The sequence below is a fragment of the Tamandua tetradactyla genome, chromosome 10 (genome assembly GCF_023851605.1).
Source record: "Tamandua tetradactyla isolate mTamTet1 chromosome 10, mTamTet1.pri, whole genome shotgun sequence".
Lineage (NCBI taxonomy): Eukaryota > Metazoa > Chordata > Mammalia > Pilosa > Myrmecophagidae > Tamandua > Tamandua tetradactyla.
The window spans coordinates 36296921-36433192 of NC_135336.1; the positions used below are offsets into that span (position 1 = coordinate 36296921).

The 136272-nt window shown below is 36.2% G+C and overlaps 1 long non-coding RNA gene and 1 pseudogene across 3 annotated transcripts; both read right to left on the reverse strand.

Annotated features, from left to right (window-relative positions):
• Positions 1–49677: 49677 nt before the first annotated feature.
• Positions 49678–54273, reverse strand: LOC143647867 (WD repeat and FYVE domain-containing protein 2 pseudogene; annotated as a pseudogene). The gene is made up of 2 exons (XR_013158220.1): positions 52916–54273; positions 49678–49784 (listed from the first exon to the last, which is right to left on the reverse strand). The product of XR_013158220.1 is annotated as a WD repeat and FYVE domain-containing protein 2 pseudogene (transcript).
• Positions 54274–54920: 647 nt separating this feature from the next.
• On the reverse strand, positions 54921–113360 carry LOC143647868 (uncharacterized). 2 transcript variants are annotated; one of them, XR_013158222.1, is made up of 5 exons: positions 113289–113360; positions 112180–112353; positions 58522–58591; positions 57243–57311; positions 54921–55155 (listed from the first exon to the last, which is right to left on the reverse strand). It is a non-coding gene; the product is annotated as an uncharacterized LOC143647868 (long non-coding RNA). The 2 variants fall into 2 exon arrangements; XR_013158221.1 differs by having other exon boundaries at positions 57243–57316.
• Positions 113361–136272: the final 22912 nt, after the last annotated feature.

A 136272-nucleotide genomic window follows, 5' to 3' on the forward strand; every position in this document is an offset into this window, starting at 1 on the left:
TGCTGATTCTTTCCCTTACTTCTTCAATCTGCTATTGTATGCCTCTAGTGTATATTAAATCTTTACTATTGTGACTTCCAACCCCATACTTTCTGTTATGGTTCTTTTTATACTTTCAAATTCTTCTTTAGGCTAACACATTGTCTTCTTAATATCCTTTATCTTTTAATGCATATTTGCTTCTGGCTCTTTTAATTGGATTATAAGAATTTTTGAACTTCTTTGATCAGGTGTTCCAAAGTCTGCATCACCTCTGAAGTTTAATTTGTTCCCTTGATTGAACCATATCTTTCTGTTTCTTGGTATGGCTTATAAGTTTTTGCTGATGTCTGGGCATCTGATTATCTTGGTGAGCTAACTCTGGAGATCAGCTTCTCTCTTTTCCTTGAATTTTATTGTTTAGCTTTGTGTTAAGGCTCTTCCTTGATGCTTGGTCCAACTTATTCTGGATGCTTAGAATAGCCCAAGTTTAATTGATCCAATTTTCCTCACTCTTATTCATCCAATTCTTGCACTGGATATGTAGTACAATTTTTAAGATTACATTTTTTGGCATGTAATTATTTCACCTCCAGAGAAATTTTTCTAACCTCTCTTCCTTCTTCAGGAATCTTGATCTTTACTATTTGCTTTTGTTCAGACTTTTCTCCCTAGCTCTTAGGATGTTTTAAAACTCTGTTCCTCAGTCAGTATTCTATTTTTTCTTATTATTTTCAGTTCTGGGACCCTCTAGTTTTACAGTAGTTCAGTTTAACTTCTTTAAAATATTTTTTTTTCTCTGTAAGGATTTTCTACCTCTGGTTTATTCCTTATTATTGTATCCTGCTCTAGGTAACCAGATGGAGTCAGTCTAGAGAGGTGGATCACTCTAGAAAAGTCCATTTTGTGTGTAGGGAGTCCACCAACAATGACTGGCCCAAGTTAGTGCAATACTTGGCTGCCATTCTGCTTGGTTTATCTCTCTTTCCCACCCCTTGGGTACCTTTTTTTCTGTTTTGGCATTCCTTAGCAGCTGATATTCTGCCCAGAGTCTCTGTAAACTTGGTGTCTGTGCTTGGATATGTATGGGAGTCTAACTCACTGCTGTGAATTTCTTTATAGCCAGTATCCCCAGTAAGAGGGACTTGGGCTTCTGCTTGGAGAACCACAAGTTCTATTAGGCTGAATGATGTGGAGGAGAGTGAACGGGCTGGTATAGGACAGAAATTTCCTACCTGATATTTGTCTCTTTCTTTGGTTCAGTGTTTGTGAAGTCCTTATTCAGTCAATATCATTCTCCAGAGTTCTAGGCAAGTAGAATTTGTCCTTACATTTGCTGAATCTCTCAGGAGGATTGTGTAGGGAATGTCTTACATCACCACATTGATGATGTTATCTTTGCCCATTAGTTTAAAATAGATATTTTATCTTTTAAAAGTAAGTTTTAGAAATTATATAATCTGAATATAAGTACCTTGAAACTTTCTCCATTCCAGGATTCCCCTTCCTCTTACAATTTGGAGCCACTTTGGCAGCCTGAAGTCTGCTCTTCAGCCATCATACTGATTAAAATTCACCTTTCTTCTTGAGTTCTAGTGGATTGAGGGGATTCCTTGGGGAGGAAAATGTACAAACATGGATCTTTTATCTTGTTGAATATTGAATCTTCTTTACTTTTGGTCACTTTCCTATGCTTTCATATACCTTCAGATAATTTTCTTTCTCCAGATTTTATCATTGTATTGTTAAGGGGATTAGTTCAATATGAGGTAATCTACCATTAACTGAGACTGAAACATGACCTTTTTTTTTTTTTTCACTTTCTTATGCTCAGATGCTTTTAAATCTCCTTCTATATTGCAGATACTTGGTTAATATTTTTAGAATTAAGTGGAAATTAACAAAATTAAAGAAACATGTATAATGCTTTGAAATATAGAATAATACCTACACTTTTTTTTATTACATAACCAAACCAACTCATGACATAACATTATGTATTTTAGTTTTATAATTTAACACAATTCTTCACTCCTTATATTAGTTTTATCTTACTGTGTGACAGCAAAATTTAGCAGCTTAAATAAAAAATCAATTTTTGTAGGTCAGGAAGCAAGGCAAACTCTACTGAGGGTACAGACAACATGTCATGCAGGGCTGCACTCTGATCTGGAGGCTCAACTGGAGAACGATCTTCTTCAATCTCACTCACATTGTGACTGTAGGGAGGATTTCTTTTCCTGGAAAAATGTTGAACTGAGGTTTGTATTTCCTTACAGGCTAATGGACAGACTCCTTACCATGTGGATCTCTCTATAGCACAGTGTGATAGTTTCCCACAGCTACAATACCATACAATATATTGCCTTAAAAGCAGTAATTTATTAGCTCATGGTTTCAGAGCCTAGAAGGCTTATGTCCTCTCAAGGTTAGTGTCTTCTGGCAACCTTTGGGGTTCTGTGGCTTTCCTGTCACATGGCGATGCACATAGTGGCATTTTCTCTTTCTTCCTCTGGGCTCTGTTAACTTCCAGCCTCTGGATACTTCTGTGGCTTCTCTATCTGTCTGACTTCCACTTTGTTTATAAAGGACTTTAGTGATCTGGATTAAAGCCCAACCTAATTCAATTGACCCACACCTTAACTGATACAATATTTTGACGAGATGCCCTTTACCATGAGCCCACACCCACCAAAATGGGGACCAAGAGCATGAGCATGTCCAACCTGGAGTACCAAATTCAATCCACCACAGGCAGCTTGTAATATGGCATCTGGCTTTCCTCAGAGGGAAAGAAGAGAAAGATGAAGGAGAAATGACGATGATTGGGACCACAGTCATTTTGTAATCTAATCTTGGAGGTGACATCCCTTCATCTCTTCCACAATATCTCCACTCTCTAAATCAAGTCGATTGGGAGGAATGGATTTAGATTCTCTGAATCCAGTCCACGGGGAATGGACTGTGCAAGGTCATGAGTACAGGAAGCAGAGTTCATCGAGGACTATCTTAGAGGCTGCCTACCACAATTCCTTTACATTGAAAGCTAAAGACTCATTTGAAAAAATTCAGATTTAAAAATATATGGATTTCCAATCTCATTTTAGGCACTGCTATGCTGTAGGGGATTGAAAGATATATGTCACAATTTCTGTTTTCCAGGAGCTTACAATTTGGTTTAAGAGGCAGACTGCTAAAATGTGATCAGTGGTAGAAAGGCTATAGGGGCTGTGGGAGCAGAAGGAACTTTATAGGGTATGACAGTCTACCTTCACAAAAGAAGTAAAACCTGAGCTCTGTGTCGAAGGAAAGGAACTAAGCCTGATGAAAGAGGAAGCACCTTCTAGTGTGTATCTGTAAGAGTGCTGCAGGCACTTTAGGGTCTCCATTAGACAGGCAATGGTGAAGGATGAAATTGAATGAAAGCCACGCTATGCCATAGTAAGGACTTTGTGTTCCATCTTGTACATAGACTGGAAATACTAAAACATGTGACAACATTGGCGCAGTACAAAGAAGACCCTGGCCCAAACTCACTGTGCATTTCTTTTCCAATAAACAGACCAACAAGAAGAGGAATAGGTTACATCTCCCATTATACTATCACTAAGACTTACCTGTTCCAATGACTAGGTCATAGCTAGGGGGAAGTTCTATTCAAATTCCTTTGCTGCAAATCAAATTACACATCTCAAAGACAATGTGACACATCTCAATTTCTTACAAGCAACACCTTTTGTTAAGTAACTGAAAGAATATTATTCAAGTTCATTTCCAGAAAAGAATGAAAGAAAATAGTAGTGTTCCTACATAATCTTAACCATGATGCAGCCCAACCCATAGCTCCTTTATTTAGCTTGCTAAATTAAATGCATTTCTAAATACTTTAATTGCTTCCCCCATTGCCTTTCTCCTCCATGGTACAACTTTGTGTCATTCACTTGTTAAAGCCTCCTTTGAAACTCATTTCTCATTTTTCCCCAAAGATCCATAGGCTTTCTCTTTAGAAGTGAAAGGAAGCACTGAAGCTTATAGTCAATGATACTTAAAACGGAATGAGTCATCTCCAAGGAATGTCTGGGAGGTGTTGGAGGGCTCAACCATGTGCCGCAGTGCATAGAGACTTGTGAATATGTAAACAGCTCATATTCTGACTGAAGTCTGCAATTTCTGTTGCCTAACTTTCTTTTTCAGTATCATTCTATCAGAACCTTCAGAACCCAAGCAACTTACCAATAGTTAATAGACTTTCACCTTCAATAAAGGAGAGATATCTGGCTAAATCTAGGTAATGACACTGTCTTCATAGCATTGTACGACCTTCAGTCATATAGGGCTTAACAGAGAAATGAAGCATTAAATAATTAAGTTGGCATCCCAAGTACAATAAGCCTTGCTCCAATATTCTTCTGAAAATCCAGGGAAAGATTATGTTCCCTGAACTAAAGCTACAAGAAATGAGATCTTGCTATTTGTATTTCCTTACAGGCTAATGAACAGAATCCTTACCATGTGGATCTCTCTATAGTACAGTGTGATAGTTTTCCACAGCTACAATACCATATAATAGATTGGCTTAAAAAGCAATAATTTATATATATATAAATTATATATATATATATATATATATATATATATAGAGAGAGAGAGAGAGAGAGAGAGAGAGAGAGAGAGAGAGAGAGAGAGAGAAGGAGAGAGATTATATGCTTCCTATAAAAATAAAGTTTACTCCATGAAATTCTAACTTCAAAAGCAAATGGGGGGGGCATGGTGGCTCAGCAGGTAGAGTTCTCACCTGCCACACCTGAGACCTGGGTTTGATTCCTGGTGACTGCCCAGGGGGAAAAAAAAAAGAAAGTTGTAATTATCATAAAAACGTCTTTTGTTCTAGAGTACTATATTTCATAAATTTGTCTGCAATAGATACTTTTTTCTTCTCAAGTTAGATTAATTGATTTATAAGCAGCCCAGCAGGAAATTCAGATATCAGAAGATGAGAAACAGTCACTTTTATTACCCACCTCTTCTTAGCTGGTATCATGGAAGGTTTTAAAATTATCATTTAATTATGACTGAGGAAAGGTTTTCAGGAAAATTAAAGGGTTGGCCCTTCGGGAAAGGGTGAGTGCTATGGAAACTTAGGAAGAATATATTTGAGGAAAATTTGAGTGATGGCAGACTAGGAGCTGAATGACACGGAATGAAGTGGCAGAACACAAAAATTAGAGAAGACAGTCTCTATCTCACTGTGGTTATATTGTCAGGCTTAGAAATGATTTTTTTAGATGAAACATTAGCATTTTGCCATCAAATATAAATTAACAGAGTTTTACAGTTATAAAACTGGAAGCAATTAATAAAATAGAGACAGCAATATGAGCTGAGCACTTATATAACGAGCACTTATAAAATATCAGTAAAATATTGTACTGTTTTGAAATGCTAATGACACCCAAAACTCATGTCACCATGCTGGAGTCAAGAAGTTGAAATTCATATGGAAACAGAGGAACAGCTAAGTAAAACCAACTTTCACCGTAAGGACTTGAGCAATTTAGCATATTATTCCCTTCCTTTCCCTTCCCTTCCCTTCCCTTCCCTCCCCTCCCCTCCCCTCCCCTCCCCTCCCCTTCCCTTCCTTCCCTTTCTTCCTTCCTTCCATTATTCTTCCATGTCTCAGTAGATACGAAATAAAAATCCTGATCATTTGATTTAGATAACTGAAACATCAGCTACACTTCTTCCATTCTTCCACAACTTCCTCTATCACAATATCCCATGTCAAAATCTTTATTAGATTTTACAGGCAATCCAGTCACTAGCAGAATGAATATATTTTAGCAAGGATTGGTTGAGGTTGGTATAGAGGATCATACTGTTCAAACCAAGTTACTCTTCTATCTCCTAAGTTTTTTTCTTTTCTCACTCAATTTCTCTCTTCCTTAACTCCTCATCTAGAGACTCCTTGATCATCCTCATAACGTAATTGGTCAGTTTCTTCTGTTAGGCCTATGAATAGGGGCCTAGAGGTTTAGCTATAACCCACAGGGGCCTATTATTATTAATTTGATTTGGGTGTAGAAATAAGTGCTCATGGGAAACAGTTCAAACAGTGGAGAAACAGAAATAAAAAGTTGATCTCTTTGGACCTCAAACCCCAGACATTCTCCTTGAGGAAAGTCCTGAACCACTTTCTTGAATAAATATCTAAGAATAATTCATGGATATATGAATATGAAAGTATATATATATCCTATCCATTAAATGAAAATTGTGGCATAACACCTTGTCTGTTCAGCTGAGCTGTTTGGGTGATTTTTGGTTGTTGGCAGTGGTATACTACTTTAGGCATGGTTCCGTTTCAGAAGATGCTATTACTAATTAAAGTATGGACTCATTTGTGAATAGGACTTTCAAAGATCCTATATAGATAAAGCCAAATTGAATTATCTCACTGTTTTTCATGATTTCAGAGTACTCAAATGTACAACAAATTATTTTCAAGATGCTTTCTGGTTTTATACTGGTACACCTAATATTGTAATAAACATCCTTGCTCACAAAGAATGTGCACATGTGCAAGTGTCTGTGTAGAGTTAATTCTTAGAAGTAAAATTACAAAATCAAAAGGAAAATGCATTTTTTTCTTTTTTCTCTTTTATTAAAATAAGCAGTTATGGTAAATTGTCTAATTGTGCTAATCTTAAGTTTACAGTTCAATTAATTTTTAAACATATGCACAACAAGGTAACCTCCACTCTACTCAAGATGAAGAATACTTCCAGCATGCCAGCTGTCCTCTCTTGCCCCCTCCTAGACTGTACCAACGTCTGCCCACGAGCGGTAACCACAATTCTGACTTCTTTTGCCATCAAATGCATGAATCATGTGGTTTATATATTTTCATGTCAGATTTCTTTCACTCAATAATATTCCCTTGTGCTTGGTCCTTGTTGTGTGCATTAGTACTTTATTCATGTTTATTGTTCTATAGGATTCCAATGTATAAAATATATATCGTACCAGAGGCTAAGAAAATAAATTTTCCTCTAGATTCAATTTCCCTTGTATTGGGAATTAATCAGGTTCCCCACAAAAGACATGTTCCAGTCTTAATCTTTGTGCCTGTGATGCTGTTTGTAAACAGGACCTTTGAGGATACTATTACTGATTAAAGTGTGGATTCATTTGTAAACAGGAACTTCAAAGATCCTATTTAGAGGAAGCCAAATTGAATGAGGGTGGACCTTAATCCATATAGTTGTAGGTCTTATCAGGCAGAGGAAATTAGTACATAGTAAGTAGATGGAAGTCAGAAACTAGAGAATGGAGCAGATTGCCATGATGGAGGCAGAGATACAAGCCAAGAAGCACCAAGGACTGAGGTAAGTCAGCATGAGAATACCAAAGACTGGGAGAAAACAAGGCCTGATGATACCTTAATTTTGGACTTTTAGCATCCAAAACCAAAAAACTATAAACTCTTATGGCTTAAGCTAATCAGTGTATAGGATTTGTCACAGCAGCCCTGATGAACTAAAGGCAACTTGGCATGAATAATTCTGGTCTTGCATTTGTATTTATAGGAAGATAGATATGGGAAGGACATTAGATATATCAAACTCGGTATTCACATTTTTTACAGATGAAAAAACTGAGGCCCAAAAGGAGAAATGATTAATTGCTCACATTACACTGCTGGTTAGTTGCAGGACCAAATCCAGAACTCAAAATTGGCTACTGTTAGTCTATATTCTTTCCAATGCACCATGTTGTTTTTATAGACTACCCTCTAAACTGGAGGCACTTTAGAAAAGGATGGTCAGAGTATTATTAATAAATGTTCATTAAGAAAGAATTTCTGGAAATTTTAGATACTAATGAGGCAGGAGTGCATTTTGTGTAAATAGTATTTCAGGTCTGCTAACTCTTTGTGTCTCTTGATTGAATTGGCAGAGACTTCGGGTAACCATTCTCTCAGCCATGTGGAAACATTTCAGTCTTGTACTCCCAAGCTGGATCTCTACTGAATGGTAAGTACTGGACATGGTACAACTTTGCAAAAGCTCAAGATAAAAATCACTTTTTAAAAGTTGCTTCTTTGGGGATGTGCTGGTTTGAAAGGATGTATGTACCCTAGAAAAATCATGTTTTAATCAAAATCCCATTTCATAAAGGCAGAATAATCCCTATTCAATACTGTATGTCTGAAACTATAGTCAGATCATCTCCCTGGAAATGTGATTTAATCAAGAGTGATTGTTAAACTGGAGTAGGTGATGACATGTCTCCACCCATTTGGGTGGGTCTTGATAAGTTTCTGGAGTCCTATAAAAGAGGAAACATTTTGGAGAATGAAAGAGATTCAGAGAGCAGAGCAGAACGACATAGCCACGAGAAGCAGAGTCTACCAACCAGTGACCTTTGGAGATGAAGAAGCAAAATGTCTCCCGGGGAGCTTCATGAAACAGGAAGTCAGGAGAAGAAGCTAGCAGATGATGCTGTGTTCACCATGTGCCCTTCCAGATGAGAGAGGAACCCTGACTGTGTTCACCATGTGCCTTTCCAGATGAGAGAGAAATAGACTGTGTTCACCATGTGCCTTCTCACTTGAGAGAGAAACTCTGAACTTCATCAGCCTTCTTGAACCAAGGTATCTTTCCTTGGATGCTTTAGATTGGACATTTCTGCAGACTTGTTTTAATTGGGACATTTTCTCAGTCTTGGAACTGTAAAGTAGCATCTGATTAAATTCCCCTTTTTAAAAGCCGTTCTGTTTCTGGTATATTGCATTCTGGCAGCTAGCAAACCAGAACAGGGGATATGAGTGAAGTTGTGTTTGCAGGAGCTTAATGATGACAAAAAAGAGTTATTTCAGTTGGCATTGGAGCTGTATTAAATAGACCAATACCTCTCCCTTTGGTTGCTTGAACCATTCTTGCATTTCTGACTTAAGTTTAGCTAAGTTATCTGCTATAGAAAGTAATTCGATTGAGTTCAAGTCACAACATTAAATTGGTTTCACCAGAAATCGCTTAAACTCCACCTGATTTCCAGTAATAAAAAAAAAAAGCAAACCTATAAGATGATATTATTTTTAGATCATCTCCTAGCATAGACTTTCTCAATTTTTATACCATGAAAGCATATACAAAATAATGTTTATGTCTCTCTTGCATCAAATGATTATATCTATAGCTCATAGTATATGTGCATGATCTAATAATACTATAATAATTGCCTGTGTTCTTTTGAGTAAAAAATTGTATATTTTCTGTGGATATGCTAATTATGGCTAACCTATTAGCCTTTTTTTAAATAGAATTTCTTTTCTCCATAAAAACTATAAACTCTAATGCTAGCCAATATTGTAGGTAAAATAAACTTCAGTTTTTCTTCTCTTTTTTTAAAAACGGAGTCCTACTTGATCTTTTAACCTTATTCATATTGAACTAAAAGTCATATTACATGTTTCTTCATTGTGAAATACTGATGAAATATGACTGCAGTATGTGCAGGAGTCATTTTCCTCTGTTTAAAACCAAAAGTTAAAATTTAGTCAAACTTTCTTGAAAAAAAAATTGGTAGTCAAGTGTATTTTGCCTTTCATGAAATGCCACTTATTTTCTTCTCATAAGTTTTAAAAACTCAAAAAGTATGCATAATGAATTTCAGTTAAATAACTGGATTAAAGAAAAAATCACATTTATTACTTTTAAAAGTAAGATTAGTAGATTCAATTTAAATAAAGAATGCAAAATGATTTTATTTTTAATTACTATATGAAAATTTGTTGATGATATGTAATAATAAAAATATAAAGCTATAACCCCAAATACCATGAATAGAATATAGCCTATGGCACAAATTTTATACAAACTTTGAAAACACATTTTCTAGTTGGTAACATGATAAGACTGAAATATAGACCTAGAAATACCAAACTTACACACATGAGCTGGTTACTTAATCTTATTTATGTATCTGCATATTATATAAATTTTAAAGCTTGAAATTAAAGGTGAAAACTTAAATTTTATCTCTTTAATATAAAACCTTGTGTTTTGGGGCAGGGTGGGCTGTTTGTTTGTATTTGCTGTGCAACTGCAGTTTTTAGTTGGAACTGAGATAACACATGCAGATTTAATTTTCAACGAAAATGAGACAATTTCTGTCCTTGCTCTTGATGTATGATAAACAAGAAAAAGCTTGTTCTTGCATGTAAGAAATTGAAAAATACCACAACATATTAATTGCTCATTCTGATGGTTAAGCTCATGTGTGAATTTGTCTACATTATGATGTCTAGTTGATTGGTCAAGTGAGTATTAGCCTAATGGTTACTATGAGGATATTTCTTGGATTTTAATCAATAATCAGTTGTTGCATCTATGACTGATTATATGTACAATGAACAGAAGAGATTGCCTTCAGCAATCAGAGAAGTCTCCTGCAATCAGTAGAAGGCCTTAAATGGAGGATTCTGATTTCAGCAGTCAGAAAGAATTTTTATCTCTCAGCCAGCCAACTTCTCCAGGGGAATTCATTAAAACTTTCACTGGAACTCCCAGCTTGTGGCCTGCCCTAAGGAATTCAAATTTACCAATCCCCATGGTGCATGAGAAAATATGTATCTGCTGTCCATCTACATTTCCTGGAGAAACCTGACTAAAGCACTTTCTCATGAATGGTAGGATAAGTTTTTCAAAGAGATGCAGAACTCATATAGAGCTCAGTAATTTTTTTTTATTGAGCTTACAATTGGATATTGCCCACAGAATTCTTCCTTATCCCTGACATTTATGTTATTAGGCTGAGCATAAAATTCAGAGGAATGTCCTTCACCAGATATATACCATCATGTCACATGTACTGGAAAGAGGAAAGAAACCCTTCGATATTGTTCTGCTGTTCCTCCTGGGTTTTTCGAGAGGTCTTGAGACTTTCTAATCCCCTTTCTCAATGCTAGGCTGCAACAGCCATTGAGACAGTTTAAATTTATGTGACATTAGTTTTACCAATATTCCATTTGCTTTTATATCTAAGAATTGTGTCACAGGAAGTCAAAGTATTTTCCTTAGGCCCTTGCAGATATATGGATAACTGATTCCTGTGATGAAAAATGTCTGCCAATTTCTAGTGACAAATATTTTGCAGTGATTCTTCATTTTCAGAGAATTTCAACAAAATCTAAGGTTAGCAGTCTTAGGCTAGCATGACATTTTTTTTTTATTAATTAAAGAAAAAAAGAAATTAACACAACATTTAGAAATCATTCCATTCTACATATGCAATCAGTAATTCTTAACATCATCACATAGATGCATGATCATCATTTCTTAGTACATTTGCATCGATTTAGGAAAAGAACTAGCAAAACAACAGAAAAAGATATAGAATGTTAATATAGAGAAAATAATAATAATGATAATAATAATAATAATAAAAGAAAAAAAAGAAAAGGTAAAAGAAAGAAAAAAAAACAAAAGACACAAACAAACAGACAAACAAAAAAAAACTATAGCTCAGATGCAGCTTCATTCAGTGTTTTAACATGATTACATTACAATTAGGTATTACTGTGCTGTCCATTTTTGAGTTTTTGTATCTAGTCCTGTTGCACAGTCTGTATCCCTTCAGCTCCAATAACTCATTATCTTACCCTGTTTCTAACTCCTGATGGTCTCTGTTACCAATGACATATTCCAAGTTTATTCTCGAATGTCGGTTCACATCAGTGGGACCATACAGTATTTGTCCTTTAGTTTTTGGCTAGACTCACTCAGCATAATGTTCTCTAGGTTCATCCATGTTATTACATGATTCATAAGTTTATTCTGTCTTAAAGCTGCATAATATTCCATCGTATGTATATACCACAGTTTGTTTAGCCACTCATCTGTTGACGGACATTTTGGCTGTTTCCATCTCTTTGCAATTGTAAATAATGCTGCTATAAACATTGGTGTGCAAATGTCCGTTTGTGTCTTTGCCCTTAAGTCCTTTGAGTAGATACCTAGCAATGGTATTTCTGGGTTGTATGGCAATTCTATATTCAGCTTTTTGAGGAACCGCCAAACTGCCTTCCACAGTGGTTGCACCATTTGACATTCGCACCAACAGTGGATAAGTGTGCCTCTTTCTCCTCATCCTCTCCAGCACTTGTCATTTTCTGTCTTGTTGATAATGGCCATTCTGGCGGGTGTGAGATGATATCTCATTGTGGTTTTGATTTGCATTTCTCTAATGGCCAGGGACATTGAGCATCTCTTCATGTGCCTTTTGGCCATTTGTATTTCCTCTTCTGGTAGGTGTCTGTTCAAGTCTTTTTCCCATTTTGTAATTGGGTTGGCTGTCTTTTCGTTGTTGAGTTGAACCATCTCTTTATAAATTCTGGATACTAGACCTTTATCTGATATGTTGTTTCCAAATATTGTCTCCCATTGTGTAGGCTGTCTTTCTACTTTCTTGATGAAGTTCTTTGATGCACAAAAGTGTTTAATTTTGAGGAGCTCCCATTTATTTATTTCCTTCTTCAGTGCTCTTGCTTTAGGTGTAAGGTCCATAAAACCACCTCCAATTGTAAGTTTCATAAGATATCTCCCTACATTTTCCTCTAACTGTTTTATGGTCTTAGACCTAATGTTTAGATCTTTGATCCATTTTGAGTTAACTTTTGTATAGGGTGTGAGATATGGGTCTTCTTTAATTCTTTTGCATATGGATATCCAGTTCTCTAGGCACTATTTATTGAAGAGACTGTTCTGTCCCAGGTGAGTTGGCTTGACTGCCTTATCAAAGATCAAATGTCCATAGATGAGAGGGTCTATATCTGAGCACTCTATTCGATTCCATTGGTGGATATATCTATCTTTATGCCAATACCATGCTGTTTTGACCACTGTGGCTTCATAATATGCCTTAAAGTCAGGCAGCGCGAGACCTCCAGCTTCATTTTTTTCCTCAAGATGTTTTTAGCAATTCGGGGCACCCTGCCCTTCCAGATAAATTTGCTTATTGGTTTTTCTATTTCTGAAAAATAAGTTGTTGGAATTTTGATTTGTATTGCATTGAATCTGCAAATCAATTTAGGTAGGATTGACATCTTAACTATATTTAGTCTTCCAATCCTTGAACACGGTATGCCCTTCCATCTATTTAGGTCTTCTGTGATTTATTTTAACAGTTTTTTTGTAGTTTTCTTTATATAGGTTTTTTGTCTCTTTAGTTAAATTTATTCCTAGGTATTTTATTCTTTTAGATGCAATTGTAAATGGAATTCGTTTCTTGATTTCCCTCTCAGCTTGATCATTACTAGTGTATAAAAATGCTACAGATTTCTGAATGTTTATCTTGTAACCTGCTACTTTGCTGTACTCATTTATTAGCTCTAGTAGTTTTGTTGTGGATTTTTCTGGGTTTTTGACGTATAGTATCATATCATCTGCAAACAGTGATAGTTTTACTTCTTCCTTTCCAATTTTGATGCCTTGTATTTCTTTTTCTTGTCTAATTGCTCTGGCTAGAACCTCCAACACAATGTTGAATAATAGTGGTGATAGTGGACATCCTTGTCTTGTTCCTGATCTTGGGAAAGTTTTCAATTTTTCCCCATTGAGGATGATATTAGCTGTGGGTTTTTCATATATTCCCTCTATCATTTTAAGGAAGTTCCCTTGTAATCCTATCTTTTGAAGTGTTTTCAACAGGAAAGGATGTTGAATCTTGTCAAATGCCTTCTCTGCATCAATTGAGATGATCATGTGATTTTTCTGCTTTGATTTGTTGATATGGTGTATTACATTAATTGATTTTCTTATGTTGAACCATCCTTGCATACCTGGGATGAATCCTACTTGGTCATGATGTATAATTCTTTTAATGTGTTGTTGGATACGATTTGCTAGAATTTTATTGAGGATTTTTGCATCTGTATTCATTAGAGAGATTGGTCTGTAGTTTTCTTTTTTTTGTAATATCTTTGCCTGGTTTTGGTATGAGGGTGATGTTGGCTTCATAGAATGAATTAGGTAGTTTTCCCTCCACTTCGATTTTTTTGAAGAGTTTGAGGAGAGTTGGTACTAATTCTTTCTGGAATGTTTGATAGAATTCACATGTGAAGCCGTCTGGTCCTGGACTTTTCTTTTTAGGAAGCTTTTGAATGACTAATTCAATTTCTTTACTTGTGATTGGTTTGTTGAGGTCATCTGTTTCTTCTTGAGTCAAAGTTGGTTGTTCATGTCTTTCCAGGAACCCGTCCATTTAATCTAAATTGTTGTATTTATTAGCGTAAAGTTGTTCATAGTATCCTGTTATTACCTCCTTTATTTCTGTGAGGTCAGTAGTTATGTCTCCTCTTCCATTTCTGATCTTATTTATTTGCATCCTCTCTCTTCATCTTTTTGTCAATCTTGCTAAGGGCCCATCAATCTTATTGATTTTCTCATAGAACCAACTTCTGGTCTTATTGATTTTCTCCATTGTTTTCATGTTTTCAATTTCATTTATTTCTGCTCTAATCTTTGTTATTTCTTTCCTTTTGCTTGCTTTGGGGTTAGTTTGCTGTTCTTTCTCCAGTTCTTCCAAGTGGACAGTTAATTCCTGCATTTTTGCCTTTTCTTCTTTTCTGATATAGGCATTTAGGGCAATAAATTTCCCTCTTAGCACTGCCTTTGCTGCGTCCCATAAGTTTTGATATGTTGTGTTTTCATTTTCATTCGCCTCAAGATATTTACTAATTTCTCTTGCAATTTCTTCTTTGACCCACTTGTTGTTTAAGAGTGTGTTGTTGAACCTCCACGTATTTGTGAATTTTCTGGCACTCTGCCTATTATTGATTTCCAACATCATTCCTTTATGGTCCGAGAAAGTGTTGTGTAAGATTTCAATCTTTTTAAATTTGTTAAGACTTGCTTTGTGACCCAGCATATGGTCTACTTTGAGAATGATCCATGAGCACTTGAGAAAAAGGTGCATCCTGCTGTTGTGGGATGTAATGTCCTATAAATGTCTGTTAAGTCTAGCTCATTTATAGTAATATTCAGATTCTCTATTTCTTTATTGATCCTCTGTCTAGATGTTCTGTCCATTGATGAGAGTGGTGAATTGAAGTCTCCAACTATTATGGTATATGTGTCTATTTCCCTTTTCAGTGTTTGCAGTGTATTCCTCACATATTTTGGGGCATTCTGGTTCGGTGCGTAAATATTTATGATTGTTATGTCTTCTTGTTTAATTGTTCCTTTTATTAGTATATAGTGTCCTTCTTTGTCTCTTTTAACTGTTTTACATTTGAAGTCTAATTTGTTGGATATTAGTATAGCGACTCCTGCTCTTTTCTGGTTGTTATTTGCATGAAATATCTTTTCCCAACCTTTCACTTTCAACCTATATTTATCTTTGGGTCTAAGATGTGTTTCCTGTAGACAACATATAGAAGGATCCTGTTTTTTAATCCATTCTACCAGTCTATGCCTTTTGATTGGGGAATTCAGTCCATTAACATTTAGTGTTATTACTGTTTGGATAATATTTTCCTCTACCATTTTGCCTTTTGTATTATATATATATCATATCTGACTTTCCTTCTTTCTACACTCTTCTCCATACCTCTCTCTTCTGTCTTTTCGTATCTGACTCTAGTGCTCCCTTTAGTATTTCTTGCAGAGCTGGTCTCTTGGTCACAAATTCTCTCAGTTACTTTTTGTCTGAGAATGTTTTAATTTCTCCCTCATTTTTGAAGGACAATTTTGCTGGATATAGGAGTCTTGGTTGGCAGTTTTTCTCTTTTAGTAATTTAAATATATCATCCCACTGTCTTCTAGCTTCCATGGTTTCTGCTGAGAAATCTACACATAGTCTTATTGGGTTTCCCTTGTATGTGATGGATTGTTTTTCTCTTGCTGCTTTCAAGATCCTCTCTTTCTCTTTGACCTCTGAAATTCTAACTAGTAAGTGTCTTGGAGAACGCCTATTTGGGTCTATTCTCTTTGGGGTATGCTGCACTTCTTGGATCTGTAATTTAGGTTTTTCATAAGAGTTGGGAAATTTTCAGTGATAATTTCTTCCATTAGTTTTTCTCCTCCTTTTCCCTTCTCTTCTCCTTCTGGGACACCCACAACACGTATATTTGTGTGGTTCATATTGTCCTTGAGTTCCCTCATACCCTGTTCAAATTTTTCCATTCTTTTCCCATAGTTTCTGTTTCTTTTTGGAATTCAGATGTTCCATCCTCCAAATCACTAATTCTATCTTCTGTCTCTTTAAGTCTATCATTGTAGGTATCCATTATTTTTTCCATCTTTTCTACTTTATCCTTCACTTCCATAAGCTCTGTGATTTGTTTTTTCAGTTTTTCTATTTCTTCTTTTTGTTCAGCCCATGTCTTCTTCATGTCCTCCCTCAATTTATTGATTTCATTTTTGAAGAGGTTTTCCATTTCTGTTCGTATATTCAGCATTAGTTGTCTCAGCTCCTGTATCTCATTTGAACTATTGGTTTGTTCCTTTGACTGGGCCATATTTTCAATTTCCTGAGCGTGATCTGTTATCTTCTGCTGGCGTCTGGGCATTTAGTCAGATTTCCCTGGGTGTTGGACCCACAGGGTGAAAGATTTTTCTGTGAAATCTCTGGGTTCTGTTTTTCTTATCCTGCCCAGTAGGTGGTGCTCGTGGCACACGTTTGTCTGCAGGTCCCACCAGTAAAAGGTGCTGTGGGTCCTTTAACTTTGGAAAACTCTCGCCGTGGGGGAGGTTCGCCAGCCGAAGTGGCTTGGAATAGTGCCAGCCAGCCCAGGGGTCCGAACACAGGGAGGGTCACTGGCCACCGCAGCCCGGGAGAGCGCCCATCCGAATTTCCTAGTTGGCCCGGGCCGCCAAGCGTGGCAGGAGGGCGCCAGCCGCCGCGGCCCGGGAGAGTGCACCATTCCCAGCCGGACCAGGGAGTCACGTGTTTGGAAGGGACCCCCCTGGTCACCGTTCTCCGCAGCCTGGGGATTTCCAATCCAATTCTCTCAGTTGGTCCGGGGAGCCGCGCGTGGTGGGGGCGCCAGCCGCCGTGTCTTGAGGGGACCGCCTGCCCAATTCTGCCAGCTGGCCCAGGAAGGAGGAGGGGAGGGACTCCAGCCACTTGCCGCCCTGCCCGGGGAAGCCCGCGCCCCTCGGCGATCTCACCGGAGCGGGTTCTCCCAGCCAGTCAGCCGTTCCACGATGGGGTACACTGTCTTTTTGATCTCTGTCGTGTCTCCGGGAGCTGTTCTGTATCATTTCTACTCCCGTAGTAGCTGTTCTGGAGGAGGAAAGGTGAGGATGGCAAGGCTCTCGAGGACGGTGGCGGAGGAGCCGGTGAAGGCGGAAGAGGGCACGGTGGTGGTTGGAGAGCCGCTGGAGCAGGAGGAGAAAGGGAAGGATAAGATGGAGGATGGAGCACCGCCGGAGCAGAAGGGGAAATAAAAGGGCAAGATGGCAGCAGGAGCGCCGCCGGTGGAGAAAGAGGAAGAGGAAGGCTAGATGGCGGTGGGAGCACCGGCGGAGAAGGGGAAAGAGGAGGGCCAGATGGTGGCGGGAGCACCGCCGGCGGAGAAAGGGGAAGAGGAGGGCTAGATGGCGGCGGGAGCGCCGCCGGTGGAGAAAGAGGAAGAGGAAGGCTAGATGGCAGTGGGAGCGCCGGCAGAGAAGGGGGAAGAGGAGGGCTAGATGGTGGCGGGAGCACCGCCGGCGGAGAAAGGGGAAGAGGAGGGCTAGATGGCGGCGGGAGCGCTGGTGGAGAAGGTGGAAGCCCCCAGGATGATTTTAAAGCATCCTTCACTTCGTTTGGCTCGTGCCTTCATCCCAGCCCAACCTGAGTCCGGGTGGGGCAGCTTTGGACCATTAACTTTTGCTATGCAACAGACAACCCCAAAACTTAGTGGTCTCAAACAATAATTTATTATTATTTCTTTCAGTTCTTGGGTGACTTGGTCATCTGGAAAATTCTTGTTTGTAGTCTGTCAAGTGGTTGTAGTCAGATAGTAGCTAGGGCCAGAGTAATCTGAAATTTTCTCACTAACATATCTGACTCATGGACTGGGGTGACTAGAACATCTGGGAGTTGGTTGGATAGCTTTCTCTCTCCCTGTGACCTCTCTATATTGCCAGTCCTAAACTTCCACACAATAGGTTAATGTGACATTTTTCATGTGACTTGCATTCTCCAGAAGAAACCTTCTCAGATCCCAGATGGAAGATGCAAGATGTCATGGTTAGGGACGTGTGTCAACTCAGCCAAGTTGTGGTAGCCGTTTATCTGATTGGGCAAGTACTGGCCTGTCTGTTGCAATGAGGACATTTCATAGGATTAGGTCATGATCACGTCAGCTGCATCCACAGCCGATTCCATTTGTAATCAGCCAAAGGGGAGTGTCTTCTATAATTAGTGATGCTAAATCTAATCATGGGAAGCCTTTTAAGGAGGACTCAGAGAAGACAGGCCCCATTCCTGCTTCGGCTGGTGAGCCTCTCCTGCAGAGTTCATCCAGACCGTCCATTGGAGTCGTTGGTTTCACAGCCTGCCCTGTGGATTTGGACTGTGCGTTCCTGCAGTCACATGAGACACTTTTATAAATTTTATATTTGCAAGTGTTCCCTGTTGATTCTGTTTATCTAGAGAACCCGAACTAATGCACAAGACTTCTCCTGATCTAACCTCAGAAGTTCCAGAATAACATTTCTGCATTTCACTAGTGAAGCAAGTCTTAAGGCCAAACAACACTCAGCTAGAGGGGAATTTGACTCCATCTTTCAAGGGAAGAAAAGCAGAGTCAGTGATTGCCTTTATTCCACTAAATAATATTAGTTTAACTAAGGTGCCAGATTTGTAAGACTTTTCATGTTTGAAAAATAATGAGAAAACTGAGGCTTTGAGCTGTTAACTTGCTACTGCGATCCTTCAGTAAATTAGTAACAGAACAGTAAACACAAGTATAAAATCGATAAATTTTTAGGCAGTAGAGGTCTTCCAGTTGCTTAGAATTTTTACGTGAATAGTCAATCCTGAATGTTAAAACCTGCCAGAATGATATTTTCAAGACTCTTCAAAACAGCATGAGCTTTTTTGTGTGTAAACGAAGTCTTTTTCCAAAAGATTTTTTCCATCACCAAGTCTCCTAATGTTTCAGTCTCTGATAGTCGATTGTAAGCTACAAAAAGCTAATATTTTTTTAGCTTGCTTAAAAAGCAAGTCAAGCTTGAACATGACTTGAACTTCGCTTTTTTTCATGCACTGCACACATTGGGGTACCCAGGCAATGCTCAGGCAACTTCTAGGCATACAGTCTGACTAGTGCTTCAAACCTTAGCAATGACCAAAGAAAAGAAGCACAGAAAACAAAAATTAAAAATTCAAGGAGAAACCAAAAAAGAATAAATGGCTGGTACATGCCCAGAAAAACTGAAGTGGGAAAGAACAGACTTGGATAAGAAAGAAAATTGAGCTTTCCTATAGCTTTCCCAGTGGTTATTTTGTCCTAGTGATTCTGCAAAATGGGATTATTATTTGTTGCCGTCTTCTGAAAATCAAATTGTAATGTAAAGCAGATATTGTAAACCTTCAGTATTTAACACATTTGCCCATGAAAATCTGTTTAAATCTCAATAAGCAGAAACTGAAGTGTTAGCACTTTTGGCTACAGGTGTTTATTATAAATAACTGGTTTGAGGGAGGTAGGAGAAAAGAGTGCTCTCTGTAAGTTTATTTGAATTTCCAATAAAGGAAACAGCCTTCATTGGGCCTCTCCCAAGTTTCTACTCAATTTTCTTTCTTATCCAAGTCTGTTCTTTCCCACTTCAGTTTTTCTGGGCATGTACCAGCCATTTATTCTTTTTTGGTTTCTCCTTGAATTTTTAATTTTTGTTTTCTGTGCTTCTTTTCTTTTGTCATTGCTAAGGTTTGAAGCACTAGTCAGACTGTACCCCTAGAAGTTGCCTGAGCATTGCCTGGGTACCCCAATGTGTGCAGTGCATGAAAAAAAGCTAAGTTCAAGTCATGTTCAAGAAGACTGCCAGGTCTAGGCAACCTCTAAAACTTGACAACTTAAGAGACGATGTCTATTGTCAATGGGCACTGGTGGATAATGAATGGACATTTCCAAAGAGCATGAGAGGTCAGGGTTCCCATGGAATCAGTGACTAGCAGAGTTAGGCAGGGAATATTCCACAGGGAACACACCTGTGCCACGCACCCAGGAGGCTTTTCCCGCAGCTGTCACATATGCTTAGGGAATTTTACAGCACTGTGAGTGTCTAGAATTCTTGGCTTTGAGTTAAGGACCAGAACACCCAAGGTTACAAATTTAAAAAAGCAGATGAATAGTTAGCCCAAACAGGTGAAATAGCACATATAAGACACTGAAGACATACTTTTCCCAGTTCACAAGTTTGCTTAAAATCAGCTTTAGTGGACAGAGTCAAGGTCAGGCTAAGATGAGAAACTGACTTGTGAGTGCCTTTTTCTTGCTGATGATTGAATATCAGATTTTGAAGAATACAGTTTCATAACAAAACCTGAAATCACCATCTGCTGTCCAAAATTTAATCTATGAATGGAGATGCAATCATTTGGAATTAAAAATATAAAACTTAAATTTGACTGCTTCCTTTCATCATAAGTCCCCACCATATTCTGCTTTCACAAATTATACAAAGAGAGGATATAAAATTAGGCATACTTTCCTACAACCAAGGTATACTTGGCCCTAGGTAATCACAAAAATTAAATGACTCTAATAAATCTTAAAATGTAATGTGTCACACCTGAGACTGCCATGAAGAACATGTTGAAAGCATGCAACCTGATAATAATGGTGACAGAGATTGCCAGAATTTGTAGATTTTATTCACCTCCCCACAGGAAATATATATTTAAAATAATCACTTCCAGATAGCATCAAGAGCACAAAGAAATACCTCATCTATTCTTTGTTTCAACCTGGGTCTAAAATCAAAGTGCACTATAAAAACTTTATATGGATATCACCATAAAATTCTGCAACTGTAAAGTCAAAGAAATGATAACTTTAGGATGACTCCCTTGAAAATAACAAAAATACTAATAATAGTACTAATGAATAATGCAACATTAGTACTAATAGTACATTATACTAAGTACTATATTATACCATTATATTGGTAACTACTACTACTAATAGTATCAATATAGACAAATGTCCCTACAATGCCTTACTCTGTACCAGGCTCTATTCGAATTAACATTCGTATACTAACCCCTTCAGTCTTCAAGCAAGTTTATGAGCTTAGAATTATTCTTATTCTTAGGAAACTGAGAATAAGAGAAGTTAAGTAACTTGTTAGGAATAATTAGGGTTTAAAAATGCCACCTCTTATTTTTTTTTGATGCGTTGAGTCCTGCAAGGTAGAGACCTGTTCTTTAACAATAAAAAGGAAACAACACAATTACATCATTCTACATGATTCAAAGTTTGGATAAGTTAATGAATAAGAAAAAATTGTGAAATATATACAATTGTGCAATGACATCACCATCTTATGAAGTAGTAATATTCTTGGAATTTAGGTCTGGTAGGAAAGAAACTGTAAGGGAAAACAATCATAAGTGGCCAAAACAAGAGATTCCTACATTTTCTTCTAGGCTAGAGTTGCTGTCAATGTGCAAAGGTGGTGAAGAGTTTATATTTGTAATTGATGCATTGTTTATTAGCAGATGTTGGTATAATTAAGCCCATGTTAAACTCTATTCCTTTAGGTTTGAACCTATCTACCCAAATACTGCATGAAGCAATCCTGATGAGTCCCTGTAAGGGTGAGACAATGACCATGATCTCAAAATAAGCAGTTGTCAATTATGCGGGGTTCTCCAGGGATGGCCTTAACCTTGGCCTTCTCATCTGCTCTAGCCCCTGATTGGCCCCCCTTGTGGCCTGAGCGAAGAGGAGAACAATGGAACAATGGAGATATAGTAGTGACTTAAAGATGAGAAAGTCAGACAGATGCTGTGTTTCAGTACATTTGGGGGAAAAAATATAAATGGAAGTGGAGAAAATGATGATAAAGTGACAGTGTTAGCCTGTAGATAGCTGGAAAAAGGAGGTGGTCTCCATACTTATAGGGTATGAAGGTGCTAATGTAAAGCAATTTGTAACAGTATAATTTACAAAATGTGGGGGACTTCTCCGGAGATCAGGTCAGTTATGATCACAGAAGAGACATTTTTTTTTTGATACAATTAAAAGAGGATTAACACTAAATGCACATGTAGTAGCAGAGCGAGTTGAGAAGTGTTTAGCTTTCATGTGCTTCTTGAATACGTATTATGTGCTAGATTGTGTGACATGCAAGGGACTTAAAAAAAAAAAGATGCTTAAAATTGGATTTTTAAACTTCCAGAAATTCAAGTTGGCGGTCTTGGCTCTTATAGGAAACTCATTGCAAGAATATCTGTTTATTTTGAAGACTGTGTGGCTGAAGGCCTTACCCTCAGGGTCTGACGTCAGTAAGGGCTCTGTTTCCGTTTAGAACCTCTGTGGTCAGTGTGTGTGGAGTGGGATTTTAGCTCATTGCTGCATTCCACAAGGATGCACATCTTCCATGCTAGCATGAGTAACACAGTCTTGTTTGTGTCTGTTCACACATCCTCTCTTGCCAAATGAGGACACACTCTTTTTGTATATTTTGTTTTACATACATGTTTTCTACTGCTTCAAAGTAGTGACACACTGGGGAAGACACAAACACAGAATCTCTCCTCCATCAACCCCAAGATGCTTGAAAAAGCTGAAAAGAGAAGGAGACTGGGGAGAGATAGTTCGCTGCCTCCATCAAAGGAAAGAAAGAAATTATCTTTAAATGAGTCAGAGAAGCTCTGCAACAGCTGGTCAAGTCCTTTTGCTATTTAAAAAAAGAAGTTCCCTTTTTTTCTACTGGAGAAATGTACGCAAGCATCTCGGGTGTATCATCACTATTTATATATGACCTCAAGACTTAAGAGGTCTATTCTGCTGTGCAAATTGGCGATTTTAAAATCTGTGGCATACGCAAACATGCTTTCTTTGACTCAGCTTGTGAAGACAGACTGTTACCGGGCAATATCACTAGGTAACCATAGAAGAGGCAACAGTGTTCAAAACTTCGCTTCTTATTTAGATAACAATTCTTCATTGACTGTTAAGCACCGTACTACTTAGATCGTATGAGATCTGTCAAAATCAGGAGTTATCTTTTTCAGTTAATTATAGATCACTATTCTAAGTATACAATAGCACTAAGAAGAATAAAAGTCCCAAAGCTTTAAGCAAGGATGTCCTTAAGTAGCAAGGCACTTCTAGGTATAACCAAGTAGCTGTTGGATATTCCCTAAAGTTCTTTGTTGCTTATGATCCAGTTTTCCATTTTGTAACTTGACCTTATCTGCTTTGTGGTCCACAAGTTCTTATAATAATATTTAAGATTGGGAAGTAAAATTTAAATACCTCATATGTACATATTATTGAGATGTGTTTCTCAAATAAGGCAATAGTAATGGCTTCAAGTTTAGACTTTCCTTTCAGAGAAAAATAAAAAAATCCAGAACATTTTGGTAGATACCCATGTCCCCCCCTTCCCTGTCAAACATTCCTAAGTATTTATCTACTTTCGCTCTTTAATTTTTTTACCTATACTTACTCTTTTCACCCTCATCTGGCTTCTGCCTTTACCACTGGCTGAGATTCTCTTCTAAACTCTAACAGATTCCTACCTGATAGTCAAATACTGCTCAACCCCTCTGTACTGTCTAACACTATCTCATGTGTTTACCTTGAAATGATCTCTTTCCCTCCATGGCAGTTTCCTAATAATCACCCTTTTAACTAATTGAAGCAACTACATGTGTGGAGCCAGACTGTGTTCGAATGCATATTGCGCTATTAATAGCTATGTATCTTTGGGTAAATTACTTAACCTCTTTGTGCCTCAGATTCTTCATCTGTAAAATGGATGTAATGATGATAATGATAATCATAATCATAATATACTAATATGGTTATGAAAATTAAGTGATTTGATTATTTTAAAGAGCTTAGAACAGTGTCTGGCAAATAGTAAGTGTTATGTTACTCTTGTTTGTGTTATTACTTTTAGCATCATGGCCTCTCTGCTATCTGGTTCTGTAAAAACATTTTTCTTAAAAGTTATTTTCTTAAGCTTTGTGTACACACCTGGGCTTATGTTTTTATCTGAATTATCATGTTCACAAATGTGACCTTTCCCTGAGCTCTACTCTCATATCTCTTAATTTTCTACCTCACATGGATGTCCAATAGGGACATCAAACTCATATACCAGCACTGAGCTCATTCAGTTATTCATCCATTTACTATTTTCCAGACTCTGTGAATAGCCCAAGGGCACTGTTGGCCTAAGAAACCAGCAGTTTGTATGTGCATAATATTCTTTTACCTTGAGATTTACCCTTGCAGGCTTTTGGGTATTGCTTCACTGTACCCAGTGGAATGTGTAATGATGGTACTGACAATGCGTCTGAGCACAACCTGAATTTTTTCCCTATGGATGACTCATTTCATTTGTTTTTGATTTTTGTCTTTGTCCAGATGTTTAAAGGAGCTTTTATCTTTGAAGTCCAGTTATTTTACTCTGATATGTGATGGTGCCCATTATTCTACATAAAATGATTTGTGGGGGGGATGTATGGTATGTTCTTACAATTTGTAAATTCAAATATGTTTTGTTTTGCTTTTTAGAACACTTCTGAATATATATCTTTAAGTATATTTTCTCCTATGCAAGTTGAATTCTCTTATTGTGGGGCAATTGCATGCTTTCAACACCTCCTTTGGCTGTCTTCTATAACTCACATTTTTTTCTGAAATTTTTATTTTTCCTCTTAATTCTTAATGTGTTTTTATCTATGCCTACATAAGTGTTGCCTTTATTTATGGTATGATTTCTCTGTCTTTTCCACATTTTCACTGAGGCATTCTAGCTCATATTTTATGTCTTCTTATCTCACTATTGCTACCTTGTATTCTGCTGTGACATTTCTTGATTTGCTATATTATTTAAATTTATGGAAACATGCTGCTCTATAGTAATTGTTTTGCCATTTGTGGTTTATTTTTCTGTAATTTCTCTCACTTTTTGTCTTATTACTTATTAGTGCAGTTTATATTTTTCATCTATGAATATGATTAGTTTTAAGATGATTTAATTACAGACTGTTCATCAAAAAAGTGAGTAGCAGAGGATTCTCAGCAAGTTTTGTTCTCCAATTCGCTGTGAAGTTCCTTCTGATGCAGAATTGTATGCATTTGTGCACTATTTCTTTCTTCTCTTTAGCCAACAAAATTTACACCTACAGGGCTCCTCATAATTCAGAATTTCTTCCTCAAACACGAGGTTTCTTATGCTTAAAGCATGCTCTCAGTCTCAGCACCCTTGCTGGTTTCCTATGCATACAGCATGCCCTCAGTCTCAGCACCCTTGCTGGTTTCCTATGCATACAGCATGCCCTCAGTCTCAGCTCCCTTGCTGGACTCCTATGCATAGAGCATGCCCTCAGTCTCAGCTCCCTTGTTGCTTTGTGGCTCCACTTCAGAGCTCAGGGAAGAGCCTAATGCTAGTTCCCATGATGTTATTGTTCCTGATATGGGATTCTTGTCATGGATTTTTCTTAAAAGGAATGCTGTCGGATGTAGGCAGCTATGCACTGGTGGCTTGAGATCTGTAGCATCATGCTCTCTTTTCATCTGTTCATACCCATTTTACCTGCACTGCAATTAAGATAACAGCTAACACATTCTAGTGTGGCTATAAACATCTTCTATTTCTCGTAAGATGTAACTTTCATTTCTACTTCTTGTTCTCTTCTTATTGTATTACTCAGAGTTCCCCAGAGAAACAGATATAACAGGATGGATGGAGAGAGAGAGAGAGAGAGAGAGAGAGAGAGAGAGAGAGAGAGAGAGAGAGAGAGAGAGGGAGGGAGGGAGGGAGGGAGGGAGGGAGGGAGGGAGGGAGGGAGGGAGGGAGAGAGAGAGAGAGAGAGAGAGAGAGAGAGAGAGAAAGAAAGATAGATATCATACATATATACATGTAAAAATTAACAGAGTTATTATAGGAATTGACTCATGCAACCACAGGAATTAGCAAGCCAGAATTACATAAGGCAGGCCACAAGTTGGGGACTTTGATGAATTCCCCAGTACAAGTTGACTGACTGAAGTGAAGAGTAAATTCCTTCTGACTGCTGAAATATCAGTTCTCCCTTCAAATGACTGCATGAAACTTCTTTCCTTGCCGAAGGCAGTCTCTTTTGCTGATTGTACATGTAATCAGCCACAGAAAACACTCAAGGACTAATGATTTAAGTCCATGAATATCCTTGAAGTAACAATGAGGCAAGTTCCTGTTTGACCAAATAACTGGACCCAAAAACCTATACAAATTGATACATGAACTTAACAATCACAGTATGCTTTTCAAAAGGTGAAAGAGACAGGATGATTTTATCCACTATTTTAAGATTAAAAGTGAACATCTATATTTAGATCTAAATGTTGCCAAGACTTACTATCTCAGAAGGACAAAAGAGTGGCTTTTTAAACATTAGATTTCTAGTCCAATTCAAAGGCATGCATTTTTTATCCAATTAGAGAACTCACGAAGAAAAAAATGCCATTGCAACCAATAAATGACAAAAGTTAATTTGAATAATAAAAATGCTGGCATTGAGCATTTTTAAACGTATAATGTTTTTTACTCAAATGGATTTTAGGCTGTAGATGCTGTAGGAAATTAGAGGATCAGCTTTGCTAAAGTAGCTGCTGAAACAAAATCAATTGCAAGTAAAGAAGTCAATTAGTACTCAAAGATTTATATATTGCCATCTACTAAGGGTTGTGCTGAAATGGCAGCAAAGCAGGATCATTTTTACCTGCGGAGGAAGATTTTAGTTGTTTTTTTTTCTGACTGATATAAGCATTTGTAATGTGAAGATCTAATGTGTAGCCCTGCTTTAATGCTATTCAGAGACCAATACATACTATTTTGGTATTTCATTCTTGATTGTATCAAAGGGAATTTTCTCCTTGCCTGGTTTTAAGTTGGTAGCTATTTCATATACCATTGACGGATGAGAACCAAAAGATATTAAATTTAAGGCTAATACCATATTTTCTTCCTCTATATATGTTCTTGGAATTGAGTAACTCTTTGCCTGTGTCATGAAGAGGGTAGGTATTCTGTGCAGGATCTCTGAGAGAGACAAAAGAAAATCATACAAAAATAGGAGAAAATGGCTCTCTGATCATTTATGAAAATGGATAATGATTCCTGGGAAAAAATAGATTACTGTTTTGGAGAGCCATTACTTGGTGAGCTCACTATATGTTTGGGCCCCATATAGTTTTATGTCTGAATTGCGCTTATCTGAAATAGTTTTCTTCAACAATAGTGGAGGGAAATATTATGGGTAGGATAGTTCATACAAACCATAACATTTCTACAAAAAGATCAAAGTTCCAAGCGATCTGTTTTAGTTTCCCAGATCTATAGCAAATAGCATGTAATTGGGTTGGCTTAACAATAGGAAGTTATTGTCTCACAGTTTGGAGGCGAGGAGAAGTCCAAAATTCAGGCATCAGCATGGTGATACTTTCCCCTTGAAGACTGTGGCATTCTAGTTCTGTCTGGCAGTGATCCCTGGGTCTTTGGCCTTTCTGTAACATGGCAATGCACATGACTTCTAGTTTCTTTCTCTGTGATTTTCTCTTAAGATGTTGGGTAACACCTTAACTGAAGTTAACATCTTCAGGAGTCCTATTTACAATGGGTTCACACCCACCAGAAAGTGGACAAAGATCAAAAACATATACAGACTGCGGTACATCATTTGATCCACTATAGAAATCGAGAGGAGCAAGGTATGATTTTTCAAAGATCAGCTTGCACCATTTTCAGAATGATAGATTCTTAGAGGGTTATTGTAAGAAAGGACTTAGACAATAACAAGCCCCAAAAAAACATTGTGTGGGGACAGGCTATCCCAAGAGATTAGTAATGGGGGACATTTAAACTTTATCCTCGATGTCAACAGGAAGTCATTAGAGTATAAACATTGTCCAGTTTACTAGGCAAAAGAAAGAAATTGCTCCAGTCTCGCTTTGTGAAAGTTTATCACAACCCCCAATTCGAAAATGAGAAGGGATTTACACACATCCACATCCACAGACACATGCACACACAAACACACACATTCACACATAGAAATAGAGCTGGAATAATATTCATAGATATATTGAAAGTCTTATTTAGTAATAGAATTATGAGTCATTTAAAACTTCTTTTAGTTACATTATATTTTCTAAATATTATGCAACGAAATACATTTTGTTACAAGAAAAAAATTAAAGCAATTTTTTTCTGACTTAATTTTTATAAAATTAAAAGAAAATCCTACCATTTTCTTCAACTGTTTATCTCTTTAAAATCACTCTTTAACATGTTTCATCAGTGACTCTTCTGTGACTCATTTATAATCTTAAGGGACTATTCCAACATTTAATCTTCCCAACTTCCTCATTATTTAGAACTTATGTAATATGCTTACTATTCAGGTATCAACATAGCTTAAATTTTCTTACTTCCAAAAACCTCCAAGGGACTATACAAATATTCTTTCAGACTCAATACTATTTTAGAAACTTTTTATTATTATTTGCTGTAGTTTATCTTTTTAAAAATGTACTTTATGGGCAGGCAATGGTGGCTCACTGGCAGAATTCTCGCCTGCCATGCCGGGGACGTGGGTTTGATTGCCAAAGCCTGCTCATGTGAAAAGAAAAAAAAAAGTGCTTTTCATCAGGATAGTACATTCTCATTTTTTTAAAAGTCAAAGTACAAAAAGGCTCGTAGTGAAAAACAAAAACAAAAATAAACAACAGCAGGCCTCCGTGCCAACTCTTCATAGTTCTCAATCTACTCTTCAGAGTTAGTAACAGCCAACATATATTTATTTATTTACTTGCCAAATATCTAATGAAAGCCTACTGTTTACCAGATGTTGTTCTATGTGCTGTGAATGAGCAATGAACAAACACATAAAAACTCTGTCTGTACATTCTTCTGTGGAAGAGGATTACAAACAAATACCTGGATAATATGTATATAATATATTATCTTTCGGATGGTGGGAAGTACTAGTAAAAAATAATAGAGCAGGGAAAGGATTATGAGCTATGAGAGGAGAATGAAGCATTAAATAGGTTGTCCAAGGAAAACTCCATTAAAGGATGACTTTGATTATCTGGGAGGAGAAGGAACCAGCACAGAGAATAACTAGAAGCAGAGCTTTCTGTGCAACAAATACAAAGGTCCTGAGATGGGGCCAACCCTGGTAATTCAAAGAACCCTCAATTCTTCCCATTCCCCCTGGCAATATTGTTACATATAGATAATTAATATGATTTATTAATATTAGATATGTTCTATTGAATTTCCACCAATATATGAGTCCTTGGTTCTCCACTAAACTACTCCCCCAACCTATTTTTCTCCTTTGTGTCCCAGGAAAATAATATCACCATAATTGGCTAAGTTGATAATCAGTTTTTACATTATTTTGACTGTCAATAATATTAATAATAACAAATAACTCACAACCCTACCTCTTTTTTGCATGAGTTAATTTTACTTCTTTCTTGTGATGTAACTATGATTCATTTTTCCCCAAACACTCCACTATCTCTACATAATATCCATCAGTAGTTTGTCATCTGTTACCCCAATCTACTTTGTCTTTCTTATTCAATGGGACTCTTACTCCTTAGACCTGCTACCACTCAGTAGGCACCTTTTTGTGCCATTCCTTTTATCGGTCTTATATATTGGATCTCTCATTACCTGACTCTCTTCTCTTTTCTTGGCATTTCATGTTTCTTACTGAACCCCCCAAACAATTTTTCTTGCTTCTTCATTGGCAGCCTATGCCTGTTTTGTTTGTGCAACCACTTTCTATTATTTATGACTTACTTCTAAGTTGAGATTTATGTTACTTGCAACCCCAAGCATGAGAGACAGAATTTAAGACTAAAAAACTGCATTTAACAAGAGGTCTCAAAATAGTTTGACTCCATACCTGATTAATTCAGTTGCTTAACAGTATTATCAAGAACCGATCTTTTCGGCTATCTTGCCCCTTGCAATTTTTGCTAACTTCCATAATAGTCGTATCTTCCTTACAGCACTAATCATCACTGTATCTGGAGGAGGAGAAGGATATATTTTCTTTGTGTAAGTATACAGAAGTTTTAGAGACTGTTAGGAGTGAATAGTTTACTCAGAAAATATTCTGATCCTCACCTGTGATAGGAAGTGGTTGAGTAGTGGATTGATAGGGTGGCATGTGTGTTAAAAGCTTCCACTTGTAGTGGGGAAGGAGTTTGAGGATCACACAGTTTAATACATAGACTTCATCTAATCTCTCCATTTTTTTCTAATATCTCATCCCACCTCCTTACTATATCTAATATTTCCAAGTTCAGAGCCTTGCAGAACTTAGTTTTGTAAAGAAGGGACTCCTGATCTTCAGCCTGGAGAAAAATGGATTATTCTTTTAATTGTTTAGATTTAGGGATGGAAACTTTGGAGCCCACAATTCTGTGCTTTCATTTTTGTGTGGACTTATTTTCTCATTTCTTTGTGACAAATGCCCAGGAGTGTAATTTATGAGTCATGAAATAAGTTTATGTTTAGTCCTTAAGAAACTGCAAAACTATTTTCCAAAGAGTCTATTTCATTTTCATTCCCACCAGGAATATATGTGAGAAGCTATTTACTTTTACTCTCACCACCTATTGTTAACTTTTGATATTTTCATTCTTTTTATTTTAGTTGTTCTAATAAGCTAGGAGTAATTTCATCATTATTTTAATTTTTATTTCCATAATAGCCAATGATATCTACTCCTTTTAACATTTTACCAGCTGAATAAAGTATAGAAACCTCACAACCCTTTTTGTCCATTTACTCTCCCTGCTTTGGAGTTCGTGTCTTAAATATTTATTCATATACATTAGAAACCACATCAGATAGTATAATATTTTTTCCTTCAATCATTTAACAATTTAGAAAACTCAAGTGGAGAAGGATAGTTTATTTACCAATATTTCTTTTCCTTTTCCATTTTAAAATATCTCTGATCTTCCACGTTTCCATCTTTAATCATTTTCTTTCCATTTGTAGAACTTCCTTTAGACATTATTTTAGGGTAGTTCTGCTGATGTCTTTCTATTTTGGGTTTGTTCAGCTTCTTGGATCTGTAGGTTTATGTCTTTTGGCCAAGTGTTGAAACTTAGCCAATTTTTCTTTGAAAATGCTTTAAATCTGATCTTGTTCTTCTTTTCTTTCAGGCTTTTTATGCATGAATGTTATTGTCCCATAGGTCCCTGAGTCTCTGTTCTTTTTTTTTTAATCAATTTTTTTTTGGTTATTCAAATTGGGTAGTTTCTATTATTCTATCTTCAAGTCCATTGATTCTTTCCTGTTGAACATATTATCAAGCTTCCTATTTCTCTTTATTTTTCAGTTCTAAAATTTCCTTTTGGCTCTTCACTACATCTTCTATTGCTTTGAGAGACTTTGTAATTTTTAATTTGTTTCAAGTATTTTTCTAATTGCTTTTTGGACCATTTCTACGGTGCCTGCTTTAAAATCCTTGCCAGTTAATTCTAACACCTGTTTCACCTTGTTGCTGGTGTCAATTGACTATAATTCCTCAGGCAATTGGAGATTTACCTGGTTCTCTGTATAAGTGATTTTCGATTTTATCCTGGGCATTTTGGATATTATATTCTGCAACTCTGAATCTCATTTAATCTCCTTTTTTGTAGGAAGTCACTCTGCTTCAGTGTAGAGGAAAGGTCCAGGTAGGGGTGAAAGCTCAGCTCCCCACTAGGTTCCATCGATAATACCAGAGTGGAAAAAACAGAATGCTAACTAGCAGCACCTTGTACCATCTCATTCCGCTCTTTGTTGGTGTTTTGCTTTCCATTTGGTCCCGGGGACGCCAATGGGATGACTTCAGCTCCTCATCAGTCCTACTGATACTTCAGGGTGGGGATGGAGAAGTGTTCATTTGGTGTTTGACTACATTTGGGTATTATAAAACATGTTTTCTGTTCCTCTAGGTCACCCTTTTCCTAGTCTTTTGGCTAGACCATGCAGGCTTTCCTTGGGGCTTTTCATTCTGTGCCTGTAGGTTTCTCCAGTGACCTCCCAGGTAATGTGAAAGACAAAAGGAAAATCCAAAAGGAAAAGGAAAACTCATCACTGTAGTATTCTTTACGTAACCATTTCTGCCTTCTATTTTCTATTTTTCAGAATCTTTCTATATTTGTTATATTATGCCCAGTTTTTTTTTTCTATTTCTCTTGTAAGTGAGAAGACTAGGAAGGAACAGGCATGTGCCGGAACTGGCTACCTTGGCATGCCTCTTCAATTTAGTTTTACAACATTATTTCACTTATTTGGCATGTAATGCTGAATTGTGTTAATAAGATATTTAATTGAGTTCACTTCTTCGTTTCTCTAACTGTGGGCTTTGCTAAAGAATCAATTGTTTGTTCTCTGTTCTCTTCCCCAGTGAAGCTTCTAAAAAGATTCCTTTTTATTGTAAGAACCCTAGATTTTCACAAATGACTTTTTCTTTCTCTATCAATTATCAACCACACTTCTACAATTGCCTTAAAGACATTTCCAATTCATTTAATAATTTTCTTAAAATTCAGTAAATTTCAAGCCAAATTCACTATTTGTTTACAACATTATCTTTGCTTTCAAATGTTCTAATCTCTTTATATAATTCCAATCTCCAGAATAAAGTCTTGAGGTTAATTTTTATTAATTTGTAAAATGACGTATTTTGTGCCCAGTATCCACTGAGTCACAAAATTCTAAAAATTCTGTGGTTTAAACGTTTTTAAAGATCATTCCCTCTCTGTTGCTGCAACTGCCTCCTCAGTTTTTGTAGTTATCAACATATAATTTGTTTGTTCAAAACATTTTTTCCTGGGTGGCTCACTTCCTGTTTCAAACACTTTGCGTTTTGAGACGTACACAAATTACCATGGAATTCTATTACTGTGGTATAAATCTGAAATTGAATACTTTTTGTCAATAACTATCCCCAAAAGTACTGAATTTACTTCCCTTAATATAATCTTGGCCCAGTACCATAACTTTTCAACAGCCTTCAATTTTTCAAAAGCTTACTTGATGTGCTTTAAAACTTTGGTCTCTTATAGAATTCAAAGCTCTCCTATTCTCTCCCTTCTTCCCTTTCTTTTATCCCCACCCCTGACTCCCCCATCCAGATCCCAGTGAAGACTGAAACTTTCTGTGACTTAGTAAGCTATAATGAATGGTAGATAGGAGTTAGAAGAGTGTGGGGAAACATGTTTTCTTTGTTGCTGCTTCTGTAAATACCACTGGCAATCTCAGTTCTCTTGTGAGCAACATGTGCTTAGCCAAATGCCTTGTCTCATGAGATGTGATGTCTGCCTCTTTTTTAGCTGTCTGATACCCTTCAGTTCCTGCCACAGATAGAATGTCTCTTTATCTCTTGGTGCTAAGTGGATAGTCCATTATGGTGTGAAAAAATATCAAGATGCTTATGCCCGGGCATCTTTTGGGTCTCCATTGATCTATGGATATCTGGATATCTTACTCATCCTCGCCAACAGCAAATACTGATCATAGAGGCTACTTACTCCCTTGCCAGGGCTTCTTCAGTCATGTAACTCATACTATTCATTCTTTCTGTACCTATGCTGTACTTGAACATTACTGTGGCTCACCAGCCTTCAGAGAAGAGACAAGCAGGACTCGAGAGTTAATGGGCTTTTCCCCTATGAGTTTAGCTAGGGACAGCCCTCTGTGGTATCAGGGAATAGAAAACATATATAGAAGGAGGCTTTATTTTTCTCAGTCCTGCTCTTATTTTGACTACACAGATTGGGGTGGGGTTTGAATTAAAGCAGCGTTTATGGTAGGAAAATACAAGTACCTCTCTGGAAGCACTGTGGTCAGCTCCAATGCAGTTTAACGAAGTTGTAATGTGGGAATACTTAATCAACTTCCTCCTCCATTTTGGGTTTTATCTACCACTCTGAGACAATAAGAAAAATTCCTCTTTGTTGAATATATGTTACTGCCATACCATTCACAAAGTTATATGTGTGGCTCACTTTCAACTGAATCAAATCTTTAATGAAGTCATTCTGTGGTGTTTCAGCACCTTAATCTCATTAATCATCACTGCCTTTTGCCCCTAAATCTATAATACATTCTCTACAAAAGAAGTGGGTGAATTATGACCCTTCAGCCAAATCCTGCTTGTTTTAAAAATTTATTTATAAGCAAAATGTCCTTGAAACACAGACACACCCATCTGTTTACTTAGTGACTGTAGTTGCTTTTACACGACAATGACAGATTTGATTAGTTGAGATGAAGACCTTTTGTCCCACAAAAGCCTAAAATATCTACTATCTTGCCGCTTATAGAAAAATATTGTTGATCCCTGTTCTAAATATTTCCATATTAGGTTGACACCCTCTTTCCTGAACATTCATAGCTCTTGGCCATATGGTTCCCACCTCTCTTTCCAGGTTTCCAATTTCCTACAAAAAGGTAGCCTTCTTAACTTATCCATATGAACTAATGCTATTGTTATCTAAATATTAGGTAGCAGTCATTTTCTCCCCATTTCAGGAATTCACACAACCCCAGGATTTCCCTTTTTATTCCTGCTACTCCTTACACTTATCTGTCTCATTTAACTAACCTCTCACTTGCTCTGACATTTTCTTTGAAATGGATTTTTCCTTTTTATCTTCAAAGTTGTCCTCCAGAGGCTGTTTTGGTACTTCTTATCCAAGGAGAATAAACAAAACTCTTGTTTCCTGACAAACTACCCCTTTTCTTTCCCTTTTCTACATCTTGGTTGATGTTATTCATTCCCATTGGCATGGTCTCTTTCCACATTTCTTTTATCAAAAAGCATAAATCCTTCAAGTCAAACTTACAAAGATCCAATGTGGTTCCCTCATCAAATGTGATCTTTCCATTACTTTCATTATGTGTCTCCTTTAGGAAAATCGTGATAGGTTTTCCTAAATTCTAATAATTACGTGGAATTATTCATGTGCCTCTCTATGTTGTCACTATCTTGACAGTAATAATAATTTCATTAATATGTTTTCTCCTTGCTTAAATACCATAAGCAATTAATATGTACATCCCATTATTTTGTACCTATTTATTATCTTACTGTCTTCTAAGTGTCTTCATATGTGTTAGTCTTATTTTCCAAACTTGAAATTCTCCTTGATGTTAGGGCATATAGAATATATATATTTTTACATCTCTCTATTCCAATGATGGAACCACAGTAGCAGCTTAATTAATACACTATAATTTATTTGACTGATGAAAGATATATTTTAAAGAGAAGATACTATAAGACTATAATTGTCTTGATTAAAGTCATCAGTGAAAATTGCCCAACTTCTTTGCTAGCGGGACAAACCATATTATTCATCCATCCATCCATTTAGCAATGCAAATATTTGTACATTTATTTATTCTTCCTCAAACTATCCCTTCATCCACAATTCATTTGGTGTATGTTGAATATGAGTGGGGTACTATTCTGGAGGCCCTAAAGGCATGGCGGCGACACATGACAACCAAGATTAATCAGTCCCTGGATAAGTACACAGTTTGTTGTAGGAAGGAAACATAATGGAAAAAAAATATGTTCCATATAGGAAAATGGAAGAAAAATCACTATTGCTTTTGTTTATATGTACAATACATGCATAATATCTGTTTAAAATAAACAAGAACATTTTCTTGAAAAGGAAAACTGTTTGCAAAATGTAAAAATCTTTTGTGACACAAAAGATTGATGTGAAAGGGTTGAAGGCTTCCCCATCCACTGGTCTTTGTGTTGGTGATGTATATGTACTGCAGCTCTCTCTTACATCAGCCTGCCCATCTAAGCCCTCCTTACCCCATTCCTCTACTCCAGTCTCAGGAGTGTGCTCTGAGGTTCTCTAACAGCACTGAAATATGCAGGCACTCTTACAGCAGTGAGGATTATAATCCATAAACATTATTCATAAAATTACCTGTTTATACTTGATTCTGTCTCACAATATTTCATTTTCTGTACTAGCAGAGTTTCATTGTAGCTTTGGTGCCTCCCAAAGCATGGAGCACAGAGGGATCACCTGATTTGTTGTAGTCCAGTGACAGCTGCCACCAGTCACAGCAATTACATATGTTCAAGTCAGAAATACTAAGCCACCCAGAGAGTCATAAATTGAGTGTGTAAATTGCACAAGGCCCCTGGATAAGTCTGCAGCAGAGCTGAAAATAAAACTCCTGACTCTCTCTATGCAACTGCCTTTCCTCTTTGAATCAAAGGCTCAGTAGCTTATTCTTGTACTGTCCTGGGTATCTCCCTTTGCCATTTTCTTCAGCTGTCTCCTCTAATCTCTGCAGGCTCAGCAACAATTTCCATTTTTCCTGACCTTGTTAACAGGTGGTACCAAGATATAATGTATGCCCTTATACCATGGAAATAGATGCTTTTTTTTTTTTTTTTTTTTGCATGGCAGGCACCAGGACGCAAACCCAGGTCTCCGGCATGGCAGGCTAGAACTCTGCCTGCTGAGCCACTTGGCCTGCCCAGTGCTCTTCTAATTTAGACTCACCAGTATCATTTTCTCAACTTACACGCTTTCTCTGTGTTGTTTTATATGCATTATGTTAAAGTCTTTCTATGGTTGTTTTCTGTGGGGCTTAATGTCGTATAGCAAATAAGTTTACTTATTTCAACTCTTTCTTGGAAATTAACAATCTATATTAGCATTAATTAAAAAAATCTGAAAAGTTCAGAAGTAAAGAAACCTGTTTATTTAACTTTGTTTTCCAAACTTATTTGACTATAAAAATTTTTCATAATACTTTCAGAAATCTTTTTACTGAAATATTATTTATATTATTTATATGCACCAAGCTCAAGTTCACAGTTCGATTAGCTTTAAAAAATGCAAACACTTATACTTCACACCACTGTCAAGATTTAAACATTGCATCACTGCAAAACGTTCCTTCGTGTCCCTCTCCAATCTTCATCAATCCTGATAAATCCATGACTTTGTATTGCACCAGTGTAGACCAAGTTTGCCTATTTCCTAAAAGTGGAATCATGCAGATGTACTACTCTAAGTCTAACTTCTTGAGGTCAGTACTCTGTCTGAGATTCATTTATATTGTTGCATGTTTCAGTAATTTAATCATTTTTTTTCCTCCATGGTGTTCCATTATACCTTAGTTTGTTTAATTTTCCTCTTGATAGACCCAAAGATTGTTTCTACTTTTTTTTAGCTCTTTTTTTATAGTGTAGTATAACATATACACAAAGCAAAGAAATATAAAAGCAATAATTTTCAAAGCACTCTTCAACAAGTGGTTACAGGATAGATCCTAGAGTTTGTCATGGGCTACCATATGATCCTCTCATATTTTCCCTTCTACCTACTCCAGAATATAGGAGGCTAGAGGGCTTAAATACTTTTTGTCATCACAATTGACTTTTTTTCCCTTCTTTTTTTGTGAAAAATAACTTATATACAAAAAAAGCTATAAACTTCAAAGCACAGCACCATAATTAGTTGTAGTACATATTTCAGACTTTGACATGGGTTGCAATTTCACAATTTTAGGTTTTTACTTCTAGCTGCTCTAAAATACTGGGGACTAAAGGAGATGTCAATTTAATGATTCAATATTCATATTCATTTGTTAAGTCCTATTTTCTCTGTATAATTCCACCATCACCTTCGATCTTTTCATACCTCTCATTGGGGTTGTTTGGGCTACGGAAATTCTAAATTTTTGATATAGGAAGGGTCTGTCACTAATATGGGGCAGGGAGATAGAACTATCTGCTGTTCTGGAGAGGCTGGGCTAGGTTTCAGGATTTATCTGGATCAGGGACCCATCTGGAGGTTGTAGGTTTCTGGAAAGTTACTCTAGTGCATGGAACTCTTGTGGAATCTTATATATTGGCCTAGGTGTTCTTTAGAATTGGCTGGAATGGTCCTGTTTGGGGATTGACAGGTTATGATAGGTAGCAAGGTCTAACTGAAGCTTGTGCAAAAGCAACCTCCAGAGTTGCCTCTCCACTCTGTTTAATTCTCTCTGCCACTGATACTTTATTAATTACGCTTCTTTTTCCTCTTTTGGTCAGGATGGAATTGTTGATTCCATGGTGCCAGGCCTGTATTCATCCCTGGGAGTCATCTCCCATGTCACCAGGGAGACCTTCACCCCTGAATGTCATGTCCCATGTAGAGGGGAGGGCAATGATTTCACTTGCAAAGTTGGGCTTAGAGAGACTGAAGCCTCATCTGAGTAACAACAGAGGTCCTCCAGAAGTAACTCTTAGGCATGCCTATAGGTAGTCTCTGCTATCTACATAAGCTTCACAAGAGTAATCTTCATGATAGAGGGTATGGCCTATTGATTTGGGTATCCCTAAAGTTTGACACAGTATCAGGATGTTCCTTAATGATAAGATTTGATAGTTCCATGCTCTTTCTCCCCTCCCTCAGGGGACTTTGCCAATACTTTTTGATTATCTGATTACTATATTCTAGGATGTTTCCAGGCATTACAATAATCTATACAGGATTAAAGGACCTCTTTCTTACTCTGTGCTTCTGCATTGCAATTGTTCAAATGAGCTATACAGATAGGCTAAATTAGATTATGCCCTACAGAAAATTTCAGTTCCAGACCAAATAAACCTTTCTTCCATTGGTCTCAAAAAGTATGTGTGGTTCTAAAATATAGACACTGTCTTCCTTACCCCTATGTTCTGAATTACTTTAACCCCAACCTGTTTGGCTTCATTCTTATCTTGTTTCTACTTTTTGGCTATTAGGAATAAATCTGTTATGAGCATTCTATACAAGCTTTCTATGGACATGTATTCTCTTTTCTTTTAGACGGATACCTAGGAAAGGAATTGATGGTTAGTAGAGTAAATAAATGCATGTTTAGCTTGTTATCTAACTCCAATTTGTTATCCAAATTGGTTGTACCATTTAACACTCTCCCAGCAATGTTTGAGAATTCCTGACTATAAAATTTTTACAGTTTTTGTCAAATATCATGTAACAGAATGAGGTGCAAATGTGCAATACTGATATAGATATTATAGAAATAAGAGTAGTCAAAAGAGATGTAAAAAATAGACAGCTACATTTTTTTTAAGGTCTGAATCAGGGAAATTTAGCTATATGTTGAGTTTGTTCCATTTGTGACTCAAAGTTTTCTTAGGATATAACTTACCCTGAGTAGCTGAGAGATTTTAGGTGTTTCTTCATATCTCTATAGAGTGCTTAGATAATTTCACTGCAAAATGTTCTTTGATTGAATTGCAAATGCTTGTGTGAACTTTCTAGTCCAGTTTGTTCTTACATAGTAGGATTGGTAGCTATTCTGGAAATTCATATTTCACTCATACATTAAAATAACAGGTATTGAATGATAATAAGAGATTGGATATTGAAAGTAAGGACATCTACTTTTCAGTTCTATAAACTGAAACTCTAGGTTATTCTTAAAAGGAAGCCTGAGTTTTGTAAACATTTTATTTAAATTTGGCCTATTTGCAGTAGACCTTCGGTATTAACATTTCAGACAGTTCTACTGAAGCATTTAAAAAATGTGTGCTTTGAAGATCATTTTAATCACAAAAATAATCACATGTTTATTTCTTTTATGAGAGAATGCCTATTTACTCAGGGAACAAGATTATTTACTCAGGGGTATTGATGAATAGTTTACTGATCTTTTTGGGCTTAGCAGACAGAATGAATATATGAGGATTTACACCCAAGGAGTCAGTCATGCTAACTTTGCTTGCATGTGGGAGATTCTAAACATTTTATGACATGTTTTTCATTAATTAATCTTTTATTTGATGTTTTAACTTACTCTAAAACATCTCCAATTGTTGACTTTCGGCAACTCAGGGATTTGCTTCATTCGGCATAGAAAAGAGCAACAGAACATATATTTATGAGTGGGGAATGGATTTTATCATTCCTTTCTCACTCACATCAGCCATGCTTCTCTTTTTATTCCAAGACAAAAGAGAGCATAGAGATAGCACACGATGATAAAATTACACCAACCTAGTATTAAAGCTCATAAAGAAGGGGAGGCTGTTTGATGTCCTTCAAAGTGGAAAGCACAGATTGATACAACTAGAAACTACTATGGTGTCTGTGCTTGAAGGTCACAATGACAAATCCTTTTGCAACACCTTTTTTTCGGAATTTACTTTCAATCTGCTTTTATCGGCACAGTCTCATTGACTCCATACTACATGTACTGCTAATTGGTCATACTTCCCTCTCCAACTCTCTTCTAATGTATCAAACTATTACTGCTGTTATTCAAATTTGTCATTATTTGAGTTTTTATTGTAGACTATTTTCTCTTTTGAGAGAACAAATGTTTATTTAAGAATCGCGATTTTCACCTAATTTTATCCACCCCAAAGTGATAATATTCAAATAAAGACATGTTATTTTTTAACTTGGCTTTATTTCAAAGAATAGTGATGTGGGTGTCAGAGAGTAGGAGTCTGTCTGACTGAAATCATCTGAGTATTCTTCCCAAAATATTTTTGTTAATAAAATCAGAATTTTTATTTCACTAGATACAGCAGCCACTCATCACTAAAAGCATATGAGCCTCCTATTACCCTGTAAACATTTAGATTGCTTTGAAAGTAGAAAAGGATGGAAAAAGAAGGGATAGAAGCAATCCTCAAGGTGGCAGGTAGCTGTTTGATTCCAGGTAAGCATTGTTGCTGTGGGTTGAACTCTGTCCACACCCTCCCCCAAGAGATATATTGAAATCATGATCTCCAGGACCTCAGAGTGTGATAATAACATCATTTCAGATGGAATTAGTTGAGTTAAAATGAGTAGGAGTAGGGTGGACCCATATCCAATATGACCAATATGTCTTTTAAGAAGGGAACAGAAGATAGAGTCAGATGAGGGAAGAAGGCCCTGTGATGATGGAGGCAGAGAACCCCATAGATTGCTGCCAAACTACCCTAAGAGCCAGGAGAAAGCAAGAGAGCAAACTCTTCATTCCATACTTCAGAGGGAGCACGGCCCTGTGGGTACCTTGATTTCAAGACTTTTGCCCCCAAAACTATGTGACAATACCCAGAGAGTAGTACTTTGTTATGGAAGCCCTAGAAAACTAAGACAATTGTTTATGTAATGTGGACTGCAGTATACTGCAATTCCATGAGATCATGTGATACCTTTTATGTGAGTGTGGTAGGTAGAATTCTAAGATGTCCCCCAAGATTTTCAGTTCCCTGGTGCACACACAGTGTATACTTCCAGGGACTAATGTAACGTTATATACTATGGCAGAGTTGACTTTAAGAAAGAGAAATTATCCAGTTGGACCTAACCTAGTCACACAAGACCTTTAAAAGCATTTTAAAGCAATATAAAATATTTTCTCCAGCTGGTCGCAGAAAAGGAAATCTGAGACATGTTTCCCTGACCTGAAAAAAGAGCAACTATCCATGCTGCAAACTCCCTATGGAAGTCACATGGCAAAGAACATCGGCAGCCTCTAGGAGCTGAGGTCAGTCTCCAGGAAACAGCTAACAGCAATTGGGAATTCAGTCATAGAATCACAAGAACATGCATTCTGCCAACAACCAATACATTTGGAAAGGTACTCCTAGCCCCATGTGAGAACTGAAACCCTAGCTGACACCTTTGATTTTAGCCCAGTGAGACTGAGCAGAGAATCAAACCACGTCAGACTTCTGACCTGGCAAAACTGTGAGATAATACATTTGAATTCTTTTAAGCCACTAATGAAAAATTAATACAGTGAGGTAATGAAGATGAGTCAGTTTATTAATCAAAACAGTTATTGAAGGCAGAAAATCTCAAGTGATATAGACATACTTAAATTTTTTAAAGCTAAAAAGTTTATTAAGTCTTTTGGAATAATTCAAATTAATTTTCAAATACCTAACAATATTTTTCTTTAGTGCTAGTTCAGCATTTTATATAAATAAATTGTATAAGTAAATTACCTATATGACTTATATAATCACATTTAATTATATAATTAAATTACTTATAAGCATTTATAAGTTAAATTACTTATTTTTAGCAACACATAACCATGGCATAAACAAGTAGGGAACAAACACAGATGACAGGTATACATTTAATTGAGTAGATTTAGCAGAAGTGGACATACGCAGACATCCTGGCCTTTTGCTACAGGGTTCAATATGTTGTAGCTCATGGTCAGAATGGATCATGAAAGGGATGGAGAATGTCAGTCAATCTGGCAAGTGAATGAAATGAAGGCAAGTTAAGGGACCTTCCACTAAACATGCATCTGGGCAGGCCATGGTGGCTCAGCAGGCAAGAATGCTTGCCTGTCATGTCAGAGGACCCAGGTTCGATTCCCGGTGCCTGCCCATGTAAAAGAAAAAAAAAGCATGCATCTATGTAATTAATACCATTTTTTTTAACTGCCTTATGAAGATTTCCTAATAATGTTATCCTCTAAGGATCCAGTTTCCCAGAGACTCCAGATAACTTAAAGGTGGATGCAGAAATATTTTAATACAAAAATCATTAAACCCTTGAGGGCCAAAAGAATATTCATTCTCACATGCTCCTATCTCAGTCACAGGCAGGCACAGGTTTGAATCAGACTGCATGGTTTTGAATAAGGTAAACATTCTTGACTCCATTTTCTCTTCTCTAAAATGGGGTAATAAAATCCCCCAGGATTGTTGTGGAGTGAATGCAATAACGTGAAGTGCTTGCCACATTTTAGGTGTTCAGCAAATATCACTACCTTTGTTGCTTGACCTTTCTTGTCACAGTGGATTTGTCTTTAGTATTTGATTTGCAAGGTGTGGGCTGCAGGAACTTCTAATTCTAATTGGACCAGAATTAACTTCCTTTCATATCTTAAAATATGGCAATTTGTTAAATGTGTATGAAAAGCTAGTTATGAGCATCCTTAGGCATTTTCTTTTAAGAATTAAGATACAATCCCTCGATTATCAACTAATTCACATCATATTGCCTTGTTTCCAACTTTTAAAGTGTAATTTTCTACCATTATAACAATAATAAAATTCAAAATTGAGAAAATTCACCAACCATCTTCATACTCTAACGTAGTTAACTGTCTCATATTCCTTGCTTCATTCTATTCCTCATTCCTTATGAAATTATAATTATAGGGATTTTTAAAAATTTAAAATGATTTCTTTTCAGCTTTCATTCACACAATGGGACCATCTTAATAGTGTATCCGGTAAGTAACAATAAGCTGAACATTATTCTTGTCATTGCAATCAGTCAGTAAGATGCTTCAACATCCCTCCTTCCTGCCCTCCACTCCTCCTGCGGGGTTTCAGGCACTCACATCTAGACTGAATTTATTTGTGAGAGGCAGGGCAGAGCAGTTCCACAGCAGAGTTTGTTCCCTGCTGACACCAATTTTAAATCTCTGATGGATCATTTATTTTCTCTTGAGGGAATAGCATGCATATTTGGGTTGGAGAGAGCTAGTTGCAGGGAATGTGAGGCAAGCAAAAGCCTCTTTCTTGACCAAATGGCATACAGATCATAATTAGTGGTTATATTCTAGAGTCACTAGGATTGGAATTTGTTAGGAGAGTAGGAAGAATGGTATGTGTGAAGTGAAAAAGGATTGGAAAATCAAGGAAGAAAGGGGGAAATGGATTTAAAAAGAAAACATAATTGAAAAGTTGCAGAGTCTCAAAATTAGTTCTGAATATTTACTTTACTATTGTAATTTAGTTGGCCTATTGAAATCCCAAATGGAGGCTAAGGGTCCCAGGTCACACCTGTTACACTGGGTGAGGATTTTGATTTATGTCTGTGTAACCTCTTAGGTCATGTTGTAGAGACATTGTTTCTACAGAAATGAACCATAAATACACTCTTGCTCCCTGTGACACACCCCCCCAAATCTTTTATCTCTGATCTTCAAACATCTGTGTTGGCACCTGTTAGGCCAGTTGTAATGTCTTTACTAGTGAAAGATGATAAAATCAAGCCTAAACTCAACTGCTTCATAATTTAAATTTTGCTATGATAGTGATATTTCTCCCTATTCTTCCTCTTACTAAAAATATGTATTTGGCATCCATTACATGCTGTTCTCCATTCTTGGAAAAATAGCAGGGGATAAAATAGGCAAGACCTAATAGAGATTAAATTCTATTTGGAGAATTAGTAAATACAAATTTGAAAGGTCAATTTATAATATGTATGAGGACTAGAGAGTGTTGGGATGGAAAGTTGTTGTAATTTTATAGGGAGTAAACAAGAAAAACCATACCTTGATAAAATAACATTTGAGTAGATACTTGAAGGAAGTAAATGAGCAAGCCAGGGGAATATTCCTTGGAAGAAAATTTCAGACAGAGACTCAGAGAGTGCAATATCTTTGAGCGGAATGTATTAAAGAAGCCAATAAGACTGGGGGAAAAAAAAAAGGGAAAAGGGGTGCAGGAGAAAATGCTAGGAGGTGAGGTTAGGGAGGTGACAGATCATGTACATCTTATGGTCCAATATAAGGACTTTTAATTTTGGAGTTTCTGTTTGTTTGTTTGAGCAGATAAGTGATATGAGCTGACTTACGTTTTCACAGGATGATGTAGCTGCGTGTTGAGAATAGAAGTTGAATTGTGCTAGTTTGACTTGTGTAAATGGAGCAGGAATCTCTAATATAAGTGAAGGGGACAAGCATCAGGATCGCTAACAATGTCTGAGAAAAATAAGTGAATGCTAAATTACTGAAAGGAGATGATTTTACAGGCCTTAAAATAATGATATTAAAGGTGTGTTTTCCATCTGGAAAAACAAAGGTGGTCTAGAAATTAGTCTTGAAAAGTGTATTTCTGTACAAAGACACACTTTCTTTCAATTGTGACATTTTTTTTCTTCACTTTAGTTACATTGAGCTACCAAATTCTGAAAAGGTTGTGCAAGTTCTTTCTGGTGTTAGCTATTTTCTTTCTAGCATAAACTTATGAAAAAGTACAGATAATGATCAAACATTATGGTTACAACCAACATGTCTTCTTGACTCACTCAAGTGAATAAATTATTTTTCTTACCTCAGATGCCCAATTTCGCAAAAATAAATAAAAACTATGTTCTGACCTGCCTTATAAAAGTCTCAGAATATTTCTTAATTATTGATCATGCAATAGCTTGAAAACAATTAACCTGTAAAATTTTTCAGCTCTTAGAATTCATTATATAAATTACTATGGATATTTAGAAATGCCCCTAAAATGGGCTGTTTTTACTGTGCAGAATAATTTTAAAATGAAAGAGAGGCATTTTACAACTTATTTCATGCAATTTATGTGATAAGCCAGTGACACCATGTATCTTCCTGTGAAAATTGGGCTTTTCTTGAAGTGATTGCAGGGTATGCCCAACATTCAGAATCCTTGGTTTTACATCTTTTATTTTGATAAATAGAATTGCCAAGATTGAGACAGTTGATGTAGCCTCCGACTCTGAGGCATTAGTTGAAATCTATCCCAGAGTCCTAGTCCAGTGCAGCACATTTCAGAGGACTGCAATCTTGTTCAGAAACTATCTCTGTGTGTATGTGTGCCTGTATGTGTATGATATCTCTACCCTCCCACACACATGCACACACAAATACACACATATATTACATGCACATATACATTTACATATACGTCTGAAATACATAGACGCTTTCATACTAAAGATCGCCAAAAGCTTTAGACTGCTTCTATAAATCCAGGTTTCCTAATTGACTTTTTTTTTCTTTTTTTTTTTTCGTATGCTGTATGGTGCGGGTCACATTTCATTCTTTTTCCATGTGATTATCCCTTTATTGCAGCACCATTTATTGAATTTTTGCTTATTTGTTTTCTTTTTTTGTTTGTTTGCTTATTTCTGGGAAGTATATGGGCCGGGAATTGAACCCGGGTCACCTGCATGACAGAGGAGAATTCTGCCACTGAACTACTCTTGCACTCCCCCAACTGACTTTTCACTTTTTTTTTTGCATGGGCAGGGACCAGGAATCGAACCTGGTATGGCAAGCGAGAATTCTGCCTGCTGAGCCACCATGGCCTGCCCCCTGACTGACTTTTGTTTTAATCATTTCCTTGTGGGTACTCAGGAAACTAACAAGTAGCCAGTTTCAAAATCAAATTATAGGGTTTTTCAGTAAGTTCTCAGTTACATTCTGTAAGAAATTTCACTACTGTGCAGTAAATACATTTGAATATGACTTTAATTGTAACTCAAGAATGACCTGCTTTGTGAATTTCCTCAGCTGTGTCCTGGATCTAGCACCATTCCAAGTTAAGTGAAGGGTAAAGTTTGTGAAACATCTATATTCATAGACTATCACTGACACATTCTGTACTTACTGTCTGGCAAAGATAACACCTAATGCTAGGGTGTGGGCTAAGGCACCCTTAACCACTGCACTGAGAGTTTTCTTGTTAATTCAGGTCTTAGTGCCTGGAGCCAGAAGAAAAGAGCATAGGAATTGATCCTGCCTATTTGATGCTAGTGTTTTTCCCAGGACACATGGGAAGAGAATGTTGTGTTCAGCCGAATAAGGAATGTATTATTTGATAGGTAGCAGATAATAGGCTAAGGCATGGGAAGAAGTGAGTGGGATTAGAATGGGGAGATACATATTTCATATACCCCTTCTTTCTTATCCTCTCTTCCCTATCTCTTTATCCCTTTATTCCTTAAGTAAAAATAGGATTTTCTGACTCTTCACCTTTGCCTTTTCTCCCCTGATTTTTCTTATCAATGTATACTTGTTCAGCCTCCCAATTCAATACAAAGAATTTTACATGGGAACATGAGAATTCTAAGTGATTTGTACATTCAAAACTATATCATATAACATTTGTTTAAATTTAAATTCAAGCTCTGTAAATATGTTATAATCAAAGGAGTAATTTAAATTTCAGGCCCCATGGTAAAATGGATAGCAACTAGTACTTTTTACAAGTTCTTATTTCGGTTACAAATGTCATGATTCACCACAGAATTCTTCCTCAAGAATCTAAGAGAGATTTTTAAACTTCAGAGTAACACCTGGAAAACTACCGGTTTTAGTTTGTAAACTGCCAGAATGCAATATATCTGAAGTGGAATGGCTTTTAAAAAGGGGAATTTATTAAGCTGCAAGTTTATAGTTCTAAGTTTGTGAAAATATCTCAACTAAGGCATCCAGGGAAAGATACCTTGATTCAAGAAAGGCCAGTGGGTCCAAAACACCTCCGTCAACTGGAAAGGCACATGGTGATATCTAGCATTCTCTCCAGAAATCTTTAACAGCTTCTCTGGGGCTCTGTCTGTTCTATTGGCTCTGTTGGTTCTGGTGGCTCTAAAGCTTTTTCCAAAATGGTTCCCTCTTAAAGGGCTCCAGTAAGCAACTCCACCTTAAATGGGTGGAGACACATCTCCATGGAAATGATCTAATCAAAAGTTACCACCCACAACTGGGTGGGTCACATCTCCATGGAAATAATAAAAAAGCTCCCACCCAGAAATATTGAATGAGGATTAAAGAACTTGGCTTCTCTGGGGTACACAACAGATTCAAACTGGTACATTATCCAGTAGCCATCATCAGGGAAATGGATAAATTGTGGTATATTCATTCAGCAACTGAAGAATTTAAATAGAATGCACTATGCATGTAATCAACATGGATTCATCTAAAAGATATGATGTTTAAAGAAATAGATCAGACTATTAGTTCAAGTTATTCAGAGAAGGAGAACCAAAAGAATATATTTGTATATATATATATACATATGTTATGAGATTTATTATGAAGAATGGGCTCAGGCAATTGTGGGGGTTAGCAAGTATAAATTCTGTAGTGCAAGCCAGAGGTTGGAGGTCTGGTTAGAGTGATGTTGAAATCTTGAGCCCAAATTCCTCAGTGGAAACTGGTAGGCTGGAAAATCAGGAAGGTGTGGAGGCAGAATTCCTTCTTCATACTGGAGCCTTCAGTTCTTTGCACTTAAAGCCTCCAATTGATCGTATAAGGCCCACCCACAGTTTGAAGGATAATTTTTACTTAAACTCAACTGATTGTACATATTAATCCCATCTACAAAATATTTCCACAATAACGTCTAGGCATGTGTTTGACCAACCAAATGGCCATGGTAGCCAAGTTGACACATAAAATTAACCATCACAGATACAAAAGACATATATCATATATTCCATTGATATGAAGTTTAAGAAAAGACAAAATAGTGGTGTTTTATCTCTGAAGTTGTTATTGTCTTGGAACAAGACATGAAAACATTTTCCAGGATGAAGGCAATATTTTGTATCTTAATTTTGAATGTGGTTACACTAATATAGTCATATGTAAATATTCTTTGAGTTGCATACTTGAAATTTCTGTACTTTATTCTTTATACATTAATTTTCAAAGTAATCAGAATTCTGTCAAAGATAAACAGAAGCATTTAAAAATTTTTGCTAAAGCTTATTTGCGCACAAATGATTCATGAACTGGGAAGCACCAAACTAAAGTGGTAAGGAGCGCTACCAAGGAAGTGAAATGGGGAAGCTTATATAGAGCAAATGAGGAAGCTGATAAGGAAATGTTCTGATTGTCTGATGTTAAACTTCCATTTTATATGGGCAGAGGGCTTTACAAAATGGGGAGAACATATACAATTGATTAGTATGTTGTGTCCAATCTGATGAGCTATTTCTCCTAGACTAAAAGCTGATTTATCACCAGGAGTTGTTTATCTGAAATTCTGTAGAATGCATTTTATTATTCCATTTCCTGTAAAGTCCTTGCAGGTCAATTGTTTTGTCTTCTAGAAAATTCTTTCTCAGAAAAAGGTCCTATTGACAATGCCCAAGGCAGGCAGACTTTTTATTTTACTTAACATTACTTACCAAAATACAGATTCTAGGCTCTACCATAGTTATTTATTTTTCTTTTTCTACCATAATTATATTAATTTGGTAGCCTGTATAGTCCTGGGAATCTGTATTTTTTATTAAGCCTTTCAGGATATTATGATGCAGATAATTTATAGACCACATTTTCAGAAACATACGGGCTAAATGGGGGACTCTACTTCCAATGACAGTCCAGGGCCAGTCTGAGTTATTGTTTTTTTTGTAATTTAGATGATTTGTGTGATGACTTATGAGCTTATGCTATTTAAATTGATTTTTCTTATAATTAAATTATAATTCTATTACTAAGTTATTTTTTCATTTAGGTCATCAAGAGACTAGATTGGGGATAGTATGGAATTCTTCAGGTCATTTCCCAACAGCTATCAGAAATGAGGCTATGTAACTCTTATAACTCCTCTCCTATTACCATTCCCTATTAGAAGTTAAGTTTTTTTGGGGGCGGTAGGGGTTAAATTGTTAGCTTATTTTACTTACTTTTTATTTTTTAATATTTTTATTGATAAATCATAACATACAAACATCCTTAACGTACAAACATCCCATGCATGGTGTAGAATCAATGGCTCACAGTAGGATCACCTAGTTGTGAATTCAGCACCAGGATCATTTTTTGAACATCTGCATCACTCTAGAAAAGGAAATAAAAAGAATAAAGAATTTTTAATTCAAATCTAAGCTCAAATTGAGCTCAACTGTAATTAGCATTTTCTAGGACTAGCTATTTAAAACAATTGGCTTTCATTTATTAACAATCAACCATGCTATGTTTCTATATGTAACTATCTTCCAAAACATTTTAAATAAGTTCCTTTTGCTTAGAAATTGAATCTCTCTTTTTTTCCCTCATAATTTTTCTGGTAATTGTCACAGGGATACATTTGTTAATTTAACCAAGAATATAAATTTAATACAATTATGGTAAGATTTATATTGAAATCTACACAGCATGTGAATGTAATTTACTTCATTGTTAATTTGCTTACAGGTGATTTGACTCATAATAATATAATCACTTTGCTGAATTCTTTGGCTAAATGTTGAAGGTATTCAAGGATGGTTAAAATGCTAAAAGGGAATTTGAATTTATAGATTTGATGCTCATTTTAATCACTTAAATCTTTAATCTGTTGAATTAAACAATAGAGATAAAAAAATCCTTCAAAATATGTTACCTGTTTGAATGTCTTTTCTAAAGATAGAGTGATATAACTGGAAATACATTAAATTGACTTATAATGCAAATATTTTGTTGAGATTACACTGGCAAATTTAATGGCCCTTTTTATGCAAAAAAATGAGAAAACAAGAAAAGAAGAGAAAAGAGAGAGAGCAAGCACAAGCAATAAAAAGTATATTAAATGTATTAATTTTAGTTTTGAGAGTGCTCACTTTAACAGACATATTCAGTAGAAAAGTGTGTACAACTTACTTAGGACCTAAGACTAATACCAAGGTCAAATGAATCTAAGTTCAAGGGATTATAGTTAATGGTCGTAATATTGCACTCAGTTCTCAAAACTGATTTACAGGGTACTTTCAAAGAGCATTAGGTTAGTGTTTTAGTAAGATGCTGTTTTTCACTCAAAAGACAGCATTGTAGTTAAAGGTGGCTGTTTTGCACTTAGTTTTCAAAACCAATTTACAGGACAGTCTCAAACATGTATGCACCTTGAAAATAGTGAAAAGATACTCATAAAAAGTTGCATATGATATGATTGCATTTATATGCAATGTTCAGAAAAGGCAAATCCATGGAGACAGAAAGTAGCTAAGTGGTTGCCTGGCTGGAAAGTAGAAATGAGGAATGACTGTAATTGGGCACCAGGTTTCTTTTTATGGTGATAGAAATGTTCTTAAATTAGATTATGGAGAAGCTTGTCCACTCTGTATATATATCAAATTTAATCTATTTATTTTCACCAGTTAACAATTATAGCAATTTGGGCAAATAATTTAATTTCTGTAAATGATGGTACCTACTGCATAAGTTTTCTGTATTAAATCAATTAATACTTCCCACATACTAAACGCATGCCAGGTGCATAGTAATTACTAAAAAAATGTTAGTTGCTGACATGTTGATGATGATGATACTTCCAGGTAATGGCTGATGTAGATAGAGTGTTTTTGTTTAGAATCAGGAAGAATAACACCTAATTCAAAAAAATCTTGCAAAATTCCACTATTTAAACACTGAAGTATTCTCTCTTTAAAAATAAAATGTAATTTAAAATTGAAAGAGGACTTATTTATTTCTGTCAAGCCCTATTTAAAAAATATAGCAAGCAAAGAGTTTTGTCTTTCTTTTATTTAGCATTAATCTAATATGATAGTAGGTTCTCAGAGTACATGTAAGCATTGGAAACGCTGGATGGCAATTCACTTTTACTAATAGACTTAATAACTAAGGCCTAATGACCAAAATTAACCAAAAGAAAAACAAAAACAATCTATCCAAACTAAACCAGGAGAGAGTAATTCAAATCAAACCAAACCAAACCAAAAGAGTCCATTCATAGAAGAAATTACATGAAATGGAACACAAAGTCCTCACAATGTTTAAAAATTCTTAAAAATACCAATTTTTCATTGTAATTTAGACTTTCATGTCATTCCTGGTGAAGCTTGGAGAGTCAGAACTAATAGTGCCCCAAAGCAGATAATTCAAAGACATGATGTAAAAGTGATGATACATTGCATTGGTTTATTTCGTCCTTTAAAATTTCAGTATCAATTGACAACTTTAGGAAAGGACCTTGAAATAATTAGCAAAAAGATACTTTAACACTTGGCAGCATGCTTATGTTGTTTCACAAATGAGAGTAATGAGATTGAAAACTCATTACTTCTCCCTCCCATTTCACCTGTCTCCACCGTCAGTTCTTCAATTTGATGATTCACATAATCCATCAACTAGTTTCAGAGTTCTCATATGTGTCTAAAATTTATAAATCTTATTTTCAAGAGCCAGACATTCTGACATTTATAAAATTCTTTGAGAAAATAATTGGTGATAGGGTCATGTTTACTTGGATAACGGGCTATAGATTAGTTTCTAATTTTCACCAGGCCCCTTCGTCTTAGGAAGTAACCTTGTTGCATCAGTTATCACCAAGGTTAAACTGGCTGAATTATTGTTAGATGTTTGCATTCCTCTATCTTCATTTCTCCAAGTACATCCCACCCAAAGTTGAGTTCTTGTTCAAGCAGGATGATAGTCTCATTAGGGAGAGATTTTTAAAACAAAAATGGATGAAAAATACTTTGGAACAGGTTTGCAGATGAGGCAATGGGTCTAGAGAGTTTGAATAATCTTCCAAAAGTTAGATAATAAGTGGCAGAGCTGGGATACAGACCTAGGCAACTCTTAACAACATACTCAACAAATTTTAACTATTTTTGTTCTAATTATCAGTTTGATTATTTTGAATTCAAGAAGATTTGCTCAAATCAGCCCTACCCTTATTTCAGGTTAGGTTGTCATGTATTAAAATGATATTGATGATCTTGAATCCTCAAAACACGATAAACATTGACCACAATTAGAATGCAAACAAACTGAGAAAAACTTGTTTGTTTTTTGAAGTGAAGAAAACATTGGAGCTACTTTATAATAACTCCAAATACCTTGAACAGATACCTCCCTCATTTCTCCAACCCAAAAAGCAAAAAGTAAAATGAAGTGTTAAAAACTAATAAAATTAAACACCCACAGCATAGCACAGCCAGACTATTGTATAAACCATTGTCAAAAAATACCTTCTTTATAGTGCATGAACAAGTTGATTCTTCTTGCAAATGTTCGTTCTCTAGTTCATTATTTTATGTGTAGATGATATACAAATTCATCAACATTCTTTAGTTTCTGTCTTCTCACATATCTGCTTTACATCTTCAATAATGATTTGGATGAGATAACCATTTCTTTTGTACATACCCTCTTCTGATTTCTGAGAGTGTCATCAAGACACCACTGGGGTCATATCCCCAACTTAATAACCTTTTCAGTTCTGGGAGTCAGTAACCACCCTCTGGATGCCATCAAAGTGCATTTCATGTTTACCATCGTGAAAGGGAGCTGGGGGTGCACTTCTCCACCTGTGACCTCCTTGTGGCAGCTGTCACAGACCTTCACTTCAAATTCAAAGTCCTTCAGCAGGATGAAGGAGTGCTTGGAGCTGCACTTGCCGTGCACTTGCAGGTGGGGTAGTCGGAGGCCAGTTTTCTTGCTATCCCACAACTGCTTGAAATTCCAGAAGGAAGGCAGACCACACTTTTGACAGAAATCACTGTCCATCTCTTCAGGGGTCTCTTGCCTCTCCATATCCATATTCCAGACCACAATTCCACCATTCCCACTGCATGAAATGAGCTGATAGGGCCTGGAATTTGTCATTGTGTCCTTGGAGCTCAAAGGCTCTTTCTTTTCTCCCACTGATGGCTCACATGATGACAGAGTGGTCTGAACTGCCTGAGGACAACACTCACTGGATGGGGTTCCAACAGAGAGTAGTCCCCTCATCAGGCCTAGGTGTGGAGGGTTTACAGGTGGCTGTAGGTCATGGGTGCATTTGTCTTGCTCCAGTTTGAGGATTGTTACTTTGCCTGAGCAGCTTGCCATAAACATGTTCAGGGTTTCAACATCAAGTTGCAGGCCAGAAGCCACAGCATTGGTGTAAAGACCTGCCAGGTGCTGTCCACTTTGGAACAGTAACAGGCAAATTGCTTGTACTGTCCTGTACTCAGCACCCACTCCAGTTCCAGGACAAACAGGATCATCGTCACTCTGCTCTGTTACACCTGATAGTGTTTCACAGGCGTCACCTTGTGGTATTCTTCTAAGAAAAGAAACTCCAAGGTTATACCATTTTCTAGACTTATGGACAGTCTTCTTGTTTCCGGGTTAAAAGGCATGTATGAAAAAGGATAAGGCATTACATGATATATGCTTAACCAATATTTAACCATACACAAACTGTCTTGTCCTCTGAGATGCTGATGACACCCTCCTCTTTGGTCACGATCATCACCAAGTTCACCATCTTCTAGGACTCCTCAACATGCTACAGTAAGACGGACTTGTGGGTCAGCAGCTGGGTCTGGATCTCAGCTGTCATCAGAGGGAGGGGCATGCTGGGGGCACCGCTGGGCTGAGCTGAGAAGGGGCACTGGCTGGCTGCAGCTGGGCACCAGGAACCAAAGGTGGTGGGAGCTCCTGGGAATGGGCCAGTGCTCCAGCCTCTGGAACCTAAACCACGATGGCTGGGGCAGTGATGTAGGCACCACCTCTGGAGGAGAGGGTGGGCCCAAAACATGTTTTTTGACAAATGGCAATTAGGCATTGGGTAAGGATATGATATGGACTGGTTTGATGCCATACAGAGAGGCACTTCCTAGAAAAATCTATTGTAGATGCCACTTTGGTGAGCTAGAGGCAGGCTGGCACTCTTTCACTCTGACTCCAGACTCCAAAGCTCATGCTGTGTCACGAATTTTGCTGCCTCCCTCCTACTGCACTGTGACCAGACCAGTGCCTTCTGCCTTCTGCTTATATCACATTGGAACGAGCTTGCAAGACCTCTTGTTAAAGGCTTAGAGACTCTTACATCTTCCACCTTTAAATGTGTTTTGCATGCCTGACTCTGCTATTATATATTTGCTGTGTTTGCCATTTGTGATTAAGCAAGCAGATGATATTGAGCATTCAAATTATCATTGTATTGAATCTGCTTTCAAGTACTGAATTTACTTTCAATTTCAATCTGCTTTTGATTTGTTATGACAACTACATTTACTCAAAATAGGGCTAGTTCCTTGAAGACAGTAATTTAGTGTGGTGCACATTCAGATATGTCAAACTTGGTGCAATCTGCCAGCAGCCCTTTTGGCAGATGGTGCTCTTGGTTTTCTATTGATGGATCTCCTTAGTAAATACAGAGGCAGATGCTCCCACAGTCATGTGCTAGTCAGAGTAGATCATCAGCTCCCAAAGGTTGACACTTGAAAACAAAGAGAAACAGGACACCCATATTTGGAAAATTTGAGTGGAAAGGGGAAAATGGGATTCTAAAGTACCAATGACTCGGGTAGTAGAAAATCCTAAAATTCTAGTAACACCCCTATTCCTCTAGCACTTGAGCTTCCTCTACCTCCACTATCATTTTAAAGCTTTATCTGAAAAATAAAATCTATGATTCAATCTTTCATTTTAAAGATAGGTCTATGGGCTGTTAGTTCTTCTGTGTCTTTCCTCATACAGTTTTTAGACCTAACAAGTAAAAAAGAAAAAAAGAAAGCAAGAACTTGGAAATCTCTCATCCTACCCTCTCGTGTCATAAGGTGAAGAAATTGAAACACAGAGAAGTTAAGTGACTTGACTAGGTCAGACTGCTAATGCTGAAAAAAAAAAAAGAAAGCAAAAAAATTAAGTACAGGATATTGAATATTTTACGGAAATTAGCACAATTTAATCATTAGAATCCAAAGCAGAGTAGATACATCATGGAATCATAGCACTTTAAAGTTTAATAGTCTCAAAAAACTCATCTAAACTGAGTCATACACTCTAATCTCACCACTACCTCAATAGTAGAGCCAGAAGCAAAGTCTCTGTTGACAGCATTCCTTTAGTTTCTCAAGTGCCAGAACTCCTCAAACCTCTCCTGTTACTTATTTTGACACCAGATTGCTGCTTTTTATGAACATTTCAAGACCTTTTGTTATTATTATTAAGGGCAGAATCATGACCAGAAGTGAGTGAGAATTTAGGAATATAGAAAGGTGAGCAAGACAAGAAAGCTCTCTACCCTCACAGAATGAACATTTCTGGGGGTAACCCAAGGAATAAACATGTAAAGAAATGGAAAGTGTATTACCACAGAGGAACTAACTAGCAGTGAGATAAGGAGTTAAACTGGGGAAGCCCTTCACTTTTGACAAGGTGGTTAGAGAAAGCCTCCCTGTGGGGATGATGTTTGAGTTGAGATGGAAGGAATTAGAGTGAACCAGATAGGCCAAGACTTGTGGGAGAAATACTTTGGTCAGAGGAACAGAGGGACAACCATTCTGCTCTGGTTGAAGGAGTGAGACCTCTCCATGGAGATAGGGAGAGAGAGTGTTGTAGATAGGGGGGAAAGCAAATGCAAAGGCCAGTGCCTGAAAGCACAAGGCACCTTCCAGGAATTACCATTAGTTCATTTAGGCAAGAGCATCAGGTACAATGTTGGGGGGGGACAAAGAACACTGAGGCAGGAGGGTAGGCAGGGGCTGGATGAGGAGCAATCCTCAATATTCTGCTAAGACATCAAGGCAGTAGAGGCGATTTGGGTTTTTTATTATTATTTTGGAGAGGATTTTGATTGTTGATTCAGACTTTAATTGTGCCAGGGAAGCTCATTAAAAAGAGCTCACAGGGGAGTCCTTTCAAAAAGGAAATAATTAAACTTAATTTACTTTTTTGTAAGTTCAAATTTTAAACAAAATGTGAATTATGGTATTTTAACTGCTTTTCAAGTTCCAGTCTTGTTTTTTAAATTTTAAAATTTTAAGTCAGCATTTGAAATATTGCCTTTATATTCTGTAGCTTATCTGCATAACATCACTGTTTCTTAACCACTGATGCTTTTAATTAGGAGGTAATTAGGAGCACTTAAAAACAAAACAAACAAGCAAGAAACCTCTTGTCATCTGCTCCCAGTGGCTATTGTTATTGCAACAAATCCCTTCTAAATGGAGAGAATCTTAAGGCAGCAGAAAGACTTTTAATTCACAAGTTAAACTGCAAATGACTAGAATTTTTCCATTTATAGTCGTTAATCCACAAGGGAAAAATAACTACTTTATAGAGTTTTTTGGTTTTGTTTTGTCTTTATATAGGATGTCTAACTCAAATTTAGGTTAATAAGTCTATCAATAAACATATATTGAATCTTTACAAGGTTTAGGTTGACTTATTGAGTTTTTTGATGGTTATCCAGAAATGAAAAACATAGGGTTATAGTCTAGGTAGGGTTGAACCATGTACTTATGAAAAGATAACTAAAAACATGAGGTAGCATAGGAGAAATTAAAATTGGGTGATACAGACCAGCATCGACAATGAAGATCAGCTCAAGGGTCAGACTTTCCAAAACAGTTGGCAGAGTTGTCGTTCAGACTGAACTTTGGAAAAAATGAGTTAGAGAAAGAGAGGAGGGAGAAAACAATGAAACAATGTCAACTGAATAAATATGGCAAATACCAAATGTTTGCCCTGGTCTAACCCGTTTACCCACAACAAAAATTAGGCCACATGACCCAACCATTTTGTAGTCCTATTCTATGGTTCTAGCACTGCATTGGAGAAATTGCTGGAATTATAGCTCCCCAAAAGTTGCACACCCCATCTCTCACCCTCAGTTATTTCTGGAAGTCCCAAGAGTTGCTCATGTTCACATTAAATCTGCCTGTCCTCATATAAGGCCTATCACTTCTCACTACTTTTATGAATGGAGATGAAAATGCTGCTCTCTACGAAGTGGTTTTCACCTGTGGGAGACTCCACCACCATTAAAGGAAAAGTGACCTTCCAGAGACATCTGGGGTCCTTAGCAAGGGCCAGTCCCCACTTTCCATTTTTACCTCCACTTACCTTTGCTAAAATGCTGAATGTCTCAAATGCTAATATGTACCATATTCTCTCCACCCAGCACACTATTCCAACTCACTGATGTACCCTTTCTCCCAGACTTGTGCTATCATTTCGTTACATGGGCCCAGAAATAAGACCGACTTGTGCTCCAATGCTTTTCTTACAGGGATGTTAGTGAAAAAAACACAATCCTTTTTTTTTTTTAACTCAGCAGAATTCCTCACCCCAGGACTCACACATGTATTGATGAAAGTTGGGTTAGATGACAAATCAAAATCATAGATCTTAAACCCTCAGGGGTTTACTGTGGACAATGATACCATTCAGTGAACAGCCTACTGAAAACATATTATTTTTCTGAAATGCAGCAGCAGTAGTCAGACTAATTTGTCCTAAGTGAGGCAGTGGCTTCCTCTTCTCAATTTATCATTCTTTGAAGTGAGGACAGACTGGTTTGGGTGCTCTCTGACTACAATGTAGAAAAGCAGGGCAGGGAAAGGATGGGATGCCATGAGAATTGAGCTCTGGCTCCAATCCATCTCTGGGCCTGTGTGATCTTAGAAGTCATATTATGGATTTGAGGTTGACTTAAATTGTCTCTCATGTGGATTTTTTCTCTAAAGTTCTACAGGTTTATAAATATATTAAAAATTATTATATGCACATGCATTTGAAAACAACTTCATCTAAATAAGAATAATACTATGTGTAGGACTTGAAGGTGTAAGTCACTTACCCCTGCTGACTTGGCATGTAAGGCATTATAATCCAGTGCACATCATGCATAAATATTAATCTGCAAAACCCTAGAGTGTAAGACAAAAGAAAAAGATTTTTAAATTCTATTTAAATCAACTAAAAACTTCCTGCAAATCTCTCTGCCTTGTTTACAGTTTCACCCTCTGGAAGGAAATTGTATGCTAGTCATTTTCAGGTCCCTTCCTTTTAACAGGGTGGCCTCAAAAACTGGAAAGATTATGTGACTTCTGAGAAATGGGGAAGACCTTCATTCTCCATTGCATTATGATTGCTGTGCCCTTTGTCCAGAGCCCAGCCTCCTCCCCCAGGTACATCAACTTCCATCCACTTGCGGCACTGCCTTATCCTCACTGCAAGATCACCAAGTAGGTCACAGATGCCCATGAATGGCAGGACCTGTTGTCCCATGTTTCCTCCTGATTTCTAGGCATTCTCTCCCTTTTTACCCTGTATCCATTGTCTCAGTATGGTTTGGCATATACTGAACACAAAAAGGGCAATTTTCTTCAGGAACCTCCTTCTCTATTGTGAAATTATCTGAGTCCATGAATACATAAGTCTGGCTATCTGCTTATATTGGAGGAGAGGAAAATAAAGTGAACTATATGCAAATTAATGTCCCACTAGATTATCCTACTTTACACCTGCTAGTTTATGGGTAAAGGCAAGTGTGGTAGTTAGATTCAGTTGTCAACTTGGCCAGGTGAGCGTACCTAGTTTTGTTGCTGTGGACATGAGCCAATGGTACGTGAACCTCATCTGTTGCTGATTTACATCTGCAGTCAGCTAGGAGGCATGCCTGCTGCAATGAAGGACATTTGACTTAATTGGCTGGTGCTTAAATGAGAGACTGCAATGTAGTACAGCCTAAGCAGCTCGGCATTCCTCATCTCAGCACTCGCAGCTCAGCCCAGGCCTTGGGAGATGCAGAAAGAAGTCACCCCGGGGAAAGTTGTTGGAACCCAGGGACCCAGAGAGAAGACCAGCAGAGACCATCCTGTGCCTTCCATGTAAGAAAGAACCTCAGTGGAAAGTTAGCTGCCTTTCCTCTGAAGAACTAACAAAATAAATCCCCTTTTATTAAAAGCCAATCCATTTCTAGTGTGATGCATTCTGGCAGCTAGCAAACTAGAACAGCAAGTGATTCATTTAAAAAACATAAAAAAAGGATGGAGATTAGCACCGACTCCTGGTAAACCAAATCAGGCTAATGTGTAATATTTTGATAGCTTTTGAATTGACTCTAAGTGAATAAATAATTCACTTTAGTTCACATGACCAAAAATAGAAAACAAAACAAAAACCTCCAAGTCTTGAATTACACAAGTTTCTTATAAACTTAAATGTCTGATCATAGTAAGTATGTCTGTTCATAGTAAACTGACCAGATTTGCCTCTCTTCCATTCAGGCATGTACTTCTTTCCAATCAACTCATATTGCTTCTTTACTGGAGTATTGGTTTGTCTTTCTCAGAAACAGTGTCCAACCATAGTGGGGAATGCATCAAGATTGTAATCGTTAAAAGTTGTCTCAACTATTGTTTGGTTTCCTCCATGCAATGGGTTGGCTTAAACAATGGGAATCTATTGGTGCCTGGTTTTTAAGCTGGGAGAAGATCACATCCAGACATTTTGAAGGCAATTCTTTCTTCATGGAGATGAATGTTCTAGGGCTGGCCGCTGGTGGTTCTTGGTCCTTAGCTTGTCACATGGCAAGGCACATGGTGGCCTCTCCTAGTTTCTCCCTTTGCTTCTGGGTTCTGTTGTCTTTCCGCTTGTTGCTGCTTCCTCCCTCTTTCCTGTCTCACTTCCACTCTGTTTATGAAGGACTCCAGTAATCTGAATTAACACCCAACCTTATTCATTTGGGCCACACCATAACTGAAGTAACATCTTGAAGAAATATTATTTACATTAAGCCACAACCACAGGAAAGGATTAAATTTAAGGACATGTTTTTCTGGGGCATTTAGCTTCAAGCCACCACAACTACTAACTTCTCCTTTGAAGTCAATGCCTTGTGCTTATTCTCTTATCTCCCATTTCAACTTCCATGACACTCAGATCTTACTTCCCTCTATTCTAGCTTATTCAGTGTAACATGATAACATGTAAAAGCATGTTCTGCTTTTACATCATGCATTCTGAGCACTGTACACTAGCCCTGCTGCTAGTAAGGATTTCCCTCATTTCATAACCCAGTGTCCTACCTACAGATGTGACACAGAATGGACTTGAATAACCATGCTGATAAATCCAAATTGTCCCTTAAACCCTGTATTCATGCAGTGTCAATGAAATGTTATTATGTAAAGGGTGTTCAGCTCACAGTAAATATCAATAATAACACAAGAAATATAGTTTTCAAAGTGAACTATTAGACAACTGAAAGGCTCTGCTTTCCCCTAAGAAATGTTTTTCTATTTGCTTGTGCACCTGTCAGCACATGTTCAAAATTCACGGGAAAGATAAGTCTTATTCTTCACAGAAAAATAATTTGATGAACTTTTGATGATTACACATTTAAAAGGTCTGAGACATTTAATGCAATGTAAAAAGAGAAACTTTTATTATCTTGTTAACTGTATGTCACTTTAGTTACAGTGTGGCACTGGATATTCTGCTGCCATCTGCCTAGAAGCTCCTGCGAAAATGAAGAATCTCCCAAAGGAAGATACTTATATTAAAGTAACATCATTTTAAAATACTTTTAATTATTTAATTATGAAATATAACATATTTATAAAGAAACAAAAAGCAATAATTTTCAAAGTACCCTTCAAGAAGTTTTTACAGAACAGATTTTAGAATTTGTTGCAGCTTACAGTTTTTGCTTTCAGCTGCCCTGAAACGCTGGAAGCCACAAGAATCAATATAGTGATTCAGCAGTTAACTGTTATTTGTTAACTCCTATATCCTGTGTTATAACTCCTCCTTCTCTTTATTTTTTAATTGAAAAATCTTCACACACATAGGGTCCATACATAGTGTATGGTCGATGGCTCACAATAGACCACATAGTTGTGTGTTCATCACCATGATCAATTTTGGAACATTTGCATCACTCCAAAAAAGAAATAAAAAGGAAAAAGAAGAGTCTCATACATCCCATACTCCTTACCCCTCCCTGTCATTGACCACTAGTATTTCAATCTACCCAATTTATTTTACCCCTTATCCTCCTATTGTTTATTTATTTTTTTATCCATATTTTTTACTCATCTGTCCATACCCTGGATAAAAGGAGCATCAGACACAAGGTTTTCACAATCACACATTGTAAAATCTACATCATTATGCAATTGTCTTTAAGAATCAAGACTACTGTAATACAGCTCAACAATTTCGGGTGCTTCCCTCTAGCCACTCTGATGCACCATAAATTAAAAAGGGATATCTATGTAATACATAAGAATAACCTCATGGATAACCTCTCAACTCTATTTTAAATCTTTCACACAGAAACTTTACTTTGTTTCATTTCTTTCTTCCCCCTTTTGGTCAAGGCTTTCTCAGTCCCATGATTCTAGGTCCTGGCTCATCCTGGGAATTCTGTCCCATGTTGCCAGGGAGATTTACGTCCCTGGGAGTCATGTCCCATGTAGGGTGGGGAGGGAAGTGAGTTTACATGCCAAGTTGGCTTCAAGAGAGAGGCCACATCTCAGCAATAAAATAGGTTCTCTGGGCGTGACTCTTAGGCATAATTTTAAGTAGGCTTAGGAATCCTTTGCAGGAATAAGTTTCATAAGGGTGAACCCCAAGTTTGGGGGCTCAGCCTATTGATTTGATTGTCCCCACTGCTTGCGAGAATATCAGAAATTCTCCAAATGGGAAAGTTGAATATTTTCTCCATTCTGCTAATTCCCCCAAGGGGACTTTGCAAATAATTTTTTATTCTTTGCTTAAATTACTCTTGAATATATTGGGGCATCACACTAACCTGGACAAACCAAGAAGATCTCACGTGCTATTCAAGAGGCCATGTATTTATGGCGCTCAACTAAACTGACCATACAAATTAAATTAGGTTAATTTAATTTGTAATTAAATTTTGTAACTTTCCTACCCAAAGTATACATTTGGCACCAAATAAACATCTCTCCTTTTGGTCTTGCACAGAAGTTGAAATTTTAAAATATGAACCATTTCATACTTTACCCAGTCTTCTGATCTACCCCATAACTATCTAGATCAACTTCATTCATATCCCTAGTCAAAGTCTGATCCCTTTTTCAACTTTTAAACAGTTCCTGAATGGGGTACTACTGATTTTCATAGCTTCAGAGCTCTAGCTCTGAGTCTCAGGTGTCACCTAAATACCCAAAGTGTCTGGGATGACCAGGTTATATATAAATAGATCAGTGTCTCAGAATTTAGAAATAACAGTTACAACTCCTGAATATATGTGGCTCCTGTAAAAGCTTAATATCTAGGATTCTTTACAATGGGCCCCAATCTGATAACCCATGCTCTTGACTTCAGTTCACTGAGTTTGTATATTATAGTTAATCCATATGAGTGAGGCATGATAATATTTGACATTTCATTCAACATACAGTCCTTAAGTTTCATTCATCTAGTTTCATGGCTTATGACTTCATTCCTTCTTGTGGCTGCGTGGTTGTCCCTTGTGTGTATACACCACAGTTTCCCCTTTTATCCCTAAAGCGTTTTATCCTTAGACCACCTTCATCCATTGTGAATCACAAACACTGACGCCATAATCACCAGTAGACAAATGTCCATTCATGTCCCTACACTTAGTTCCTCTAGGTATGTACTGAGCAATGGCATTTCAGGGTCATTTGGTACCCCACCCCTAGCTTCCTATAGAACCACCACATTGTCCTCCAAGGGGCTGTACCTCTCAGTTTACCTAGTGACAGTGAATAGGTACAGCTCTTTCTCTGCATTTTCGCTAGCACGTGTTTCTCTTTGTTCATTTTTAAAGTTTTATTTGCACACCATACAATCCAACTTAAGTAATTAGACATGCCATTTACACCATAATTTATGTGAAGACATTTCCTTTTCGTCCACAAAGAGTCCATATCCCTCCTCTATGCCCCCTACCTGTTGACATTGCTTTGGCATAATGCCTTTGTTACATTTGGTGGGCACATATTGCAGTATTATTGTTTACTATAGACCCTAGCTTGCATTGATTGCACTTTTTCCTGTAGACCATCCATTTTCAACACCTAGCAATATTGACACACATTCATTCTCTGTTATGCAAAAACATTTTATATTTCAACATTTAATCGACATCATTGTCCACTCAAGACATTCTAAAATTATACCATCTCAGTCTTTATATTCTATCTTTCCTTCTGGTTTCAAATGTGCCCTCAGTCCTTCTTCCTCAATCATAGTCACATTCACCCTCATTTAGTATATTTATATTATTGTGCTACAATCAGGTAGTATTGCGCTATCCATTACTGAATTTTTATGATCAGTCCTGTTGCACAGTCTGTATTCCTTCAGCCCCAATTACCCAATCCCTACCTTATTTCTATCTCTTATAAACTGTGTTCTTAACTTCAACTCTCAAAGTTCACTCAATAATGTTAGTTCATATTGGTGAGGCCATACAATATTTGTCCCTTTGTTTCTGGATAATCTCACTCAGCATAATATCCTCTTTGTCACATGATTCATGACTTTATTCTGTCTTACAGTTCTGCAATATTCCGTCATAGGTATATACCACAGCTTATTTAGCCACTCATCCATTGATGAACATTTAGGCTGTTTCCATCTTTTGGCATTCATAAATAATGCTGCTAAAAACATCAGTGTGCAAATGTCCTTTTGTGTCCTTGCCTCCAGTTCCTCTGAATATATACTTAGTAATGGGGTGGCTGAATCATGTGGCAATTCTATACTTAGCTTCCTGGGGAACTGCCAACTGCCTTCCAGACTGGTTGCACCATTTTATATTCCCACCAACAGTGGATAAGCATGCCTCTTTCTCCACATTCTTTCCAGTACTTTTTTTCTGTTTTTTTTGCTTTTTGTGTTTGCTTGTTTGTTTGTTGTTTGTGTGTTTTGATAATAGCCATTCTAGGTGGTGTGAGAATGTATCTTACTGTGGTTTTGATTTGCATTTCCCTAATAGTCAGTTAAGTTGAACATCTTTTCATGTGCCTTTTAGCCATTTGTATTTTAGCCATTTGTATTTCCTCTTCTGAGAAGTTCTTCTCAGACATGAAAAGTCTGTTCATGTCTTTTGCCCATTTTTCAATTAGGTTGTCTTTTTGTTGTGGGGTTGAAGAATCTTTTTTATATATTCTGGACACTAAACGCTTATCTCATATGTGATTTCCAAATATTGTTTCCCATTGCATAGGCTGAATTTTTGCATTCTTGACAAAGTTCTTTGATGTACAAAAGTGTTTAATTTTGAGGAAATCCCATTTATCTGTTTCTTTTTTCAATGCTCGTGCTTTGTGTGAAAGGTCTAGGAAACCATTTCCTATTACCAGATTTATAAGATATTTCTTCTGAAAGTTTTATTGTCTTAGCTCTAATGTCTCACTATTTGATCCATTTTGAGTTAATATTTGTATAGAGTATGAGAAATGGATCCTTTTTTACTCTTTTGCATATGGATATTCAGTCATTCCTCCAAACAGCACTTATTGAAGAGGTTGGTCTACCCCAGGTGGCTTGGCTTGATAGCCTTATCAAAGATCAACCATATATAGATGAGAGGGTCTATTTATGAACTCTCAATTTGTTTCCATTGGTCAGTATATCTATCTTTATGCCAGTACAATGCTGTTTTGACCACTGTAGCTTTGTAATATGCTTTAAAGTCAAGTAGTGTGAGACCTTCCAATTCATTTTTCTTTCTCAAGATATTTTTAGCTATTCAGGGCACCCTGCACATTCCAAATAAATTTGGCTATTGGTTTTTCGATTACTGCAAAGTAAGTTACTGTCATTTTAATGGTATTGGATTGAATTCATGCATCAATTTGGGTAGAATTGACATCTTAAATATATTTAGTCTTCCAATCCATGAACACTGTATACTCTTCCATTTATTTAAATATTCCATGATTTATTTTAGTAATTTTTTTAGCTTCCTGTGTACAGGTGTTTTGTATCCTTAGTTAAATTTATTCCTAAATATTTCATTCTTTTGGTTGCTATTTATAAATGGAATTTTTTTTAGTTCATCTTCAGAATGCTCATCACTACTGTATTCTACTGATTTTTGAGTATTAGAACTTGTACTTGCCACTTTGCTGTAATCATTTGTTAGCTCTAGTAGCTTTGCTGTAGACTTTTTGGGATTTTTGACATATAGTATCATGTCATCCACACACAGTGAGAGTTTTACTTCTTTTTATTTCTTTCAATTTGGATAACTTTCTAAATTCTCTGGCTAGAACTTCCAGTACAATGTTGAATAACGATGGTGACAGTGGGCATACTTGTCTTATTCCTGATCTTGGAGGGAAAGCTTACAGTCTTTTCCCATTGAGGATGATGTTAGCTGTGTATTTTTCATATATTTTCTTTATTATGTTGAGGAAGTTCCCTTCTATTCCTATCCGTTGAAGTATCTTCATCAAAAAGGATTTCGAACTTTGTCAAATGCCTTTTCTGCATCAACGGAGCAGATCATGTGTGTTTTCATTTTGACTTATTGATATGGCATATTACGTTATTTGATTTTATTGTGTTGAACCAGCCTTACATACCTGGAATAAATTCCACTTGGTCATGTGTATAATTCTTTTAATGTGTTGATAGATTTGATTTGAAAGTATTTTAGTGAGGATTTTTGCATCTATATTCATTAAAGAGATTGGTCTGTATTTTTTTTTTATTGTTGTGTTTTGTCTGGCTTTGATATTAGGGTGATGTTGACTTCTAGAAATAGGTAGTTTTCCCTCCTCCTTATTTATTTTTTTTTAAGAGTTTGAGCAGAAAGGTACTATTTCTTTCATCAATGTTTGGTAGAATTCACATGTAAGCCATCTATCTGGTCTTGGACTTTTTTCTTGGAAGTGTCTTGATGATTGATTCAATTTCTATACTTGTGATTGGTTTATTGAGGTTATCTATTTCTTTTTGAGTCAGTGTTGGTTGTTCTAGCCTTTCTAGGGAGTTGTCATTTCATCTACATAATCTAGTTTATTATATATACTAATATACTATGTATTGTATCCTTATTGTATCCTGTCATTATCTCCTATATTTCTGTGGGAGTCAGTGACAGTGTCCCCTCTTCCATCTCTGATCTTATTTATTTCCATCCTCTCTTTTTTCTTTGTCAGCCTAGCTACATGTCCATCAGTTTTGTTTTTCTCAAAGAACCATTTTTTTTTCTCAATTGCTTTCATGTCCTCAACTTCATTTATTTGTGTTCTAATCTTCGTGGTTTCTTTCCTTTTACTAGCTTTGGGGTTAGTTTGCTGTTCTTTCACTAGTTCTTCCAAGTGAACAGTTAATTCCTCAATTTTTGCTTTTTCCTCTTTTTTAATACAGACACTTAAGGCAATAAATTTCCTTCCCAATACTGCATTTTCTGCATCCCCCAAATTTTTATATGTTGTGTCATCATTTTCATTTGCCTCAAGATATTTACTGATTTATCTCGTAATTTCTTCCTTGACCCACTGGTTGTTTAAGAGTGTGATGTTTAGCCTCCATATATTTGTAAATTTTCTGGTCCACTGCCTACTATTGATTTCCAACTCCATTCCGTTATAATCCAAGAAAGTGTTTTGCATAATTTCAATCTTTATAAATTAATTGAGACTTGCCCTGTGACTCAGCATATGGTATATCCTTGATAATGAGACATGAGTATTTGAAAAAATGTAAATTCTGCTGTCATGGGATGTAATGTTCTGTAAATGTTTGTTAAGTCTAGCTCACTTATCATGTAATTCAAAATCTTTGTTTCCTTTCTGATCTTCTGTCTAGATGTTCCATTCATTGTTGAGAGAGGATAATTGAAATTTCCAACTATTATGGTAGAGGTGTCTACTTCTCCCTTCAGTGTTGTCAATGTTTGCCTCATATATTTATGATTGCTATGTCCTCTTGTTGAATTGTTCCTTTTATTAACACATTATGTTTTTCTTTGTCTCTTTTAATTGTTTTACATTTAATGTCTAATTTGTTGGATATCTGTATAGTTACTCCTGCTCTTTTTTGAATGTTGTTTGCTTGAAATATCTTTTCCCAACCTTTCACTTTCAACCTATTTTTGTTCTTGGGTCTAAAATGAGTCTCTTGTAGACAGCATACAGATAGGTCCTGTATTTTAATCTATGTTCCATTCTATGTCTTTTGATTGGGAAGTTTAATCCATTAACATTTAATATTATTATTGTAAAGGCAGTACCTTCTTCTACCACTTTGTCTTTTGAATTTTATATGTCATATCTTTTTTTTTTCTTTTTACTTTTACTGATGGTCTTCATTTCTATACTATTCTCCACACTTTTATCTCCTGTCTTGTTCTATCTGCCTGCAGTGCTCCCTTTAGTATTTGTTGCAGAGCTGGTATCTTAGTCACAAATTCTGACAGTGCTTGTTAGTCTGAAAATATTTTAATCTCTCTCTTATTTTTGAAAGACAATTTTGCTGATGATAGAATTCTTGGTTGGCAGTTTTTCTCTCTTAGAATCTTAAATATATTATACCATTGCCTTCTTGCCTCCATGGTTTCTGCCAAGAAATCTACACATAGTCTGATTGAGCTTCCCTTGTATGTGAAGGATTGCTTTTCTCTTGCTGCTTTCAAAATTCTCTCTTTGTTTTTAACATTTGACAATCTGATTTGTAAGTGTCTTGGAATATTGCTATTTAGATCTCTCCTATTTGAGGGATGCTGCACTTCTTGGATCTGTAAATTTATGTCTTTCATAAGTGATTATTTCCTCTGTTATCCTTTCTCTTCCTTTTCCATTCTTTTCTCCTTCTGGGACTCCCACAACATGTATATTCATGTGCATCATGTTATTATTCAATTCCCTGAGACCCTGCTCATAATTTTCCATTCTTTTCCCTATATTTTCTTTTGTGTGTCAGATTTCAGATAGTCCTCTAGTTTACTAATTCCTTTTTCTGCCTCTCCAAATCTATTGTTGTAGATTTCCATTGTTTTTTATTCATCCCTTCTATTGTGCCTTTCATTTCCACGAGTTCTGTGATTTGTGGTTTCAAACTTTTGAGTTATTTTTGTTCGCCATAGTTTTCTTTATATTCTCAATTCGTTGATTTGATTTTTTTTATTGTTCATTATACTTTATCTATATAAAGTATTTATATAACTACTTTATATATCTTTATATATTTTTTTTATTAATTAACGGAAAAAAAGAAATTAACCCAACATTTAGAAATCATACCATTCTACATATGCAATCAGTAATTCTTAACATCATCACATAGATGCATGATCATTGTTTCTTAGTACATTTGCATCGGTTTAGAACTAGCAACACAGCAGAAAAAGATATAGAATGTTAATATAGAGAAAAAAATAAAAATAAAAATAATAGTTAAAAAAAAAGTATAGTTCAGATGCAGCTTCATTCAGTGTTTTAACATGATTACTTTACAATTAGGTATTATTGTGCTGTCCATTTTTGAGTTTTTGTATCTAGTCCTGTTGCACAGTCTGTATCCCTTCAGCTCCAATTACCCATTATCTTACCCTGTTTCTAACTCCTGCTGGACTCTGTTACAAATGACATATTCCAAGTTTATTCTCGAATGTCGGTTCACATCAGTGGGACCATACAGTATTTGTCCTTTAGTTTTTGGCTAGACTCACTCAGCATAATGTTCTCTAGGTCCATCCATGTTATTACATGCTTCATAAGTTTATCCTGTCTTAAAGCTGCATAAATTCCATAGTGTATATATACCACAGTTTGTTTAGCCACTCTTCTGTTGATGGAGATTTTGGCTGTTTCCATCTCTTTGCAATTGTAAATAACGCTGCTATAAACATTGGTGTGCAAATGTCCATTTGTGTCTTTGCCCTTAAGTCCTTTGAGTAGATACCCAGCAATGGTATTGCTGGGTCATATGGCAATTCTATATTCAGCTTTTTGGGGAACCGCCAAACTGCCTTCCACAGTGGTTGCACCATTTGACATTCCCACCAACAGTGGATAAGTATGCCTCTTTCTCCGCATCCTCTCCAGCACTTGTCATTTTCTGTTTTGTTGATAATGGTCATTCTGAGAGTTTCTATGTCTGCTCAAACATTCTGAATTAGTTGTTCCAACTCCTGTATCTCATTTGAAGTGTTGGTTTGTTCCTTTGACTGGGCCATATCTTTGATTTTCCTAATATAACTTGTTTTTTTTTGCTGTCATCTAGGCATTTGATTTCCTTAATTAGATTATTCTGGAGGTTGTTTTCACTCTTTTACCTAGAATATTTCTTACTGAATGGTTTTGTTCTCTATCTGTTCTATAACCTTCAGTTCAACTTATTCTAGACCTCTAGCATAGGTTTTGATTAACTAATCAGAATTTTTGAGTTTTGATTTTCTGTTTCTCACCCTGCCTATATGGAGCCTTTTTTTTAAGGAGGGTCTTCTCAGATATTACAGACCATAGTTAGATTTTCCAAGTCCAGACAGACCTATAACTCAGGTAGAAAGAATAGCCAGCATCAGTTTTCCCTGAAGGTGAGACCTGCTGGTTGTCAGACATTCCTATGAAAAAAAGTGTCTAGACTCTGTGCTTTTCCTATCCAGCCCAGCTTGTGGCACTTGTCTTCCCACAGCTTCCCCCAAGCTTAAAGTGATGTAGTGCCTTTAATTTCAGCAGACTTTTCCTGCCGGGGGCATGGTTGAGACAGAGGTAAGGTAGTAGAATGGCTTTAATTGCTTCTGTTTTCCAATCTCTGGGGTCTGAATTCCTTGAATGAGGGATTTCACTAGAGCTGGGTCCTATACCCTTTTTCTTGGGGAAGACGCATTCTTTATGGAATTAACTTCTTTCACCTGACTTATTGCTTTGTCTCTCAGACAAGCTTAATTTTGCACTTGCCTTGGGAAGTGCTGAAGCCTGAGAGTGCTTCCAATTATATCTAATTATGTATTTAAGGAGTTAAAAAAAAAAAAAAGCCTTTTCAGAGCTGGCACCCCTGCTTCTCAGGTTTTTCAATCAAGAAATTGAATTGGTACTGGCTCTATGAATCTCCAGTCTCTGTGCCATCTTTCCTTGGGGTCCAGCCCTTTTTCAATGTTTTGTGCTGTCCATCTGAAAAAGCCTTTTTTTTTTTTTTTTTTTTATCAGCCCTACTCTCTCTCTGCCAGGGCAAAAACACCTAATTCCTTTAGAGTTTATTCAAGATTTATCTGTGCTGTTGACTGTTTTCAGTAGTCAGACTTTTAAAATTAATTCTGCAATTGGAGCTTGGTTGAGCTAAGCCCTTGCTGCTAGTAAAATCCATTTCATTTCCCCTTGGGGAACCAGACTGCCATGCCCATGGGAGAGGGGTCATGGCCTTTGTGCTTGGGGGACTTGTGTAGGAGCTCAGTGGTTCCACCTGATCCAGACTGGTGTATGCTTTTCTCCCCATTCCCTTGGACATGGGGAGCAGTGGATTTGCTGGGCACTTGGTACTGTGGATTGACTGCTGTCCCTTGTTCTGGTAAGCAATCCCATCCTGCGGCCAGATGGTGGGAAAATCTCCCAGCCACACACATCATCTTCCCAGCCAGCTGTGCAGATGGGGAGGGGCAGGCCTGAGGGGACTCCTCAGGAGCACCACTTGCTGGGAAGGGGAAGAAGCAGTAAGTGCAGTCTGGCAAACTCCCTATCTGCCTAGGAATTTTTAAAATATATTTTTTATAATTATTATTTTTTATGCTTTATTTTTATATATCTTTTTTAGTTTCTCTCCCTTCTGTAGGCACCAATTTGAGTTCATTCTCAGTATGTATTGGGGTGTTTCATTCTGATTTGGGGGACAACAATTGTTGGGGAGTGTTTTTTTGTTCGTATTTATTTTATTTTATTATTATTATTTGGGGATGCATGTGCTGGGAATTGACCCCAGGTCTCCTGCGTGGTGGGCAGGTATTTCTGCCACTGAAATACCTGTACACACCAGCCTAGTTTTTAATAGACCCTCAAGTAGAATTGTACCCCCTACATGAGATCCAGACCTTGGTTTGATAGGGAATTATTGACAAACCATGTGCAAAAGGGAATTTGAAAGCAAACCAAAGAAATACAAAACTTAAGATGAGTGAAGGAAACCAAATGCAAAATAAGCTTAAGATAATCAAATGCTGAACACAACAGAAAATCACAAAGCTTGTGGAGATCCAAACAGAAATGGCCCAGCCAAATGAATAAATCAAAACACTATGCTTAAAGCTGTTTTAAACAGAAAAATCATAAGAAAAATACAAAACTATGAAAAACATGGCACTAAATATATTGTGAAAAGAACAACTGCTTATGGTGTAACAGCTGAAATAAGAAGTCAGAGTACTGTTCTGGTTGACCTCAGTTGAGAATGTGTGTTTTGAGTAGCTCAAATTTTTAGCTGCTCTGCACATGTCCATCAATGACCATGAAAAATATACTGTAGGAATTGGTTTTGGAATTTCAGATAAATTTTAGCAAGTAGACAAATGCACAGATATGAAATCTGTGAGTAATGGGGATTTTCTTTTGTCTGTCTATCTATCTATCTATCTATCTATCTATCTATCTATCTATCACTATCTATCTATCTATATTTATAGCTGGATTCTGTTTCTTAATATTTTCCTAAGGAATTTTGCATACATGTTCATGAGGGTTAATGGTCTATAAGTTTTTTTTTTTTATTTTGCTTGTTTTGATATTGAAGTAAATCTGGGATCATAAAACATGTCAGAAAGTTTTTCAAAGTGTTTCTTCTCCTATTTTGTAGAAGACATTATGTTGAATCATTATAGATATTTCTTAAAATTTTATGAGGATAGCCAAAAATTTATTGGCTTAACACAATATACATTTATTGTCTCATAGTTTCTGTGGGTCAAGAGTATAAGTTTGGTGTAACTGGGCCTCTGTTCAGCTTAAGGCTGCAATATCAGTGCTGGCAGAGATACATTTCTTTTTTGGAGCTCAGAATTCTCTTCCAAGCTTACATTGCTGTTGGCAAAATTTAGTTCTGTGTGATTGTTGGACTGAGGATTTTGCTTTCCTACTGAGAGTCAGCTGGGGGAGGCTCTTAGCTCCTAGCACCCCCATAGTCTCTTTCCATGTTGAATTCTCACAGGCTCTCTCTCACACAACATGGCAGCTTACTTCTACAAAATCAGCAGGAATATCTCTCACTTAGTCTGCTAATGTGTCAATTCTAATGTAACCTAATCAATGGAGTGAGTATCCCATCATATTTGCCATACTCTGCTGGTTAGAAGTGTTTCACAGGTTCTGCCTATATTCAAAGGGAGAGAATAACACAAAGGCATGGATAATTGGGAGTCACCCTAAGTTGATTTCACAATAGTTGGTGATGACAAATGGCAAATATGTTTGAACCCACAAAAAAATGTCTATGATGATCCTAGTGAATGAACATGGATGCAAATTCCAGGGTGTAGGGGATATAAACATAGTATGAATTCCACTATGGCCTAAAAATAGAAGACAGTGACAATGTGTTATTGAAATAATATGACAGTTTTGATTTTTTTGTGCTAGACATTGTGCTTATTATGAAGCCTAAGTCAGCAGCAAAAAGACCCACATGATTATGTTCTATTGTCTGTTCTAGGGTAGGGGTCAGATAATTGTCTAGGAAAACAGTAAGAAATATATAGCTCACAGTATCATTTTCCCTACAGAAGTCACACATTAGTTTCACAAAGATGAAGAAAATTATGATACCTCCAGTGATAATATGCAGGATGGAGCTAGGCTATGGAAGAGTAGAGGAGATGCCTACCTGAGAGGAAATAGGCTGTGGGTAGCCTTTATTAGTTGGGGCAGCAGAGTAGGGGTTGTTTTTCTCCTATAGAGACAATAAAAAAATCACCCCAGGGAAAGTTGTTGGAACCCAGATGCCTGGAGAGAAGGCCAACAGAGATCGCCCTGTGCCTTCCCACATAAGAAACAACCTCAGTTGAAAATTAGCTGCCTTTCCTCTGAAGAACTATATGTTAACTAAATAAATCCCCTTTTATTGAAAGCCAATCTGTTTCTGGAATGTTGCATTCTGGCAGCTAGAACGGATTTGGTACCAGAGAAGTGGGGTGCTGCTGCAGTTTGCAAACATGAGACATGTTGGACCAGTTTTTTGAATGGATAAGGGGAAAATTTTGGAGAAATTGTGAAGAGAATTATGGAGAAGTTCTGGAGTGCTTAAAGAGACTGTTGGTGTAAATGGAACCACTGCCAATCTGGACAAAGGGGGACACAAAGGGACAAATTGGAGCTTGCCGAGTGAAAAACATGGAAGGTCAGGTCTGAAGCCAAGAAGCCTTGCCCAGGAGAGTGGAACCACCCATACACATGGAAAGGGTGAGTTTGCTCTGAAGACAGAGGATGAAGTCTCCCACCTTGTTGCAGTGGAAGAGTTTTGCCACCTCAGGCCTTGGAAAAGGTACAGCACCCTCTAGGGGAATGGGGAGAGTCTGGCTGCCATCACATGGAGGGATTGAGCTTGTGCCCCGGAAATGGCAGAGAGCCCAAGTGTGTCCCCAATACCTGAAGAGGGTTGAGCCAAGAAAAAGGTTGTCTCCTCAATGTCCCTGAGGTTGACTCAGAAAGAGGTGGGACTGCCACTTTCTAAAGCTGAAGGGTAAATGACTTTCAGACTTTGAAATCCAATAGTGTTTGCCCTGCAGGTTCTCAGAACTGCTTGTGTCTTGTGACTCCTGTGTTCCTTCCAATTTCTCCCTATGGAAATGAAAATGTGTATTCTGTGAATGTTCTCCTTTGCATATTGTCACCAGATAACTTGTTTTGAGATTCATAGGTCCACAGCCAGAAAAAGTTTTTTGTCACTTGAATATCATTTAAGATGATGTATATAGTTGCCAAGTTGACAAGGGGTGGATATGTGGTGATTAGATTCAGGTGTCAACTTGACCAGGTGACGGTGCCTAGTTCTATTGCTATGGACATGAGCCAATGGAATGTGGACCTCATCTGATGCTGATTACATCTGCAGTTGGCTAGGAGGTATGCTTGCTGCAATGAGTGATGTTTGATTTAATTGGCTGGAAGCTTAAATCAGAGAGCTTAACGTAGCACAGCCCAAGTAGCTCAGCATACCTCATCTCAGCACTCACAGCTCAGCCCAGGCCTCTGGAGATGCAGAAAGGAATCACCCAGATGAAAGTTATTGGAACCCAGAGGCCTGGAGAGAAGTCCAGCAGAGATTGCCAGGTGCCTTTCCACATAAGAAAGAACCTCAGTTGAAAGTTAGCGGCCTTTCCTCTGAAAAACTATATGTTAACTAAATAATTCCCCTTTTATTGAAAGCCAATCCATCTTTGGTGTGTTGCATTCCAGCAGCTAGCAAACTAGAACAGGATTGTTGTTTTCCTATGGGGACAATAGATTTGACATGGTCACTTAGAGTCTAAAGGAGACTTTCAGCTTCTAGGAACTGTTCACTCTTGATAGATAATTCCATGCTTTCCCCATGCTCTATTTATTCTGGGTCCCACTGGGACTAAGGACTTGGGAATTGACTCTGCAGTCTTGGGAAAGAAGGTCAATTATAAATAACTTAAAAAGAGAGTATCTTCAATGGCAATGAAATCCCACATACCCCCAAATCTAATAAAATATGCACATTTCAATAATGAAAACTTATAAAACATTACTTGAAGATTTGAATGACATATCAAGATGGCATCATAAGACATACCTAGAATATATCCCCTCAAAGAGAGCTAAATAAAATGGCAGATTCAATTTGCTTGGAACCCTAGAGGATTGCTAGAAACTTAGAAAAGACTTTTCAAATGCTGAATCAATGAATAAAAGACCACAAAAAAGGTAGGAAAGTGGCAAGAGTCTTCCAGTACAGATCCCTATTCCATTCCTCAATCCCACATGGTTTAAAAGATACACCGTGGCACAGCTCCAGCCTAGACACATCCTGCTGTGTTTACTGACCAGAGATTCACCTATAGCAGTGACTTAGAGTCCGGTACACATTTAGGCATGGGGACCTAAGGCCACAAAGTCCCAAGGCAGGATCCTATTGTTTGTCATGTGTGAGTAGACACAGAGTTCCCCCAGAAATCAGTGAGCTATGGTGGAAATCACAAGTTGTGCATACTTCCAGTCTGGGTCCTAATTGCTGGAACACTTAAATGAAAAAAAAAAAAAAATAGCGTTCTTGAACACTGACCCCATTTGGCTCTATGAGTCAGGATCCCCTAATGTAGAAGTTACCAGTGATAGGAAAGCCACATTAAAAGGTGATACTGAACTACTATACTACAAAGGAACATGGACTTAGGGCTGAAAACTGGATAGGAAAAGTGGCCCAGAATGTGGGAAGAACTCATCAAACCACAGCCACTGGTGAGGATATTTTGTATATAAACAAAGAGAACACTCCAGAATTCCCTTGGAGAAGGAACAGAGGAAAGGAAGTCTCCTGAAGCAGAAACAGTCGTATGTAATAAGGTAATTTTAATAGTTACTATACATGCCCGCAGCAAAATACAAATGCAGAAATACCTGAGAAAAATCTGAACTGGTAAACAAAGGCTGCTCTAAATGGGACCAAACATTGAAGAAGAGACTTAGTACACAGCCAGTTGGCACTAAAATCCTAGGCAAGAGGGAGATGCTGACTACCAGAGTAAGATGTCAAAACAATCAAATTTCTAAACATCAACAAAAAAATGACAAAGCATACAAAAAACAGGAAATATTTCTCAGTCAAGGAATAAATTAAAAGTTCAAAGAAAATACAGACAGTGGACCATTTCATCATAGATGGTCAGCCCAATCTTCTAAATCAATCAAGGAGCTAAAGAAAAATATCGGTTAGACATAAATTAAATTTGGGTATAGAAGCAAAGGATTTAAAGGAGACAATATGTAAACAAAAGGAAGAATTAAAAAGTTAAAAAAGGAATTTATCAGTAGTATGGGATTGTAAAACACAATAAAGGAGAGTAAAAATGCACTACAGACATTCAGCAGCATATTTGAATAAGCAGAAGAATGAATAGTGAACTAGAAGAAGTACAATCAAAGCCATATAATTAAAAAAAGAAAAAAAATCATATAGTTAGAAGTGCAGCCAGAGAAAATAATGAAAAAAAAGTGGGCAGAAACATGAAGCATGCCAACATAGGCATTACAGGAGTTCCAGAAGGAAAAAAGGAAGAAGAAGGGATAGAAAGATGATTTGAGGAACTAACTTCCCAAATCTTATGAAATTCATAAAGATACATGTCCATGAAGCACATTGATATCCTCCATATGTATCTGTATTCTTTATTTCCTATAAGATTTAGAATTCAACTGAATAAGTAATAATTATATTTCCATGTTGTGGATATATGCAAAATGTAAAGAAATAACATGCAACAAAACAACACAAAAGGGAACACAGGAGTATAGAAATAGAGACTGCATATGTTATTGAAGTTTAGTTGGTAACTTTTGAACAAATAGGTTATAGACTTATGTTGTTTAATACAACCCAGGGTAAATACAAAGAAAGTATTTAAAATATATAGAGCCAGAAATTATAAAGGGATTAATAAATTATACCATAAAAGATCTACCATGAATAAAAGAAGCCCTCAATTAAGGAAAATATGGACAAAAAGGTGTAATAAGGTCAAAAAACAAAACAAAATGGCTGAGGTCCTGCCTTATAATTAATGACAGTGTAATTACAATCAAATGACACATATTGGCAGAATGAATAAAAAACATATCTCCATTATATGTTGTTTATAAAGACTCACTTTAGACACAAATACCTGAATAGATTAAATGTGAAAGGATGGAAAAATATTCCTTGCAAATTGCAACAAAAAGAGAGCTGGAATAGTTAGCTTAATGGACAAGAGAGACTTTAAGTTAGAAAAAAAAAGGTTAAAAAGGGACATTAGAAATTAATAAAAGGGTCAATCCACAGGAAGAAATAATACTCATAAGTATTTATGCACCTAACCATGGTGCCACAAATTACATTTACAAATTACACTCATTGTCAGTGAATTAAAGAATATCAAAACCATACAAAGTGTCTTTTCTGACAACAGTGGAATGAAGTTAGAAATAAATAAAACGTTCATATTACTATGATAAGCAAAGCGAATGTGCAGTAAAGGGTTAACTCAGTGGGCTCAGGCTGTTCAAGCAAAGTTTGAAAAGCTTGTCTGGCGGAGGACTGACATTTGACCTGTTCCTGGGACTAACCATTGTGCCCCTGGAATATTCTGCTTGAGAAGAGTGTTTTGGGGCCACACAAAATCAGTTTGTCCTCTGGGGCTGGATACTGTTAGCTGGAGAAGCTAGTATCAGTCACATGAGCAATACATGTTGTGCTGGTTTGAGAATTTTGTGTTCCCCAGAAAAGCCATGTTCTTTAATTCTCATTCAGTATTGTTGGGTGGGATCTTTTTGACTAATTTGTTTCCTTTGGGATGTGACTCACCCAGTTGTGGGCGGGAATTTTTGATTAGGTTTTCCATGGAGATATGACTCCACCCATTCAAGGTGGAGTTGCTTACTGGAATCCTTTAAGAGGCAACCATTCTGGAAAAAGCTGCAGAATCAACATAAGACCCAAACATTTGTAAATGAAGAAAGAAAATGTCCTCAGGGAAGATGTTTAAAATGAGAAGCCAAAAACCACAGCAGATGTCAGCCACCTGCTTTCCCAACTGACAGAGGTGTCTGAGACTCAATGCCCTTCTTGAGCCAAAGTATGTCCCTGAATGCCTTACTTTGGATATTTTTATAGCCTTTGAACTGTGAACTTGCAACTTAATAAATTCCTTTAATTAAAACTGTTCAGCTTCTGGTATATTGCATTCTGGCAGCATTGGCAAACTAAAACACATATCTATGTGCTTTAGATAATAAAAATAAAATTCCCAATAAAAATCCTGAGCACTAAGGCTTGAGTGAACTTCCTTGGTTGGCGATATTTCACACATGCTGTCACACATTGTTACTGGGAAACTTGAGTAAGAATTAATATGTCCTTGTGCTTTTCCGCAGGGAGATTGAAGCTGGTTTCTCTTGGACTTCATCCGTGTGCTGACTTGAATCTGTATTCTTTGCTGGAATAAGCCATAACAATGTTTATATCAGTTTCTGAATCCTGTGAGGACTTTTAGTGAATCACTGAGTCAGAAGGTGATCTTGGGGACTGCCCCAATATAGTAACTCATAAAAGGAATTTTCTTCTGCTGTGTACTCTGTCACTAAATTTACTCAGATAATGATACCATTATGAATATGTCACATGTGCATAAAATAATAATGGCCTTCAGGCTGTAATCCTGCTGGCCACATGATTATCAGCTTTCTATTAGCTGGTCCAGCAGTGCATAGAGGTGCAGAGTAATGCTTTACTGGTTACATAAAGTCTGAGCTGTCTCTAGCCAAAAGGTAAGCAAGAATTACTGCTTAAAATTGCAAATCTATTATACTTTCTAACTCTTGATTCTATGAGTGATGTAAATTCTTCCCTCAATATTGCTTTAAAAAGGCATGGAGTTTTTTAATCTGAATACATTTGTTTGTATTCATAAAGAAGAATGAACTTATTGATTGATAAGTTTTTAATATTCTTCATGTACTTTTACTTTATTTTTTAATCTCTAAGGAAGGTTTAAGTGGAAATGAATAAATGTGGGTTGGGGCATTTATTTACATTTGGGATGTCCACAATGGAATTTGCTTGAGTATCATTTTCAAGACTGAAAAAAAGTTTATATAACTTTAGCTTTATATTCTCAATTACTTGTTTTCAAATAGAATTATATGCTTTTTTTGTTGAGTGTTCTCAGATATTGAAGAGTAGCTTACATATTTGATATCTCATGTCTAGTGAGCAATGCATATCCAAGTACTGCCTTAGAATTTAAGTGCCCATGTTTGGGCTTGTGTTTTTACTTTGTAAAATTATCTTATCGGCGCCAAGTAAAGGGTACATGATCTCACAGCACAGTGTAAAAACCAAATATTTCATATGTAGTTTGAAGTGAGAAAAATATGGTAGAAAGATTGTATTACCTACTAAACAGATTGTACCAATATGGCCAATAACAAATGATAAAGCATATACTACAGCAAAACATACGCTGTTTTGAATGCTAATATAATAATCTTTGTGTCTAACTTGCAATAATTTCTTTGAAGTTACTGGAATTGTTAATCTGGCAAAAAGATGTTTTATTTTTCAAATTGCATCAATACCTGGAGTAGATACCCTATCAGTAAATATTTCAATAAATCAGAAATGCAAACCTTATCTTCATGTGAACAAGTTAGGGTACTGATTTATCAATTGACACCACGTTTAAATTTGCCATCCATGGTAGAATACTGATTAAGGCTGAGACCTAGTTGAGATCATTCACACAATATCATATGAAAACTTTCACAAATAGCCACTCTCAACATAGTATAATTGAAGTCAAAATGCAGATATTGATTAATAGTGGAACTCGATCTGAGGCTCTATTTTTCTACGAGTATGCCTAATATAAGTATTTACTTTTATCTAAACATAATCAAGCATTACAACATATTAACGTTGATTTTAAATTTATTAGCTTTGTAATTTTATTTGTTTTTTGTAATTTTATATTGTTTACATGTGTCCATGAATTAAGTTAAGAACACAGAGCTTTAAGACAGTATTAACAGAGCTTTGTTTCTAATGTGCAAGGAATTAAGGATTTGCAGTATGTAGACGCAACAGCCAAGTTTGTGACTTTCACTGATTTCATTATTATCTATCATGTGTGATACTGGACCAGGTAATTTAAAGTTAAATTCTGTGCCAAATGTACTATAATTTTTTCCTGCTTCTGTTTTTCTGAACATTGATTCAACACTATTAATCCTTGTTTCCCAATTACTCATTAGGTAACGTTCTTGCAATTACTTTTAAGGAGAAAGCAATGCTAGATTTAGCAAAGAAAAGAGCAATCATTTTTCACTTCAGAGGATTTAACTGGTTTTCTTCAGCGGCAGGCTTCTTCAGCCAAAATATTTATGAGTAATGCTAGACTATATTTGCATACCAATTTATAGTTTGGAAGCACTTTACCACATGTTCCCATGCCTGCACACATGGACTGCCCTCTAGGAAGACCTACTGGATATTCTAGGCTAGACTCACACTCCTTATTAGTACCTCATAGCACAGCATTAATATATAACTTATGGCATTTACGTATTATTCAGTGACGTTTGATAACTGTTTTGCCTTGTCTGAAAAGTTGTAAGCTTCTTATGGTTAGGTACCATTCAAAGGTATTAGTCTTTGAGGCTCCAGGGCTTAATGTAATGCTTGATTTGTTAGATGTTCAATAAATAGATGACGAATGCATTAAATAAGCAAATCTACAAAACACTGTGTCAATTTCATAATCTTATATTTCTTGGCAGAGTTCTAGTTATTCCAAACATTTTCAAATAATAATAATATTGGTGGAAAAATTTTCCTTCATAATGGGACTATCCATACTAACAAAACTCAAATTTTGTTACATTTTAGTTTTTCCTGCAAAGTATCATTGGCTTAGTATTGGTTGTACCATATACATTTTATATATAAAGATACCATGCAAAGTTAATATTTTTGGTTATTCAGTCAAACAGATAAACTTTGTTGAACACCTGCATTGCATAGTGTACTATGTAGTGGAAGCCGGGCAAAGTTGTAAATAGCATTGAGAAATGTAATGTACAGCATGATGCGGGAGAAAATAAAAGTTAAATTGAATATAATGGGATAAACTTTGGAGACAAGAGAATAACCTAAACTAGGTGGTGGCGGGAGTAGTAATTTTGTAATTGGCTGTATATCAGAGGTACATACTGAAGTTGAGTTATTTTAAAAATGAGAGTAGACTGAAAATTTTTCCTAAAGTCACTTAGATTTTGGATTTCAGAATCACAGTCCAGTGATTTAAGTACATCCAAATGATTGGATGTTTTATTTGTTTGCACAGGAGTCTGATAAGTATTTTGCAAAGTAGATTTTACTTTTGTTTTCATCCATAGACAATGAATCAGAACTGAAAAATATAAGCATACTATCTTAAGTAGCAAAAAGGTAATCCTACAAAATTAAAATAATTTTGCAAATATATGAAAACATAATATATAATCATTGTACGAGTGAGACAGTACAGAATGGAAATAAAACTGGCCATAATTCCACTGTACTGAGATAACTACTTGCATTTTGTTGTGAACACTTGCAGTCATTTTTTTTTCCTGTGGATATATGAAGCAACACCAACACTGGCTCACATATAGAAGTAGAATAGTACTATTATATACACCGCACTGTTTTATTACATTTTCACTCAAGATATATCATAAGCATCTGTTGGAGTCAATTACTAAAAAGATATTTTAAATCATATTATATTTTAATTTAACGATTATTTCTTTGACATTTTAGGGTTTTAAAGAAATTATTAAAATATTATTTCCTGCTATAATACTGTACACATAAACCAAATTTTCCTCTAGTAGTTATGTGGAATTACCTTTATATTTAATTCTTTTAAAGTCCTCTGGAAATGTATGGCAGTCTGACTGTTGGGGCAGTTTTTGTCCTAATGCTTGTCACAAAAGAATATATAGAATCATTACTGATCCAAACTATTAATTCTTATAAATTAATCATTTTTGCATCCTCTATTCTATTATATTGTTATGCTTGTTCCTGCAAAGGTATCATGATATTTTATGTACTAGGAATTTATATCTTAATATCTGAAAAGACAAATGATTTAAATGATTTGAATTTTTCTGCCTTTTGTTACTTGTTATTAAAAGTTTGTACTTCTAGGTAAAGTTTAGGATCATTTTAAGAAGAAGAATTTAAATAATAATTTGTGAAGTATTGCGAATTCTTTTTATTCTGTCATTCCTTAATTCTTAATTTTTTCCCCAAACTTAATATATTTTACTTCTAACTCTTTTAACTCCTACTGAGATGTTGTTCTAGTTTGCTAGCTGCCGGAATGCAATATACCAGAAATTGAATGGCTTTTAAAAAGCGGAATATAATAAGTTGTTAGTTTCCAGTTCTAAGGTCAAGAAAATGTCCCAATTACAACAAGTCTATAGAAATGTCCAATCAAAGGCATCTGGGGAAAGATACCTTGGTTCAAGAAGGCCATTAAAGTTCAGGGTTTCTCTCTCAAGTGAGAAGGCACATGGCAAACACAGTCAGAGTTCCTCTCTCATCTGGAAGAGCACATGGTGAACACAGCATCATCTGCTAACTTCTCCTGGCTTCCTGTTTCATGAAGCTCCCCAGGAGACATTTTCCTTCTTCATCTCCAAGGGTCACTGGCTGGTGGACTCTGCTTTTCGTGGCTATGTCATTCTGCTCTGCTCTCTCAATCACTCATTTTCCAAAATGTTTCCTCCTTTATAGGACTCCAGAAACTTATCAAGACCCACCCAAATGGGTGGAGACATTTCATCACCTAATCCAATTTAACAATCACTCTTGATTAAATCACATCTCCAGGGAGATAATCCGATTACATTTTCAAACATATAGTATTGAATAGGGATTATTCTGACTTTATGAAATGGGATTTAGATTAAAACACGGCTTTTTAGGGGACATACATCCTTTCAAACCAGCACAGATGGTCTTTAAATTTTATTGTTAACAGTGATTGTAAATGTAAAAAATTTTGAATAGGTTCTTGCATTTTAAACTATCTTCATATAAATAGCTCCATTTGGTTATGGTACATTATTATTCTAATGTCATTGTAGGTTCTGTTTGCTAATAGTTTATTTCAGATTCTTGCTTCTGTATTCACAAGTGAGAACTATGGGTGCTTCTTTTCATTGTTGTGATTTTGGTCAATGCTTTTTTTGGTAAAAATAATTGGGAAATTCCTTATCTTTGACTGTATTCTCTGGAACTCACCGTCCAATTTTTCTTTTCCTCTTTTGTACTTCTTATAGGTGTGTGCTCAATGATAGATAGTCTAAGTACTAAAGTATGGGGGGGTTATTGGATTTACCGCTAGTAGGAGATGGTTGGCTTGCCCATTTCTAAATTCCATCTAGTACAGTTTTTTTGTGTTTGTTTGTTTGTTTGTTTGTTTGTTTGGCATGGGCAAGCACCAGGAATCGAACAGTGTCTCTGGTATGGCAGGCGAGAATTCTGCCACTGAGCCACCGTCGCACTGCCCTAGTATAGTTTCTAGTATTGTAGAGCTGGAAACTAATAACCAAAATGAAACAGCCCAGATTCTACTTAAAATAACAGAAAAATAGCAAAGTCTTCATTTCATTTTGGAAAATGGATTTTAGAAAGATGATTTGAAAACAAGGAAATAAATCTGTATTATTTTCACTGGGGTTTCTGTCTTTTTAAAAGTCTCATTAAGTGAGCAGAAATGGTAGTTCTGGGGGGTTTAAGTGGTATTTAAGGTAATCTTCCTTACGTTGGAGGTGTTGTAAACTCTGCCTTTATTTTCTTTTTTTACAGGGCGTTTTCTGGGTATGTGATACCCAGATTGAATGGGGAAATATGGTTCAAACTGTGAGAGGTGTTTTAAAATTTAAGTAGTGTTACTTGGCAAACAATAAAAGTTAAAAGTGTTCTTCTGTAAGGCTTTAAACAGGGCTGGCCTCAGGGGCTCACAGCTCCTTATAAAACATCATTTCAGAAATATGAAGATAAAATGTGATTGAGGAAAAAAAAGCGTGAGTTTCGCAGTCAGACAGAATTGGGTATGAATCCCAATTTTGTCACTTACTGACTTTGTAACATTAAGTAAATTGCTTAATTTTACCTAGACACAGTTTTACATCTATAATAAAAATATAGGATATCTAACCATAATGTTACAGAACAGACAAAAGGAAGATTAAACACCTGAAATCTCCTTTCACAAGGTCAGGATCACGCTTTTCATATACCAAATATTAGGATTGCTTTCTCCCAACCAGAGCCAAACCCCCTCTCTCCCCTGAAATTTAACTTATGTAGACATATAGATTTAACTTATGGGTTTTTTGTTTGTTTCATTGTTTTGTTTTGTTTTTGCTTTTATCCACTACATAAATAGTATAAGTTATTAACGTCCTTTTTTTTTATTAAAGACCTTGTAGGTTTATAGAAAACCATGCATAAATACAATGTTCCCATATACTGCCCTATTAATAGTTTTCATTAGTGTGATATAATAGTGCAATTGATGAAGAATATTCTAATAATTGTACTATTAACTATAATCTATGATTTACTGTAGAGCTGACTATTTGTATTGTACAGTTCAATGGATACTTTAAAAAAATTTTATTCTAGTAACATATATACAACCTAAAATATTACCTTTCAACCACATTCAAATATATACTTCAGTCCTGTTGATTACATTCCTAATGTTGTTGTACCATCCCCAGCAACCAATGATAAAACTTTTCTATCATCCTAAATAGAAACTATGACAATCTAAATCCCCATTTCCTTTCCTGACCCTGGGCCCTGGTGATAATACTCTACTTCTGTTGCTATGAATTTCTTTATACTAATTGTTCTGGCTTGAAACTGATATGTACCTAAGAAAAGCCATACTATTTTAATCCAACCTTGTGTTTGGGTGGGACCTTTTGATTAAGTTATTCCATGGAGATGTGTCCCTACCCATTCAAGGTGGGTCTTAATCTGCTCAATGGATTCCTTTAAAAGGAAGACATTTTGGAGAAAGTATGGACACTTGGACACAGAAAAATGCCTCAGAAGATACTAAGCTAAGAGATGAAATCCAGTGTTTGCCACCAGAGAAGTTAAGACAGAACACACAGATGCTTAGAGAGAAATGTCCTGGAAATTCTAAGAGAAGACCTGCAAGACACAGAGAGAAAGCCACTGGAATCAAAAGCTGAAGGAAATGAACTAGAGCATGGACAAACAAATGCCAGCTACTTGTCTTCCCAGCGGACAGATGTATTCTAGATGCTGAAGGTCTTTCTTCAGAAAATAGGTATCCTCTTGTTGATGCCTAAATTAGGAAATTTTCATGGGCTTAGAACTGTAAATTTGTAACCTAATAAACCCCTTTTGTAAAAGATAATACATTTATGGTATATTGCATTCCAGCAGCTTTAGAAAACTGAAATAGATTTTGGAACCAGAGAAATTGGGTGCAGCTGAGTCTGCAAATGTCACACATGTTGAAACAGCTTTTTAAATGGATAAGAGTAATTACCCATTCTGAGGAACATATAAGGAAAGCACTAAAATGCTTTGAGAGATTGTTGATAGAAATATGGACTCTAAGGATACTTACAGTGAGGACTTTAGACAGAAATAAGGAATGTGTTATTGCTAACTAGAAAGAATATGATCTTAGTTTTAAAGTGGCAAGGAATTTGGTAAAATTGAGTCCTGGTGTTAGATGGAAGGTAGAATTTGAAAGAAATAAGCTTGGATATATAATTGAGGACATTTTCAAACTAAATGTGGAAAATGCAGCCTGGCTTCTCATTGCAGCTTAAAGTAAAATGCAAGAAGAAAGGGATAAACTGACAAATGAACTCTCAGGTACAAAGAAACCAGAAATTGTTGGTTTGAAAAATTCTGAGCTTTCAGAAAATGAGTCCCCAGAGAAGAGTGAGCTATGTGAGGATTTAACCAGTCAGCCATTTCAGCACAAGCCAGGACTGGAAATGAAGTTATCCAGAAAGGATTTGTGGAAAGTCCTATTATCCGATGGTTTTGACCCCTCTATGCTTCATGCCAAACCCATAATTTTTTTGTGAAATCTGTATGAATAGAATCACTGCTAGTCTGGGATAAAAGGGGCAGAAAAAGGACAGAGTGAAGAAAAATGTACTTCAAAGACAGAACCATAAAAGCTAAGGTCTGGAGTCAATAAATCTTGGCCCAGGACAGCAGACTGCATGTGGAAAGGGTGAGTTTGCCCTAAAGTCCAAGGTACAGCCTTCTGTTTTAATGTTCAGGAAGAGTTTTGGTGTCCCAGGCCTCAGAGAGGGTACAGCATATGCCCTAGGGACTGGGAAGAGCCTGGCCATCACCCACTTTTCTAAAGGTGCTGAGCATGTGCTACAGAGATGGCATAGGGTCCAGGTGCCACCCATATGCTTGAGGAGGGTGAGGCTGATAATAAGGTCATCTCTCCAATGCTTCCTGATGTTAAAACCCTACCACAGTGTTTTCAGAGAGCAGGGCCACTGTGTAAGTGCTTGGGAATGGAGGGACTGCCATGTATAAATGATTCTCAGAACTTAAAATGTAATAAAATTTTCCCTGCAAGTTTGCATGACTTTTTGGGAATTTTGACCCCCTGTTTTCCTTCCAATTTTGCCATATGGAAATGGGAACATTTATCCTATGACTGTCCCTCCTTTGTATATATTTTTTTTTTTTTTTAAAGGAAAGACAGAGAGAAGGAAGGAAGGATAGAAGGAAGGAAGGAAGGAAGAAAGGGAAACATTTTTAAACATTTTCTTGTTTTATTGTATTTTTGTTTTTCCGTTTTTTGTTACATGGGCTGGGGCCGGGAATCGAACCGAGGTCCTCCGGCATAGCAGGCAAGCACTTTGCCCGCTGAGCCACCGCGGCCCGCCCCCTCCTTTGTATATTGCAAGCAGATAACTTGTTCTAAGTTTCATAGCTCTATATCTAGAGAAGAATTTTACCTTAGGACAAAACGTGCCTGTAATTGATTTTGATGAGAATTTTTGTTGTTTTTTACTTCATATTGAGTCTGTATTATTTCTGAAATGATTTCAGGCTTTTGCGATATATTGATGGAATGATTTTGTATATGGAAAAAGCATGTCTTTGTGGGGTCCAGAGGGTGGTATGTGCTGGCTTGAAACTATGCACCCTGGAAAAGCCATGTTCTTTTTAATCTAGTATTGTGGTGAAGACATTTTATTGGGTGGGAACTTTTGATTAGGTAGTTTCCACGGAGATGTGAGATCGCCAATTCAAGATGGGTCCTAATCTGCTTACTGGAGTCCTTTAAGAGGAAGATATTTTTGAGAAAGCACAGACACTTGGAGACAGAAAAATACCCTGGGAGATGCTCTGCTAAGAGATAAAATCCAGCATTTGCCCTAGAGAAGTTAAGACAGGACACACAGATGCTTAAAGAGAGATACTAAATGAAGACTCACAGGACACAGAGAGAAAACTACTGGAATCAGAAGGTGTAAATAACAAACCATGAACAAGGATAAGCAAATGCCAACCAAATGCCTTCCCAGCTGACAGTAGTGTTCGAGAAACAGATGGCCCTTCTTCAAAGTCCAGGTATCATCTTGATGATGCCTTAATGTGGACATTATCCTGCTGTTAGAACTGTAAATTTGTAACCTAATAAACCTTTGTAAAAGCCAATACATTTCTGGTATATTGCATTCCTGCAGTTATGGCAAACTAAAACACTAATAATTTCATATCAGGAAATCATACAATATTGTCTTTATATCTCTGCCTAATTTTACCCAACATGATGTATTCAAGGCTCGTCCATGTTGTTGCATGTATTAGAACTTTATTCCACTTTATAGCTGAATAATATTCCATTGTGTATATATATCACATTTTGCTATTCATTCATTGATGGACATTTAGATTGCTTCCATTTTCTGGTGACTGCTTATAGTATCACTATGAACATTGGTATAAAAATGTATGTTCAAATCCATGCTTTTAATTCTTTTCGGTATGTACCTAGAAGTAGAATTGTTAGATCATATGGTAATTCTATGTTTAACTCTCTGAGGAACTGCAAAACTGTCTTCCATAGTAGCTGCCTCATTTTACATTCCTCACCAGCAATGAATGAGTGTTCTTATTTCTCCACATCATCTCCAAGATCTGTAACTCTCTTTTCTTTTTTTTTAATATCAGCCATTCTGGTGGCTTTTCTATCTGCAAAGAAACTTTTAGAATTTTGGTTTGGATTGCATTGAATCTCTAAGTCTCTTTGAGTAGTATTGAAATATTAACACTTCCATATATATGGAATGTCCTTCCATTTATTTAGGTCTTCTTTGATTACTTTTACCAATATTTTAAAGTTTTTTATAAATAATCATTTACATCCTTGATTATATTTATTCCTATATATTTGATTCTTTTAGGTACTATTGTAAATCAATTTTTTTCTTGATTCCTTCTTCAGATTGTTCAGTACACTTGTAGAGAAACCCCCTGATTTGGGGGTGTTGATCTCATACCCTGCCACTTTGCTGAATTTATTTATTAGCCCTACTAGTTTTGTTGCAGAGTTTTCAGAATATTCTGTGTGTAGGATCATGTCATTTGCAAGTAGAAAAAAAGTTTCATTTCTTCTTTTTCAATTTGGATGTTTTTATTTCTTTTTCTTGCTGAATTACTCTGGCTAGAACTTCCAGTACAATGTTAAATAGTGGTGGTGACAATAGGTATCCTTGTCTTGTTTCTGAATTCAGAGGAAACTTTCAATCTTTCACCATTAAATATGATGTCAGCTGTGAATTATTCATATATGCCCTTTATCATATTGAGGAAATTTCCTTCTATTGCTATTTTTTTGAGTTTTTCTTTCAGAAACGGGGGCTGGACTTTGTCAAATGCCTTTTCTGCATTATTTGAGATGATCATGTATTTCATTATTTGAGATGATCATGTGATTTTTTTTGTTTGTTCTGTAAACTGATTTTCTTGTGTTGAACACATACATACCTAGGATAAATCCACTTGAAAATGGTCTATAATCCTTTTAATGTGCTGCTGGTCCTTGTTTTCTAATATTTTGCTGAGCATTTGTGCTCTGTGTTCATAAGAGATATTGGTCTGTAAATATATTGTGGTATCTTTATCCGGCTTTGATATGATGATGAATTTGACCTCATAGAATGAGTTAGGGAGTGTTTCCTCCTCAATTTTTTGGAAGAGGTTGAGTATAATGGGTGTTACTTCTTTTTGGAATGTTTAGTAAAATTCCCCTGAGAAGCTGTCTGGGCTTGGAGTTTTCTTTTTAGGGAGGTAATGATAACTGATTCAATCTCTTTACTAGAATTGGTTTCTTCAAATCTTCTAATTCTTTTGAATCAGTAAAAGTAATTGCAAGTTTCTAGGAATTCATGCATTCTGTCTAGGTTATTTAATTGCTAAAATACAGTTGTTCATTATTTCCTTTTTTAGTCCTTTTTATTCAGTGGGTTGGTCAGATAAGATGGCGCACCATTTTATTTCTGCTGTTAGTAATTTGCATCCTCTTGTTATTTTTCTTCAACAATTTTGCTAAAATTTTGTCAATTTCTATAATCTTTTCAAGTATCACCTTTTGGTTTTGTCATTTCCCTTTTCTTTATTGTCTATTTCATTTATTATCTCCCTGATCTTATTTTATTTTCTTTCTTCTGATTGCTTTGGGTTTACTTTGTTTTTCTTTTTCTAGATCTTCCATTTTTGAAGTTGTCTCTTATTTCTTATTTCAGATCCTTTTTCCTTTTTTAATGTCAGTGTTTAGAGCTATAAATTTCCCTCTGAGCACTGCCTTTGCAGCATCTGACACATTTTAGTATGTTGCATTTTCATTTCCAATCACTTCAAGTTATTTCTTAATTTCCCTTGTGATTTTTCTTCTTTGACCTATTAATGGTTTAAGAGTATTTGCTTAATTTCCACATATTTGTGAATTTTCCACTTGTCCCTCTTTTATTTAATTCTAGTTTCATTCCATTGTAGTTGGAGAAAATCTACTGTATGACTTCAATATCCTTTAATTTATTGAGACCTGTTTTTTTTTACTTAACATATGGTCTATCCTAGAGAATTATCCATGTGCAGTGGAGAAGAATGTTTATTCTTCTGCTGATGGGTGATGTGTTCTATATATGTCTGTTAGGCTTAGCTGGATTAGAGCATCACTCAAGTTTTCCATTTTCTTATTGATCTTCTGTCTAGATGTTCTATCCTTTATTGAAATTGGTATAGGAAAGTCTCCTACTATTAATGTGGAACTCTGTTTCTACCTTCAAATATGTCAATATTTATTTCATATATTTTGAGGATGTGCTGTGGGGTTCATGCATATTTATAATTATTATATCTTCTTATTGACTCGACCCCTTTTATCAGCATATAATGGCTTTCTAGCCCTTTGTAACATTTTTTGACTTAAATAAATCTTATACTAGTATAGCTACTCTGGATCTTTGTTTGGTTACTATTTGCAGTCTATATTTTTCCATCCTTTTACTTTAAAATTTTTTATGTCTTTGAATTTAAGGTCAGTCTTTTGTAAGCAGCACATAGTTGGATCATGTTCTTTTATACATTTTTCCAATTTCTGCCTTTTGACTGGAGAGTTTATTCCATTCATAGTTAAAGTCACTACTGATAATGCAGGACTTTGTTCTGCCATTCACTTTTTGCAAGTCATGCCTTTTTAACCCTCAATTATTCTGTTAGTGCCTACTTTCATATTTATTTGATTTTTTGTATTGTACCATATTGAACCTCTTCTCATTTTTCCTGGTTACATTTTTTCACGTTTTCTTTGTAGTTATATAATGTAACCTCATATAAACAATTGTTATTTGATAACAACTTAACTTCAACAGCATACACATACTATGTTTCTATAGCCTTTTGTCCTACCACCTTATTTTTAAATACTTTTTACAAATTATGTCATTATATTTTTTATGTCCAAAATCACAGCTATATCATTACTTTCTATGCACTTACATTTCAGCACCTGTAATAAGAAGTGGAGTTACATGCAAAAAAATACAACACAATAATATTGGCACTTATACTTACTGTCATGGAAAGGTTCACGTGTCAACTTGGCCAGGTGGTGGTGCTCAGCGGTCTGATCAGGCAAACGCTGGCCTGTCTGTTGCTATGAGGACATTTCATAAACTTAAGTCATGACCACATTGACTGCATCCACAGCTGATTGCAATCAGCTAAGGGAAGTGTCTTCTGCAATGAGTGATGCTTAAGCTAATCACCAAAGGGTGATTTTTAAGGGGATTCAGTAGAGATCATCCCTTTCCCTACTTCAGTCAGCCAGCCTTTCCTGACAGTTCATTGACAACCTTTATTGGAGCTGCCCCACAGATATGGGATTCTTATATCCCCATGGCTCCCCAGTCAACCTTTCCTAAGCGTTTGTTGAGGACCTTCATTGGAGCTGCCACCTTGCGGCCTGCCCTACAGATCTTAGATTCTTTTTTTTTTTTTAAAGGAAAGACAGAGAGAAGGAAGGAAGGATAGAAGGAAGGAAGGAAGGAAGAAAGGGAAACATTTTCTTGTTTTTATTGTATTCTGTTTCTCCGTTTTTGTTACATGGGCTGGGGCCGGGAATCGAACCGAGGTCCTCCGGCATAGCAGGCAAGCACTTTGCCCGCTGAGCCACCGCGGCCCGCCCAGATCTTAGATTCTTAATCCTATGATTGCCCAACCAGCCTCTCCTGAGAGTTCATTGAGGACCTTCATTGGAGCTGCCAGCTCACAGCCTGCCCTACAGACCTTGGACTCTACTTTCCCATGGTTACGTGAGACACTTTTATAAATTTTATATTTACAGATATCTCTTGCTGATTCTGTTTCTCTAGAGAACCCTAGCTTTTTCTGAATGGTTGCCTTTTCTGAAGGTCTTTATTTCTTCATGCCACCTGGAATCACAGCCTAAATCCTCTCCTTTCAGTGTGAAGAATTCCCTTAGTGGTAATGAACACCCTCAGCTTTGATTAACTGGGAGTGTCTTAAAATTTACCTTATTTTTCAAAGAAATTCTCACCAGTTAGAAAATTATTTGTTGGCAATTGTTTTCTCTCAGTACTTTAAGTATTTTAATCCACTGCCTTGCTACTTTCATAATTTTTGAGTGGATTATCTCATTGTGGGAGACACACCTTAGTTGATCACAGGTGTAATCAACTGACTGATTATTTAATCAGTTAGCCACAAAATATCCTTGCAGCAATGGTCAGGCTCATATTTGCTTGACCAGACAACTGGGCATAATCATTGGGCCACATTGATACCAAACCTAACCATCACACAGGTCCTGAGCCAATTTTCAGACATGGAGACTACTGACTAGAGAGATAATTGTGTCTCTAAGAGGAAGAAATCTACCACATGGCATGTATGTACTGTGATGATTCCCCACATGCCACACCAATGGAGCCTACAGCATTTTACTTGGATGACTGTGCACTGGGAAAAGTGGAATATCCAGGCATTTCAAAGACTATTAGACATAGGATATGAGCTGACATGTATACCTAGAGCTCTTTTTACTGGGCCCTAAAAGAGATGGAGCACTGTGTTATGGGATACTAACTAATCATGCATCTGGAACATCTGCTAGAGATCCCATTTTGAGCTAGTTTCTTTTAGACTCCCTATGTCATAAAGATAGGCAGATGCACTAGAAGTAGATTATATAATAGAAATGTTACATCTGTTTCTGTGTTCAGATAGAACCAGATGGCAGTAGGAAACTTCACAAGCAAGAGCTCAGACACACATATCAGCTAGCACTACTATCTCTTCCTTATGGCATTATGGGGAGAGAATCTCAAATAAGCAGGTAACAGAGGAAGAAAAAGTCCAAGATATAATCATCAGCTTATTTGGTAGGTACAAGCTGAAAATGAATGGTGATCACATTAGAGTAATATACAGGATGGCTTGAAAAAGGGGCAAATGTTCTCAATGGATGAACCTGATAATGGTTCATCTGGTCATCCCAATTTTTTAAGAAAAAAGTGACTGGACATAAGACTATATATAGTGTATTAGTTAGGGTTCTCTAGAGAAACAGAATCAACAGGGAATACTTGCAAATATGAAATTTGTAAAAGTGTTTCACGGGACTGTGGAGACGCAGAGTCCAAAATCCTCAGGGCAGGCTGTGAAGCCGATGATGCCTATGGAGGGTCTGGACAAACTCCACAGGAGAGGCTTGCCAGCCAAAGCAGGAAGAGAGCCTGTCTATTCTGAATCCTCCTTAAAAGGCTTCCAGTGATTAGATTGAGCATCACTCATTGCAGAAGACACTCCCTTTGGCTGATTATAAATGGAATTAGTTGCGGATGCAGCTGACATGATCATAATTTAATTCTATGAAATGTCCTCATTGCAACAGACAGGCCAGAACTTGCCCAACCAGACAAACAGGTACCACCACTTGGCCAAGTTGACACATGAACCTGACCATGACATATAGATTCCTGGATAAAGGCCAATGGCCTACTTAACTAAGCAGAAGCCTGGAAGGAAAAGAGCCAGAAGATTAAAGACAAAGAAGTCTTAGGTAGAGAATATGGATGAACATATGGATATAGGCTCAAAGCTTGAAGATTTTTTAGATCATATATGACACTAATCAGAAAATATCAATCATTGAGAAGGCACTGAAAAACCAAGTAGACAAAATGACTTCCCATATTAATGTTAGCTAGTCTTTGTCATTAGCTTCCTCGCTCCTTTCTGAAGGAGGAATGATATTTCTGTTAGGTAAGTTTGAAAGAAGGATCAGTTTGCCTGAAGAAAACACACAAGATGCTTCTGTTCAAAGCCAAGCAGCAAGTTTTTCAGGATCAACTCGTTTTGCAGTGTAATAAGGTGGGATGGGAGAATGTTATGAGATGCTAGTGATGCTGACTGGAAATGAATGTCTATTTCAGGAATAAACTGTGGTCAGGTACCCAAAGACAGCAAACTGATCATTTATCTCCACCTGTCTGACTTCCATGCCCATCTCTCCTTTGGTTCCTATACTGTGTTAAATAGTGCCCCTCCTCATCCATGTCTGCCTGGAACCTCAGAATATGATCTTACTTGGAAATAGGATCTTTCCAGATGTAATTAGTTAAGATGAGGTCATACTGCATTAGAGTGGACTCTACTTCTAATGACTGATGTCTTTTTAAGATTAAGAAGAGGAAGATTTGGTTACAGACATACAGACAGAAACACAGACAAGGAAAAAAGCCAGATGAAGACAGAAGCAAAGAAGGCAGTGATGTAGCTACATGCCAAGGAACATCAAGGATTTCCAGCAAACAGAAGCTAAGAGAGAAGTGTGTAATAAATTCTCCTTCAATCCTCAGAAGGAACTAATCCTGCTGACATCTTGATTTTGGATTTCTGGATTCTAGAGCTGTGAGTGATTAAATCTCTGTTGCTTTAAGCCACAGTTTTCAGTAATTTGTTATGGCACCCCTAGGAAACCATGGTTCCAAACATGGAATGCTATTCATTAGCCCCTGAAATTCAAAGAACTCACAAAATGGAAGGTAAAGGTTATTTTTGAGTCCTGTATTTTTTTTTTTTGCATGAAAGTTATTTTATAGCCAAAGAGTAATTTCTGAGGAAAAATAGTCGATAGTTAATTTGGTTTCTCTCCTTATTATATTGTAGGTAGTTGAATGTATCTTTCATTTCTCCTATCTGTTTAAAATTTCATTTTTAATAAGATGGAGATTTCAATTATTCAAAAATCATACTCTGTATCTACATTTATTAAGTTTAAATACCAGAACTTTGGACTCTAGCAATTTCTTTAGAGCAAGATAAGTCCAGGGTATTCATTTTGTTGGCAGTAGAGATAGAGAAAAGCTCCCACGTTCCCTAGCACTGTCAGACACCTGAACTACGCTAGATAAGACCCAAATATGGTGGGGATGCTGCTCTTCCAGCCACCATGATCAGTGAGCTGCTGATTGGTCATGTATTGCTTTTTAAAGTCCTTTTGCATTCTTCATTTATTTATGTTTGATTTCTATAGCTAAACTATGTGATGAAGGTAGCATCTGTATGCTATACACATATGCATATTCAAATTACAAATGGAGGGGATTTTTTCCATCATATGGTTATATAGTTTTAAATGCTTTTTTTTCAACAGTGATTTTTTTTTCACCGGGAAGTTGGTATGTAAAAGAAATCAAAGAGGAGCTACTCTGTTTTAAAGAATGGGGATATCACAATTACAAACTGACTGCCCTGAAGCCACCTCCTGAGACCCACAGAATTCTGGTCTTAACTTCTCTGAACTTCTGATTCTTTATTTGTAAAATGGGAGACTTAACCCTACCTCACAATGTTGGTTTTTTCCCTTAGGATTAAGACAGAATAGCACCTGTTATAATGCCTGGTTATATCAGAATCCTGATAAATGTTAGCTTACTTCTCTCAGGTTTGTCTTATTCTCTTAGTATTAATTTTGCCTCACATTGGCCAGAAGTTCACATAAAGCCTGGCATGGAGCATTGAAAATTCTAAGATTGGCTCATCCTGGATGAAGGGTCCTGGGTCACTCTGATCCTCATCGTCCTGTTTGTCAGTTTCTTTGTAGAATAGTAATGATCAGACAATGATACAATAACAAGAAGTTATGACAGATGCTTTAAATAATGGCTTGTAAACCATTTGTCTAGATGGTAAAATATTGATCTTGCTTATTTTCTAGATAATTTAATAATAGTAATTACAAAATAATAGAATTATTATCAAGAAGAAAAATATGAAACATCTATAAACCCTTGTATGAAGAATATTCATTTATACTTATTTATTTTAAAGTATATATTGAGAGGTTTTTTACTTAAATAAAAGAAATAAGGCAAAATAAAACAAAACTCTAAAGTGTCTAATTCGTCCTGTAGTTTTGGGGAAGACTTGAAGGCATTTAACATTTCTCCTTGCACCTCCTACAGATGAATCACAAATAGAAGGATTATTTTCTTTATATTGAAAATGTTTTTCATTAATAAGAGGAGTTAATTCATCGATGTCAAAATGTGAACATGAATCAATTCAAATAATTGATTTAGCTTTGTTATTCTTAAGTGCTTTCCAAATTTACTAAGAACTACCTAGACCAAATACCAATAACCCATGATCCATTATCTTTTAACCTTGAAAACACTTAACGATTTATGGGGACAGTGTGAAAATACCTTCTATTGGGGGGAAAAAAAACGACGACAGGTTGTTATTTCAAAATTGCTTTTTGTGTGAAAGATAAAAATAGAAGCAAATATTTTCTTTCAGTAGTGTGAAATGGACTATCTCAATGATCATATTAAAATGTTCACTGTTTTATAATATAACCTTGAGTTTTAGATACCGTTCCTTCAGCTCTCTCTTTCTTACTGCCCTCTCAAGCTTATACTTAAAAAGTTGCTCATTTACTATTTTGAGTTCTACAACAGCTATTGGATTTAAGCATTTTAGACCTACCTCTCAAGACTTAGTTTCTGAAACTGAGAGGGCTTCTCCTGTCAGTGTCCCTGAGGAAAGTCTCTGCTTTTCTCTGGAAGTGGGCCAAGGGAATCGGATAATTTGCTCCCAGGCTGAGGAAGATGAATATTTATCTTTGTGCTCATGTTCCTTTCCACCAGAGCTTCTATAACACCACATCCTGATCATGGAGCAGAATTTCCAAACTGTCTGACATCTCCAGAGATAACTTCATAGTTCATAGCTGAAACAGGGTAAGTAAGATGTGTGTGTGTGTGTGTGTGTGAGTGCGGGTGTGTATGCACACACACATGTAGTAGTACAAAGAAATCGACAAGTATATGAACATATTGTGCTGGTTTGAAAGGATATATGGATCCTAGAAAAGCCGTCTTTTAATCAAAATCCCATTTCGTAATGGCAAAACAATCCCTATTCAATACTATATGTTTGAATCTGTAATTAGATCATCTCCCTGGAGATGTAACCCAATCAAGAGTGGTTGTTAAACTGGATTAAGGGAGGACTGTCTCCACCCATTTGGGTAAGTCTTGATTGGTTTACTGGAATCCTGGAAAAGAGGGAACTTTTTAAATTTAATTCTACAGAGAAAAGGCAACTAACTTTCAACTGAGGTTCTTTCTTACGTGGGAAGGCACAGGGTGATCTCTGCTGGCCTAATCTCCAGGCCTCTGGGTTTCAACAACTTTCCTCGGGGTGACTTCTTTCTGCATCTCCAAAGGTCTGGGCTGAGCTGCAAGTGCTGAGATAATGTATGCTGAGCTGCTTTGGCTGTGTTATGTTGAGCTCTCATTTAAGCACCAGCCAATTAAATCAAACACCATTCATTGAAGCAGGCACACCTCCTAGCCAACTGCAGATGTAATCAGCAACAGATGAGGTTCACACGCCATTGGATCATGTCCACAGCAATAGATCTAGACACCTTCACCTGGCCAAGTTGACACCTGAACCTAACTGCCACACATATGTTTCAAACTCTTACATTCTTTCTCTTCCTCTTCTCATCATTTTTCTAAAGAAGTCCTCTTTAAGGCACTCTTATTCTATGTTCTTTTCCCCCTTGGACACACCATGTCTGCAAAAGATAATAGTCTCTGTTCAAGACCCAGCTCAAGGATGTTCTTGCCACTTCTACCACCATGAAGATCAGCTGAATGTTAATGCAGCCCTCCACTGTCCAGTGCTCATTCCTTAGGATGTTGACATGAGTGACCATGAGCTCTGTTTCCACTGTCAGGGAGAAGGTAGGTTAATAGAAACAATCAGTTCTTCAGTTTAGCTATTTCACCATAAGCAATGCTGCTGTTAGTTTTTCTTGTAAAGCAGTGGCTTTCATTTAGATCATGACTCATATTCAGATACATACTTATATGCAATACACACTCCACTGTATTGGCAGTGGTTGTCTTGAGTTCAGATCAATAGTAGAACTCATGAGGCACAACTGATTTTACCCAACACCATGTCTACTCATCTTTAAGAAAGGATGCTGGAGTGAACCAAGCATAACATGCACAGAAACTGCATAATGAATTCCCTCTGACTCCCAGGTCCAGCTTCTAATGTCATGATTATTATGTGCCTATCGCATGTGAGGTCATGGAGATGAGGTTGAGTGTCCTCAGAAAAACTTGACTAAGTCACATGTGACTAATTAATCATGCAGACCCCTGAGTGGTACATGACTAGTCATCATTTCCTAGAGTAGTTCTAGTTCATCAATAACAGTTTTTCACTAATTAACCTTGACAACAAGTTGCAGATGCTTGGTCTGGAGCATAGTTCTTGGTGAGTTTCTCACTTGTCTCGATCATATCCTCCTGAAATTCTGTAAGGATAAATTGATGAAGAATCAAATCTTCAGGACTTCCTGAGGCTAAAGGAAAAAGGAAAGGATAGAATGTCCTACAGAACTGTTCCCTTCCTCTATATAAAACTGAAACAAATTTTCATGAAGCAGTACTTTATCTTACCACATATGGCACACTTTGATATTTTTCATTCCTGTAATATCTCATTTAAAATGTTTAGATATAATTCTCTCTTCATGAATTTCAGATTCTACTAATGTGTTAAAACCCACAGTGTGAAATAGAGGCTAATGTGTCTAAAAATAAATATATGTCATCATTTCAAGAAAATTTTTTCCTGAAAATATTGTTGTGCTGGTTTGAGATTATTATGTACCTCAGAAAAGCCATGTACTTTTAAATTCTAATCCTGTCTTGTGGGGGCAGTCATGTTCTTTTAATCCTGACCCAATTTTGTAGGGTGAGACCTCTTAATTAGGTTGTTTCCATGGAGATGTGTCACACCCATTTATGAGTGTGATGTTTTGATTAGGTGGAAATATGATGCCACCCATTTAAGGTGTGTCTTAATTAGTCCTTTAGAAGGGAAAACATTGTGAGGAAAGCTCAGACATAGGCATTTGGAGATGCTTGGAGTGCTGACACAGATGCTAGGAGAGACATTAAAAACCAGAGCCCAGCAGATGTTTCCATGTGCCTTCCCATGAGATGCTAAGAAAGCCAGAACTTGGAGAGAGCTGATACAGAGAAACTAAGTGAGGGCCTACAGAAGCTTGGAGAGGAAACCACTGGAATCAGAAGCACAAAGCAATAAACAAGGAGCAAGGATCTCAGACACCAGCCATGTGAATTCCCAGATGACAGAGAAATTCTGGATGCCATTTGGCCTTCCTTTGGAGTCAAGGTATCTTTCCTTGGATGTCTTAGTTGGCACATTTTTATGGAGTTAGAGCTATAAACTTGTAACTTAAAAAATCCCCTTTTTAGATACCAATCCATTGCTGGTATATTGCATTCCAGCAGCCTTAGCAAACCAAAAACAACATCAATATGGAGAATCTGTATTCCTCCGATTAGTATGATTTTGACCCTATTCTTCGAGAAATAATGACCCTGGCTTAACTGTGGTAAAGAAGCATTCACTTCTCACTTTACCTGGTTTTCATTCCAATGGTTCCCCACAAATAACTTATAAAGTTCCAATTAGGCCAAGGCTGGACAGTGAGTCTCAGTTTTCTACTCTCCCTGCAGAAAAGAGGGTTTAGCACATTTTGCTACACTTGGAAAATATTTTATTTTTTTTAATATTAAAATTGTCATAAAAATTAAAATGAAAAGGTAATTCTTTACTAAAGTATTTAGTAACTGATTTAGTCAGAGGCACATTTCTTCCCTATATTGTTTTTTCTCTTTTCAAAATACCAAGCCAGTGACCCTTGCTGGAGATCTAATCAGTGAAACTGCTATGACCACACAGTCAGCATGTTTGGTAGATACAGCCCTGGAGTATCTACCAAATCAGGATATGTAGTCCTTGTAGAAGCTCTCCACTTACTAAATTTGACTTTCAATGTTTTTTGTTATTGCTGTTGATTTGAAATAAAGTGATATTTGATTAAGTTTTACAATGTATCTCTCCTCCTGTATCATAAAAGTGTTAGAGGTGGTGTGCAAAGTGGTAGGGTTATATATTTTACATTTTTTTTCTGAATTGAATTCTTAAAGTTAGTAGCCCTATCTGTAAATAAACTATAAAAAGATTTTTAAAATGCAATTATTATTAGAATGTAATTATGGTTTAAACCATATAAAATTGTTATTTTTATAGGTCAAGAAGAGCCCATGTTAGTAATTTTGTATGATCACATTTATTTTTTACTTCTTTAATTTAAGTGTCTATGCATAGAAAATACATATTCGGTGTTCTTTATCCCTAAAGTTATGCATACCTCAGTATAAGTTAATGTTTCTAAGCATTCTACGCTTATTTCCATAACTACTTTAGGAATAAATCAATGTTGGTCTGTAGGAATGTTCTAAAAGCAATTTGCATTGATATAGACATTTAGGATAGGAAATTTATTAATCAGAAAATTGACATGCTATTAATTTATCTGACTCTCTTGCACACCTTTAGACACTAAGCATTTTCAATTGCAATAGGACATTCCTAAGACTATAGAAAGTTTTGATTGCAGGAAATGTTTTAAATGTCAACTAAAATAATTTTTTAAAAATTGTTTTCCTTTTTTTTCAGAACAAGCTGTGGACAGAGAAAAATTAGAAAATTTAGATGGCTGAAATTAAAATAGTATATAATGTCCTCTTAAATGATGGCATTCCAGTTGGTTCATGCTACTTTATGCTGTCTTCTTGGCTTAGAGATGAGTCTTATGACTTTTTTTTTATTACCCTCATCATCTCTTCTTTATTGTCACTATTGCCATCCTCACAATCTGTCTGTTACTTACTGTTCTCAGAGTGTTACAAAAACTCAGAAAATTCAAATAGATAATGTGTGAAGGAACTGTTTTCTACCTCCTTTTTGTCCTTTTAGGTGGTTGACTCAAATAGACTACACACAGCTTTCCATTAAAATGCTTGAAATGCTCTGCTTTTGAATTCTCATAAGTTTAACAAAGAATAGGGCATTTACGAAGAGATATGACTTTAGAGAAGAAAGGAATTTGACATTATTGGCAGCAAAATGATCCATATCTATGGCATAAAGGTGGAATCCAAAAGAGGGAACAGACAAGAGAAGCCGAAAACATTTCTCTCCCAGGGGTTGGTCAATGGTGCAGACTGCATGCCTACAGAAAAGGTCACTGACTACATGGTGAGGTTTGAGAGTTATCATATTCTAAAATATTATTCCATCATGCTTAAAATTCCTATCATGAGAATTATACCTCTTTTTAAAGATGAGTGTGGCACGTGCATACCCATACACACACATTCACATGCAGACACACACAGAGTTCTCAGAATTTGTTGTTTAGGTGTAGCTGGGATGTGGAGCCCTCTAGATGGATTTCAGGGGTGTAGGCACTAAGGTGAAGAGAGTTATGGGTACCCGGCTCTATATGTGAGACCAAATGTTTCTCTGTCCCTGACTTTCCTTCTGATTATAAAACTGATTTTAAACCTGTATAGTCACATTTGTTTTTCTTTTTAAGTTAAAAGAATTTTCCTTTGTAGTTGAGAAAGGTATAAACCCTGCTGCAATTTTTCTAATTGGTGGTGTTTCAGGAAAAAGTGAGAGTTCAGTTTCCCTCCCTCCCTCCTTCTCTCTCTCTCTCTCCTCTTTCCCTTTCCTCTCATCCCCTTTCCTTTTCATTGTGAATCTAAAAACAGTGCAAAGATGACTCATTTGGGATGTCATATTTCAGAAGTGAAAAACTGGCCAATCTGAGAACTAAAGAAAGAAGTAATATTTGAAATGTACAACATATGGTAGTTACTAGGGGTGGTTGAGCCTTACAAAACTTGGGTAGAACAACATTTCTAAAATACTGCTTGGAAAGTTTAAAAGTTAAACCTACAGTTTCCATCACATATGTGAATGATTTCATAACTTCTTGTTAGCCTAGATATTAGTAACCCTACACATCTTCTTCTTCAAGGGTTATTCTGCTTATTTTTAAAGTCCTAAATTTTGCATTACTTTTTAGGTATACAATTACAATTACTAGACAAAAAATCCATAAATTTTTCTGTAGTTCTCAGGACCTCATACAACTATTTTCTTAATTTTTATATTTGAAAGTGTTGGTGGCACAGAATGGCGTTGTCTTTAATGAAAATGGGAACTCACCAGGTATCCAAACATAGGATCATAAAAGTGATGCCATTTCTTAACATTAATAAAAATAAAATTCCCTATCTCAGAGTATTCATAATCATGTAAACAAGAAAATTGTTCTTTCACAAGGAAAGCTATATAGTAGAAATTCACTGAGTTATCAGTTATAAATTTCTCAAAGGGCAGGAACTCTTTCTTCCTATTTCCTCATACTCAAGCAACGTCTGTAGTATGTACCAATGATTATTAAGAAACATTTATTAATATGACTAGTTAATATTAAATGGGTGTTTTACTCCTGCAATACTAGATGTGGAAGACTAAGTAGGTGGGCAAATTCATATTTAAGAAGGGAATGTCAGACATAACTCAAGTGTAATATTGCTTTAAAACAGATAAGCTGTGGAATCAAACTTGGTCTAGTAGAGAAGTTAGAAAAAAACTCACTAAGATGCACCCCTATGTCCAAAATATGTGATATTCCAACAATTATATTCTCTTTATTTGAGTAGTTCAGCACCTAGATCTTGATTTCCACCTGCATGTCATGTGACTCTGCACACCTGAACTCAGACAGGCCACCTAGTGATTATTCTCCTGTTCATTACTATTGCTTTAGAACTTTGATGATGTCTTGTTCCCTTGACTTGACTCTGAGCCCAGTGCTCATATCTACTCAGCCCTGTCCCATACATCTCTTCTAGGGTTTTCTGAATAACCTTTTACTTTCACTAAGCCACCCCTAAGAAGGCAAATGGCATATTGCAAGTTAAAACATTTAGCAAAACCTCACTGTTTGTTATTCATCAATTATGAAGTAGTTTTCTCCTCTGTTCCCACCATCAAGCTTCTTGATAGTCTTTTTGTTTCAACCTGAACATTAAATTGGATGATCTTAAATAAAAGCTATATTATTCCTCGTCACTAAGGAACAGAGAAAAAACGCTTTAAAGTATGAATTTTGTTTTCCTGGGGCAAAATAAGAACAGAAGCAAAAGGTAAGATGAACACTTGACTAGGGAAAATTATAAATGTGTATGCATGTGTGTATATATGTTTGTGTATGTATGTGTGTGTTTGTGTGTGTGAGTATAAGGTAAGTAAGTATACTAAATGTGTCCTAACATTCATGAACATATTCAAACTTGACAAATGAAGTTAGTTTCAAGTTTGGAATTTTCTAGCAAGTGGACCTGAAGATAACGAACAGGTAACCAAGTAAAAATTAATTTTGGAGTTTCTGATTAAGATAGGCTAGGATAAGAGGGAAAATATATACATAGGTAGAGAAATGAGTGATTATTTACTACAAGATATTTACAACAACTGCATGACATAAAAACTTTTCAAACCAGAAACAAGGAAAGCAAAATTAGGGGAATCTATAGTTTTCATATACATGAAAAGTTGCTTATCAAAAGTCTTCCTGTTTCTATACTTTATTCATACAGGCTTATCATTCTACAGGGAACTGCTGAATTACCAGGTAATATCTCCACTTTTATTCTTAGTGAAGTGACCAATTTATTGGCAACTGAGAGCTTACAGAATTTTAGAACATAAAGTTGCCATAAAAAGTTTGGCAAAATTACTTATTCCTTTCAATACTTTGGATACCTTTGAGTAAAAAACCAATAAATATGTTAAAATGAAATGTCGCCTAGAATGGCACTAAGAGAGCAGAGGTTCACACCTACCTGCCCTTCATTAGATGTGTGGCATTGTATAAAATGTATTTCTTTTTCCAACAATTTCCTCATCCATAAAATGAGTCATAGACAGTCATCCCTAAGGACCCTTCCAGTTCCAACATTTTATGGCTTGAATATTTTGGATATTCTACCTCTGAGCTCTTCTTTCAGCTAGCTCAGAACATTTATTCTCATCGTAACACTGGATTATCATATTTTGAGAGAGTGGAAAATGACACATCAAGGTGAAAGAACTTGTAACTGTCTTCAAAAGGGCAAAAACTAGAATCTACTCTGCTGTAGTTACTGTTATTCTTTCAAGAGACAATGATGAATCCTATATTGAATATAAACTATAATACAAGTGCTGTTAGAACACCACCCACATTCCCATATAAGTCTTAGAAATAAAATATTTTCATATCTGCCAGGACATATTAATCGCATCACCCTTGCTGAGGAAATAAAACAATGTAGCATAGAGAGAAAAAAGCCAAGACCTGAATAACTCTTTGATCTCTCATGAGCTAAGGCCAATTTGCATGTAAACTCCTTGAGTCTGAATGAGGACCTGTGCTGGGCTGGGACATCCCTGACTCCCGATATGACTTGAGGTGAGGTACTGAAGGTATCTGATAAATTTGGGGAACTCTATGAGGGTAAATGTTGCTTTTCAGAAAGATCAGGGAAACATTATTTGCATTTCTAACTTCCGTCCAAATCTACAGAGTCCAGGATACTCCCCAAACTTTGGGACTTCCAGATGTGTTAAGATTTGGAAATGTGAATCCAGACTTTTTTCCTATTGTTCTTCTTGATGTTGTAACATGTCACCACAAATTTGGGGTGTTAAAACAATATACATTTATCTTATAGTTACTGATGTTAAAAGTCTTAAAATCAAGTTGTTGGAAGGTCTTCATTCCTTCTAGAGGCTCTAGGGGAAAATCTGTTTCCTTGCCTTTTTCACCTCATAGAGGCTGCCTATATTCCTGGCTCATGATTCATTCTCCCATTTCAACGCCAGCAGCGAAACATCTTCAAATCTTTCTCTGACTCTAATCTGCTGCCCTGCTCTTATAAGAGACTCTTGTGATGACATGGGGCCCAATGGATAATCGAGGATACTCTCCTTTTTTCAAAATCCTTAGTTTAATCACATCTGCAAGGTCTCTTTTGTCATGTGAGGCAACATATTCACAGGTTCTAGGGATTAAGGTGGACTATCTTTTGGGGTCATTATACTGTCTACCATGCATGTCATGACAATAAGTTTTTGTCAAATTGTCTTGGGTTATACCACCCAGTTATTCAGTCTAGAAGTAATCTAGGTGTTGTTGGTGACGGTAGTTTTGAGGATGTGGTTAACATCTAATCCATTGACTTTAAATAAAGGAGATTACCTCAGTAATGTAGGCAGGTCTCATCTAGTCAGTTGAAAAGTCTTAAGGAGAAAAACCGAAGCTCCCATGAGGAAGAAAATGCTGCCTCAAGACTGAAGCATCAGCTCCTGTCTGAAAGTTTGCAGCCTGCTGTCTTGCCCTACAGATTAGACCTGCCAACCACACAACCACATAAACCTATTCATTGAAATAAGTCTGTTTATGCAGACACACACACTCAAACCAAGCATGCACATATACCAAGCACATACTCACACCCTTATATATTGAATATACTGAAATAAATTGACACATCATGTTGGCAACAAGTTAACAAATTTTATACATATCCTTCTGGCACTATTTCTCAGGAGAACCTAACTGATACACATAACTAAAGTGAAAGGGTCCATCTGGATCTGCTCTACTTTCAGAAATTATGTTTGTTAAATTGGTAGTGGACCTTCAATTCGATAAAAAGATTTTCCCAGCTGCTCACTGGAAATAATAGCATCTGGACCACACAGAGGGATAAATACTGCAAAAGTTCTAGAAGGCTGATAGACCTAACACATATGACTAAAGTGATGCTCTGAGTAGTGACTTATAAATTTGAGGAGCCAAAAGGCTTTCATCATATCCATCTGAACTTTTATCTTTAAGCCAATCCATCACAAATGCACATCAAGCCTCCTGTGGTTCAAGGCACTCTTCTGCCACAGGGCATTTGCAATGTCTCTTCCCTCCAACTGGAACATTATTTCTCCAGATAGTCATGCTACCCCTTTCATCTTTTTCAAATCTTTGGTTTAATGTCACTTTCTCAATGATCTTTGCCCTGACTACAGTAATTAAAATTTCTAAGTCACCCCTTATTTTTCTAATCCATATTCCCTGTTCCAGTTTAAAATTTTCCACTTATTACATTCTTATAGCTATATAATTTACTTATTTATTTTGCTTATTGTTCATTATATTCTCCCAGTCCTCAACCTAGAATTTAGGTTTTAAGAGGATGGAGGTTATTGGGTTTTGGTGTTGTTTTTTCCCCCACTGCTTGTCCCAAACACTATGAGTAATGTCTGGGATATAGTAGGTTCTCAATAAAGATTTTGAATGAATGACTGAAGATAACTCTCAGGTACTCAGCTAAAAATACCTTCACCATCTTGTTTTCAACTGTCCCCCACTCTGTTCCAATTTTAATTAATTCCTACACTGTAGCCTATCAACTCTTTTTTCTTTCCTGTATTTTTAACTTGTAATCAACATTTGGCAGACATAAGGAATCTGGCTCAAACTCATCTCTCCAGTTCTTCCAATCCTGGCTATACCCAGAAGGAAAATTCACCCTAGCTCTGGCCCTGGGATATAGACTGGCACCAATTCACTTGGCAGATGCTTTAAGTAGGCCTATAAAACCTAAGATCAAGGTTAGACCAGGCAGTCCTATAACCAATGCTTCTCTAAAGCATTTTCACATGGGTTTCATGAAATCATTGGAATCAAAAAGGAAAAGATTTGCTGGCCAAAATTAATAGATTCTAGTTTTTAAAATGTTATAAGAGATAAAGCTGTTTTCCTTGACCTTTTTCTAATCAGCCTTTGTTTCCTTCCTTGGATTAGAAACAAAAATATTCTTCGTAACTCTAAAGTGATTCATTTCCTCTGAGGCATTTTTGCAGAATAGTGGTATCCTATAGGTTTGCCAGCAGGGCTTTGAGATTTTTAAGAAGCAAAATTCTGTATGAGAGAGAAGGGTTTTAGAGGTGGCATTGTAATGCCAGTTATTGAAACATGCTGGTAACAAATATTTATGTTTGTTCCATTTGATGACCTGCTAACCTAGCACAAAAATTGGTCACTTATGCTGCACACATCCTGTATTAAAATGAGTCCAATATAAGTGCATAGTTCTTTTGACATCTACTGTGTCATAATATAGTTGAGGTAGTGGGATGAATCACTAAAATGCTAATAATCAAGGAATAAAAATATTTTTTATTTGTCATGTCATGTGAATCCTCAGGAAGTAAAATCCATTTTGCTGCAGCTCTAGACCTTTCAACTCTCCCACTGCTGGCTTCACCACTCTGCACACTGAGCTCCTTCCTGCAAATCATATTCTGCTGGAGAGAACAGGATGACAAGACTCACCCTGTGTCTGCAGCAGCACAGCAGGTGAGTTTTACTTGAATGAGCCAGAAGCCATTCTCAGCCAAAGAGATGTCTTATTAGCAAGCATGAAAGGATGAAATAAATTCAACTAAAAATTATTTTAGAGGAAATATTTTGCAAGCACATCAGATGTCATTTATATTCAATTGTCAGTTCCTTTATATAGAAAATCGTTTTGTGGCTTAAAATTCTATAGGTCTCTAGACAGTTCAGATCACCAAAGAATGTAAAGTTTTCTTGTAAATCAAACATATGTAGAAATACCATATTTATATTGTAAGCTTCTATTAACTGTATATTGAGTAGGTTAACTAATGCGCAATGCCAAATTTGAGACTGCTTTTCCTATGGCTTTCCATATTTCATTCATATCATAAAATTTATAACTAAATTTTGCCAACAACAATTTTATAAATGGATTGAGCTAAAAGAAAAATAGAAACTTTCCATGACTGAAGAGAATGACATAGATGTTGACAGTAGAATTGAACTCAACGTGTTTTCTCAAATGCAGAACTCTTTCAAACACCCCCATTTTTTTCACTAACTCCCTAAGTTTTCCAGGATGGTAAATTAGGAAACTTAGTGTCTTCTTTCATCTTTCTCCTCCTTTACCCCATATACAAAATATTCCATGCCTAGCCACGTCCTCCGATTTTTCAAACTTTTTTTGGGGGGGGAGGGGGTCTCCTTACCACCTCTTAGTTTCCACTCGTTGGTCTTCAGCCCTAATTGAAAATAACATTATTTCATGCACAAGGACCTGATGTGGCCTGCTAACTAGTCTCTTGAACTCTGCTTACAACCAGCCACATACTCTTCTCCAACACCTCTAACTTCACCTATATTCACCCTATATACTTTTCTTCCTTAGAATCTTAGAAACTTACATTATTAACCATTCCCTTCTGAAGGAATGCCCACTTCTCTTAGAATTGATCATACCATATTTTCTTAGGTTTATTTGTTTATTTTTTCTTAACTTCTCTCTTTCTTTCTATCAATCTCTTTTGATGTCTAATTCTTCTCTATTAAATTCTAAATGCTGTATTCTTCAAAGACAGGCCCTTATCTCTTTTGGCTTCAGACTCCATGCATTCTACCTTGTAATGTTGCCCATGTCCATGACACTATTTATTATTCTGCATTGACTTTCCCAAACTTATTTCTCTAGTCCAGGACTTGCCTCTAATCCCATAACCATGCATTCTGCTACTCCACACTGCTATTTAATTCAAACATACCTCAAAATTAGCATGTGTTCATCTGAATATCTCCTGTGCCTACCCAGGAACTCAATCTGAGTCTCTTATAGCAAATGAAGTCACCATCCTGTAATTGCTCAAATCAGAATCCTGAGTCTCGCATTTGCTTTCAATCATCCCCTTTCCTTCTGTATCCAGTCTTCTATCTCTTAAAGATCTCTCAAATGCTTCCAATTCTCTCCTGTTCTTCATGATTTTTGTAGTCCAAGTCAGTTTCATCGCTTGGTATGATCATTGAAATGGCCCCTAAACTAGTTTCGCTATATCCATTCTTAAAGTCCAACATCCTTAATATGGCCATTCAAAGACATGTGTTATATAACATCACCCTTGGCTATTCATTCCTCACTGCACTCCCTCCCTTATTTTTTACAGTCTTTTACTCTACACAAATGCTGTGCTCTTTCAGAACTCTTGCCTTTGTTCTTTCATTTGGTTGGAATACCCTTCTCCATCCTCTTGGTATATGTATTCTCATAATCTCTAAATTCTGAACCTAAGTGTCCACTTCATCAAGACAGCCTTCCCACACCACATTCTCATATATGTACATTTACCCTCATACCATTCTAGCTCTTTCTTTAGCACTTTTTCCAATCAGCAAATGCATGTTTACATGTATTTAGAAATACAAATACATTTTTTGTCTCCCATACTAAACTATAAGCTCCAGTGGGCAAGAACTATGTCTGTTTTATCCAATGGCATATCATCAGTGACTATAAAGATGTATACTATATAAAAGTCTCTCAACAAATGCGTTAAATAAATACCATGTGACTCTTCCTAAAATTATTTTCATCATATCCCTTCAATATTAAAAAAAGTAAAACAACAAAACATAATATGTCTTCCTATTTCTTGCTTCTAAACTCCCTTTTGTGGCTTTTATGAGTACACAAGGGCTCAGTGCTTCATATTCCACAGATCTGGGTCTTTGAATGTGTTCCTACAGCAGAGTTTGGGAGATGGGATGGAATAAGTTGCAGATACATGATTGGTTCCAAAGGTCTTTTAGGCCAAATTCTGTAAGAGAATGTACTTCAGAATTGTGGAACTGAATGAAATGATACATTTAGTATTATTTGGCTATGAGCACTGTAAATGAAAATCAAAATATTTCATTTTCAAATGTCTGGAGTTAGGCTTATCCCCTGTGAGGAGTAATGATGTACATTGATTGCATAGTGGTAGTACTTTCGAATATGATGACGACAGAGCAAGAAATACAATTCTATGTAGAAATGGAATTGAAAAAATAAAATATTTGAAGCAAGAGAAGTTTGTGAAGAAAAAATGTCTTCAGCAAGATATTTTAGAACCATTATAGTATACTACATTTTAGTCACAATCCACATTTTAACTCGATAATTTTTTTTTTTTCACATGGGCAGGCACTGGGAACCGAACCCAGGTCTCTGACATGGCAAGTGAGAACTCTGCCACTGAGCCACCATGGTCAACCCTAACTTAATGGTTTTTAAATACCTCAACCAGAATCTTGGATACAAGAAAGCAAGTAGACTAAACAGAAACATTGACTCATTCAGAGTCCTTGGTTGCAGTCAGTAGAAATAGACTCAGTCTGATTTAAACAAAAGAGAGCTCAAAAGAACTGTAGAAACCATTTGGTCCAATCCACTCAATTTTTAGCTGACAAAATTAAAGATTGTTGAAACTATTTTTCTGAGGTCTCACAGTTAACTTGTATTAATGCCATTGGCTATGATCTACCTTTATATTACCATATTCCTTTTAATGCATTTAATTTCACTCTAAATATTTTCTTCTGGTTCTTGGGTGTGAGCAGATCTATGAATCTGCAATCATTTTTTTTCCTATAGATAATGGATTAATGAAAAGAGATTTGAAAAAAATGTGTTGTTTCATAGTAAAAGTTATGAGTAAGTACAAATTAAGTATACAAAATAAAAAGATAAAAACAGTCATTCCTCTGACCTTAAAATTTTACTATGAGAGAGGAATGAAAATATTTTCTTTATATTATCTGTTCCATTTGCCAAAGTTTTGTCATTTGTGAGTAATACAATTGAGTAATTGAGAGAAATGAAACTCTTGCTAATAAAAATTTGATATAGCAGTATATTTGTATGTCACATATTTAAACCTATATATATACAGAGAAATACCATTAGTGCTATAATAAAAACACTTCTTTCTGACTTGTCATGAAAAATATTTCAATTTTACTCAATTTTACTGATTCAAACCAACAATCTAAGAGAATTCATAACACTGCACATGGAAACATGGAAATGCGAGATTGAAAATAAGTAGCCTAAAGTCAAACAGCTAGTACACAAAAGAGCTAAGTTTTGAATCCCAAAATACCTAACTTCAGTGTACACATATATAGTCACAAAACTGCACTGCCTACTAACATTTTATTATATTTTTAATTTTACAGTTTTAAATATTAGAAACCAGAGACTTGTCAAATATTATAATTTTCATGAATTTTATAGATTTGGTAATTATTACTAGCCTTATTTGGAATATTGAACGATATTCCTTGAGACCAAGGGAGCAAGGATGACTTAATTAAAAGCACTCAGAAAGAATATTTGCATTGTTAGGGATTGATTTGGCACAACATCTAAGAAGGATTTACACAAAAAGAATAGAGTAGAATTCTACATTAAATATCTAATTTTTTGAATTGCCAAATAACCTCCATTTACTTTGCACTATATATTTCTAGTTGCCTTCTTTAAAAGCGCTTTCCCATTACCAAAAATTCCAAAACAATAATGAAGCATCACATGATCCTGCAATTCTGGTCTGCCCTACTAAGAATGCTTTTTGAACAGATAAATAGTACAATTTACTGTGCTGTGATTTTAAAACTGTACATTCTCAAACTCCACCCACTCTCTTTTTGAATCTTGACCAGTCTTAGTAATTCAACTGTAACCAACAGTATGCAGCAAAAGTCACACTGTGTGACTTAAGACTAGATAAGAGAATGCCATGGAGCTTCTACTTGGAACATTCTTGAGACACTTACTCTGGAGAAAGCCAAACACCACATAATAAATCTGACAGCCATGAGTTCACCGCGCTGGTGAGGCATGTGTAATGTTTTCTTCAACAGCCCCAACTAGATCCATTTGATAGCCAGCTTCAACAGTCAGCCTTATTGGATATCCATGCCAGTCTAACCTTTAGATGACTGCAGGTCCTGCTGAAAAAAAATGGTTGTTTTAAGCCATTAAGTGTTGAGATAATTTTTTTCCTGCCTCATTCATAAACAAAAATCTATAATCAGCTCAAAGAAGACATTCTTACCAGGACTTTCAGTAGATACCAGGCTGGGGATGGTCAATGAGCTTGTGTTATTGGGCAATTCCAGTATTTCAAGAACAGCTTATGCTCATGGCAAAAGTAGTCTGCATGTCCAAGGTAAAGACCTCCTGATCCTTAGGCTATTGTCAACTCACCGCTCACCACATTTCCTGAAATCTTATCACATTTATATATTCACAGAAACCATCTTTTTCAATCTCTGTCACTTGAATCCAACATTAAGCACATGGACTCAATTTCTCACTGATCTACTTGAAACAATTTGATACATTATCCACAAGTTATGTAAAAATGATGAAACATCATATATGTGCATCACATTTGCTGCTATCTGACAATAATCAAGTGGTGGATATATAGCAGGCAGTTATTCATAAAACCCATAAGTGAAAGGTCTGCAGTTAGGTCAGCCATGGCCTATTATGGAAACCAAATACAACTAACAGTCCAGGAAGATATAATTTTGTATGGGATCCATATTTTCTAATAACCCTTTGGCACATGTTTTAAAATTGATCCATCAATAATTCATTTCTATCAACATTTATTCAAATATTCATTGAATGTGTACTGAGCACCTATTGCATTTGGGCAACCACTGTTGCTTGCCAAGACCAAAAACCTATTTTCTTAAACACTTGCCCTATTGTATAGTGAGAAATACAGGGCTTAAACATTTTTTGGATGCGTTAAGCATGAATTTCAAAACAGTTTGATGGTTGGTGCAATAAAATGTGAGTAGGACCATCAGTTGATTTTGGGAAGAGTAAATACACTGTATTACACTATAAATGCAACTCCCCCTCATACCTTTTCATGTTTCCATTGTTAACACTCTTTTCTTTTCTGCCTTTCTTAGCAGCTAGTTACCTTAACAGAGATGACCTCAAGTTTTAGCTCACAAAAGAAAGTAGACATCATAAGATGTGATGTGCATTGACTTCCTGTCTTCAAATTTACAAATCCACTTGCATCAGAATGTGTTCACCCCACCAGCCCTCCTGATTACATTTTAAGACTGCACCTTTCACTAGTGCTCTTTTTGTGCTTCTCCACAATTCTTGCCTCATTAACCAAGCCCTGGCTTGTATGTTCACTCTCCTGTCTGTTGGCACTTTCCTATCAACATTGAAACTTTGTCATGTCTGTCTCTTCTTAGAACACAAATGAAAACTAAACTATGTCTACTTCCAGCTTCCACTTCATATTGCTTCCCTCTCCGTCTCTCTGCCCCACACATACTGACACTGAATTTGTTTTCTCTAAACTCATTACTCCATTTTTTCAACTAAACTTCTTACCTTGTTTTTGTTTTATAATTGTTACATGCCAGGATATTCATCCTCTTAATAAAGTCACTATTGAACTCCGATTTGTGTGAATAATGACAATGGTGCCCAGCTGACCCTGAAATCATCCCTTGCCCCTCTACAATCCTTTCTCCCTATTGAAGGCAGAACTGTATTTAAAATGTAAGTAAAAAAATTTGTTACACTGCTCAAAATCTTAGTCATGTTCCGATGCTCTTAAGATAATACTCAAAGTCCTATGGTTTACAAAGTCTTCTACTGTCTTGCACCTGTCAGCATTTCTAGCTTATATTTCTCTTTTTCTTCTCTTTTCCTCTAAGTTCTACTCATATTAAACTTCCTTCAATGCACAATACATCACACTTTTTTTTTTTCTTTTTTACCATGAGCCTTTCTACATGCTATAGGGACTATTTTTATGTTGTGGATCTGCCCCAGTGCTCTCAATATAGACAAACAGTAATTCAAAGTAGGGTATCTAACTTAAGGTTTGATTCAAGTGAAAGCCAGTTTCAAAGGAGTCTAATCTGGTAGGAGGTGGAAGAAATAAATTTTCAGTAAGTAGAAGTAGTTAAAGAGAAATAAGTGACTATTTCAATAGTGGGTGATGAATTTAGCTTGGAATGAGTACCTTAGGCCACATAGAAGTATGGTCCCACTTTCCCAGTAGAAGATGTTTGCAAAACGTCTATCAGAACCTTTGGCATTTAAAATATTGATCCAGTTCCAGCAAATTAGACAAATAGTTATAAATTGGAGGTATTTAGGTATGACCAAACATGGCAGGGTATAGGTAGGCTGCAGTCTGCCATGCATTTTGCATACTAGCTTTCTAGATCTCACCAATGGAAATAGAATTACCAACTTAGACCTAGTCATGGTTAAATCTCTTAGCTGATATTGGTGGATTATATTCCATTTATAGACAGATTTGTTTTGTTTTTGCCCCAGAGTTTGAATAAAATTTAAAAGGTGGTTTCTGTGCTTGTTTGAAATTGTTGGGTCCCCAGAAAAACCTTGTTATTCTAATCCTGATTCAATATTTTAGGGTGGGACCCTTTGATTCGGTTGTTTCCATGGAGATTTAATCCACTCAACTGTGGGTGAGAACTTTTGATTAGACAGAGATATGACTGCCTCCATTTCAGGTATGTCTTCACTAGTTTACTGGAGTACTTTAAAAAAGGAAACATTTTGAAAAGAGTTCAGAGTTGACAGAGCAAACAGGAGACCCTGACATTATCAGCTGCAGAGGTGTTCTGGACCCATCGGCCTTTCTTTCTCTGGCTGCCTTAGTTTGCACATTTTTATGGCCTTAGAAATATATACTTGTAACTTAATAAATTCCTTTTTTTAAGAGTCATTCCATTTCTGGTATATTGCATTCTGGCAGGTTTAACAAACCAAAACAGTTTAATATTTAAATATTGGGAAATTTCATGGTGAAGTGTGTATCTTGATTTCTTATGAAACATAGAAAGAACTGACAACGCTAGGTCTATATTTCTATATTGCAAACATTGGCTAGAGCTGAACAGCTGCTGTCCCCTTTAGGTGGTCATGGGGTGGCCAGTTCTCCATATCCCTTTCTCCCCTACCCAAACTGGGTCTTTTAGTGATTTGTTGGCAATCCCACTAGTTCATAGTGTTGTGAGCTTCCAAGGGGAAGTCAACAAATGTTAAGATTGATTTTTCTGTATATCGGGCTGATAATATAGTACTATTTTATCTAATTAGACAATTTCAATACTAGAAGATTAAGTGAAATATGATTTTCCAGCACAGGCTGGCTTACCCATGCATACAAAAAGAATCAAAGAATGGTAGCAAACCACTTAACTTGAAAATAGGAGCTCATTGAAAGTTTTAATTATTAGGAAAAAAATCACTCTGTTCTGCTGTAACTAGAAACGGTTTATTGGAAATAACATTCAACAGAGAAACTACCTCATAATTCAATACCAGTCTTGATTTAACTAACAATATGAAATTATATAAAACATTTGAACACTTGCTGGGCCTCAGTTTTCCAATTGCAAATGAAAGCACTTGAAATTGAGGCTCTCCAAGGTTCCTTTCTTTTCCAACACTCAATTACCCCATGCAGCAGCTTGCTACCTTTAATTATAAGCTATCGTAATCTCAACAGTGTCAGAAACATTTGGCCTTATAGCTCTTAAAGGAGGGTATATGGAAATGAGTCTATATATAACCATTGTGGCTTCTTGATCTGATTTCTTATTAAATGCAGACATTAACATGAAACTCAGTGGTTATTTTTTAAGCATCAGTTTCTGATGTCAAATAGCAAGACCTGCTTCAACACTTATTTTATATGTGCTGTAAATTAAGTTTTCTAACCAGGTAGTTTTCATCCAGAGCATATTTTGTTAAAAATTTTCTTTTGCACAATACTCAAAATGTTGTTTTACCATGGCAAGGGTAAAACAACATTGCTTAGATTGTTGTTATTTTCTAGTATAAATGTACTGACAGCTGTAATTTCTGTTTGATCTCTTTCAAGGCACCTTTTTATTATGGCAAGACAATATACATTTTACTGTTTTCTAGAGAGAATTTTTGCTCTGACTCAACATCAGAAGTGAACTAAGTTGTGTTTTCCAAAGTATAACATTTTGTACAACTTTCCTGGAAGTCAATATAGTTGGATTTAGGCATCAGGCAGTATCCAGTGTTCAAATCCAATCTCTGCCTTTTCCTAGAGGAGTAAAATTGTGCACATTACTTAACAGTTCTGAGACTTTTTTCCTTACTGTAAAATTGATTTCATCTTAAAATAGATTAGCTAATTCTTAAGTTTGTGTGGGTATTATATGAGAAAATACATTAAATTGCTTAGCTTAGAATAGTACTTGTGGCTAATAATAATGCTAATACTAGTACTGCTACCACTAAATTACTGCTGTTAGTAAGAAGGCTTGAAGGGAAAGGGCTTTCTGTAAAATCCATTTGTCCAATTAATTTAATAAATTAATTTTAGTATGACATATGGATAACATTTGATAGATATTAATGATCTCTCTATCTATGCAATGTTGTTGAGATATATTTACATACCATCTAGTCATCCAAAGTGTACAATGGTTCACATTTTCATCATATGGTTGTGCATTTATTACCACAATCAATTTTTGAACATTTTCATTACTCTAAAAAAACAAAAATAAAAATATAAATAAGAAAGAACACCCAAACATCCCATATTCCTTATTCCCCCCTATTATTTATTTATTTTTTGTCCTTATTTTTTCACTTATTCCATATAATGGATAAAGGAGGTGTCAGCCACAAGGTTTTCACAATCACATGGTCAGATGTAAAATCTATACAGTTATACAATTGTCTTTAAGAATCAAGGCTACTGAATTGCAGCTTAACAATTTCAGATATTTCCTTTCATCTCTTCCAATACACTAAAAACTAAAAAGGGATATCTGTGTGATGCATAAGAATAACCTCCAGAATGACCTCTCAACTCTATTTGAAATCTCCAGCCACTGGAACTTTCTGTTTCATTACTCCTCCTCTCTTTGGTAAAGAAGGTTTTCTCTGTAAGAAACAAAAAGACAAATATTATCATGCTTCACTCAAATGGACTAAGTACAATATACAGGTTTAGAGAACTGAAATTGAGAGCATGGGTTATCAGGTTGAGGCCTATTGTAAAGGGTCCTAGATTGTAAGCTCTTACAGCAGTCACATCTATTCTGGATTGGGTAGATTTAAATACTAGTGGCCAATAAGAGGAAGAGGTGAAGAGTATGGGATGTAAGAGTTTTTTTCTTTTTATTTCATTTTTGGGAGTGATACAAATGTTCTAAAAATATTCATGATGGTGAATACACAAATATGTGATGATATTGTGAGCCATTGATTGTATACTGTGATGCACTTTATATGTATGAAGATTTTTCAATTAAAATACTTTTAAAAAATAAAATAAAAGCTTTCTCAATTTCATGATACTGGGTCTGGGCTCATCCTTGAGAGTCATGTCTCACATTGCCAGGGAGATACCCCTGGGAGTGCTGTCTCACATGGGGAAGAGGGCGATTAGTTTACTGTGGAGTTAGCTTATATAGAGAGGTCATATCTGAGAAACCGAACGATCTCTGGTGGTAACTCTTAGGCATTATTACAATGCTGGCTTGAAACTTTTATGTACCCCAGAAAAGCCATGTTTTTTAAAAATCTTAATCCATTCTTGCAAGACAGATCTATTGTTTGGATGGGACCTTTTGATTAGGTTGTTTCCATGGAACTGTGACACCCACCCATTAAAGATGGGTCTTTATTAGTTTACTGGAGTCCTTAAAAGAACTTACGGAGAGAGAGAGAACCAGAGCCGATACAGACAGCAGAAGCCTAGACAAAGAGTCAGAAAGAAATGTATGGAGAGTTAGACATAAATACTCTGGGTGCTAAGCAAGGACTCACAGAAATAGCTAGAACCTGGTGGGAGCCAATGGAAGCTATGAGATGAAATCCAGAGTTTTCCCTGGAGAAACTAAATGAGGACTCACACATCTTGGAGAGAAAGCCACGGGAATCAGAAGCTGGATGCAACGAACTGGGAGCAAGGACCTCAGAGGCTAGGCACATACCTTTCCAGCTGACAGAGGTGTCTGGGATGCTGGCCATCTCTCCTCTGAGTAGGTATCCTCTTGTTGGGTGCCTTAATTTAGACATTTTCATAGCCATTGAATTGTAACTTGCAACTTAATAAATCCCCTTAATAAAAGCCAATCCATTTCTGGTATATTGCATCCCAGGAGCTTTAACAAATCAACATATCTATAATTATCTGAAGTGCACAATGGTTCACAATATCATCATGGAGTTGCGCATTCATCAACACAATCAGTTTTTGAACATTTTCATTACTCCAAAAAAAATACATATAAGAATAAAAATAAAATAAAAATGAAAATGTACAAGAACACCCCAAACCTTCCATTATGCCTCCCTATCACTTATCTATCTTTTCTCCTTACTTTTTACTCATCTATCCATACTCTGGTTAAAGGAAGTGTCAGCCACAAGGTTTTCACAATCACATGGTCATATCGTAAAAGCTATGTATTTATGCAATCATCTTCAAGAATCAAGGCTACAGGAATACGGTTAAAAAGTTTCAGATGTTTCCTTTTAGCTAGCCCAATACACCAAAAACTAAAAAGGAACATCTGTATAATGCATAAGAATAACCTCCAGAATGACCTCTTGGCTCCATTTGAAATCTCTCAGCCACTGAAATTTTATTTTCTTCCATTTCTCTTCCCCCTTTTGGTCAAGAAGTCTTTCTCAAACCCACAATGTCAGGTCCAGGCTCATCCCCAGGAGTCATGTCCCACATTACCTGAGAGATTTACACCCCAGGGAATCATGACCCATGTAGGGAGGTAGGCAGTGGGTTGACCTGCCAAGTTGGATTTGAGAGAGAGAAGCCACATCTGAGAAACAAAAGAGCATATCTGAGCATGACTCTTAGGCATAATTAAAAGTAGGCTTTGCTTCTCCTCAAGAAGTAAGCTTCATAAGGACAAGTCCAAGGTTAAGGGAATATCAAGTCTTTCCCAGGTGGAGAAGTTTAACCTCATTTTTCCCCAGTCCCTCAAGGAGGCTTTGCAAATACTTTTTAATCTATGCCAAATTACTCTAGGATGTATCAGGGCATCATACTAACCTGTAAAAACTAACCATATTTCATTCCCTATTCAAGGTTTCATGTAATTATAGCATTTGAATAAACTGATCATAGAAGTTATATCCTAGGTATCTTAATAAGAGCTAATATATTTGTTGAATTTCTCTCAAACATCTTACTCTCATAAAATTTTATTCAGTGATTTCAGAATAATACTATGTATTTATTAAGAAAGCCTAGAAAAATGTACCAATATATAAGAGAATAAGCTAATGATCAGCAATGGAGAAATTAGAGTGGTCAAATTACATTAGTTAAAGCAGAGAGATCCAAGAATGAAAAGGGTATATAAGAACGATTAAGTACTTTGTTATTAGAGACATTTATAACAGATACTGAAAGTGATCTTCCTGATCACAGTAATATTAAAAGAAATAGGTGGAGACAAAAGTAGACAAATCACCATGTGATGGAGGCAAAGACCAATAAGCCATCACCATAACACTACAGGCTTTGGAAAAAGGGGGAATAAAGAGTTTAGAATAGTATCAGAAGCTTTATCTTGGATGTTGATAATTCGAGGCAATAGTACTTTTTAATCTATGTAAATGATCTTCAAAAGTTTTACTTTTTTACCTACAAGAGAAATTTTATGTAACCAATGAAAATTTATAACTTCGCTTCCTAACATTTTCATCATAAATTTACATAGTTAAAAATTATATAATACATTATATTTATTGAATTTTTTAAAATAAAACTTCTATATCATTCTTTTCAATAATCTGCTCTCATCCAAATACATAGTTAGCTCATATCACCCTTCATTCGTTTAAAAATACACAAACTAGCTTTTCACCAACATACAGAAATGTTAGTGTTTCTACTTCTTCTCAGACTCTTATTTACAATCTATGTCCTGACCATTTATCTCAGATTAATATGCTATCATAAAAGTAATATTTTTACTGGGTCGTATGGCAATTCTATATTCAGCCTCAAAGGACTTAAGGGCAAAGACACAAATGGACATTTGCACACCAATGTTTATAGCAGCATTATTTACAATTGCAAAGAGATGGAAACAGCCAAAATGTCCATCAACAGAAGAATGGCTAAACAAACTGTGGTATATACATACGATGGAATATTATGCAGCTTTAAGACAAGATAAACTTATGAACCATGTAATAACATGGATGGACCTAGAGAATATTATGCTGAGTGAATCCAGCCAAAAACTAAAGGACAAATACTGTATGGTCCCACTGATGTGAACGGACATTCGAGAATAAACTTGAAATATGTCATTGGTAACAGAGTTCAGCAGGAGTTAGAAACAGGGTAAGACAATGGGTAATTGAAGCTGAAGGGATACAGACTGTGCAACAGGACTAGATACAAAAACTCAAAAATGGACAGCACAATAATACCTAATTGTAAAGTAATCATGTTAAAACACTGAATGAAGCTGCATCTGAGCTATAGGGATTTTTTTGTTTTTGTTTGCTTGTTTGTTTGTTTGTTGTTGTTGTTTTTTACTATTATTACTACTTTTATTTCTTTTCTTTATATTAACATTTAATATCTTTTTCTGTTGTGTTGCTAGTTCCTCTAAACCGGTGCAAATGTACTAAGAAACGATGATCATGCATCTATGTGATGATGTTAAGAATTACTGAGTGCATATGTAGAACGGTATGATTTCTAAATGTTGTGTTAATTTCTTTTTTTTTCTTTCCGTTAATAAAAAATAAAAAATAAAAAAAATAAAAAAAGTAATATTTTTACACTTGAAAATATTTCTGTTCACCCAACAATGGTACTCTGCAAGAAACATTTGTACATGGATTAAAGTTTATTTTAAGAAGTTCTGGTAATTGTACATCTCTTCTAATTTTTTTGTCTTGAGTTATAATAAGATATTATTTGTGCATTTTATGCACAAATTCATACTATTTTATGAAAACAGTATAATTTGTTTCAGATCTTTAATCAATACAAATAAATACAGCTTATCTTGGAATTGCATCTCAATGTAATGAATGGCCTTTTTTCAATTATTTCATTTATATATGGATAAATAATTATATATACTTTGGCCCAGAGATATTCTCTAAATTCATTGTCTAGATAAGCCCTGAAGGAAAACACTTGTACAGATCAATCTGCAAAGACAAGGAACGGTATTTATTTCTTTTCCTTCTTCTCCTTTTTTTTTTTTTTTTAGTTCCTGATATTCACAGAAAACTTCATCATGGCATTAGCAGCTGCATACCAGCTTAAGGAACAGAACATTTCTGAATCTAAACTCCAGCAATAACGTGTTAAGATATCAAAACATCAGGTTTCACCAAAAGATTATAAAACATATAAAGAAACAGAAAATGATGACCCAGGCAAAGAGAAGATTAAAGCATTAGAAATCATCAATGAGGAGGAACACATCTGAGCCATACCATACAAGGACTTTTAATAAAATGGTCATATATATGTTCAAAGAGCTTAAGGAAAACATAGGCAAAGAATTAAGGAAATCAGGAAAATGATAGATGAACACAAAGAGACTATCAACAGGGAGATGGAAATTATGAAAAGGAATGAAACAGATCTGAAGACCACAGTAGAAAAAATTAAAAATTACTTGAGGGGTTTAATAGCCAATTGAAGCTGGCAGAAGAAAGAATCAGAGAACTTGAATATATAACAATTGCAATTATCCAGTCCAAGGAACATAAAAGAAAGAATGAAGAAATTGAACAGAACTTAAGGAATCTTTGACACACCATCAATGATAACAATATATGCATTGTGGGAGTTTCAGAAAGAGAAGAGAGAAATTGGAAGAGAGATTATTCAAGGAAATAAAGACATGAATTTATATATATATCCAAGTTGTCTAATGAACTCCAAACAGGATAAACTCAAATAGACCTATGCTGCATCATATTATAATTGAACTGTTGAATGTCAACAACGAAAAGAAAATTCTGAAATCCACAGGAGAGAAGTAGCATGCCACATACAAGGGAGCCTCAGTAAGATTAGGTTCTGATTTCTAGAAACCATGGAGGCATGAAGGCAGTAGGATGGCATATTGAACGTGCTGAGAGCATAAACTGTCAACCAAGAATTTTATACCTAGCAAAACTGTCTTTCAAAAAATGTGGGAGAGATTAAGATAATACCAGATAAAAAAAATCTGGGGGAGTTCATTAACACTATATTTACCCTATAAGAAATGCTAAGAGAGTACTAGAGTTTGAGAATAAAGGACAATAGACAATAGATCAAAACTGCATGGAGAAATTAAGATCTCTGCTGAAGATAATTAGATGGGTAAATATAAATGCCAGTAGCATTGTATTTTTGGCTTGTAACTCCACTTTTTACTTCCTACAGGATTAAAAAAGCAAATGCATAAATGATAAAGACACAAACGATAAATCAGTGGTCTTGGAGTCATAATGTATAAACATAATTTATGACAAGAACTACATAATATTGGAGGGATGAAAAGGTATAGGAATAGTTTGTGTATTCTATTGAAATTAAGTTGATATAGAAGAAAATGAGATTTTTACAGATTTGGGATGCTAAATTTAAGTCCCATGGTAGCAACAAAGAAATTGTCAGAGACTGTGTATGTTCACAGAGACAGAAAATAGAGTACAAATTTTCATAGGTGAGGGGCAGGAAGAATAGGGAGTTAATGCACAATGGGTGAAGGGGTTCTGTTGGGGAAATGGGAAACTTTGAGTCAGGGAGCGTAGTAAAGGTAAGGCAATATGTTAATATAATTAATCCTATTGAATGCTGTGCTTGGAAGTGGTTGAGATGGGGAAATTTATGTGGTATATATGTTCCCGCAGTTGAAAAAAGAATAAGCAACCAAAGAGACAATGACAATTGTAATGCATGATCCTGAATAAGATCTAGCAAGGGAGGAGAAAAGTTTCAAAGAGAAATTATTGGAATGTATAAATAAATTGGAATATAGAGCATAAGCTTTATGTCATTTTTAAACTTTTTGTACTTGATAACTGCACTTAAATTGCCATAAGTGAGGGTGGGCCATGGTGACTCAGCAGGCAGAGTTCTTGCCTGCCATACCTGAGACCCAGTTTCAATTCCTGGTGCCTACCCATGCTAAAAAAAAAAAAAGAGAAAAATTTCCATAAGTGGACACTATCCTCATTCTTAGAAATGTACATGGCAGTATTAAGTGTTGAAGGATCATGATATGTACAATTTACATGCAAGTGTTTGGAAAATGGATTGATAGACAAATGAATGGATAGATGGATGGATGGAAGGAAGGAATGATGTAGCAAATGTAATAGATGCTGGAATTGGTGATTCTGGGTATCTAGAGGATAGAGGCATATTGGAGTTCTCTGTTTGGAATTTGGATTATATATATATATATATTTATTAATTAAAAAAATTAACTAACAACATTTAGAAATCATTCCATTCTACATATACAATCAGTAATTCTTAATATCATCACATAGATGTATGATCATCATTTCTTAGTACATTTGCATCGATTTAGAAAAAGAAATAGCAAGACAACAGAAAAAGAAATAAAATGATAATAGAGAGAAAAAAATAAAAATAAAAAATAAAAAATATATATATAAAAACAAACAAACAAACAAACAAAAAACAAAAAAAAAACTATAGCTCAGATGCAGCTTCAGTCAGTGTTTTAACATAATTACATTACAATTAGGTAGTATTGTGCTGTCCATTTTTGAGTTTTTGTATCCAGTCCTGTTGCACAGTCTGTATCCCTTCAGCTCCAATTTGGATTGTATTTTTAATTGCCTTATAAGTTAGGGAGTATTTCAAAATAAAAAGTTACAAACAAACTCATTTTAATGATCTCCCATCTATAAGTCAATTAGGTTTCCTTGCAGTTTTATAGACAGAGTACAATTGCAAACAATCTGACTTGCAAAACAATTTGTAACTCATCATTAGATTTCTGGAAAATAATCTACAATGACATTTACCAAAGGTTATCAAGTGATTATTTAGGTATACTTATACTTTTCCACCTAGAGGCACATTATTTAATATGATATATATAGAAATTTTGAAAAATTGAAATGATCAGTTTCATTTCTAATAAAAATTTTAATAACATGTTGTACCTTAGTGTACTTTTTAAACTTTGGATCTGCAACACAGCTGAGACAAGTTACTTATTTACTAATAGTTTAAAGTTGTTAAATAGAAATTTCTCCTGCTGTCTCACTCTACAGAATATCTTAATTTACAATATGCCAACATGAGTCTCAATAAGAGTTGTGAATACCTTGCTTCTACCCTAAGAATGAATATGTTTAAGATTGCAGAAGATGTGAAGCACTATGGTGTCTTAATTAAAATACACTTGACTGTCACTAATAATTTGAATTAGTTCTTTGCATGGTATACAGAAGATTTTACACCCTTAGAGCAGTCATAGGATAATAAGAAACACATTTTCTCTTATACGATGGGGAACGGTGATTATATAAGGGAATAAGGGATAAGAAAGGAAATACTTCATTGTTTATGGAGGCTTGGGTTAAAGCACAAAAGCTGAAAATTTGTTCTATTAAAACCATCCATGCTTTTCTGTCCTTGCAGGGACATGTGTCACCTGTATTGAAGACTCCTTAACTATATCACAGAATGTAGTTATGATTGGGCATGGTGAATTTAGTACACACCTCACTCATGCTTGCACTTTGAGGAATATGATGTGCATCAGAAATCAGATTCAGTCTCTACCTGGAAAAAAGTGGCATCTGCTTTGGGCATTGCAGATGCTTTCTCAATCTCCAGAATGACTGCAGGGAGCATGGGCGGCATCTCATTTCCGGGACTAGCTAGGAAAAGTTTGAAGAAGATTGAAGTTCTTAGAGACTGAATGGAGACAGAGCCAGAGAAAGAATGCTTTGTACTTACTGTGACTAAAGAAAATTCTTATCAGACAAAGTGTGATTGATATTTACCTAGGAAACTGACTAATATTGAAAGATGGAAGAAATTTTGCACTGTTTTCTGAATTTTAGATGGATAAAATTACTGTGCCAGACAACTTAAAACAAGGGTGCAATTCAGAAACTTCAACTGAGAATGAACTAACAAAAAAAGTAAGAAAAACTTAGTTTTAAAAAGGAAATTCCTTGAGAGGCACAGTGATGTCAATGAAAACGGCAGAGTAAGGAACTCTGAAAATGTTCTTTGATGTTCTAAACTTTTATTTCTGACTGATCATGTGGCTCTGTGAAAGCAGGAAATTAAAACTGCCTGGATAAGAGGTAATATATGTCTCAACATGCGCACATAGCTCCTTAGCAAAGACCAATGTATTGGTTCCAGGCATATAAGGAAATCTTTGTCTGCTCATTATCTGACGGCTAAATTAACTGAGCAGAGATTTCAGTGGCCACACATGACAAATACAAACTATAGAATTAGTTCAGAAAATTCACTAAACGACAATAACAAACTGTGGGAAGGGGGAGGAATCTAATTTTCAGAGTTACCAAGTATAGTATTTAAGATGAACAGTTTTCAACCAAACATTTCAAGATGCAAAGAAAGTAGAATGTAAACACAAGGTAAAAACAACCAGTAGAAACTGTCCCTGAGGAAGCTTACACAAAGACTTTAAATCAACTATTTTAAATATGTTCAGAGAACTAGGAAACCATGTCTAAATAACCATATAGAACATATCAATAAAAATATTAAAAAGCACAAAATAAATTATTGTGGTGGAAAGGAAAAAACTGAAATGAAAATTTCCCTAGAGAAGCTCAACAGCAGATTTTAGCAGGCAGAAAAGAGAATCAGTTATGATAGGTCAATTGAAATTATCCAATTTGAGGAATAGAAAAAAGAAAAAAAGAATAAAAGGAAATGAATAGAATGTCCTAGAACTGTGAAATATCAACACAACATCATATGCATTATAAGAATTCCAGAAGGAGAGGGGAGAGAAAAAAGGGCAGAAATAATATTTGAAGGAATAATAAAAATATAACAGTACATATCCAAGAACTCAAGAAATGCTAAATAGCATAAACTCAGGATGGTCCCCGTCTAGATACATTGTAAATACTATTTATACTATTTAGAATCATTATTACTTCTAAAACTATTAATGTAGAAACTAGTTATTTTTGGTAATAAAATGGGTCAAAATATATTTATATAAAGAATGCAAAGTGGCTATGGTAGACTATCAGAGTCAAAATTTAACCTTATGAGTGTTAACTTAATAGCTATGATTTATTTTGTGTTGCTTAATTTCCCCCACTTTTCTTTACTCCTTCCTGTTCTTATCTGTAAAAATAAGGATCAAAGTAATAAGGTGAATCTGAAAGAGGATAGGAAAGGTCCACAGAAGAGCTGTTATTTGATCATGCAATTTCATGGGTTTTGGTCAGCAGAAAATTATAATTCAATACTGATATTAAACGAAAAAATTTGGTATTCTTCTCTCTTAAGATACACTGTGACATTTACCCATACTTAATAAGTTTGTAAATGCAAGGTCATCCTTAAAGGGAATATTTATATCTTTCTTGGCATTTCTCTTATATATGAGTAACTTTAGATGAATATTGATGTCTTTGTTGGGCTACTTAGTCTCAAAGTTATGTCTTTTTTCAGGCATTAAATGAGGCCAAGTGCAAAATTCAAGAAACACTTTTTTGAACACTTACTGTTTGCTCTGGTATACAAGATAGACAAAGCATCCACTTTCATGGAGATTATGTTTTAGTAGGAAAAATAAAACATAAACATGTAGTAGAGTAAATAAGATTATTGCAGATGGAAACAAGTGGAACCGGTTACATAATTCGTGAGAGTCAGAAAAAAATGAAACTGGAACAGACTCTTAAGAGTGAATTCTCTGCATTGGTTCTGAGATTTTGGAATTGGTTGTCTAATATGGTTAGATGTAAAGGCACTTACATCTTGTATTTCCAGTGGTATTTCCACTTGTATTTCCAGTGGTAACAGGACACTGGTAGTCCATGGCAGTTGTGCCAATAGGAGTGTAAAAAATATCACCATTGAATATTTCTAATCAGACATCTATAAAAGGTAGGGCCCTGGTTGATCATGTATTTTTTAACTTAGAACATTTTAAACTAAAGAGTGTGGTGAGTTTGATTGGTTCCTTCTAACTGTATTAGAGGGAATGAGGAAAGAAAAATATGAACTCATGGTTTCAATTTTCTAGCTTAAGCTCTGTACAAATGATCCTAAAGCTTCTAAGTCTGTCCTGAAAGAAACTCTGATCTCATATAGCCCTAGAGCTGAGATTTCTGAAAATGAAACCTAGAGTCTTATCTTGCAAGTACCTGAATTACTTGGAATGCAAATTTAGTTTCCAGCATTATAAGGTGTTGCCTGTTAAAGTGATAACATTGATTGGGAAGGAATGGGATCCTGAAAATTGAAAGAAGGGCAGATGGGAAGATCCCAAAGAAGCTAGGAATACTGGACGTCTAAATTCTGCTAAATCTCTGCCAGTAAAAGCAACCTATCCATCCTGTCTGAGGAGATTATCCCTGCTTTACTTGAGGAAACTGTCTGTCATTCCTGAAGTAGTTGTCTTACAAGTCACTGCCAATTCTCATCAGGGCTGCCTCACCACTCCTCACTGCTTCTGGACCTATAACTAGACTGAGGTCCCAACAGACCCCAAAGGGTGTGATAGAAAGTGGGACCCACAAGGGAAGTGTACTACACACCAAATGACCTGCATGATTTTTCCAGTTATTATAGACAGAAACCTGTGGAATATGCACAGGAATGGATATTAAGGGTGTGGCATAGTAGTGGAGGAACATAAAATTTGATCAGACTGAGTTTCTTGATATAGGCTCTGAGATAGGCCCTCTGAATATATGTCAGCTTGGTCATGTGATAGTGTACAGTTGTTTAGTTAAGCAAGCACTGGTCTGATTGTTACTGTGAGGACATTTCATGGATTTAAACCATCAGTTGGTAGATTGTATCTATGACTAATTACATCTACAATCAACTGAGAAGAATGCCTTCAACAATGAGAGACATCTGATTTTAACAATCAGAAGAGGAAATTTTCATTTCAGCCCATCTTCTCCTGGAGAATTCATCAATAAACTTTCGCTGGCATCCCCAGCTTATAGCCTGCCCTGCAGAATTTGGGCTTGTGCATCCTCACAGTTGTGCGAGACAACTTTTATAAAATCTCATAATAGTGACATATATCTGTCATTGGTTCTGTTTCCACAGAGAATGCTGACTAATATAAGCCCCCCAAGCAGAGATTGTCAATTCAGTGTTTTCGCTCCAGGGCTTAGAAAGGGATCAATTTGTTTGGCTAGTTAGCTGAAACATGGACCAAAAGGTGACCTACATTAATTGAAGCTGAAATGCCAGAACTGTCTTGGCATACTGTAAAGAAAGGTCATCTATAAAGACAAAGGGAGGGCAGGCCACGGTGGCTCAGTGGTAAAGTTCTCGCCTGCCATGCAGGAGACCTGGGTTCCATTCCCAGTGCCTGCCCATGTAAAAAAAAAAAAAAGAAAACATGATGTAGGAAAAGGGAATGTTAGGTTAACCTGATTACCCATCTTTGAAGTGGGCAGAGGACACATTTTTAACCACAACTGAGAGAAATAATTTTTTGAAGGGACCTTCAGCATCCTGAAGAGCTCTGTGATCACTCTTTTCTGTAGGTCATAAATTACATTGGGAATTGCTGCTACTGAACTGGGACCTCTAAATGCTGTGGGGATAATTGCATCCCGGGGTTGCAGAGGCTAAATAGATAGGACTTAATCACAATAGAAAAGATGGGAAAGGTTACCATAATGGACATTGGAGTCAAAATAGTAACAAAATAACCTGCCTTGTATAGACCTATGGCATTGGCTAGTTGATCATGGTGTCACAGAAAATAAATAGATGGGTAATCTTCCAAATTTTCAGTTGGTCTCTATAGGCAGAAGCATTTAGATAGAGTCAACAAAGCGTACCTGTATCACTGAATCAGAGAGTCATAGCCCCTCAATCAATTCCTAGACTTGAGACAGAGTACAGACCCAGAATCACCTGAATGATGGGATAACTGGGGCAATAGAGGAAGGATCCTACTACACTGCTAAAAATGTATCCTGTTAATCATTCTTCCAACCTTCTCCAAAGCAATCTATGGCTATTTGCCACAGTGATAGCGGGGAAAGGAAAATAATCAGAATTTGGGGCATTACTGGACCCTAGTTCTGAGTTGATACTAATTCTTGGAGACCCAAAATTTACTGTGGTACATTAGTCAGACTAGAGGCTCATGGTGATCAATGGAGTATTAGCTCAGGCCCATTTCACAGTGGGTCTAATGGATCTCTGAACTGACTTTGGAATTACTTCCTGTTCTAGAATGCATAATCAGAATATAAAAACTCAGCATCTAGATTTCCCACAATGCAATGCATCTGCCAAAACTGATACCCATGGACATACACGACTGCTTCTGATCAGGGAATTCATTTCACAGCAAATGAAGTGTGGCAATGGGTCCTTGCTCAGCCAATTCACAGTCCTAAGCATGTTTCTCAAAATCCTGAAGCAGCTGACGTAATAAAATAGTAGAACGACTTTTAGAAGACTCAGTTACAGCGCCAGCTAGGTGGCAATAGCTTGCAGGACTGGGACGATGTCCTCCAGGAGGCTGTATATGCTCTAAAACAACATCCGCTATTTCTCCCAAAACCAAGATTCGCTGTTCTAGGAACAAAGGGTTAAAATGGGAGCCCTTCCAATTACTATAACCCTTAATGTTCTACAAGCAAAATCTTTGCTTCCCTTCTTTACAATCTTACCCTCTGATGATGCAGGCATTTAGTTCCAAAGCAAGGAATGCTTCCACCAGGAGACACAGTGGCTACTTTGGTGTCCTCATGCCTCTGAATCAGTAGGCAAGGAAGGGACTTACTGCACTGGCTGGGGTGATTGATCCTGATTGCCAAGGGAAAATAGAACTGCTATCACAGTGGAAGTAAAGAAGAGTATGCCCAGAACACAGGAGACACCTTAGTTTTAACATGTCCTGTGTTTAACGTCAATGGAAAACTACAATCCAATTCAGGTAACAACTGCTAATTGCCCAGACCCTTGAGAAATGAAGATTTGGGACTCCCTATCCAGCAAAGCACCACAACCAGCTAAGGATAATGTTCTGATTTCTGAAGACAATGGGGATATGAAATGTGTAGGAGAAGAAGGTAATCATAAATGCAAAGTGTGTCCGTGTGTCCAATGATAGAAACAGAGATTGTGAGAGTTATGAATATTTCTCTTTATTTTGTTATAAATACTATTGCATTTAAATATATACATATATCTAACAAATAGTTTTGTTTTCTCCCCCTCTTTTACCTTCTTATCATCAGGCATAGATGCATTAATAATAATTTTACATCACAGTGTTGAAGTTATCAAGGAGAAGAATGGGCATCACGCCATCACACAATGACTACACAGCCTCTTCTTGGGAAAGGGTTTGCATATTTTTGGTTGTATCATTTTAGGCAAAAATATGTTTTGTCATTGTCTGTATTTGGAAATTAGGTGTGATTTAAGAAGATGTATATGAATGCCAATTTATGAGAGGTGATCTGTGGATGCTGTACTTTATTCAAAATGGACAGGCTCTCAGATGTGTTAAAATTCTCTTTCATCAAGATTTGTGTAGTTTAAATATAACTCCCTAATTTGTGCCAATCCAAGACTCCCAGAAGAGAAATGTGAATTATTTGACTACCCTTAGACCATGATTAAAATAATCCAGAAGTAATTTCCCCCCAAATACTTGAGTTTTAACAATGTCCTTTACAGTCTAAACTGGTACATATAAACACATATGCGTGTAGAAACTAAGTAGTTAGAGCCTGTCCATTTTAGATGTCACTGGGGCCCGAAACCTGCAGAAAGGGGAAAATAGTGCTAATAGACCAAGAATGTGGATAACTACTGCAGTTTCGTGGATCCAGCAAGGAGGGTGTTCTTTCCACATGGATGGCTGTTAAAGCTAGGTAAGCATCCCCTTCCATGGCAAATGGTTATGAAGGCCAAAGAAGCTAGCTGCTGTGGATGCTGTACTGTATTTAAGTGGTCCAGAAACACACAGCCATCATGTGTCTTTGACATGATTTTTTTTAAATTTTTAATGGAATGAAGTTTATGAGGCAGCGTGAGTAATACGTTAATTAGAACCACTATGAGAAATCATACCCCATCTATGGGGCTGCTCCTGGCATGTCATCAGTGATTCTTTGGAAAGAAATCTTTTTCCTTTTTCCCCTTGATTATGATGAATTCCAAGCCTTGAGAACATTAGGGTTCTCAATTATGCTTTTAAATTCACACCAGTTAAAAACAATTATGCTTTTAAATTCACACCAGTTAAAACTACTGGTTTTAACTGTGTTCACTTTGCAAACATGGGCTCACATTTGCACTTTTGTATGCATGCCCCCTCTTCACAGTTTCTGTGACTAGCACTACAAAATGTGGTTTATTCTACCTGTTTAATACTCCAAAATTTGTCATTAAAATTGGAAAGGATTGCCATAGGCAAGACTTTTTTTCCCTTAATATAATTTTCTTGCATGTTTTTTCCCAAAAGGTAGCATGAGCTATTGTATCCAGAAGTTTGTACAACTTCAATGAATATAACCTTCTATAAGCCCTCAAGCAACCCTAAATAAAAACATTTTATCTTTGCATCTTCCTGTTTTCTGTTTCTTTCTAAAACTATACAGAAATAGAGAACTTTCATTGAACATCTACCATTTACAACTCCTAACCCAAACTAGTCCAAAAAGAGAGGCAGAGAAGTTGAGTGGATGCTGGTGTTCTCAACCTTTTAATTCCTAGGGTAAAATGAATTCATTATTGCTTTATGTGCATAAATTCAGTTTTGATGTAAGTGTCAGCTTATCAACTTTCCTTTACAGTCTAATGAGCATTTTTATTTACTATTTCATTTACAAATATTCACTGGATTATTACTCTGTGGCACACTCTTTTTTAGACACTAATGAAGGATGATAGCAGTCTCTGCACAGAGGCACACTAATTTAAAAAATAATTTTCTGTATGTTTCCTCAATTAATTTCTCTTTAAATATGGAGAATAATTCTCTCTTCCCTCAATTTTGCTCTTACATGTCTTCAAATGTATTATTGAAATAATGTGTTCTGCCTAGCTCATGGAGATTAAAAGAACTCCTAGGGTCCTTTTTAAATACGCTTTTATAGAAATATGCGCTACATAATGAAAGAAGCTATAGAAATGATAAGCACAAAAAATGATACCTATTTCATTGAGTGTAAAAGAGGAAGAGTGAGAAGAAAACAGTACAAGAAAAATTCAGTCCAGAAGGCTGAACTTATTGTGGTCTCTTACATGGAATTCCAGTGGGAAGTATAGCAACATTATTTTTGTCTATATTTACTCAATTTAACAATATGAAAATATTTATTATTTAACATAATTTAATCAGTAATATCAAGCATACTTTATTGTAATTATCCGTGCAATGTTTATTTTTACAGCAACTATGATAGGTAGATTTCTATTTTTCATCTGAGAAACCCAAGCCTCAGAAAGGTTCCTAAGAATCTTGCCTGAGATGGCCCAGCTGCTATTTAGTGGAGTAGACTTGGGATCAGAAATGGATCTTGACTTGTAGTGCAGTTTCTTTTAGCAAACACTATGTGATTTTTAAAGTTCCGTATTCTTGCATTGGCTTAGTGCCAAAATGACTATTGGCTTAATAAGGAGGTTATTTTTTGTTTGTTTGGCTAATTCTCAGTGAAGGTTGGTGTGGTAGTTTGAAGTTGCTATATACCCCAGAAAATCATGTTCTTAAATATAATCCATTCCTGTGGATATAGGCCTATCGTAGGTAGAACCATTAGATTAATTTATTTCAATTGAAATTCAATTGAGGATTCTTACTGGGGTCATTTATAAGAGGATAAAAAATAGAAAAAGCCAAGAGAAATTCCTGGAAAAATCCCACAGAAGCTGAGATACAAAAACATACCCACAGAAGCTGAGAGGGAGCCACTGAAATCAGAAGTTGGAAGCAATGAAATCTGGGAGAAATAACCATCAGACATCATCATGTGCCTTGCTATCTGACAGAGGAGCCCAAGATCACTGGTAACTGCTCTTTAGAGAAGGTATTGTCCTACTGATGACTTAATTGGGACATTTTCATGGACTTATAATTGTAAACTTGCAAGCTAATAAATCCTCATTGTTAAAAGCCTGTCCATTTGTGGTATATTGCATTCAGGCAGCTTTAGCATACCAAAACAGTTGGAGATTCTTTTTGCACAATATTGAACTCTACCCCCCTGTACTGTGCATGCTAGCCATGTTTTAAGAATAAACATCATAACCAGATTTCTTTTTCAATGTTGGCAGGAAGGCATTGGAGGAAGTGGGGAAGAAAAAATAGAGAGAATTGTAAAAACAAACCATGAAGAGTTTTCTCTCTGGGACTGAAGGTGCATGTAGGATAAGTCAGACAATTTCTTTCAAGGAGTTTAACAATGAAGTCACCAGCAATAAGAAGACCCTAGAATGGTAAAATTGTAAGAAGTCAAGCTCTGAGGCTAAATGTAGAGCAGATAAAGACATATAATCTATCTTAGAACATGGCACAAAAGGTCTTATTAGAACAGGCACACATACTTTCTTGTTTTCTTTTTTATTATTTCCAAGAGAATTTGGTGTGATAGTCTTATTGAAAATACTCAAGAGAAACGGAGTTGAAATTTGTCACATCCTTTTCTCATAATTAATTTGCTTTCACTCCCTTGTGATAAAAATGGTTGCAGACACTTATTTAGCATGGCCTGTGTGCTGATTTTGAAACTGTTATGTACCCTAGAAAATCCATTCCTGTGGGGGCAGGCCTATTGTGAGCGGGGTCTTTTGATTAAATCTTCAACTAAGATGTGACTCAGTTCATTAAGGTAAGTCTTAATCCTTTGATAGAGCCCTCTATGAGAATTAAAGAAAGCACCCAGAAAGTTTGGAGAGAAAAATGCTGGGAGAAGCAAGCAGGAGACCACAGAAACTGAAAAAGCCAGAACCGGAAAGCAACAAAACACAGGAGAGAAGGATCAGCAGATGCTGACCATGTATGTACTTTCCCATGTGACAGAGGAACCTGGATGCCATTGGCTTTTTTTCAGAGAAAGTATCCTGTTGATACCTTAACTGAGCCATTTTCATGGCCCTAGGACAGTCAATTCATAAACTAATAAATCTTCATTGTAGAAGCCAATGCATTTCTGGTATATTACATTCCAGCAAACTGAAACAGCCTGTTTTCTATATGCACTTGGTTTAAGTTTTTGTAGCATTTAAAGAGACCATTGAATAGCCTCTCAGGCTTTCAGGGGCAAGGGTTTCTCGAAGCACAGGTATTACATAACAATCATAGCTATGTATGTGCTTGTTGGGTCTCATATTTTAGTATAGTAAACATAGGTGCAGCACCAATGAAATCACATAATTCAATCATGCATACATGCAAACTCCAAAGTAAATATCTATCTTGGATCATTTATCCTTTCACTCAATAAGTATTTATTATTGAACATTTATCAAGTTCCACGTACTGTTATAAGAATTAGGGGCACAGTAAGCAAGATAGAAATCTATCTTTGCCTTCTCAAGCTGATATTCTTCTTGGAAATGCAGATAATATACAATAAACATAGTAAATGAGCATGTATGTTATGCTAGTTGACATACGCATATCATGATGGCAACACATTTTAGTGGTAAAGGGAAGTAGGCATTTTCTGGGTAGGGTGTGTCTATCACCCTCACTTCAGTTTTGGTCATGGCTAGGAAGGTTAATGCTGACAGTTGGTTGTGGCAGCACTAACACAGTTATTATCTTCTGTAATCATTTTCTACTTTTCCAACGTATCACATTAGTTCATCTCTCCAAGCCTTTGTTCCCTCATTTATAAAATAAGACTAATAATAACTCCTTTCCCAGAGAAATGATATGAAGAATTCATATAAAATATTTAACCTTGTGGTTGGTACATGATAACATGCTTTCATGAATAGCAGAAATCGTCACTTTGTGTCCAAACTTTCAAGGAACTTCAGAAATGGAAACCACGAGGTTACTTAATTCAATCTAATCATTTTGTAGAAGGATGAAAATGAAGACCACAGAAGTGAAAGGATTTTTCCAAGACTAGAAAATTAAACACAGAGCTGGACCAAGTTTCTCCTAATTCCCAAACTCCAGCATATGCTTGGACATATCCAAAGCATCCAAAATATCATGCATACATATTTGTAGATAAACACTTGCCTCTTCTCTCAGTTTAAGACATGGCCTAAAAGTTCAATATCCAGTTCCCAAATATTACTCCTATCTCAACTCATCTTCCTTCTGTTGGTTTTTGCCAAATTGCTGGACCTTGTCTTATTTTGTTGTCATCCCTGACAATGATATACTGTGTTATAATTTGATTGCTATGGAGATAAAATATGGCTTTAATATCTGAAGTCATAAGCATATCACATTTTAAAAATAAATTACTTCAGAAGTGTGAAGTGTGGTTTTAATACTTACGTTTATCGCAATTGTAAATTAAGCCAACAATTCCTATGTCCAGCTGTGGTAGATTAACTTATGCACCACAATGTAGACATGTTCTTAATATTAATCCACATTCCCTTGGGTATGACCCCATTATAAATA